At 41.2% G+C, this 137,769-nt stretch overlaps 1 protein-coding gene and 1 long non-coding RNA gene across 19 annotated transcripts; one reads left to right on the top strand and one right to left on the bottom strand.

Annotated features, from left to right (window-relative positions):
* Positions 1 to 21,270: 21,270 nt before the first annotated feature.
* Lims1 (LIM zinc finger domain containing 1) lies at positions 21,271 to 129,903 on the bottom strand. Of its 18 annotated transcripts, none has more exons than XM_087598231.1 (12): positions 92,655 to 92,798; positions 90,968 to 91,016; positions 90,560 to 90,728; positions 46,155 to 46,314; positions 37,757 to 37,823; positions 36,526 to 36,646; positions 35,953 to 36,102; positions 34,129 to 34,279; positions 32,558 to 32,650; positions 30,309 to 30,357; positions 28,621 to 28,696; positions 21,271 to 24,266 (listed from the first exon to the last, which is right to left on the bottom strand). In XM_087598231.1, exons 3-12 carry the CDS (start codon positions 90,571 to 90,573, stop codon positions 24,152 to 24,154), a joined length of 996 nt encoding a protein of 331 aa, XP_087454357.1. In that variant the 5' UTR covers positions 90,574 to 90,728; positions 90,968 to 91,016; positions 92,655 to 92,798; the 3' UTR covers positions 21,271 to 24,151.
* Positions 65,525 to 70,647, top strand: LOC147998612 (uncharacterized). Its single transcript, XR_015645807.1, has 2 exons — positions 65,525 to 65,875; positions 68,623 to 70,647. It is a non-coding gene; the product is annotated as an uncharacterized LOC147998612 (long non-coding RNA).
* Positions 129,904 to 137,769: the final 7,866 nt, after the last annotated feature.

Here is a 137,769-nt window from a genome sequence, read left to right as displayed (position 1 = left end):
ATCTGCAGGTAGAAAGGTGCAGGCCCAGCAGAAGCATCTGTGAGGATAGACTAGAGCATCTCTGTGTTGTTGCTTCTCTGGAGCTGTCTTGGGTGTAGATTTTGAGCAAATGCCTGGACTTGGCAAGATGCTGAAACATATATTAGAGACAGAAAGTAAAGTTAAGTAGGTTCAGAAGGAAAACTTTTTCTTAGGTATATATTTGAAACCCTTAGGTCTTGGTGGTTGCAGGGAAGGGGGTGTGGAGTTCCAAAAACAGGGGAGAAATCCCACCTTCTGGAATAGGTAGCAGGTGGCAACTTAGGCCATTGATTGGCAGGGGTACTTATCTGGATGGAGTGGGTGTGGTCCATGAGAGGTAGATACAAGTGGGTTTCCTGGAGCTTATACAAATCTTTTTAACTTTATAGTAGGGAAAATTTGCTAACAGCACGAACAATCTTTAAGGTGAGCTCAGGGAAGATAAAATTTTTATGAAATAGAAGGGGCAAGAAGGGCTTTTCCCCTCTATCCAGAAGACTGAGTGTACATAAATTTAATATAATTTTTTAAGTTTATATTTAAAAGACAAAGGAAACATAACATTTTGACCTTGTGAATATGATAGTGGATCACACAGATTTAGCATGAGGAACGTAGTCAGTCTATACTTAAAAAGGCAATCAAGGGAAACTTAAAATCTTGACTGGGATTATGAAAGTGGATCATATAGATTTAGCATGACAAACACCTTATGTCTATAGTTAAAAGATAATCAAAAGAAACCTAAAATCCTGAATTTGTGATTTTTTTTCTTTTTTTCGGAGCTGGGGACCGGACCCAGGGCCTTGCGCTTGCTAGGCAAGCGCTCTACCGCTGAGCTAAATCCCCAACCCCTGAATTTGTGATTATTAAAGTGGATTGTAGAACAGAATGTTTTATTAGAGTGAAGCTAACTTACCAGAACCCCATTGGTGAATGTTAGGATTTTGAACTTTGAGGTCCTAATAATAGTAATATAATGAAGGGGAGAAATTTGAAGTATTTTTGTATCTTAAATTATTTTTTAATCACCATCCAAGTTTTTTATGTCCTCTGACCTTTATTTCTTGCAATTACTAACCTCAAAATGCCTTCCTGGACCCTCGAATATTTTTTAGACCCTCATCACTTAAGCTTTTATATTCTCAGACCTGCAAAAAGTTTACATTTTTTAAATCCAATTATTTTTTATGAGATGTGAGTGGTTGATCATTAGGGAACAGAAAGAACAAAAGGAAGGTTTGGCGTGAAGGTAAGAAAAAAACCTTCCACTTTCTGTATTGCTGGCAATAATTGTTAAGATTCCTTATAATCACAGGATCAGAAATGCCATTAGGTGGCCATTTAGTCTCGTTATTTAGTATCAAGTCTGATTGCAAAGGTATACTAGTATGGAAGCCTTTAGATCGGGCTTTAGTTTCTGGGATTTTAGGTTCTCCAGGAGGCATTCCAGTGGCAAGCCTGGAGGTACTAACAGATGTAATAATGCCCACCGGCAAGGACACACGACAGCCAAAGACCAGGGCAAATGGCCTGAAGACATAGACCACCCAGTACAGGGATGTGGGGGAGAAAAGGAAGGGGCTGTGCCTCAGATAGAGAAAAATGTTCTTGCGGAAGGGAAGAGGTACTATGGGGGTGGGGGGTCGAGAATGGCCAGCCATAGAGCATAGCTGCTGGCTTGAGCCTGGCCATTGCCTGCTAACTGTTGGGCAGAGCCTAGAGGAAATGCTAACACACAGACCATGGTCATTTTTCTTCAGGGGAGTAACCAATGACTGGTTGGTGGTCCAGTAAATAGGCACACACACTCTCACATATAAGCAACTATAATTAAACTTCTGGGGTTAAAAAAAAGTCACACCAGAAAGGGAAACAGGTTGTGTTGGGGGAAGGAAGTTATGCTGGGAAGAAACTTTATGGTGATTAAGAAAAGGGATGGGTGATTTTGATTAAAACATGCTATGTGCAAGTATGAGATAGTCAAAGAATGAATTTAAAATTATGTTTAAGTTTTTAAATAGAGAAGGCTCAAGGCAGGTGGTGGTGGTGGTGTGTGTCTTTAATCCCAGCACTCCTAGAGAGAGAGGCAGGCAAACCTCTGAGTTTGAAGCAAGCCTGGTCTACAGAGTGAGTTTCATGACAACCAGGGCTATGCAGAGAAATCCTGTCTTGGGAGGAAAGAGAGGAAGAGAGGGAAAGAGAGGGGGCTCAGTATTTAAGAACACTTGATGCAAAATGCTGGGAACTGGAGTTTATTTATTTATTTATTTATTTATTTATTTATTTTTTTTTTGGAGCTGGGGACCGAACCCAGGGCCTTGCGCTTCCTAGGGGAACTGGAGTTTAGATCTCAGCACCCATACTTCCTCATTGCCTGTAATGATGTTTACATTGCCTCAGCTGATGTTGGGTGGGGATACACAGGAAGATCTTTGGGTTTTTCTGACTTCCAGTCTAGCAAATTAAATCCAAGTCCCAGGTTCAGTGAGAAACACTGCCTCAAGGAAAAGGAAGAGAATGGGAGAGGAGCACCCTGTGTCCTCTTCTGGCCTCTACAAACCTAGATAGGCTCATATACTTGTACAGACATGATATACTCACCCACAGAGACCAATGCACACACACATAAATACAGGATTTGGGCTGGAGAAATGGTTCAGTGGCTAAGGGCATTAACTCTTCTTGCAGAGGACATGAATTTAGTTCCCAGCACCTACATGTCAACTCACAAGTGCTCATAACTCCAATTGTCGGGAATATGATGCTCTCTTCTGACCTCTGAAGGATCTTGCATGCACATGGTACATATACATACAATCAAGAACACACTAATATATAAATAATTGTATTTTAGAACTATTTTGGATATGAATAACAAGGAAAACCATAATTTAAGATTGGGAAGGTGACGGTTTGCTAGTAGAATCTGAGATCAATTTGCCCTTATCATGAGATCTGTGATGGACTTGGAAATCGTGAACACTAGGTGACAGTGGAAACCATGAACTTGTTTTGTAAATGTGTTACTAACAATAGTCAAGACTAAGAAGTAAGCTTTTGTAAGGTAAAGGACCCTATCAATAGGACAAAAGAGCAGTCTACAGATTGGGAAAGGATCTTCACCAACCCTACATCTGACAGAGGGCTAATATACAAAACATAAAGAACTCAAGAAGTTAGACACCAACAACCCAAATAACCCAATTAAAAATGGGGCACAGAGCTAAACAGAGAATTCTCAAACAGAGGAATCTGGAATGGCCAAGAAGCACTTAAAGAAATATGCAAAGTTCTCAGTCACCAGGGAAATGCAAATCAGAACAACTCTGAGGTCCATCTTACACGGGTCAGAATGGCTAAGATCAAACACTCAAGGAACAGCACGTGCTGGCGAGGCTGTGGAACACGAGAAACAGTCTTTATTGCTGGTAAGAGTGCAAACTGGAACAACGTCTTTGGAAATCAATTTGGCGGTTTCTCAGAAACCTGGGAATAGTTCTAACTCAAGACCCAGCTATACCACTGCTGGGCATATACAAAAAAGATGCTTCACCATCCCACAAGGACACTTGCTCAGCTATGTTCATAGCAGCTTTATTCATAATAACCAGGAACTGGAAACAACCTAGATGTCCCTCAGCTGAAGAATAGATAAGGAAAACGTGGTACACCTACATGCTGGAATACTATTGGGCTATTTAAAACAAAGACATCATGAATTTCGCAGGCAATTGAATGGATCTTGAGAATTTCATCCTGAGTGAGGTAACCCAGTCCTAAAAGGACATGCCCGGTATATAGTCACTTATAAATGGATATTAGCCATAAAATACAGGATACCCACAATCCACTCCACTGACCCAAAGAAGCTAAACAAGAACAAAGCCCCTTCCCCACTTAGTAAGAGGAATAAACTAGTCATAAAAGGCAGGTAGAGGGAGGGAACTTGGTGGGATAAAGACTGGGGAGGGAAATGGGGGATTCACGATCAGGTGTGGGGAGAGACAAGAGAGATGGCCATGAGAATGAATGGAAATCTGCAACTGACAGGGGTGGGGAGTTAGGTGGCATCTCCAAGAACAGACAGAGGCCTGGGATAAAGGAGGCACCCAAGAATCAATGAGGGTGACCTTTGCTGTAACTCAGAGCACTGGGGTTATGAAACCTTGAAGAGGCCACCTCCTGTAGCCAGGCAGGAATCCCAATGGAGCAATAGGGACAAAACCTACCCACAAAACTTTCAACCCAAAATTTATCCTGTCTACAAGAAATGCAGGTACGGGAATGGCCACCACACACACACACATGTGAAACCAATATGCACCTTGGTCTTCATGTGGGTCCTGAATAACTGAAGCAGGAGCTATCCCAAAAGCTGTTGCCTATACATAGAATATGTTCTTCTAGCTGGGTGCCTTGTCTGGCCTCAGTGGGAGTGTGCCTAATCTCTATCTCTATCTCTATCTCTATCTCTATCTCTATCTCTCTCTCTCTCTCTCTCTCTCTCTCTCTCTCTCTCTCTCTCTCTCTCTCACACACACACACACACACACACACACACACAAGCACCCATAGTAAACAAAGAAACAAACAAATAAATAAAATATAAAGAAATATAAACAGACAATTCACAACAGCTATGGAAGACGGAGCAGCTTGAATTGAAATGCCTTGGACCCAGGCTCTTTGCTCAAGTTCAGTAGCCTTCCTGGTGAAGCACACCTCAACTTGTTGCTTGGTTTTTGGAAATTCCCCTGGCCAATTCCTTTTCTTTTCTTTTCTTTTTTTTTTTTCTTTTTTTTTTTTTTTTTTTTTTTTTGAGCTGGGGACCGAACCTAGGGCCTTGCGCTTGCTAGGCAAGCGCTCTACCACTGAGCTAAATCCCCAACCCCATTCCCTGGCCAATTTCATTTTGTGTGGCTGAACATGGAAAATCATATTGCCTCATTCTTCCTTCAGTAACAGAAATGTGACTATTCATTAAACATTTTAAAGAAATGGTTGTAGAAGTGAATGCCTTTAATCTCAGCACGCAGGAGGCAGAGTTAGGCAGATCTCCATGAATTCAAGGTAAGTCTGGTCTACATTGTGAATTTCAGCCCATTTGGGGCTATACAGTAAAAATGTGTCTGAAAACAAATTTAAAAATAGTTTGAAGATAAAGATAAGGCCCGTGGATAATTTTTGAGGATAACAGGACTGAGAGTGGTTGTAGTCATGGATGGGTGTGTAGCTGGGGCAAAATATTCAGGTCATACAGGTTAGGGAAGGTTCATCTTCACAATAGCACAACATTAGAACATCCCTGGGGTACAGAACTCACTGTCCAAGGTAATTTGTCTCCTAATTACCAACATGAATATGGTCCCTGTTCAAAGCATCCTAAAGTTTCTGTAATTATCCCTTTCCTTTTAGTTAAAGTGTCCAGGGTGTGAAGTTTGGTTTTGTCTCATTTACTCTGATCTAGACCCTGGAATTTTCAATGTCAGGCCAGAACCTTCTCTTTCCTAAATGCCTAGACATTTAAGCCCACATACTTAAGTAAACATAGAGAGAAATTCTGATCTGGAAAATGTAGGTAGGGATGCTTTGACCCGGCATCTGTGTTTACTGATGAAGGTTCTCGCCCCCAATTGGTTTTTGGTCTATCAATAAAGACGCCAGTGGGTAATTGCTGGCCCAAAAGAAAGAGGCAGGACTTCCAGGTTCTCATAGGCTAGGAGAGAGGACAAAAATCTTGATACTTGGGGAAAAGAGACAGAATAGACTCGGAGTTGCAGGGGAGATCTTCCAAAATGTAGGCAGAAAGAGAAAGCAACACAAAGTGTCTTGGGCAGCAAGACCAATGGGCTTCACAGAAGGGAATCAGCAGCTAGGTTGAGAGAAGATTTAGAGGTGTTGAGCTAGGAGTAAAGGTAAGGGCACACTAGCCACAGAAGGATTAGAGGAGCCCAGCCACAGAGCCAATAAGCCAGTTTAAAAATGAGCTAATGTGTGTATGTCTTTTATCCTTGGATCTGAGATAGCTCCTGGGCTGGTGCATGGATGTTTCAGCCAGGAACTCAAAGCAATAGATAAAACTACCCGTGACTGGAAAAGCCAGAACTTCGTGCATTGGTAGAAAATAACCCCACGTGCTGCACAGAAAATGGCACTGTAGACATAGTTGCCCACACTGTCCCTGGGCCCTCAAACATTTCTGCCATGGTGCCTTCCCTAACCAAGCCACACTCAAGCACTACAGCTTTGGGAAAACTTTTGTAACCACTCCAGTTCAGACATTTTTTCTGTTCTTTGCATTTCTATCACTCTCCTATCTCATTCTTCAGGGACTCAGCCACATGGTTTTTCATCACACTGCCACTGTTTGTCTTAGTCAGGGTTTCTACCCCTGCACAAACATCATGACCAAGAAGCAAGTTGGGGAGGAAAGGGTTTATTCAGCTTATACATTCACATTGCTGTTCATCACCAAAGGAAGTCAGGACTGGAAATCACACAGGTCAGGAAGCAGGAGCTGATGCAGAGGCCATGGAGACATGGTACTTACTGGCTTGCTTCCCCTGGCTTGCTCAGCTTGCTCTCTTATAGAACCAAGACTACCAGCCCAGGGACAGCATCACCCACAAGAGGCTGGGCCCTCCCCACTTGATCACTTGTTGAGACAATGCCTTTCAGCTGGGTCTCAGTTGAGGCATTTCCTCAACTGAGGCTCCTTTCTCTGTGATAACTTCAGCTTGTGTCAACTTGACACATAAAACCAGCCAGTACACTATACACGGTTTCAGTTATTTAGTGTCAATAAAGTCTGAAATATTAAATAGAAAACTCCCAAGTCAGGCATAGTGGTTTCGGGTTTGAATAGGAATGACTCCGTAGAATCCTTGGTCACCAAGGATTGACACTATTAGGAGGTATGGCCTTGTAGGAGGAAGTACGTCATTGAGGGTGGACTTTGAGGTTTCAAATGCTCAAGTCAGGCCCAGCTCTCCCCCTCCCCCCCGCCTGCTGATACAGCTGTAGAACTCTCAGCTTCTTCTTTAGCACCATATCTGCCTGCCGGCCACCATGCTTCCCACCATGATGGTAATGGACTGAACTTTTTTTTTTTTTTTTCGGAGCTGGGGACCGAACCCAGGGCCTTGCGCTTCCTAGGTAAGCGCTCTACCACTGAGCTAAATCCCCAACCCCTGGACTGAACTTTTGAACCTGTAAGCCACCCTCAATTAAATAAATATTTTTATAAGAGTTGCCATAGTCTTGGTGTTTCTTCACAGTAATAGGAACGCTAACAAGACAGTGTCGCATGCCTTTAATCTCAGCATTAAAGAGGACAGGCAGGCAGAGCTCTGAGTTCCAAACCAGTCACTGCTACATGGTGAAACTGAGTTAAAAAGAATCCAGGCTGGAGAGATGGCTCAGCGGTTAAGAGCACTGACTGCTCTTCCAGAGGCCCTGAGTTCAAATCCCAGCAACCACATGGTGGCTCACAACCATCTGTAATGGGATCTGCTTCCCTCTTCTAGTGTGTCTGAAGACAGCTACAGAGTACTTCTATAGAATAAATAAATAAATCTTTAAAAAAAAGAATCCATCTGTGTGTGGTGGCTCTCACCTGAATCTCAGCACCCAGGAGGTTGAGGCAAAAAAATTACTAAGAGTTTGAGGCCAGCCTGGACTGCATATGGTGGTTTGCATGAGAATGACCCCCATACCTTCATATATCACTTAGTCCCCAGTTAGTAGACTATTTGAGAAGGATTTGAAGGTGTGGGTGAACTCACTCTCTAGACACTCTCTAGACCAGACTGGCCTCATACTCTGCCTCCTGAATGCTGAGATTAAATTTGTGTGCCACCACTGCCCAGATGGGCTTTGAGGTTTCAGAAGCCCATGTCAGGCCCAGTGTCTCTCTCTCTCTGCTCCCTATGGATCAGGATGGGAAACTCTCAGTTACTGCTCCAGCACTGTCTGCCTGCCTGCTACCATGCAAATAGACTAACCCTCTGAAATGATAGCCAAGCCCCTCATTAAATGTTTTCTTTTTTAAGAGTTGCCTTGACTGTGGGTTTCTTTCACGACAATAGAGAAGTAACAGACGTATGATTTTAAAGGAGAAAGTTCCTGGCTAGGATGACCAAAACAAAGGCATCCAAGCACCTGCCATGGCTCCCACTATGAGAGATAAATGTATAATAGGGGATGGGCAAGATGGGCTACACGGTGGAGAGATGAAGAGAAAGGGAAGCCGAGGGGTTGTGTACTGTGGAGAAAGGTAGAACTGGAGATTTGTTGGTAGTGAAGAACATGGTGAGGTCCTGACTCAGGGCTGCTGCCAAGGGCCCTGTCTGGGTTCATGGCCCTGCTGCATCTGAAGTCTCTGTCAATGTCTATGGCCTGATTTACCACCACAGGCCACACAAATGTCCATGTCCGGGCTGCAATGGAGATCACATGGATTTCTGAAGATCATGCTGCTGAGGTGGAGCGTGCTGATCCACATGGCCTGAACTGCTCTGAGGCCATGAGGATATCTGGGTCCAGGCTACTACTGGAGGTCATGTCTGGGTCCATGACAACTGGGGTCTGTTTTGATGTGCTAGGCCCATGGTACTATCAAAGGTCTTATAGATGTCCCTGGTCTGGATTGCTGCAGAGGCACTGTGCCGAGTTAACCCTGTCACTCACTGGCCACCACAGTTGGGAGCACTGTCCCTGTCCCTGCCCCTCACCTGACAACTGACCCTAATGGCAGAGAAAGTGAGTGAGCCTGCCACGGGAATGATCACAGGAGACCTGCCCCTTGTCCCCAGTCTGCCATGGGGTTTGTATATGCTCAGCCCAGGAAGTGGCACAATTAGAAGGTGTAGCCTTGTAGGAGTAGGTGTGGCTGTGTTGGAGTGGGTGTGTCACTGTGGGTGTGGACTTTAGGACCCTCTTCCTAGCTGCCTGTAAGCCAATACTCTGCTAGCAGCCTTCAGATGAAGATGTAGAACTCTCAGCAGTGCCTGCACCAGGACTGCCTGGACTAAGCCATGCTCCCACCTTGATAATGGACTAAACCTCTGAACTCTTAAGCCAGCTCCAGTTAAATGTTGTCCTTTATAAGACTTGCACTGGTCATGGTGTCTGTTCACAGCAGGAAAACCCTCACCCATGGTGAGGAAGAGGAAGAGATAGGAGAGCTGCTCCAAGGTCATGGAAGCAGGAGAGCTGATCCTTTGCCTTGCTGGCTATGGCATTGGGTGTGCTAGCCAGGGCAGTGCTGGAGAGCTTGCTGGTGGGGTAGATGAGGGTGAGTTGTTGGGCTGACCAACTCAGCTATCTCCCAGGCCCAAATCGAGGGCTTTAAGTTGGCCCACCCCAACTTCTAGACCATGTATGAACTACTAGAGTGCAGGGAGGGGCCAGTCCTGTTGATCCAAACTACAGGATCTCCAAACACAGGGCAACAACAGGATATTCAAGAGGAGTCCTCATAAAAATCCAGTATTGGTAGCAGAAGCCAGAGGCCTTGAAACAGACCAAAGACTCATTGCAATGAACATTTGCAAGTAAAGACGCGTGGACAGAAGGGTGTGCTGTGGGACACCCTGTGACACTATAGCTTTCAGGACTAGATATTTTTTATTCTATCTTTTCTTTTTGGGGGAAGGTTGCAAGGGCTGAGAGTAAATACAAATGAATGGAGAGATGAGTGGAATTGAGGTGCATGATGTGAAACCTACAATCAATAAATAAAATTAAATAAAGTTTAAAAATTCCACAAATAACTCAAAGTTTAAACTATATAAATTGTTGAGTAGCATAAGTAACCTCACACTGTCCATACCCATCCAATCCAGGACATAAAGTGTACCATTGTTCTGTGTATCCCCATAGGGTATGCTGCCCACTGTCTGAATGCACCAGATCAGCTATCCCAGCATCATGGCCTGTGCCCAAGTAGCTCTTTTTCTGTCCTCAACAATGTCTCCAAAACATAGGAGGAGCAATGCAAAGGTCATAAACACCAAACGATAGACTAATTGATAACTTCTTGCAAAACCAAAACAAAACAAAAAACCCATAGCAGCCAAATGGGACTACGGGTAGGTCTTGGGTCAGATCTCCTGTAGATAAGGTGGGGCCTATGGTATCTTCTATCTTTTCTTGCATGACTCCATTGTTGTGACTGGAATGGTAGTAGGACCCACGTGGTGGAATGGCTACTGAAACTGTTGGTATCTGATCATGGTCTTATAAAAGCTGTTATTGTTATCTGAAAAACTGATGAGTTCTGTCAATTCCCAGCACATATTGACTGAATGACTCTAATGAATTAGGCACTGTACTAGGGAAGTCTCTGCAGGACAGATCCGCTATATATCTCATCAGTCTGCTAACAAGGGGACATTCTCATAGTCTCAGATCATGTCAGGCATTAATGGGGGTATCTCATTCAGAGATCCCAGTGAGATTCCACACTCTGTACAGAACTCAACCCCACTCTGGGTCATAGGGCAGCTGCAGAAAGGTGCCCCTGAAGATGTTCAAGGGGTTCATGTTTCTTGTTAGGGTCTAGAATGACTATTGTGTTCCTGGACAGGAACTCGAAGCTGATAGTCTTTCAGGTTCTCCTGGGAGTTAAGTCTGGACTCTGAATTCGGCTGTGGATAGAGAAGGATGCTGGTCAAGTGTTTACTAGGGTGGGAAGGTTGTTCCTTACTGGAGTCTTCCCCTGTACTTTCTCTTTACATTGGAACGCCAATTGGAAAAGACCTGTGTCTTAGTTAGGGTCTTATTGCTGTGAACAGACACCATGACCAATGTAAGTTTTATAAAGGACAACATTTAATTGGGGCTGGCTTACAGGTTCAGAGGTTCAGTCCATTATCATCAAGGCAGGAGCATGGCAGCATCCAGGCAAGGATGGTGCAGGAGGAGCTGAGTTCTACGTCTTCACCCGAAGGAAGCCAGGAACAGACTGAGTACCCTCAGGCAGCTAGGAGGAGGGTCTCCAAGCCCATCCACACAGTGACACTCTTCCTCCAACAAGGCCACACATTCTAATAGTGCCACTCCCTGGGCCAAGCATATGCAAACCATCACATTCCACTCCCTGGCCTCCGTAGGCTTGTTTAAATACATGAGTCTATGGGGGTCATACCTAAACATAGTAAAATAAAAAAGGTACATTTAGTTCAACTTTCAAAATCCACATAGTCTATAGCAGTAACAACAATGTTAAAAGTCCAAAGTTCAGTCTCTTCTGAAATCCATCCAATCACTTAACTGTAATCCCTGAATTAAGACAGGCAACCAGCTGGGCAAACTCCAAACTCTGTCATCTCCATGTCTGATGCCAAAGGGGTCTTCAGATCTTCAACTCCTTTTTCATGTTTGTTGACTGCAATGAGCTTCTTTCTCCTGAGCTGGTTCACTCCCTGTTAGCAGCTTTCCTCAGCAGATAGCCGGTGGCTCTGGTATCTTTAACATCTTTGGGTCTCCAAGGCAGCTTCAACGTTACAGCTTGTTTCAATGTCTTGGATCCTCTAAAGGGCTGGCTTCACTTTTCCAGCTCTGTCCTCTGTAGCACTCAGGTTGATCTACTCTACTACCTCAGCTGTTCTTGGCGATCATTCCACAGTACTGGCATCTCCAATACACTGGGGTCTTCCATTATAAGTAGGCTTCACCAGTAGCCTCTCACAGGCTCTCTTCATGGTGCCAAGCCTCAACTCCTTTGCACGACCCCTTCAGTGCTGGGCCATCAATAGCAACTGAGGGTGCACCTTCACTAATGGCCTTCCAGGGCCTCTCAAAGTGCCCAGCGTCAGCTGCTCTCCATGACCCCTTCATGCCTTCAAAACCAGTACCACCTGGGTGACTCTTACACATTACCAAGTACAGCTGCAACATGAGGTATAACCTTGGCTATCTCTGGAACAAAGCTTTTGTGTGCTCTCAGAAAACACTTCCCAGATTTCACCTCAGTGATGCTGGTCTCCTCTTTTGCTCCAGCTAACCAGCATCAATTGTCCCAGTAGTCTCCTTCTCAGAGACACAGGCCGAAGCTGCTGAGTTTTGCTGCTTGCAGGAGCTGGAACATGGCCCCCTTGTTCTACTACATTATCACTAGCTTCCTCTTTTCTAACTCCTTCACTGCCTAAGCTTGGCTGTCCTGGACCTTGCTCTGTACATTGACCTTGAATTTAGAGAGCTGTGTGCCTGTCTCCCCCGATTAAAGCTTTGTACTAAGTTGCCTGGAGCTAATTTAGCTGGGTGGGATCTTGCCCCAAGGTCATTACTCCCTTAATTTAACATTCTTGAACACAGGAGTCAGCTCCATTTCACTTCCAGGTGCCCCTTTAATACTCGAACCATATATTTTGTATTTTTCCTTTCTCAACTTCCATTTTTTCATTAAAATGTTCTTCATGAGACTTAACCAGAGAACAAAATCTATGATGGCTGTTTCTGAGACTTCCTTTGTCAATGCAACTAATCTGAGTCTTTTCACCTTAGTCTCAGGCAGACTCTTCAGATAAGGGCAAAAAGCAGCCATATTCTTCACCAAAATACCACAAAAGCAGTCTTTACAGCACATACCGAAGTTCTTCTCCTCTGAAACTTCTTGGACCAGGTCAGCACAATTCAAATCACTCTCAGTAACAAAGACTTCCACATTCCTACTAAGATAGTCTATTAAGTCCCATTTAAAGCTTTCTAAATCCAAAGTCCCAAAATCCACATTCCAAACAAAATCATGACCAGGCCTATCACAGCAGTACCCCAGTCCCTGGTACTAAGTTCTGTCTTAGTGTTTTATTGCTGGGAACAGACACCATGATCAATGCAAGTTTTATAAAGGACAACATTTAATTGGGACTGGCATATAGGTTCACAGGTTCAGTCCATTATCATCAAGATGCATGGCAGCATCCGGGCAGGCATGGTGCAGGAAGAGCTCAGTACTACATCTTCACCTGCAGGAAGCCAGGAACAGCTTCAGCATCCTAGGTGGAACTAGGAGGAGGGTCTCCAAGCCCAACCCACAGTGACACACTTCCTCCAATAAGGCCATACCTTATAATAGTGCCACTCTCTGGGCCAAGCTTATGCAAACCATCACACCCCGTCCCTCTTGTTGTCTTAAGAACAAGAGAGCCCAGAGAGACCTGTTTCCCATGTGCCTTTGTAGTGGTTAGTGGTGTTAATCCTTTCCCTAGGATTATATCAAGACTTCCAGTAAACTCTGTTTTCCTTGTCTTGTCTTTTGTCCTCAGACCTACTCTCCTCCTTTCTTAGAACTAGAGCTGTCCTGTTCTCTCTCTCTCTCTCTCTCTCTCTCTCTCTCTCTCTCTCTCTCTGTATGTGTGTGTGTGTGTGTGTGTGTGTGTGTGTGTGTGTAAACACCACAGCCAGAAAATCTTGATCCATGAGAGACAAAAAGGCAGTTTGTTCCAACACTTAGTAACTGGTATTGGTTCCAACTCTGAGAGTTTGACATCAAATAGTTTATTTCAGACACATTTAAGCACAGCACGAATTGGCAAAAAGTTTCTTAATGATAATTAACCCAATCCTATGTTCATAATAAAGCTTAAGAGATGACTACATTGAAACTCTGTGTAAAGTACAAGTGACATTTTCCATAATGATAGGTTCTATTGATTAACTGAGAAAACATGCTCAAGACTTTTCTGGGAGAGGATCTGGTGAGGCCTCAGCCATACAGATAGCATAAAAGGTCACTAGTCTATTAACCATGCCAGCTTCTAGCCTTTGGGACAGAAATAGGGGTGCACATCTTCCCTATGTAGACGATTCTGTGTGTTTAATATTCTTGGCTCCCCTAGTGTATATTTGCAATCACAAGGACTTCCTTGACTCTTATATTCCTTTTTTTTTTTTTTTTTGGTTCTTTTTTTCGGAGCTGGGGACCGAACCCAGGGCCTTGCGCTTCCTAGGTAAGTGCTCTACCACTGAGCTAAATCCCCAGCCCCGACTCTTATATTCCTGAACCTGCCTCCTCTTCCTTGACAGAAGCCATGTAGGAATTCTCTGAAGATGGCCTATTTCGCGTGGTGCTCTGAGGCAAGGACCCCAGAGACTTCATCCCAGGATTGCTTCTCACTGCTGAGAAGCCTTTCCTGCCACTACAACATAACCTAATGATTCCTGGACATCAGTCCACCCTATTAGGCAAATTTTCTGCAGAACAATATGAAGATGGAACTTTTATATAATAATTATATAATATATAATAATTATGTTTAGGTGTATTAATTTATAGAATTCTTGATTTGATTTAAATTAAGGAGAAAGTTTAAGGAGATGGTTTTAGTTGTTTTGCCAGAAAAATGTAATAAAGTTAGAATCAAGAATAGAATGTGGGAGGGGTTGGGGATTTAGCTCAGTGGTAGAGCGCTTGCCTAGGAAGCGCAAGGCCCTGGGTTCGGTCCCCAGCTCCGGGGGGGGGGGGGGGGAAAGAATAGAATGTGGGGGTTGGGGATTTGGCTCAGTGGTAGAGCGCTTGCCTAGGAGGCGCAAGGCCCTGGGTTCGGTTCCCAGCTCCGAAAAAAAGAAAAGAAAAGAAGAATAGAATGTGACCAGTCCTCATAGAATAGTAAGTAAAGGCTGAGTTATAAGGAATACACGAGCTTTCAAAAATTGCGCTATGAAGAGAAATAGGCTTGGAATAAATTAATGATCATGGAAAAACATTTATTCTAGGTCATGTCCAAGGATGAAGCCATAAGTGTGCACTATGATAAAGCAAGCCCATGTGAAATTGTTACTTTGAACTTATAATGAGCTTATAGAGTGAAATACTGCTTTGAATTCACTATGGACATCCTTCTGACCCTTTTGCATAACATTTTATCTGTAAGGTAATTTTATAAAGACCTTTTGGGGCTGGCGAAATGGCTCAGCGGTTAAGAGCACTGGCTGCTTTTCCAGAGGCCCTGAGTTCAATTCCCAGTAACCACATGGTGGCTCACAGCCATCTGTAATGAGATCTGATGCCCTCTTCTGGTGTGTTTGAAGACAGCTACAGTGTACTCCTAAATAAAACAAATAAATCTTAAAAAAAAAACAAAAAACAACCTTTTGTCTCAGAAGGTATAAAAAGGCTGAGAGAAAAAAATAAAGTGTGACTGTTGGGGTTCTGCTCCATCCACTAAATGTGTGTGTGTGTGTGTGTGTGTGTGTGTGTGCGCGCGCGCGCGTGCACAAACTCGTGCCTTTATGGTTTTCTATCCTTTTCTTTCTTGCCAGCCCCTAAAGGGTTAAAAGAATTCAGGGTTTTTCTGTGGGCACTTTGTGGGTTCCAGATAATTAAGTTTTGCTCCAGTCAGCACTATCAGTGCTGCCCCTGTAAATTGGGGGAGGGCATTGTTATTAGCACCCACCCAGTTGCCTACGCCATACCTCACTGCCTTCCTCAGTTATCTGGATGTTGGGCTGGCTTTCAACACTTCCTTGTTCTCACTTCCTTGTCTCACTTGGGGTTGACTCCTCTCCATTGCTGCCACCTCCAGTTTAGTCCCATTAAAGAGGAGACAACCCACAATCCCTCATTTTAACCCCCTCCTCCCCACCTCTCAGCTCCCTGCTCTTGTCTCAATGAAAGTCTATCCTATGCTTCCCCTTTTTCCCAAAGGGCTCCAGGAGACAGTGGGAGACCATATAGTCTCCATGGATAAGGCCAGCATGTGGTGCAGATGTAGTGCAGGGCACACGGTAGCTACTGGAGCTGCTCAACCATGAGCTGCAATTCAGGCAGGAACAACAGAGCCTGTCCTCAAACTTTCTTTGCCCTTGTGGAGACTCCAGGCATGCAGGCAGCCCTGCCAGGGTTTCACCTCAGTGGCCAAAGACTATGTGCCAGTTTTCCTGTGTGTGAACGCCTCTTACCTGCACTTCTTGGGCAGGAGAATGGAAAGAGAAGCTGTGTGGTGGTCCTTTTTGCTTATCCTCCAAGCCTGCTTTCTCTAATTGAGACAAGATAGTCTTTCTGTTCTCAGAACTCCTTTGCCTATGCCCATGGTTGGCCTTTGTTCTGTATTACCACCCTGGATACGCTTCCGTTTGTTTGTAATGTTCGGTTATAAAGATGTAGACAAAATAAAGGTGAAAGAAAAACAGTTTGATGCCGTAGATGTCTGGTTCTCTGTTTAATGGTGCTAGGTTACAGGTACTCACATGCTTAAAAGAGCCAAATATATATAATTGACCCACAAAGGAGCCTAGACCTCCCTGCCTCATAGAATCGTTACATCATCCTACAACCCAACCTGACGTTTTTATTTATTTATTTATTTTTAAAGATTTATTTATTATATAAGTTACACTTGTAGCTGTCTTCAGACACACCAGAAGAGGGCATCGGATCCCATTACAGATGGTTGTGAGCCACCATGTGGTTGCTGGGATCTGAACTCAGGACCTCTGGAAGAGCAGTCAGTGCTCTTAACCACTGAGCCATCTCTCCAGCCCACCTGACGTTTTTATAAAAGGAACGATTCTTACGAAGTTTTTCAGGTTGTCCGCCCCTATCTCCATACACATACAAACTGCTTATGGGTAGATAGCTCAGTGGATTCAGTCTTAAGGAAAAACAAAGTCCGGGCTGCTCTTGCAGAGGACCCAGGTTCAGTTTCCAGCCCTCACACGATACTTTATAACCATCTGTAACTTCAGCTCCAGGGACCCCCACATCCTCTGTGGCCTTCAACACCACCAGGCATGTATATGGCACAGAGACACACAAGCAAACAAAACACATGTACCTAGAAAGCAAATAATAAAATCATACCCCTTCAGGGTATGTATAATTTTTTTAAATTATTAAATGATGTTTTAGCTCACTGGAAAGCTGGCTCTGGAGATAGGACTTGGCCTCCTCACTTCAGACCCAAGCATGTTTGTCTCAAGGTTTGCTCTGCACCCGTCCTGAGTCAAGCTGGCCCCATGATTCTGTGACGGAGAGGAGAGCCACAGAACATCCCAGGAAAGGCACTGTACACTGGGGAGCAGCTAAGAGGTAGACTGTTTCCAATAGAGGCTACTACTGTTTATCCCATGGCATAAAGGTGTCTCTGATAAAGCTGGCTAATGGGATGCTCATATATGGAAAGAATAAAAGGGACCCTGTCTAACTCTCTCAATAATTCCAGTATCATAGTCATCTAATTTCTGTTAGGTGTCATAAGACAATTTAAATAAAAAACAAACTTATTACCTAGAAATATATAAAGCCTAATGATCTGACAGTATTACACAATAATATAATTTATAATATTACCTTAAATATATAATTTGGACTCTTTTATTAAGATGATGTGGCCTAATATCTTCTAAGCTGAACAAGTACCATCTCCGTAACTTGCTGTGTCTACTCAAAGCAATCATAACTGGGCTTGTTAAATGTTAATATTCCTTTAAGGGGTGGAGGTGCCATTGAACCCTCACATTAGTAACCAGTCACTCCTCACAGCTAGTTGCAAGCAACTGGGCCCTAATGACATGAAGACTCAAGGTTTTCTGGAGAAATGAGGGTACCAAGGTTGAAAACTAAGCAGCAGGGTCTGGAGTCACCGATGCAGCTATGGGAAGGCTGTTATGCATGCTGGGTAAAGTCCCAAGAGATTGCTTGCCCAACACCCTTCAGTCAAAAAATGTCTTACACCAGATAGAATATATTTGTGAATGTTATTAATCTCGTGATATTTTTAAAAGGGTACTGTTTAACCGTAAGCCAATGGCTCAAAAATTTTAACAGGGATAAATGACCTCAGTTTATAAAATTATAATCTCATGAGAATTACTTATTATAAATTGTTGAAACAAAAGTGATTTAAGCCAAAAAAATTAATGATCAGCCACTTTATAAATAAGTGTTCTTAATGACACCAGATTACTTACAATATTGGTACAAACAGTTGTATATTTGTAGTCATACTAAATACAAATATAACTCATTTACAGATAAGATTGGAGGAAGAGGTCAAGTTATATCTTATTCTGTAGCCAGGCAGTGGTGGTACATGCATTTCATTACATTACTCAAGAGGCAGCAGAAGGTGGATGTCTCATAATTTCTATTGCTGTGAAGAGACAACATGACCCCAGCAACTCCTATAAAGGAAAACATATAATTGGGGCTGGCTTAATTTCAGAAGTTTAGTCCTTTATGGTCATAGTGGGAAACATGGCAGCATATAGGCAGACGTAATGCTGGAACAGGGCAGAGAGTTCTACATCTTGATCTGCAGGCTGCAGCAGAAAACTGTGAGGACCACTGAGCATGGCTTGATCATACACGGGATCTCAAAGCACACCCCCACAGTGGCACATCCCTCCAACAAGGCCATGCCTATTCCAACAAGGCCATGCCTATTCCAACAAGGCCATGCCTATTCCAACAAGGCCATGCCTCTTAATAGTGCCACTTTCCATGGGCCACGCATTCAAACAGTGTGTCTATGGGGCCACTCCTATTCAAACCACCAGAGTGATGGATCTCTGAGTTTGAGGCCAACCTGGTCTACAGAATGAGTTCCAGGACAGCCAAGGCTATATAAAGAAACTGAGAAATCCTATCTTGAAACACACACACACTCTCTCTCTTTCTCTCCCTCTCTCTCCCTCCTCTCTCTCTCTCTCTCTCTCTCTCTCTCTATATATATATATATATATATATGTTTTCAAAAATTAAGTCTAATGCAGGTAACTCTAAAGTTTATAAAATAATACTCAAAATCAGATATATTAAACAGAACTGGCTATGAGGATTGAATACTTGAGTAAATGGGTTAAATTCACAATATACTTGTGTAGCAGGACATTCCCAGAATTACATACCCTTTCCCTTGGATGGGATGCAGACTCTACCAGAGTAAATTGCATGTTGGCCTCATCACAGGATAGGGATGAGAAAATAAAGTCTGACTCTGCTCCACAGTCTCTAGTTGTGTGAGACAGGCCAGGAAAGTCTCATTAAAAAGGACAAATTGTTTCCCATGTCTCACATGGCAGGGGGATGGATTCTCTTACCCAATGGAGGGTCTTAGAGTTTGCACCCACTCTCAAGTAACAGTGAGGCAAATACTAATTACTCGCTTCTCAATGTCTCCCAAATAGACATATGTGGGTGCTGTGAAAAGTGGAACCTTGTGCCTAAACCTGATAGCTGGTATGGGACCTGCATGCTAGTTCACTTAGCTATGCCTTCTATCCCAGCATCCAATTCTCCTCTTAGCAAAAGCTAATTTCAGGGCTGAGAGGCAACTGATTACCCAACTTTGATACAGGGCCAGTCAGCACAGCAGGCTTAACCATGAGCACCCATTTAAACACTAGTCACAGGTATCATCCTGTGGATCCAAAATACCCAGGGAAAAGAAAACAACACTATCTTTAGAAGAGTCCTCTCCAAGTCACCTACCAGAAGTGACAGCAACCAGGTCTTCATCTCTGCACTTGTGACAAACCTGGAAGCCAACAGCAGACACTGGGAGATAGGAATTATCATGTTCCTTCCTCTTTTTGGACTCACAGTAATTCTATTAGCTGTAATGCTTCCTATAGGGTTAGCCATGATGGATGGCTACCTAGGATTGGATTCTGACACGTGAAATTTTTCACCTGTTCTGCTGCTTCTAAAAATAATGTTTATTTAATAATTGTCTGATGTCTTCAGTCAGTCATACCAGACCATGCATCCAAATAACAGTTGGTCCTTATTATATAAATGTTTTCCTAAAAGTCAGTCCCATGGCTAGTTTGATTGGAACCATGAGTGATATCCCAGGTCTTTTTGTCCCTCTCCTTTACAGACCCTGTTTAATTAACCAGTTATTAAACTCTGTCAAGCAATGAAGAGCCTCTGCTAAACTAATGTACCTGAGGACCCAATGCAAGCCCTTTTATGAGTCAGTGCTTTGACTTTCCCTAAGACCACAGTCTTCACCTCACTCTTCCCAGTGGCTGAGCACATCCTGCCCAGATGAGCAGAACATTTTCACACAGTCACATCAACAGCTTCAGAAGGTCCATTGTCTTACAACATACAACAAAAGGTAACCAACTGAAATGAAAATTTGGAAACTTCTTGCTCTTTCCCCATGCCATTCTGGTGTGATGTGATTGTGGGTTTTGACTTTATAAACCCTACCCCGTTTCACTTCACGGCATGTGTGCTTGGTCACAGGCTTGAATAAAGCACTCTCAAGTGGCCTTCTATTTGTGGTGGTCTGTAATCTACTCATATGGGTATTTCATAGGTACACAAAGGAAGGCCCCAGATGTTCTGTGAAGAGAGGAAAATCCAAGTGAAAGCTGGGATTCAGTTCATGGCAGAGCACTTACTGGATGATAAGGTTGGGATATGGACTATGTCCATGAGGCTCCTGTGGGTGGGTCTTAAGGGTGATAGCCAGGAACTGATTGCAGCCAAGGCCTCCCTCTACTTCCTGCTCTGCCCAGATGTGAGCAAGCTGACTCATGTTTCCTCATCACAAGAGACTCTTCATTCTTTAAATTGCTTCTTGCCAGGCACTTGGTCAGTGTGCAATGAACTGATGTATCTAACAAACATAAGGCCAAATCTCAAATGGGTCTCCAGAGCTAAAAATATTAAGTGTTTATTCTGCTATCCAACACCTTCTGGGGCACTGTGGATGTTGTCATTGGAGTAAGACAGGAAATACTATCATAATCATAGCTACAGTTACCCACAAGAAACCCTGAGCAAGACAGTTTCCTCACAGGAGGTGTGTGTGGGAGGCCACTAGGCCCTCACTTGAGATAGGAGCGTTCTGTTCCCTCCTGCACACCCTGACCCCAGATGCAAGTGATTCTGCTCCAGAAGCAATGTGAGAGGTGCTAGAATATGTAGGAGGAAAGGTAACTGAAGTATGGGGCTCCATTTATGCAGCTTTGGGGAAGTTGTCCCAATTCTGAAGTGATGCAGCTTTTCTCTGATACAGCTGTTTTAAAGTTATCCACATTCCTCTAAGTAGCCTTCACCCATACTGCTGGAAATTCATCCAGTAAAATCACATCAGCAAGCTATATGGGTAGAATGGTTCTCTATCTGGGACCTATGTTGCCCCAGTGAAAGCTAATACAAAAGGTGCTAAAACTTGGCTTATACAATACCCAAGCCATTTTCTTTTACTTACATATGTTTCTAACATATTATACTAGTTGAAAGTTTGAATCTTTAAAATTAGATCAAATTAAATGATATGTAGCTCACTATAATAATTATGAATATTTATTAAGCACCAAAAGTACACAGCAATGGTTGGTACATAAAAAGCACAATTATTGATATAATTTCTTACCATCAAGTTTACAATCTAAAATAAAACACAAGAATATTGTCAGCCCACATCAAAGTTTCCTTATTTTGGAATTGGCTACTTTGGCAAATGAATGAGGCAAAATGTCCTATTTCAGGCAAAGTATTAATAAGGCTTTGAATATGACACACAAAATATTTTTTGTGTATCCATTTTCCATGTTACATTATGGTAACTAAGGACAAAAAGGGCACTTAGAAATTTCATAAGCACAATGAATTACTTCAGATTGTTCTCAGAAACTCAGAGATGTTCAATGACAAATGCCAGCAGCCAGTGAAAGCCTACAATTAATAGGAACTAGATAAAGTCTTTGTCTTGGCCCCATTTAGACCTCCATCTCCTTCCTTACTAAGGGCTCTAATGTTATACCCCACAGTGAAAGGCACCATCTCTAGATGAATTACTACATAATTATGAGATCAAGCTTACTGGAATATTGTCTAAAGAGAAGTGAGCAAAGCCAGCAGTGGGGACTCTGGCTAAGTGATGTCACACAAGCAAAGGCAGTCAGGCAAGGCCACGCACATCTAAAGAGATGGGGAAAGCACAGGAACGCCTGCTTTTCTGCTCCATACTTCTAGTGAGGCATGTAAGAATTTAGCACCAGGACCCTGGGCTACAAACTATTTGCCTAAATGCACGTACAATAGTTCATGAATACTTTTAAGGTAATCACTGCTTGACATTCTTAGCTGACAAAGGCACACCGAAGAAATGTGGGTTCTTATTATCAGAAGTAAAGACAGATTTAAAATGCTAAACACAAATACAAAGCATATACATTTTAATCACCTATGACTCTCTTAATTCCCAAAGACTATTAAGAAAGACTATTAAGATTGGTTACAAGTTAGTTATATGAACAGAAATGTATTCTACAATGTGCATAACCAAGTATTTTAAAAATTCACGATTGCAAACTTTTAATGGCAGAGTAACAGCATCCTGAGATATCTTTTTTGTGTATACATCTATATTTCTGAATGTGTGCATATGTGTGTGTGGATGTGGAAGCCAGATGTCAGTCTTGGCTGTCATTCCTCAGGAGCCATCCACCTTGCTTTTTTTGATACAGGATTGAGCCCTTGGATCTGGGGCTCGCTAGTTAGGCTGAGTTGGCTACCTTGTAAATCCAGAGAACAACTTGTCTCCAAGTTCAAACTCAGGTCCTAAGGCTGGTGTGACTCCATTACTGAGTTTTGTCCTAGGCTCCTGAGGTATTCTTTATGGTGAAATGATACACTAGTGTTTTTGTTTGTGAGGATGTTTTGGGAGATAGCATCTCACACTGTAACTTAGGATTTGCTACTCTTACTACCCTCTTTCAATCTAAAAGTATCATTTATATAGTTTTATTACTTTATAGTAAATAAAACCCAGTTATACATTTGAAATGAAAAAGCCTTCATTAAAATGTTTTAATATATCTGCATAGTTCTAATAATAGGATAGAAGTTAACTTTCATTGGCTTCCTGAGAAAAGAATTTTTAAAGTTTTAATCAGTGGCAAATGATTCTAAATTTATGAATCTCAGTCAAAATACTTAATTTGGTATTATAGGAATATCTAGAATTCCTGATTAGAAGATGCAGTTTTCTAAGGCAAGTTAGATTATGTAGATATTAGCACAAAGGTAATATGAGATACGGTCAAGGTTTTAATCCGCAACCCTGGCTGGCCTAGGACTCAGAGATCTGCCTGCCTCTGCCTCCAGAGTGCCGGGATCGACGCCTAGTGCCGCTGCACCCGGCTCACACTCACTTTGGAAATCGATACATTTCAAGCTGCATAATAGTGCATTTCATGTCCCACTTGAATACTATGCATTTTACATTAAGTTTAGAAGCACAATTGTGTAATATATTTTTAAAATGCTTCATTTCATCAGTATCACAATGTATGCAATATTTTCCTGACAATTTGTTTTGTTTTGCTCAAAAAATGTAAAAGACTCATTAGTAGCTATAAGTATGTTAAGTAATTTATGAAGGAAAAATTTATAAGGAGAACAAAATAGAAGATTAAGCATAGTGATTTAATTAAAAAAATCAAAATACTCTGAAAATTTTTTGCTTCTTAGTAATATGTATGTTCCTTTTACAGTGCTAACTGGATAAACACATGATTATACATAGGAGCTATTTTGGTAGTTTACTTATCTCCTCTCCCAGCATATGAATAGGAAATTATTTTCTTATGCTATAAAGGAAAGCAAAGCTTAGAGTCCTTTAAAATGGGAGTCATGTAAGAGCTGACTCTTTAGAACAGTGGTTGTTTATTACGTTTATGAATTATGTGTGTCAGCGCAATGCACCACGGCCGTCTGTGGAGCTTAGAGGACAACTGTGGGAGTGAGTTCTCGCTCCACATGACCCACATGGACATGGCCACAGATACTTTCTCAAGGAGTCCACTAGGTTTGGCAGCAAGTGCTTCTGTTGGTCCATAGAGCAGGGTGTTTAATTCTGAAGAGTTAAATTTATATTTTGGAGGGCTTAATTAAAACTACCCTTCAACTTTTTTTGTTTGTTTTGCTTTTTGGCTATATACTATTAATGCCTACTACTAATATGGCTAAAGAAATGAAAGTCCTGATTTCATCTGTGTTTTACATGGAAATAAACATGTTCTTTCATTTTAAATGAGAAAAGAGAAATGAAGAGAACCATTCTCTCTAATGCTTTGATACAGTTTTAAGCAAAAGTAGATGAGGGTGGATCAGGTTAAGTAATATTGGTTAAAAGAAAGAGAAAAAAGACACCAAAAGTTATTTCCTTCCTAAGGTCTCAGATAGTTTCTTAAGTCTTTTCTTCAGCTCCAAAGGAAATTTCTCGTAGCACTTCTTACAGACTGGTTTCATGTCAAACTCCACAAATTTATTCCTAAAGAAAATTATAAATAAAAAAGAAATTAGTGGAAACGTATCCAGCACACACATGTACAATACATGCACAAACGTGATAAAGTGATGCAAATTCAAGAAAGTACATATAAATGAAGACACAATGTAACACACATATAAAATATCTATGTACATGTCAGTAAAGAACTGTAATCCTAGGGATTGGGGATTTAGCTCAGTGGTAGAGCACTTGCCTAGCGAGCGCAAGGCCCTGGATTCGGTCCCCAGCTCTGAAAAAAAAAAAAAAAAAAAAAAAAAAAAAAAGAACTGTAATTCTAATCCAAATTCTTATTATGATAAATGTAAAGAGTGATTGGCATCAGTTGAAAAAATATGTTTATATATGGTTCTATACTCCTACATTTAGAACACGTGATTATTTATTAAATCTTACTCAGTGTTTCAGTTTCAGTTAAATCTAATATAGATATAATTTAAATAAAGTTAATAAAATTTTATCTTTTTAGATTTATTTATCTTTTATGTATAAGTATTTTGTCTGCACATGTGTCTGTGTACTACTTGGTGCTCATGGAGGTCAGAAGAGGATACTAGATCTTCTGGGAGTGGAAGTAGAGGCAGTTGTGCCATATGTGTGCTTGGAATTGAACCTGGGTCCTCTGAAAGAGTAGCAAGTGCTTTTAACTACTGGGCCTTCTCCTCACTCTTAACCACTGAGCCTTCTCCTCACTCTTTTTTTTTTTTTTTTTTGGTTCTTTTTTTCGGAGCTGGGGACCGACCTTCTCCTCACTCTTAACCACTGGGCCTTCTCCTCACTCTTAACCACTGGGCCTTCTCCTCACTCTTAACCACTGGGCCTTCTCCTCACTCTTAACCACTGGGCCTTCTCCTCACTCTTAACCACTGGGCCTTCTCCTCACTCTTAACCACTGGGCCTTCTCCTCACTCTTAACCACTGGGCCTTCTCCTCACTCTTAACCACTGGGCCTTCTCCTCACTCTTAACCACTGGGCTTTCTCCTCACTCTTTTTTTTTTTTTTTCGGAGCTGAGGACCGAACCCAGGGCCTTATGCTTGCTAGGCAAGCGCTCTACCACTGAGCTAAATCCCCAACCCTTCTCCTCACTCTTAACCACTGGGCCTTCTCTTCATCCCAAATAAAGTCAATCAACTTTAGAGTATCAGGCAATGCTTTCCTCTCTCAGTGCCTCTTACCCGCTAGTCTGTTGAGACAGTGTCACTCTGGAGTCTAGCTGGCCTAGAACTCACGGGGATTTTCTTTTCCCAGTTTTCCCAGTGCTGGGATTATAAACGTGAACCACACCATGCATGTTGCCAATAAATTTATTCAAACATACTTATTTAAAGCAAAGAAAAACTGGATTTTTTTGTTTGTTTGTTTTGTTTTTTGGGGACAGGGTTTCTCTGTGTAGCCCAGGCTGTCCTGAACTCAATTTGTAGACCAGGCTGCCTTGAACTAACAGAGATACCCTTGCCTCTGCCTCCCTAGTGCTCTGATTAAAGCCACCATGCCCCACAAAGAAATAGTTTTTATAATGTGAGTGATGTATTTTTTGAAGGTAAAAGGATCTTACTATGTATTTAGTATTTTAAATTAGGCAACTATAAGGTTTCATCTTTTCCTGTACAAATGATTTTCCTTTTGTCTTTTAATTTAAAAAAATTACCTGAATTAAAAAAAAAAAGAGCTTAAATCAAACATACTAGGTTATTTTAGCTATGGGGACAAAAAGCTAGCCATATTGGTCCCCAGCTCCGAAAAAAAGAACCAAAAAAAAAAAAAAAAAAAAAAAGCTAGCCATAGCTCCTGAGCTCTAAAGTAATGGGACAGCTCTTAAGTATTCTTTAAGCGGTAGTTCAATAGAGAACATGATTCTGCTTTTAAAGCTAGAAGAACACACAGTATCAATTCAGTTATAAACAGCTCTGGAGAAAACAACTCTTAGGTGGTCTCCATCTCTAATATACTCAGAGCAGCTAATTGCAAGAGCTTAGTGCTGCTCAATTCCAAGCTCTAAAAGTATATAACTTTATAACCTGTTCATTTGTTGTGAAGTTATCACTAGGAAGCATTTATAGAATAAGCCTAGTGATACCCTGTTAATGGGTAACAATAATTGTTTTGAGGTCATTTTGTTTCTTTTCCTTTTGAGGAAGTTTCTTACTATGTAGCTCTGGCTAGCCTAGAACTCTATGTAGAGCAGTCTGGCCTTGAACTGACAGAAATCTGCCTGCCTCTGCTCCTTAGTGCTAGACTAAAGGTGTATACTATCACATCCAGCATTGAGGTGATTTTAAAGAACAATGAGAATAATTCCTACCCACCTATTTACACATACCTTTTTTTTTTTTTTTGTTCTTTTTTTCAGAGCTGGGGACCGAACCCAGGGCCTTGCGCTTCCTAGGCAAGCGCTCTACCACTGAGCTAAATCTCCAACCCCTACACATACCTTTTATACTAACTATTAGGACATGAATGGGCTTGGCTTTTTTTTTTTTTTAAACAAAGAAACCAATGTTGATTCAAATGCTAAATGTTGCCAATTGGCAAATCAAATACTTGCTGGGCAGTTTGGTTTAAATGGTAGTAAGAGGCTTACATGTACAGCTGTGTCTCATGTGTAGGTTCAACTAATTTCTTCTGTCACAGTGTGGCCTAACACCTTTTCTCTGTGATCTTTAGATAGGAGTTAGAACAGTTTTAAAGTACTTTTACATCTATCAACTGTTGCTGGTCTTTGGCTTCTTTGACTAAAATTATTTAACTGAGGAATTCTGGGTGTTGGATGTTTTTAGAACCACATGTATTCTGTACCTATGACCAAACTAAATATTTTCTTAGAACAAAAACTATTTTTGATGGTAAACACTTAAACTATATGATTCCTGCTTTAGAGAGACTAGTTCTCTTCTTTGAAGTCTATATTTGTCTTTTAATTCGTCAACAAAAGGAAATAAGAAAATTAAGCAACATTTCTTTTAGAGTTCAAACATCATGAGGAAAACCATGAAATAATCATGTCCGTAATTGAACAGAATGTCCAAGACTGAAGTACATCCCATACAAGAGTAAGAGTGTGGAAACTCAAGGAACTGAACTCACAAGCAGCAGGGAGCAAGCATGCACAAGCACTGCAGAAGACAGGCTCGCTATTCGATCTACACGGCTTTGCTTAGAGAGAGGACATGCTAAGAGAACTCAGCACTGAGAACATGTGGTTCTAAAACATCCGACACTCGCTTCCTCAGTTAAATGATTTTAGGCAAAGAAAGCAAAGAACAGCAGCAGTTAATAATCATAAAAATACTTTAAGATGTTCCCACTACCATGTAAAGGTTGGAAAGAAAAGGTGTCTGTTTCTCTGTCACACTGTAACAGAAAAGCTGAGCCAAGGGAGGTATGTACATATGAGGCCTTGGTAAGTGTACCACTGGCTCATTTTGTGTGTCAACTTGACAGAAGCTGGAATCATCACAGAGAAAGGAGCCTCAGTCGAGGAAATGCCCCCATGAGACCCAGCTGTAAGGCATTTTCTCAATAAGTGATCAAGTGGGAGGGCCCAGCCCATTGTGGGTGGTGCCAACCCTGGGCTGGTGGTCTTAGGTTCTATAAGAGAGCAAGCTGAGCAAGCCAGGGGAACAAGCCAGTAAGTAACATCCCTCCATGGCCTCTGCCTCAGCTCCTGCTTCCTGACCTGCTTGAGTTCCAGTCCTGACTCCCTTTGGTGATGAACAGCAATGTGGAAGTGTAAGCTGACTAAACCCTTTCCTCCCCAACTTGCTTCTTGGTCATGATGTTTGTGTAGGAGTAGAGGCCCTGACTAAGACACTGAGGATGGAGCTCATTAAGCTTTATACTTGTAAAAGGCAAAAGAATCAAGTCTACAAAGGACAAGTATTTCACTCTCTGATGACCACAAAAGCATGCATTAAAAAAAAAAAAGTACAACAAAGAGACAAGCAGAAAAGAAAGGCATCCTAAGAGACTAACCACAGAGAAGCAGTGAGAATGGTGTGGAAGGGATAGAACGGTTACAGACACACTGGCTTTCTCTTTCTCTGCTTCTCTTTATCCCTTGCTTCTCTCTCCCGTCTGGCAAGTCGCCTCTTAAGCTCTTCTGGCATTTTCTCATAACAGTATTTGCAGACTGGCTTTAGATCAATTGCAACAAACTTATCCCTTTGAGTAGAACAAAGAAGGGACAGAACAGGGACAATTAAAGAAGAACATGTACTTTCAGAAGGACTCAAGAGAAAAAAGAGACAGGAATCAATCACTTCCCTTTTTGGATTCTAAATGGCATCTAAAATGTTTAGCTTTAGTAATCACAGTGGATTAGACCAAATACTTACTTGAGTGTTAGTTTGGTATTGCAAGTGGAACAGGCAAAGCAGCTCACACACCAGGCCTTGTTGAGGGCAGAGACCACTGTGGGGGAGAGAGATCTGATCACATGGGAACATTTCATTGTGGGAAGAGGGGTTTCAGTTTCCAACCCTGAAGAACAAAGAAGGCTGTTCCCCAGGCACCTAGAGGGGCCCAGGCCTTCTTTCCTGAGAGGTTCCTTAACTTTTGAGACAGAGTCCTACTGTGTAGCCAGGTTGGACTGAACTCCTGATCTTCCTGCTTTAGCCTCCTTGATTCTGGAATTACATATGTGCATCATTATCCCTAGTAAGAAGTTTGGTTTTTTTCCCCCTTGCAAAACCACAGCCCAAAAGCTTGATGCTATTCGTGTGCTTCTAACCAACTTACTTTTGATTATGGCTATCTTTTCACTTGTTTGTTTGGTTTTTGAGGCAGGGTCTTACTTATGAAACTCTGGGCTGACCTGGAACTCACTATACATGGACTAGGCTGACCCCAAACTCATAGAGATCCCCAATGTCTGTCACCTGAGTGCCTGGCTTTTTTTCACCTAATTGGAAAGGTAGGTTTCAATTTAAGCAAAAACTATTTCTGTGTCTTCATTTGTTTTTTTTTTTTGCATGTCTTTGTGTATGTGTGCATGTGTAGGTGTACATGCATGCATGTGTGTATATGCATGTATGTATGTATACACACACACACACACACACACACACACACACACATATAAAGAGAAGTCAGAGGCTGACACAGTTTTCTTGGATCACTCTCTGTTTTATTAATGGAGGAGGAAAGGCCTCTCAGTTGAACTCAGGGCTAGCCAATCCAGTTAGTGTGGTTGGCGGCTTGCTCTGGGGAGCCCTTTTCTGCCTTCCCAGCATAGGAATCACAGGCGGGTGGCATGGCTTGAGCAGCATTCCCACGGTGCTAAGGACAGAACTCTGGTCTTCAGTACACAAGCATTATCCTCTGAGCAGTGTTCTCTCTAAACCTATTTTGTTCTTAACTTTTAACTTTTCTTTACTTACAAATTGGAGACACTAAAATACTATTCCCTCTCAACACTGTGGACAGTAGACAACCTGTCTGTCTCATGTTGCTCTGATGAGATTTTCTGACATTGCTCGAAGACCTTTGAAACAATATGAATTAGATAAAAAAAAAATTTTAAACTTGTGATTTTAATTTAAGTTGACAATAATCACATAATTTCCTTTGTCCTTTATAAGACAGTGTCTCCTGCAGGGAGGAGTTAAACTGACTGTAGTGTACTAACAATGGTCCTGAACTAACCTTATATTTCCTGATTAGGAGACGTCTGCTGAGAACCAGAAAGCATGTAGCAAACACGGTTGTTTAGAACTTTGTCAGGAAATTTCTGGCAGGACTGGTTAGTGACCATGAGCAGACACAGCTGCCTCCTCTGTGTTACAGCCAATCTGTCCTGCCTGGTTAGTCTACATAGTAAGTCCTAGCAACTCTGTACAGCTTACAGCAGCTGTGCTGCCTTGGTAGCCCACCTCGCTGCTGTAGAGTTCTGGAGAAGCATGGCAAGAGGAAAGCACGGACAACGCCCACATTACAGAGCACAGGAACAATTAGTTTCTTTCCATTTTCACACTACCCAAGTATGTTTATGACAGAGTGGTCCCATCCACCCACAGATACATACCGTCACCTTCTATGACACGGTTGCAATGGAAACAAACATCACCAAATAGCTGAGAAAAAGACAAGAAACACGTGGTGAAGGCTCAAGCTGGGTTGGAATCAAGTTTTTAACAATAAAGAAAACCAACAATAAATAAACAAAAAATATGATCTCAATTCTTTCTGTTTACCAATAAAAAACCAAGTAGCTAGCAACTAAATTTTAGAATTTATTCTTTCTAAAGAAAATTAGGAAATGATTAGTCACAATGAAACTCACTCAGTTTTCTTCTCTTAAACATATCTTTCCTTGTGACAATTTGAGCACCAAAATAATAAAAAATACAAGAACCTTCAAGTCCTTATGGATAAGAATGATAAACAAAACAACTCCATGTCCAGGAAGGGAAGGTGTCGGCTGTTCAAGCAGAACGCTGAGGGCCAACTGAACAGGAATGGCACTAAACTGGGGAACTCTCATTTCACCCAGAGCAGGCAGCATTCTTGCAGGCTACTAAATGTAAGGAGAAAGTGATGAGGGGGACATTTGTGAAAGTGACTGTGTATAGGCTGTTTATTGGACGGGGTGGGGCCATAACTTCCAGTGCAGATATGGCCAACACCAAGCCTGTAGGCACCAGTGGAACAGCAATGAACACAGAGGAGCGGCGGGGAGGAAGACCGACCAGCCCCTCTTCACTGTTCCAGCCAAGAGCCCACAACCTCCAAATAATAGTGGAGAACCAACTGAACAGCCAAAAGGAAAAGCATATAGTAAGGAGATTGGAGATGTTCCATATATGAGGAGGCTAAAGAAATATAACAATAGTGACACTAACCTTATATATAGCAGGAAATAAAAAAAGAACTATAAGAACATTATTGGTCTGGGGTAGTGCAGAGAAACCTTGTCTCTAGGTAAATAGATAAGTAAATGCCTAAATGATAAAACTAGAATAAATCAAAGTTCTCTATCAATACTGATAACTGTGATATATACCAGAGTTCTGTATTCTAGGGAAATATACATTGAAACATTTGGGGTAAAGGAACACGACTGCATCAGATGCTTATGGTTAAAAGTCCTGACTACTAACTGAGGAACTATGGACATTGAGGACTCGGGGCTGGAAAGTCAACTTTCTTTAAGAGTATAGCTCCTGGTGAGCTGGCCGTTCTCCAGTGTAAATGGGAGCACAAACTGCAGTAGATGGGTTATTTAAAACAACAACAACAACAACAAAAGACATGGAACTGGGGGTTATAAGGCAAGATATAGGAAGGTAGGTTAAATCTGCAAAGAGTTAGAGGGAGGTAGGGCTAAATATGATCAAAACATATTGTGTGAAATTCTCAAAGAACTAAAAATAACATTTTTTAAAAAACCTATGCATAAGCTGGGCAGTAGTGATGCATGGCATTAATTCCAGCACTTGGAAGGCAGAGTCCGTCTGAGTTTGAGGCCAACATGGCCTGCAGGGCTAGTTCCAAAATAGTCAAGGCTACTCTGAGAAACGATATCTTGAAAAACCAAAACCCAATCAACCATCCACCCACCCACCCAAAAAACCAAACCAAAACAAACAAAAAAACAAGCCCTCACCTTGCAAAAAACCAAACCCAACCCCCAAACAAAAACCCAACAAACAACAACCAAAAAACTATGCATGGACTGCAGTGGTTAAGAGCACTGGCTGAGAGGACCCAGGTTCAATCGCTAGCACCCACACAGTAGCTCACAAACACCTTTAACTTCAATCCCAGGGGATCCCATGCCCTCTTCTGTCCCCCATAGGCACTGTACACATACGGTTCACAGACATATTTGGACGAACACGCATAAACATAAAAAAAATCTCAAAACAACAAAAAACTCTGGACATTTAAATGCACACACGTCTGTACATAAAAGATATGTATTAATATAAAGCTATTTTTTTTTTTTTTGGTTCTTTTTTTTTCGGAGCTGGGGACCGAACCCAGGGCCTTGCGCTTCCTAGGCAAGCGCTCTACCACTGAGCTAAATCCCCAACCCTAAAGCTATTTTTATATAGTAAGATCAGATGCACCCAGAGGAAGCAAAGGGAGATTATGGGTAAAGGTAGACATACAGATATTGTTTGTACATTATTTAGTGAGTATTCTGAGACTCAATGATTTAAAATACATCTCTGTAGACCAAAGCACATTTTCCAAGGAACTTTCTCTACACTGGAACACTGATGAGTTTCAATTTGCATCTATCAAATATCTAGTAAGTACAATCATTACCTGATTATAGTGAGTCTCACAATAGGCCAAGCCCTTCCTCTCATAATGGCGATGTCCAAGAAATGGTTTTTCACATTTGGCACAAACAAAATGCTAGAAAAAAAATTGAATAGATTATTTTTGAGATACTATAATTTATCTAACGAAGTAACTCAAAGTTAATCAATTCTTAGAGAAGAGTAATAACCAGATTTCCACGCCCATTTTTTGGTGATAGTGCTTTACTATATAGATCTTATAGCTCTGGCTGACCTAAAACTTGCTCTGTAGACCAGGTTGGTCTGTAATTTACAGATATTTATTTGCCTGTCTCTGACTCCTGAATGCTGGTTTTAAAGGTGTGAAGCATTGCATGCAGCAAGACAAGATACTTTTATGGTCTCAATTCTGATGTTTATGAGGTTCTAATGGGTTACCTTAAGATAACTGCTCAGCAGCAGAACGAGGTGGCACATGCCTTTAATCCCAGCACTAGAGAGGCAGAGGCAGGCAGATCTCTGTGAATTCAAAGTCAGTTTAGTCTACAGAGCCAATTTCAAGATAGCCAGGGTTACCTAAAGAAACTGTCTCAAAAAACCAAAACCAAAACCAAAGGTAACTACTTAGCAGTTAGAAGCGCCCACTCCTCTGCTGTAGGATCTGGGTTTGGTTCCAGCACCGGCATGGCAACCTACGACTATCCATAACTCCAGTTCCAGGGCATCTGATGCCCTTGTCTCACCCTCACAGGCACCAGGCACACACATGCTGGTAAAACATTCCTACACACTTGATAAAATGATCTTTAAAAAAGAAAACAAAATACCATCCCATCAAATAAGACCTCTGAAAGAAGAGATGGGCATCCTAGCAGTATTTATAATTGAGAAATAACTTGTTAGAAGTGGCAATCTTGTCCTCAAGAAAGATTTAAGAACAAAGTACACATCCTGCACTATGCTGTCATGTTACAACAATCTAGATTTTTATTTACTATAAAGTTGTGCTAGTTCATTTTTGTCACTTGACATAATTCTAGGAGTTGCCTCTATAATACTGGTCTGTGGGTGTGTCTGTGGGATATTTTCTTGCTTGCTGATTGATGAGGGAGGGTCCAGCCCACTGTGGGTGGTGCCATTCCTGGGCAGGAGAGCCTGGCTGTGTTAGGCAGGGGCTGACAGATGACCCTGGAAGCAAGCCATCAGCATATCTCCTTCATCTCTGCTCTAGTTCTTCCCTTCCCTTCACTTCACAATGGACAATAACTTGTAATCCACAGTAAACCCTTTCTTTTCCCGAGTTGCTTTTGGTTAGCTGTTGTTTGTTTTGTTTCTTGAGTCTGGGTCTCTCTTTGTAGTCAGTCCTAGCTGTCCTTTGTAGACAAGGCTAGCCCTGAACTTAGAGAGATCCTCCTGCCTCAACACTTGCTTTGGTCAGGTTGTTTCATTTTAGTCACAGCGACAGAGAAACTAGGACAAAAGTCAACTGTTGTTCAAGATGTCCATGTTCCATCCTTAAACTGTTATCTTGCTAGCACACTTTGAGGCATGGAGATTGGAAGCACTGGCTCTCCTTGGGCAGGCTGTACTCACCTCCACATGCCATTGCTTGCCCATGGCATTCACTACTCGCCCTTCAATGGGCCTCCGGCAGGCGCCACAGATAGGGACCCCCATCTTATCATGACATGGCAGACAGTATAGCTCCCCTTTCAGCTCCCGAGCATCAGCAGTTAGCTCCTTCCTGTCCACCAAAAGACATTAAACTGAATACTATTGTAGAACTGAACAGGTACCCAATTCATTTATCTTCAGGGATGTAGCCACTGGTAAGGTGTCCACGATCCAGGAAAATAATCCACAGCCATATACTTGCAAGCAACCCTAGATAAACTCAGTGGACTATTATATATATATATATATGTATATGTATATGTATATGTATATGTATATGTATATGTATTTATATATATATGTATATATATGTATTTATATATATATGTATATATATGTATTTATATATATGTATATATATATGTGTGTGTATATGTATGACTATAGAAGGATAAGAGAAGAGAATGGGAGTGGTTTTCATTAAAGCATGTTATATACACATGAAACTGTCAAAGACTATTAAAACTAATAAGACAAAAATGGTAAGAAAAGATAAATTACATTGGCAAATTGTCATGGGCTTAAAAAATGTATGTGTATAAGTACTTTGTCTGCATGTATGTCTGTGCATGTGTGCCTGATGCATACACAAAAAGGCCAGAAGAGGGCATTAGAATCCCTGGAACTGGTGTTATAGAGGGTTATGCTTTGCCTGTGGGTGCTAGAAATTGAGCCTAGGTCCCCTACAAGAACAGCCAATGCTCTTAACTATTGAGCCATTTCTCCAAATCTCAGAATCCAGCATATTTATTTTAAGTGTCCTTTAAGACTCCTTGTTCTGGGTGCAGGCTGACCCTCTACTGCTACAAAAAGGAGGAAGGACAGCAAACAACTAAGGCTTTTAAAAGAACTGAGCTGTTGAGAAGGAGGTTCAGCTGGGAGTTGAACCAATTCCAACAGAGGTTACCACTGTTCAGCCATTGGTACCATCAGGCCTGTTGTGGTCCATAAAGAGACCATTCTGCTCTTCTAGAAATTTCACAATCAACAACTTAACATGAGATTGGAGCGATGGCTCAGTGGTTCAGAATACTGGTTGTCCTTGTAGAAGCCCTGGGTTCAATTTCAGCATTCACATGATGGCTGACAATCATTTTTAACTCTAGTTCAAGGGTATCTAATGAGCTCACCTGACTTCCATGGCCACAAGGCACATATGTAGTGCATATACTGCATACAAGCAAAACACCAATATACATAAAACATAACCCAAGTGCCACTGTTTTCTGCAGAGTGTCTCTAGCCATTTCTGCTAGATGTTGGAGATGCCTAACCTGATGATGCTACTTCTACATGCTCTCTCCACTGAGCTATTCTGCTCCTTTCTGCTGAATATTGTAAGCATCTGATCTAGTGTATGTCTCTGTCTGCTGCTTCTGATGTTCTGTCTGCTAACCGTTCTTTTACTTTGCTTACTACCTACTTAATAAACTCACTCATTGAAGACTGAATAACCAGTTAACATAGATCATTAGTAGAGCCATTATACAACACTCTTTGTTCTTCTACAGGTCTAACACTAAAAGTTGGAGAATTGAGGATTTAATTCCATGGCAGACCATTTACCTAGCCTGCACAAGACCCTAGGTGCACAATACATGCATGTGTGCACATGTACACATGCAACATAAAATAAAATCTTGAAGAAAATAAGTTGGTTTGCTGTAGTAACAGAAAAATAGGTAACTCAGCTCCTTCATTTTAATTCCGTCTTGCACAATGTCAGGGAAAATACTGTAATACCCGCAGTTGGCACAGTTGAAGTGGTCTGGGTGGTAAGGGTCGTTCTTGAAAATCAAAGGCTGTTCATCAATGATGGCATGGCATTTCTGGCAGATGTATTTTCCAAGGCCTCTGGCCTTTTCACGATTATGACATGGGCGACACAGGTGTCTATAAAGGGCCGAAATGGAAATTTAAAATCTTATTTTAAATTTTAAAAAAGTTATTTTTAATCATTACAAATATATACTTCTCATGTCTCTGACTAAAAATTAAAGAAACCATTTTTTTTAGAAAACTATCTCCTGTGCTATTAGTAGACCAGAATCAAAGTACAGGAAAAATCTCTTCCACTAATAATTCATGATGCACATGGACTTTATCACTGCCCACCTCTCCTAGCGGAACTGGAGACAAGCAGTAACAGACCTTGGGACCAAGCTCTGGGGTCATTTCCCAGGGTACTGAGTAAGTCATGGTTAGTTCTGAGTTCCCAAACCCTAGAGCAGTGCCTCATACTCTACAGGAAAAAATACATGAGACTTGAACAGTCCCTTCGTCCACCCACATCCAACAAGGACGGGAAACTCCTACCTGCCAGCATTCTTGACAAACCCTATGTCTGCCAGCACTTCCTGGCAGAGGTCACATCTGAAGCACTCAGGATGCCAGCTGTTGTTCATGGCTTTGATAACCCTGCCAATGATGAATTCACCTATAGGAAAGTAAAGCACAAAGTATGTGGTGAGGTGTCTTATTTGCTATAAATAAAAGGGAAAGTGTTTACGAAGGGATTGACTCTAGTGCTCCTCCAATACTAAACTACTGCCTTACCCCTAAGTCGTCTTTAAGATATCACATCTCCAGCCCTCGGAATTTTCCCTTTTACCTTTTATCATAGGACCTCAAGTGAGCCCTTAAACTTGAGACCCTCCTTACACAGCCTCCCATGTATCTGGGATCATGGGTCTGCATTACCAGCCTAATTTAAAAGAAGGCCTTTTATATTGTGTCTGTTGGAGTGTCTGTTGACAAATAATCTTTCTCTCATCTGGGTCCTCATTTTTAACTTTGCAGCCACATTTTAAAACTGGCCATATTGTACTGCATCACGCCATAGCATACCATGCCATACCATGCCATAGCATTGCACAGCATAGCATGGCTCTCCTTTCCAAGCTCTTCTATGTGCTGAGCTTTCCCAGTGCCTCTTAGCTGTTCATGGTCACAAGAGACAAAGACAGCTAAAACCTACAGCACTCTTTCCTTTTACTCTCATGTATACACACACCCCTTCAACCCCTCACTCCATGAGGATCAAACCAAGGCCTTATGAATGCTAAGCACATTTCTACCCCTGAGTGTTATAACTTCAGTCTCTACAAAGTATTTTCTGTTTTTTGTTCTCGCTGTGTTTTTGAAATACTGACTTCCTTCACTAATCATTTTTAACACTGAATTTAGGGTCTCCAAGCCCTGGAAATGTTCTAGTTGAATCTCCACTCACATGGCTACAGTGAGTGAGTCAAGTACATATGCACCTTTATCCAGTCAACTGAAACGTTCTCCGTCTCTTCCCTGGCCAGTCCACAAGCAAGTTGGCAAAGGGTACGTGCAGAGGGAAAAGCAGTACAGAAGGCCCACTACCGGCTTTTACCCACGTGCCCTTAACAATCAATTCTCTCTAGATTGTGGTCCTTCTTTAGTTTAACAGCAAAACAGAGAGATAAACACTGCTTTGTTGTCACAATAGAGACAAACTACAATAGTGACTTGTATGAGTGTGTGAGAGTTATTTTCACTTATATTCAACAGTAAAACTTACCACACTGGTGGCAGCAGGGAGCAAAGAGCATCTGGAAATCATGCTCACAGTACTTTCTTCCTTCAAACTGAAATGAAAACATGAAGGCCGTCAGTTTACACACACACACACACACACACACACACACACACACACACACACACACACACGAAACAAGTACTGAATGAGACTATTTCATGAAAAGACAAACAAAAGTGGCTTTTGCTGTTTTATAGTATGTGTGTGTGTTGAAACCAAAGCCTTGTGAATGTTAGGAAAGTGCTCTCTGCCAATCAACTCCTTACCAAAGGAGGTTTTATTTTATTTATTTATTTCTGGAGACATAGTCTCACTTTGTAGCCCTAGCTGTCCTAGAAATTGTGTAGTAGACTAGGCTGGTCTTGGACTCACAGAAATCTGCCTGCCTCTGTCTTCTGAGTGCTGAGGTTAAAGGTGTGCGTCACCTGCCCAGCTAGCTTTGGGACCATGTTCCTCTGTGTTGGTACTGGGAAACTGCACAAACGGGAGGTACTCTAAAACCAACATTAAAAACCAAACCAAACAACCAACCAACCAACCAACCAACCAACCAACCAACCCATAGATGTAGATGTGTGTTCCTGTAACCTTGGCCTGGGGAGGGTGGCAGAGTGATGGATGAACAAGGCTCACTGGCCAGACAACCTAGTTTGACTGATGAACTAACTTCAGGTTTAGTGAGAAACACTGTCCCAAAATATAAAAGTGGAGAACAATCAAATAAAACAACCTCAACTTTTACATACACAGGTACATATGTGACATATGTGCTCACATATATACACATACACATAGACACACACAGAGAGAGAGAGAGAGAGAGAGAGAGAGAGAGACTATACAAGGTGAGGGCACAATAAACAGCTAGTCTCACCTCTGACAGCTTAATTATTTTTGATGTACATATTCTAACTTTAAGGATTATAAAATATTTATTATTTTATGTACATGTTTTGTTTGCACACATGTCTGTGCACTGTATGTGTATCTGGTGTCTATGAGGGGCAGAAGAGAGCCTCTCTAGATCTACTAGAGCTGGAATTCTACATGGTTGTCAGCTACTATGTAGGTGTTCAGAATTGAGTCTGGATCCTTTGTAGAAGTCCTTTAACCACTGATTCACCTCTCCAGCCTTGTCTACCTTTATAAGTTTAATGAAAGATACAGACCTCTCAACCCAGATAATTTGCATATATGTAAAACCCCTTCCTGCATTATTTTAGGACAGTATTTAAAAATTTTCACTGTAAACTTAAATATTTACCAGAAGTACATATTCTAGCATAATTTTAAAAATTATTTTTTGTGTACTCTTTTTTTTTTTTTTTTTTTTTGCCTGTGTGTATGTCTGTACCACCTGCATGCCTGGTGCCCATGGAGGCAGAAGAGGGCATCAGATCTGGTGGAATTGGTTGTTACAGACAACTGTGAGCTGTCCTGTGGGCTGTGAGAATCAAACCTGGGTCCTGCGGATGAGAAGTTAATGCTCTTAACCACTGAACCATCTCTCTAGTTCCTTAGTGATTTTTTTGAGACAGGGTTTCAATATGTAGTCTTGGCTGGCCTGGAACGCTCTATGTAAACTCTGACTGACCAAAAGCAATTCAGAAAGGGTTTATTTTGGCTTCAGTTCCAGAAGGACAGAGTTCATCACAGCAGAGAAGGCGTGCCCTGTAGCAGGAACAGGAAGCTGGCTGATCACATTTTTATTCACAGACAGGAAGCAGAGAAAGAAAGCAGGAAGTGGGGTGAGTCAATAAATCCTCAGGCCCACTTCCAGTGACATACTTCCTCCCTCGAGGTCCCACAACCTCTCCAAACAGCACCACCATAGGGAACCAAATGTTCAGATAAAGGAGCCAGGCCTATAGGGTATGTTTCTCATTGATATCACCACAAATACAATAAGCAAGAAATATTATGTTCCAAGAGATTATGTGGTGTGGGAGAACATGAGCCCCAAAAGCAACAGCTCTGCTTCTCTCTGTGTAGGCTTTGGAGTTCTGAAAATATTCCTATCAGAGAGGCAAGAGGAAGGAGGGTTAATAACTGCGGCTTTAAAACCAATGATTGGGAACTTAGCCAATGTCCTTATTTCAGAAATGCAGATGCTGGACAGTCACTTGGTGATTTATACATCTGTCATGGATTGCTCTGAGACAAGTGGGTCAGCAGATAAGCAGAGAGGCTGGCTTTGGAGTTTCCTCTCTTCAGTCTTCACTTCTCAGTCCCAGCCTTCCTGAATAATCAGGATACAGTATTAGAGGAAATGAGTGAGGAAACTCTTTGTTAATCATTGTTCCATTACAGCATTCATTACCAACAGGTCTTTCCTGTTAATAGAGCCTGGGATGGGGGAGAAAGGCACACACTGGGAAAACCAAACAAGGAGACAGAAAAATTTGAAGCACTCACAGAAAGCTCAGCCCTGGGCATGCTGGCTGGATTTGCAGCATACAAAGAAGGCAACTGTCTAGCCCTTGCTCTGGGTTCCATCTATGCCAGTTTGAAAGATTTGTGAAATTGTATCTTTCTGTAACTGTTGGTTTTAGCTCACTTCTAAAAACACTTCAAGGAGGAAAAATACCTTTTTTTTAACCAACACATCACAAAGCTATGCTTAGGAATCATTATTGCAGGTTTTGGACCTGTTTAAATGGGCATTTCCTCCAGAAAATAACTAAAATCTTGCGGAAATGAGCACTGTTTTTTTTTTTTTTTTTTTTTTTTTTTAAATACAGGCTCTCTCCATTGTAGCCCTAGCCATTCTGAACTCACTCTGTAGACTAGGCTGGCTTCAAACTCACAGAGACCCACCTATGCCCCCCAAGTGCTGGGATCAAAGGCGTGCATCACCACCGCCCAGAAGCACTGACTCTTTTAAATATAACTACATTATCAAACTTGAAACCCTATAGCCATATGTAACTCATGCATTCAAGCCAGAGTTGTGAAAACTATGAAAAGAACCCTGGGATCCGACACGGCTTTCCATAAGGATCTACAGAATGTGTGAGTAAAGTTTTTAGAAAAAACATGTTATATTACGAAATATATCTAAATCATTTCAGTATCTGAAAAAGATAGGACAATATAGTGCAAGAGAATGCAGCTTTTGGAGACAAGAGTCCTGAGAGAAGAGTCAGCTGTCATTATACTCAGTAGGCAACGGCTTACTTTGCTACATGTAACCAGTGACAGCTAGTTTGTGGGATTCATGTAACTATCCAATGAAAACAACAACTTAATGCATCTTGTGTAGTGAGTGGCTCACAAACAGGTGCTGAATTATTTTAGGGAATAAACCTAAGCCTTCTAGTCTTGTAAGCTGGCAGTGTACTTACTCCGGTACAGGGGACTAGCTTCCTAGCAAGGTATGGGAAGCACAGGCATGCTGCCTTAGGACACTGACACTGAGAAGCCCCATCTCAATCAAGGCTCAGAGAAGCAACAATGTCTGGGACATGACCACACTAGGCAAGCCCTCTACCACTGCAACACACCCCAGCTGTCCTGCTGTTTTTAGCATGCTCATACTGTTATAAGGTTACTGTCTTCTGATCAAGACTAAAATGAGTATTAATTTCTATAGTCTCAATGGGTCACTTTAAAGTAAAATGCAGAATAGTATCAGAATGAAGGAAACTGGATTTTACTGTGGCAATCTAGCACTAATAATGTAAAATGAATCTTGCTTTCTCTTAAATGGAGATAATCATTTCTTAATTATAAAGAGCTAAGAGATGTATTACCTTGGGTATGTCTCATGGGTTTTTTAGTTTACATATCAGTGCTGTGATTGAATCCAGGGCCTCTCACATAGTAAGGATGCACTCCACTATTAACCCCACCCCCAGGCCTGCCTGCTATTTTAAAAAGTAATTAAGCAAAAACAAAACAGCACACCTTTTTGGTGGGGTCTTTTTTCTTTTGAGACAAGTCTCATTAGCTCAGGCTAGTCTTGAACTTGCTATGTAGTCAAAGGTGACTCTGAGTTCTTGATCGTTTCCATTTCCCAAGTGCTGGGATTATAGTTATGTGTTAGAGATGCCAGATCAATGTGGACAGTCTTTGTGGCAGAAGCATTCAGAGTTAAATGGGAAGATGAGTATAGTAACACACAGTCATAATAAAGTGTAAAAGTGCTTTATGTTAAAATGAATGAAGTGTTCTGTGGACTCAGAAACTATATGGAGTGAAACAGCTGGTAACATTAGCAAACAACTGGCAAACAACTTAGGTAAATCAGTTCTTCTTGATGAACAAGTCTACAAAGTACCTTAATTTTCAGAGGGATTTCTGCCTAAATTGAAAACTCTTAGGTTCCTGTTTTAAGCCCTATCATCTAATAGGAGACAGGGTCACCGTGTGAGCAGGGCTCATATCTGGGTAGTATTCCTAGTAGTAGCTGCTATGCATTCTTTTTTGTTCTGGTTTTCTTTTGAGACAAAGTTTTACTTTTAAAAATGTTTATTTATAGGGGCGGGGTAAAAAAATGTTTATTTTTCTATTACGGGTGTTCACATGTTCCTGGTGCTCATAACCAGCTCTACTATGCTTAAGAGAAGTACAGATGCATCAGAAATGCTTGTGTTCATATCTCCAGCCATGAGTTCTACAGAGTGGGTAGTGAACAAGGATCTGGTTCCAGACTTCTCTTTAGCTAGAGGGATGACTTTCCTAGTCAACTAATCTAGTACATCAGGAAGTTCCACAAAAAAAAGCAAGTCATGTTTTGAAGAAAGTAAACAAACTTGTCACCCCAACCCCCTTAAATCTGAGACAGGGTCTTATTAAGCAAGCATACCAGGCTGGCCCTGAACTTGCAAATCTCCAGCCTCAGCTACCCAAATGATGGAACCACAGGTCTGTGCCATTACATTTCATTATCTGTAAGTCTTTATAACTGGTTCCAAGGGAAAAGAAAGAGTAAGGACTGTGAAAATAAGGGGAGGAGGACACTCTGACAAAAGACAAAAGCAATAGTAAAGGTATGGACTGGAGAAGATACCTTCTCCAGTCTGTCTTCCAAAGTGCTGGGGGTTCAATGTATAGCTCCTTGAAAGCTAAACAAGAAAACACTATCACCAACCCTATATCACTATATCATCATCTGTCCTGCATGGCTCATTACACTAAGATTGATACATACAGATCAAGTTTCTGGTAGAAGGCCTGCCTGTAATCTCAGCACTAGGAAGGTAGAAGATTAGGAGTTTAAAGTCCGGGTTGGGGATTTAGCTCAGTGGTAGAGTGCTTGCCTAGAAAGCGCAAGGCCCTGGGTTTGGTCCCCAGCTCCGAAAAAAAGAAAAGAAAAAAAAAATAGGAGTTTAAAGTCACCCTCAGCCAAGCTGGATTATATAATCTCAAAAAACAAAGAAAGACCCCAGGCAAAAAAATCAAATGGACTTCTAGTTCTGGATAATCTTCCACTATTAAGCATAGCTGAACATGCATCTTATTCTTTGATGGGGATAGCTTTTTCTCTAACATGTTATTTAACCTAAAACAGCTGTCTTCCATAGGACCCAAAAGGCAACAGCCCATTAATAGCCCAACGCCAGGATCTGCAACATCTTTTGGACTAATACTAGGGAGATATTTATAGCCCGGCAGTGAAGAGAAGTAGGGAGTGAAGAAGAGACAAGTGTGAGTCATGTTTTATTCTGCTCTGCTTAAGGCTGTGTCTAAGCTTTTCCCTCTGACTAAACATAAATGGTTTTGCAACTGACAGGACCTCATGTACAGGCAGGTGCATAGAAGGTGACCACTGCTGGCTAAGAAAGATAGTGTCATTTAATGTTGAAATGGCAGACAAAGGGACAGTATCAAAGAAAAGTCATGAAGAGAGACTGGAAGACTACAGAGGGCAGATCAGGCAGAAGACAAAACAGAACTGACTTTTCCTTCTGAGTTTCTGAGTTCTTTCTTAACTGTGTTTCCATTAACATTTCCTTAATCTTAAGAAGAGACTTGAATGGATACTAGGGTTTCTAATACCTGTCACATCAGAAATTGCTACCTGCTGTGTTATTAAGGATGTTTCTCACCTCTCAGGGACACAAACAAAGAAAGGTAGGGATTAAAGGGGGTTTACACAGTATGAATAACACTGCTCTCCCTTTTTTGTGTTTTGGTGTGTATACAGGTATGTTCATGTGTACATGTATGTGTGCGATTACACATGTACACGTGTGTTATTGTGTGGAGGCCAGAGATTGTTGCCTAGTGTCTTCTTCAGCTGTTGTCCACCTAATTTTTGGAGATAGGAGCTCAATCAACCTTGACCACACTGATTTCAGACAGAGCCCAGGCTGCAAGTCCCAGGTAGGTCTTCCTGTCTCTACCTCCTGAACTATGGCATTGTGTGGATATGCCACCACTCCAGGTATTATACCTAAGTGCTGGAGATCTAAACTCAGGTTTACACACTGTTCCCTGGTCAGCTAGACACAGACTGAGCAGCAGCTGACTCCCAGACTCAGCATGGATTGCGCAGATTATGGTGTCACAGCATGTCCCACTAAGGAAACTCCACAGGAGTCATGTTTGGGTGTCAATAAAGCTTTGGCCCACGGATCCCCCTCTCTCTCCTGTTTTACTTTTCTAACCTATGTGTACTGACATCCATAAATGAATAATAAAAGCTTTATATTTAACTTTTATCTTTCCTAATTCATTATAAAGATCTTAAAATCGAACCAGTTTTATCTGGCTGAGTTAAGAGGTTTTAGAGCCTTTTGTCAAATTCTAAGAAGAGTTTGTTGAACTGAGTGGCACTTGGTTCAACAGCAGCCCTCCCTCCTATGCTGTCACAGCCTCTAGGGTCCTAACTTCTTCTCTTACCAATGACAGTCATTCAGAGTCAGTAGAGCATCTGGCTTACCACCACCATCTAAATACCCTGGGAGTTCTTTCCATCTTCTCTTCTCCCACAATTGGATTTTTGACAAAAAGATTTTCAGAGCAAGAAAAAAAAAGGAGTATCTTTCTACTTCTAAGGGTTGTTTTTTCTTGAGGCATAGTAGAAACTCTGGAATAATACATGTACTACTGAAAAAAAAATTCATTCTGTGACTATATGCTCAATGCTGTTTCCTTGCTTTATATTAATACAGACAATTCACAATTTTTTAAAGCATGTATGGGTGGAACAAATGATGTTTTCCAGGCTGGCTTGGGAACTTCAATCTGCGCAGAATAGAGAAATGTCTCGGTGGTAATAATCACTTTAGTAATGACTGCTACAAACTACCTTTCCTTTCTCAGGCACAGAGACAGGAAGATATAAGTCTGATAGGAGAAAAGAAAAAAAAAAAGACCTCAAAGGGGAGAGGTGGTTCAGCAGTTAAGAACGCTGGCTGCTCTTCTGGAGAACACAGCAGCTCACAACCCTCTTAAATCCAGTTCCAGTGGACCTCAATCTCTTCCGGTCTCTAAGGGTACCAGGCACGCATGTGATCACAAACATATATGTAGGGGAAACACTCATATACATAAATAATAATTAAAAAAGAAATCAAAGAACAGACACTTTTAGCTGTATCAGAATTCTATATACATATATCATATAAAAATGCACACATTTGTGAATATGTTAAGTGGTGTGTTAGCAAAAACGAATTGCCAAAGTGATTACTCTCATTTTGACTCACGATGTGGGGAATGAGCTTCCCTAGGCCATCCCCACAATACATGCTCCTTGTGATAAAAAAAAGTTTCAGTATGATGGAAATACAACAAGTGTTTAGAAAATAACTCAAGGGGCTGGGGATTTAGCTCAGTGGTAGAGCGCTTACCTAGGAAGCGCAAGGCCCTGGGTTCGGTCCCCAGCTCCGGAAAAAAAAAAAAAAGAACCAAAAAAAAAAAAAAGAAAAGAAAAGAAAATAACTCAAGACACATAGAAGGGCTAAACAGAGTGGTTCCTGCAGTGTTCGAGACCTAACAAGATCCTCTGTAGGAAATACATGCAGGAAATCTCCAGAATTCAGCTTGGAAATCAGGAAGTAGTGACACTCTCCTTTGGGAAGATGTGCAATGATATCCTGATAAAGTAAGATCTAGGGATGAGGCTGGGTAGATTCCCTGTAGGAGCAAGCATTGGGGGAGGCCAGAGACGCTTCTGCTGCGGGCCTTGTGAAAGGATTCTGTAGCTGGGGCAGATGTACTCAGGTGTGATAGGCAGTTACAAGAAACTGTAGATTCTGAAGTGTGACAAACTGCTGGGCACGAGTGTAGATAGTTATGCAGGGCATCCTATTTAGGTTGGGACCTACACGATCCATGTGCTCCACCACTGACCTCCCAGTACTAAATACCTGGCACTTAATTCAATCTCTGGTAAGGAATTTGAAAGTGAAGGACAGTTAAGTTGACCCACCTCATAAAAGAGTCCTTCTGGGAACTGCTGGAAGCACTGAGCACACACGAAACACTGTTCATGGTACAGCTCACCATTACTGTTCACGATCTTCTCAGCAGGGTCAAAGCCCCCCTTGCAGCGTTCACACGTGGCACTGGCCAAAGCATTGGCCATGTTGCTAAAACACACAAAGGGCAAGACAGAGATTGTTAACTTGTTAACTGAAAGAGCTGACAGCATCAAGAATTGAGGAACAGATTCTATCTGGACACAAAATCTCCTATTTTATCCATATAACCAGGTTTCACAAGTTCTCCAATTCAAAATGGCCCAGTTTCATTAACCTAGGCACTTTAGTTTTTAAAAGGACCTCCTGCTTTGTCTGTTTGACTTTAACATTTTCAGCACTCTTACTAAGAACACAGATCCAAGCCAAGAGTTCCCTTAGCTGGTGCAGTGATACACACCTGTTAGTCCAGCCTTTTAGGAGGTAGAGGCAGGAAGGCTGCTTGAACCTAGAAGTTCAAGAACAGCCTGAACCATATAGCCATAGCGAGACTGTCTCAAATAAATAAATCAATGAATAAATGTTTCCCTTAAGAAACTCAGAGTTTCAGCTGGATAAGTAATGTTAATTAACATATCGATGAGATAGCCAGGCAGTGGTGGCATATACCTTTAGTCCTAGCTCTAGGGAGCCAGAGGCAAACAGATCTCTGCGTTTCTAGTCTGGTCTACAGAGTGAATTTCAAGATAGCCAGGGCAACATGGAGAAACCCTGTCTTGAAAAACATAAACAAGATATCTATGAAATAACATTTTTTAAAATTGTTCTTTGGTATGAATAAAATATATTTAGATCACATGTAGCCCTGCGCCCCACTTCTAGATCCTCTAGGACTCTCCATTCCACATCACCCTATAACTTCATGTCCATTCCTCCTTCCCTCCTCATAACACAGAGTCCAATTAGTGCTGCCCATAAGTGCAGGAATGCGGGGAGTGGGCCACACTGCAAAAGAAAACCGCCTCCCTCCCCTCGGCACTGCCAAATGCCAACAGCTACTCCGCTCTAGGCTGGGCCTCATGAGCCTCTACTCTCTGTGAGATAACAACTGAAAGTCAATTTCTTTACCTTAAAGAACAGAATCTAAACTTCATATAACTCAATATCATATTATTACCTAAATTTAGATTATACCTTTGATTAGATCAAAGCAACTGCTTAAAACCACTGAAAATTAGACAAGATGCCTCAATTCTATTAGACTGTATATAAAGTAAACATTTAGTACTAACAATATAAAACATATCATTAAATCACAGAATTTTATGTAATAAAAGATCACTTTGAGATAGAGAAACAAGTTCAGAGGTGGACAGTTAACTCAACACCACTGAACTAGCTACTCATTAATGAACCACACAGGAGGAGAATACAGCCCTCTGCTTACAAGGAATCATCTCCATCACAGATCACAGCCTTAGTGCAAACTCTTTTTTTTTTTTTTCTTTTCTTTTTTTCGGAGCTGGGGACCGAACCCAGGGCCTCTACCGCTGAGCTAAATCCCCAACCCCCTTAGTGCAAACTCTTGAGAGTTCATGGTAGGGACACAATTGTTTTACAGGTCAGGGAAATAAAACCAGGCAGAGCTTAGTGTTGAGTGACTCTGACAAGTTCCCCCATGAGCAATCCCACTATGTCTCAAAACACAGGAAGTGACCAATGAATAATCACCAGTGCTTTAGAAGTAAGCAGCATGGCTGAAATAAAGAATTAGGTGAGGATTTCACATAAATAGCCATTTTGTTTCTGAAAGCTCTAGAAATGCCGAAGGTTCCTTATGCTCAACTGTCACTGGGCAAGCCTTTTTTGTTTGTTTTGGCTTGCTTTCTGTTTTCAGAGGCTGATTCTATGGTAGAGTTCTACCTCTACAATAAGTAAGTCTGCTCCGTGGCATAGCTTCTGACCTTTCAAATATTTTATCAGTCTACCACCACTGCCAAGAGACAGATGGTGTGGAGAGCCTCTCACTTCACAAAAACTTTAACCAGCTGCCTTGCTCCTAGCTCCTTCCAACGTTAGTGTTTCCATAGCAATAGTTATTCTTTGCCCCACCCCAACGGAGGACAGCTCTACACTTGTCTTCTTCCTCAAATGTTTCAAGGCAATTCTATGTTGTAACCTTGCCATAGTACCTCTATGCTGAATTCTCACATTCACCATTCCAGATCAACCAAAACTCAGCTTTAATTAGTAAGCTCAAATCTAAGATAGGAATGTCACTGAAGAAAAGGGGAAGATGGGGCCAGAAAGATAGCAAAGTGGCTAACAAGGCTCGCTGCCAAGCCTAAAGATTTGAGTCTGACTCCTAGAACTCACAATGGTAGAAGTACAAAACTGACTCCAGCAAGTCACCTTTGACCTCTACAGTGTGTGCCTCCCACCCCTAATACTTTTAAAATGGGAAAAGAGGTAGCCTCACTTCTGGGTGAAACTGGCCCAAGCACTGTGTTGTATCCTTTCAGAATTATTATGGGAAGAGAGGATCCAGATGAACAGCAACAGAACAGTTAATAAAGTTCTAGAGGAATCTGTGCACCCTCTTTTCTTACAGAAAGAGCGACTGAATGGAGAATGACGCTAAGCCCACATCCATTTAGGAATTCTCAGAAGCTGTTTTGAGGATGAAATAATAAAAAAGTATAAACCACTCTGGAAAGCAGAAAGTGCTACTAAAAGACATAGTGTCATTTTAATTCTAAATTCTCTCCAATGTCCCAAACCTCACTAATCTTCATGGACCTCCCCAAAAGCTGGAGAACATTCTGGAATGTCTTGCTTTACTACCACTTAACTCAGTGATTCTCAAGGTATGGGTAACTGGTTCTCTGGACTGGAAAGAGGGGTTGTATCAAGAAAAATGTGCAGAAATTTAAGGCAATGGTATTCTCCTCTATATCATTAACATGTAATGTGTTATTTTAATTGAATAAATAAATAAATAAATAAATAAATAAATAAAAATTTTCATACAAGAAGTACTGGATTTCAATCTTTTTTTTTTTGATGGTGCTGATAAAAATGTTATTAGCACTGACTTGTTTATATTCACTACAACTACATTCCAGACTTTATTTATGTTTGAATACTGAAGTAGACTTGGCAAAATGGGTAGACAGATTAATGTTTTACACATATATTCATGTATATGTAGTAACAAAGGAGGAACAGAAAACGGCAATCACTTGCCTCCCAATTGACCTCATGTTTCCCTTCCCTCTCACCTTGCCTAGTTGGTTTTGCTTTTTCTTTCTTTGAGACAGGGTCTCATGTAGCCCAGGCTGGTCTTGAATCCCTGATCCTCCACACCTCCTAAGTGTTGGGATTACATTCTCAGCTCCTCTCTACCCTGACTTTCCTGTACTGGTCACATTTTTTATACTTGACAGTATTTAACACAATGTATGTAGAAGCTACTTTTTAAGAGATAAGTCATTATTGGTTATACCTAATTGCTTAATTTTCCAAAAACTGTTTCTCACTAAAGTGTTGATGAAAAAGAAAATGTGAGAGTGGAGAGAATGCATCTTTACAAAAGCTGCACAGGAAACTACAATCAAGCTTTCCAGCTTTTACATCTCTCTATCACCATGTGAAACAAATTCCTGTTCTAAAAATACAGCATGCAAATTCTGTTACCAAATATATTGAGTTTATTAACCACCTCAAATTCTGACTATGAAATAAATCCCCAACAAAGTGTTTGTCGATGACAATTTTAGTTTCATATCTGAGAACTTTCAGAGTATATTTTTCCTGTTACAGATCCTAACAACACAAGTGCTCTTATGGATAACACAATGAAAATGTACCATTATTAGAAAGATGAGAGCTGTCTATTCTTCCCAGGAAGGTAGCATTTTCCTTGACACCTATTATGTCCTCTGGTGGAAGTTTATAAGACAAGGCAATCCTGAGAACCACCCCGAGCCCTCTGTATACCCTGGAAAAGCCCTGCTAAATTAAAACACACTAGCTGGATTAAAGGGCTAGGGAATGCAGAACTGAAGACTGGAAGACTCAAAAGCCTGCATTCTGGAAGAGGAGAGACTCACAATTTCGCATAGAAATCACAGAATTCCTTGTAGACTTTTATATCACTGTGCCTGCGCTGCAGGTTCGACACAGCCCTCTCGTCTTCATTCCCATTAGCTTCGAGGACACTGTTAAGGGCTGTCTGGGGGATTTCTTCATTCTCTGGGATAGTGCTCGGGCGTGCCCGTCCTGGGAAGGCCATTGTACAAGCTCCAGAGTTCAGAGCCCTGCGATGCCCAGCAGGATACAGAGAAGAGAAACAATATCCAGGCCTCCTGTTTCCCAGCCAGGGTCACTCCCACTGTTCCCGCATGCGTCACCCAGCTGCCAGGGTCACTCCTGACTTTTCATGTTAAGAGCTCGGCGGCACAGCAGTCCGGATTATGACTTCTAGAAGCTTTCAAAGTCATTTCACAGGGCAGTGACAATTTGTGTCTGAGTGAATCTCCATTTGGATGTGCACAGAAATATTTGAAAAGCTTGACAAGCTCCAATGAGGACTTGTGAGCCCCTGAAATGAAGCTCTATGTAGTCTTTTATTATCTTTGCTCTTGATACAAGAAACGAAACAGTAAAAGCTTCAATGAACCAGAAAGAACTGGAGTTTAATTGTAACTCTTTGATTTAATCCTGCTAATCCTGTAACAGGAGAGTCACCAATTCTTCATGGCATTCCTGCTATATTTAGGGCAAACTACTGTTTTGTAATTTTGTTCATCATGATGATAATAGCAACACTGTGGCATGAGGCAACACAAGGGTTTGGGGTTCTGCTGTTCCATTCTCTAGTCCAGTAAGCCATCCTACCCAGAACAAGCACCTCAAGGCACTACTTGTGAGCATAGTGCTCACAAGGCATAGTGTGGGGCACTGCAGGCCATACTGATAATAGGAGAGCCATGAGGCCTTGAAAGACAAGCACCATATAGCCTGAGAAACAGTGAATGGGGACATAGGAGAGTTGGCACTTGTCTTCTATCTCATCACCATATCCTCTATGAAACAGGTGTTACTCACAAATGAGAAAACCAAGGCCACAAAGAGACTGAATAATAAGTGACAGGGCTAAGCTATAACTTCTATGAGAGAAAATGGCTGAATAGAATCACTGGGAAATAAAACAGGAACTCAAAATCAGTATGTGGCAGGTACAAAATGGGATCAGATGCAGGAAATGAGATCGCATCTCCCTACTTTGAGTCCAAAGCAATGAAAATGATGAGGAATTCCAAGACTGCAGCCCTACACCTGCTGAGACTCCAAACTGAGGATAGGAGAGGGAAAGCACTAGAAGTCAGCTTCCCTGTGCAAACGTTACCCTTTGCATTTATCTATATGCTCTTGGTTTTGGTTTCTTTTCTTAAGGGCAAAGTAAAACAGAGGAAAGACAGAATCAGGTGATCAATTTCTTGATGATGGAACATTTGCCACTCCTTCAGTTTCCTCCATGAAGAAGGGGAACTAGAGTAGCAAAGTTGGGAGCCTGACAGTGGTATATATTCTAGTGGCATCAAGTATGTGGCTACTGTGGCCACCAATCAAGCAGGACAATGATCTCTGCCCATAGAAATCTTACTGCACTCCTAACTAATCTGTTTTTCACCTGTAGAAAGTGTCATTTGTGGAACCCTATCATACATGGTGGCCAAAGGTTGGCTTTGTTTAAGTCAGTATCATGCCACTGAGATCTGTCCAGGTTGCTATACACATATATGCAGTTTGATCTTGTGTTGCTGTATAATATACAGCAGTATTAATGTATATGTGGTCAAATCATTTACTCACTGAAGATTTAAATAGGTCATAGTTTTAGGCTATTACAAATAAAAATTGTGTAGAGGCTTCTATGTAAATGTAGATTTATCCTTCTCCTTAAGAAATGCTGAAAAGTGAAACTGCTGAGCTATATTCCAATCATACTTTAACTCTGAAAGAGCTGCTAGGAGTGGTGATGCATGCCAGTAATACCAGCCCTTGAGAGGCTGAGGTAGACGGATTTAGAATTTAAAGCCACCATGGGCTCCACAGCAATAAAGCCCAGCCTGAGTTATACAGTAAGATTCTGTCTACTATCCACTTATCAGTGAGTACATAACATGTTATCCCCAAAGCTCAGAATACCCATGAAACAACCCACAAACCATATGGAGTTTAAGAGAAAGAAGACCAAAGTGTGAATGCTTCAATCCTACATAGAAGGGAGAACAAAATAACCACAGGAGATAGAAAAAGGGCGGAAGACTTGGGAGGGAGAAAGGAAGGAGAGGGAAAAAAAGGGGGTATCAGGTATGGGAGGAGATGGGGGACATGTACAGGGTCAGGAGAATGAATAGAAATATGTAGCAGTAGGGGATGGAGAACTGGGGGTAGCCACTAGAAAGTCCCAGATGCCAGGGAAGTGAGAGGCTTCCAGAACCTAACAGGAATGACTTTAGCTGAAATACCCAAGAAAGGGGAGATAACCTGTAGAGACCACCTCTAGTAGATAGGCATGACCTCTGGTTGAGGGAATGGGGCCACCCAACCATCTCAAATTATTAACCCAGAATTGCTCCTGTCTAAAGTTAATGCAGAGTGGAGCAGAGACTAAGGGAAAGGCTATCCAGAGACTGCCCCACCTGGGGATCCATCCCATCTGTAGACATCAAACCCTCACATTGTTGCCGATGCCAAGTGCTTGCTGACAGGAGATTGGTATGGCTGTTTCCCGAGAGGCTCTACCAGCACCTGACGAATACAGATGCAGATACTCACGGCCAACCATCAGACTGAGCCCAGGGACCCCAATGGAGGAGTTAGGGGAAGGACTGAAGGAGCTGCAGGGGATTGCAACCCCATAGGAAGAACAATATCAACTAACCTGACCACCCAGAGCTGCCTGAGACTAAACCCCCAAATAAAGAGTATATATGAAGGAATCCATGGCTCCAGATACATATGAAGCAGAGCATGGCCTTATCTGATATCAGTGGGATGCTAGAGTGGTGAGGCAGGAGTGGATGGTGAGCTGAGAGGGGAGAGAGGGGAGATAGGATTGGGGGGTGTCTGTGTAGGGGTAACCAGGAAGGGGGTATCATTTGAAATGTAAACAAATAAAATGACTAATAAAAGGAAAAAAAGATTCTGTCTAATAAAAACAAAGGCCAACTTTTATTTGGAAGGGCTTGGCGTGTAGCTCAGTGGTAGATCACTTGCCTACTGCCAGCAAAGGAAAAACAAACAACAAAGATCCTCCACTCAGTGACCTTATATCACAAGTTCAAAACCTTCCTCAGAATGTATTTTTCTCACACATCGAAAATAAACTTGTGACATATAAAAAAATAAGATGACCACAAATGGCTGCACCAAGAACCTAAAAGGCCCCCTTCTAACAGTTCAGCCAATAAACAGCCTCTCATTCCTCTCCTGTAAATTCTACCAGCCTATAGAGAGGCAGAGCTAACACATAGCTCTGGGTCTCCAAATTAGCAGCCCATGTAACAAACATGTCTTTGGAAAAACTTGATGCAATAGAACTGGCTCCTAGGCCTGTCAGATCGTTACTGCGCTGGACCATGTGCCATACTTACAGAAAGTGGTGAGAAGACCTCTTGTTCCATTTCCTCTATTAACAGTTGAAACTAGACTAAGGGTGATACTTGATACTAAGGCCCCCATCCGTAAGGTTTCTGTCATTTTGTTTTTGGAGACAGAGTTTCATAGCCACCTTAAATTCACTATGTAGTGGAGGCTGGCCTTGACTCCAATCTGACTGCTTTACATCCTAAAAGCTGTAATTATAGGCACGTACGACTATGCCCAAGTTAAACAGAATATGCTGTTATATATATATATTTTTTTGGTGGGGGGACAAGGTCTTATATTGTAACCCAGGCTGCTTGCCTCAAACTGGTGGTTCTTCTGCCTCAGTCCAGGAAAGCTGGGATTATAGAGATGTGCAAAAACGCTATATACACATTTACTTTTATTGGCCCAGTAACTTCACATCAGTGTGGTACTGTGTGACACACACACACACACACACACACACACACACACACACACACACACACACACACACTTTGGAAAGATCAGACCAGGGTAACTGGCTTAACACCTTAACACCTTAGTCATCTTAGTCATACATCATTTCTTCAGAGAAAGTGTGAAAAATTCAAAGTTTTCCCTACTAGCTATTTAGAATGAATCAATTTATTGTTGTTAACCAAAGTTACCTGAAATACAGCTTGTGTAACATAAGTTATTCCTCTGTTTCCTCTGTCTCAGTTTCCAGTGACCACCCTCTTCATTACCCAAGCTTTCTCCTTGCTTAGCCACTGGTAACTACTTTGAGATAAACAGTTAGCTAACAAATATAAGTGAAAACATGTAGGACTTTTAAAACTTAGTTTATTTCATCTAAACAATGATTTCTAGTGTTGAAACGACCCAATTTCTTTCTGTTTTGGTGGTTGGTGGCTACACAAAATCTCTGTCTCTCTGTCTGTTTCTCTCTCTGCTCTGTGTGTGTGCGCACACATAGGCTTGTGGATAATATGATATTCCTTGATACTGGAATCCACAAAATAAGGTCCGTTCTGCTGTATGCTACCTGGCTTAAATGCTTATGTAGCTTACAAGTCCAGTTTATTTGGGGTAATGGCTCCTTGGTTCTTATATTAAATGCAGCAAATATAGCCTTTAATTCCACGATTGCCTGGTAATAAATGACATAATCAGCCCTTTTATGTTTACATGAGGGAAGAAGAACACAGGATCATGGAGTGTTGACAAAAGTTACGGATACATGGACATAATACCACAAAATCCTCTACAATCCTTGGTGTAATCAATTTGTTTGATATGTTTGTAATTTGTACCTGATTACTTAAGAAAAATAAGAGAGAGAGAGAGAAATTCTTTAGACTGCATTTCTTTAGACTGCAAAAAGGTAAAAACCAAAAAAAAAAAAAAGATGAAATTTGGATAATAGAAACTGGCTAAGTACAAATTTTAACCCACAATCTTAAACCTCAGACTACTCGCAGCTGAAGACAGGCACCGAAGTATCAAGACGAAGTGGTAAAATCCTGTGGTGTTTTTGTGGAGTGTGGAACTGATGTTTGCAGCATGTAACAATCAGGACATTTTTCTAGGGAAGGAGGAGGGAGGCCTACATTTCTTATAACTCAGTGGGAGAAAGCAAATGGTAGCCAGAGAGAAACCTAATTCATTAGGAACAAGTCTGATACCTGTAAGTGTTTCTGTTGAATGGGGTCAGAAGCTCCCTAAGAAAATGGGTCAAAATGGAAATGACAGGAGATTAAAAAATATGGAAAGATAGAAGTTCTTAAAATTCAAACTGAAATAAAGATAGTAAAGGTGGTTTAGTATTTTAGCGACTACTTGGTAACTTCTCATCTTTTTTTAAAGAGTCTATTTAATGTGTGGTTTGTGCACATGAGCACAGTGCTAACAGAGGCCAGACCCCCTGGAGCCATTGGACATGGACACTAAGAACAGGACTCAGAGCCTCTGGAAGAGCAGAAAAGGCTCTTAACTGTGAGCCATCTCTTGAGCTCCCATTTTATATCATTTGAGTAGTAATTTCTCTGATAAAGACAAATTTGTATGTATTGTTTGTGTATATACATGGCATATTATCACTACCTTGGCTGAAAATCAGTTGGTGATAAATACATGCATTATTTGTGTTCTGCAGTTTGTTCTATTAGTCTTAGTCTGTTTTACGTCAGAGCCATGTTACTTAGGTCACTAATGCTTCCAGCATTGCTCCTTCTGTTCAGGACTGCTTCAGCCATTTGACAGTCTGTGTCGATCAATCCAAATTTTAGGAGTACATTTTCTACGTCTGCAGATAATGTCACTGGTGTATATATTTTTTGGAGACAAGGTTTTTCTGTGTAGTGGGCCTGGATGTCCTAGAACTCACTTTATAGACCAGAGATCTTGAACTCAGAGATCCATCTGCTTCTGTCTTCCACATTCAGGGATTAAAAGGTGTCCTCCAGCTGGCATTTGTAAGTTTTTATTTATATTATGTGTATGGGTGTTTTGTCTGCATATATGTCTATATACCACTGGAGGACAGAAGCAATCAGATCCTCTGGGGTGGAGTTACAGTTGTGAGTCACCATATGAGTACTAGGTTGAGCCTGGTTTGTCTAGAAGAGTAGCCAGGGCTCCCTGAGCCCCAATTGTATCCTGACAGGAACTGAACTTGTTGGTCATAAGGGTTTCTATAGACATTACAACTCATGATCATATACATGACTTTCTAATTTGGGGACCTTTTAGTCTCTTTCATTAGTGTTTGGTGAGTTTTTTTTTTTAAGACTTATTTTATGTATGTGAGTACACTGTCACTGTCACTGTCTTCAGACACACCAGAAGAAGGCATCGAATCCTCATTATAGATGGTTGTAAGCCACCATGTGGTTGCTGGGAATTGAACTCAGGACTCTGGAAGAGCAGTCAGTGCTCTCAATCACTGAGTCACCTCTCCAGCCCCCTTATGCTTGGTGATTTTCATTATTCTTCCCATGGTAGGTGGTGGCTAAATGTTTTCCTAGATCGTTCTCTCACGATCCTTCCCTATTTTATCTCCTCTACTGTAAATCAGATTGCTTTCTTGATTCCTTTTCCCTGAAGTTTTGTCATTGATAGATATAAAAGCTATTGATGGGCTGGTGAGATGGCTTATTGGGAGCTTGATGCCAAGCCTGATAATCTGAATTTTCTTTCCAGACCTTAGACAGTAGAAAGAGAAAAGCTGTCCTCTGATGTCCACATGTGCAAGTGGCCTCTGCTTCATTTCCTGGCTCCAGGTTCCTGCCTTAACTTCCTCCCCTGACATCCAAGCTGTAATAAACCCTTTCCTTCCCAAATTGCTTTTGGTCATAGTGCTAACTGCAACAATACAAACCTAGATAAAACAGTGGTTATGTCTAATGTTTTGTTGAGACCAAACTACACACCTAGAGCACTCCAGTATAACATGAATACAGCTGCAAATCTTCTGAGTTCACCAGTCTGCTAACTTCATGACTGTAGCCCAAGTGGCCAAAGATCCAAACAGCATATTTAGAGATGTCATACAAAGCATCACAGCTGTTCTTAGGAGTTTAAATACCTAAAATTTGAACATATTCATAAGCAGAGGTACCAAAAGCAGTTTTTGGGGATGGAGGCAGGGCTGGGATTGAATCTAGGTAATTAAGACAGGATCTTGCTATAAAGCCTAGTATGGCATGCGTAGTTCAGGCTGGACCCAACCTCATGTCATACCTCTGGCCACCAAACACAGATGAGCAGTGAAAGGCTGTATGTAGAATGCTGTTCTCTAAGCACGTGACTAGTGCTCTCCTGCATTGTGAGCAGCCAGGACTACTTCAAAAAGATCTGCAAAAGACTGAGTTTTCTGCCATGGAAGGGAAAGAGGCTCATGAGGCTTCCTACTCTCCTACAAGATTTCTAAGCAGGTCAGGCATGGTGATGCACACCTTTACTCTTAGCTCAGAGGCACGAGGATCTCTGAGAGTTCAAAGTCAACCTGGTTACATGTATGGAGTTCCAGGACAGCTAGGGCTATGAGACATGTCTCAAACCAAACACACACACACACACACACACACACACGTGCACGCTTGTGCACAGAACTGGGTGAAGAGAGAGAAACTGAGGTTGGGAGGGACGGGGGTGGGGGTTGGGGGAGAAGATAAGCTGGCCATCGAGACCAAGAGATCAACAAGCTCTGGGGTTAACTGAGAGACCTATTTATCTCAAAAAATAATTGAGGATGATGCCAAATATTAACCTGTGCCTCTACATGCATGTTGAGACATGAACACTTATATACCCATGTGCACACACACATGTAAACATACATAAAAGAAAATAAAACCAAGAACGACAACTTCTGAGGTTGGCCATTGGCTTCCACATACCTGTGCACACATGTCTACCATCCCACCATAAACATGCAAACACACTAGCACAAATGCAAAAGCAACTGAATTTGTAGTGAAAGTTTAGCTTTTACATGTCATTATTATTCACCCACTCATCTATCCATCCTACTGTGTATTAGGTAGTATAGTATAGAAAGAGATGATTTAAAATGAAAGACTTGAGTAAATTATATGCAAGGACAAGGCCATTTTCTAAGGGGCCCAAGCAACCACAGACTTTGCTACTCCCTGGGCAGGATGGTACCGGCAGAGGTGGAGGTGTAGGGAAGTGCTCTGGAACCATCCCCACCCCACAGTGAGTGATGACTGCAGAATGGGACAGCTAGAAACTGCCTATTTATTCTAAATCCATCACTAAACTAAGAACTTAGCAACAACTACCACTAGGATGAAGCCTCTTCAATTGCTACAAAAGATTTTGGTGCCATATGGGGGCATTCAAATCACTAACATGGCCTAGTTAAATTACTACTTAGCAGAATGAACTACTTCCCTATAATTCTCTACTTGGCTTAAATGGAAAATTTCATCTGATTTTCCTGGGACTACTGAAAACAACACAAGTGAGAGAACAGATACGGGGACATTTCCAGTTTGTAGGACACAGGACAAATGTAATATGTTTTCTTTCAGGACAATAAGGAAGCAGGCAAAGATCAAGCAGAAATGGATGAATTTTCAGTTAATATGCCTTTTGCCTTGTCTTTATTGTTTACTACGGTTATTAAGAGGAGATCAGAGCACTCTGACTTTACTGTATGCTTTATTTGCTTGTTTTGTTGGGGCAGGGTTTCTCTCTGTTGGAATGTACTCTGCAGACCAGGCTGGCCTCCAACTCAGATTCCACAGCCTCTGCCTTGCGGGTGTTAGGCCTAAAGGTGTGAGCGGACACTGCCCAGCAAGTTTACTATATGTTAACTAAATAACCCAGAAAAATCATTTAACAACACGAAAATACGAAATGTCTGGATTAAAGTACCAGCTGCCAACCCTGCACCACCGATGCCCCGTGCCCGGATGCCTGGTGTAATGTTAGTTACATATAATTGTGCCCGGATGCCTAGTGTAATGCTAGTTACATATAATTGTGCCTAAGAATTGACCACTGAAATAAAACATAAAATGAAGGCAGTAGCTGTGATGTCATAGCTATATAATATCATGTAGCAGACCTTATGATGTTTAAAGAGATATTCATAAAGAAGTGAGTGTGATGATATTCAACCACAGGCTGGAAACTTGTCAGGAAGTAGGTGCACACTTTGTCCTATAATCAATAGTTCAAATACAGTAAATCTGCCACTATCAGGTGCAGCAAAACCTCCTCCTCTGGTGTCTGAAGAATAGAGAGGCCACTCAGAAACCATGGGCAGGATGTAGCACAGGGCTGCAAGGGCCTGTGACAGAGCCATGTGTGCCAGCTCCACAATATCAGAAATCTCTGCCCCAAACTGGCCTACATAATGTAAACCAATACTGCAGCTCCCCAACCTTAACCAGTTTAACAAGTAATGATAGCTCACTTTGGGGTCCATTTCTCACGAAGCACTTCTAAGTGATTCACATAACAAAATCTTATTCACAAAAGATGTGAGTGTGTAAAAGATACCCTAGCTAGGGAGAGTGGAGGAGAGAGACAGAAATGAATCAAGCTTACCCTTTCTCCATGACCCTCTCTGACATTAACATTCTGAAAACTGTGTCAAGAAAAAGTAACAGCACCCACCCTTCCCTAAAAACAACAGTACCAAACAGCTGCCTTTTCTCTACGATGACAAATCCTTACCATACAGGTAACCAACCTACTGTGAAAAGGAGTTAAGAGTAGATCTGGGAAGCTACCAAATATATAGAAAAAAAATCATAACCATTAATGGCAGAACAAGTGGGGGGCTGGGGCAGGGTGAACAGCCTGCACATTTCCTTTCGTAAGTTGGGTTTACACTTCTCTGTCACCCAACAATGCTTTACATATGCTAGAGAGAACAAATAACTGTCAAAGAACCTCCTCAGCTAGGGACTCCACATCCCGTTCAATGAGCTTGACTTTAGAGAGACCAAATACTGTGTTCTGTACGCAAGTGACTCAAAGCTGGATCTCTTAGTCTCTGTCTAAAGGTGGATGGCTCTGAACAACCTCTCAGTATTCCATCAAGCATTCGGCTAAGAGGCAGAGGGCCAACATTGTCAGGTACTACCCCTCCTGATACCTGTACACCTCAAGGTCTTTAGCAAGATGGTGCATAAAAGACAGTTCCCTTAACTACAATCACTGCAGTGAACTCCTGAAGCCCCACACAAATTTGGAGTTGGTTGATCAATTTAAAGTCTTAATATTTCCCTCAGAGGATAGGAAGCTTTGCTGTGATTTAAAAAATATTTTTCCTAGAAACTAGTCTTCTAGTGATTCTTTTATTGCCCATAACGCCTTTTAATTCCTATCACAATGAATTAATGTATTATCACCTTTGTATCTTTTAGAAAGATACAAAGCCACATTTGAGAAAGCTCCAAATATAGAAGGGTATTTTTAGCTGTGTTGACCTAAGAGATGCCCACGTTACCAGGGAAACACTTTGGCTCGCTTGGGAGCTCTTTATATGGATATGGTGCCCAGCAGCAGCCTGTCAGGCTCTAAGGTACATTCTTAGTTTAGTTCTGACTCAGCAGAAGCTTTCTCACTGAGTACAACTGCCAGCTATACTGTGACAGGAAGATAGTGGGAGTTTTTATTCTTGACTAAACTTAATTTGAGCCCTACTCACTGATAAGAAAAAAGAGAAGCATGACAACTTCAGTATAAATGAACAGACGTAAAACACGTCATTCAAAAGTCTTTCCTGTTCACGTATCTCTTATTTTCAGTTACTTTCTTGATACAGAATGTATATCTACCAGAATTAGAGAAACTGAAATATCTTTTTTTGCCAAAGTCAAAATGGTTCCTTCCTTTTATGAGCTTTAAATTTTGTGATGTACAGAGAAAGGCAAATAATTATTTTAGCTGCCACAGCTCAGATTTTTATCACAAATGTGGTAAAAGATGTTGTGGAAAGGATATAACAAGACCCTAGGAGTCTGATGTTGACCAGATGGTGCAACTATACTGACAGCCAGTTCACAGCCTGGGCTGCAGCCTCTTTAAGATTCTTCAAATACTCTTTTGTTCTGGCCCCTGAAATCAGGTCACATGGTTGTGAGGGTCTTTGTTCAGTTCTTTCCCCCTTTCCAGAGGTATTCTATAATCCTGGCAACTCACTTCCTCCTAGGAATTGAAATATTGCTGAACACTGGCTACCTACATCTCAGCTTTTTAAAGCAGCACTCAAGTTGTGTCAATAGAGGGCACTGGAGAGAAGCCTCAGGGCTCCGTTCCCTGGACTTGTAGAGAGCAGTCCCAGAAAACCAGACTCCTTCAGAATGTTTGGCTTCTCCACTGTCTAGTTCCTTCAGGGAATTTCAACCAACAGCATTTGCAATAGTGTGCTGGACTCCCATGGTACCCAGTAATCAGCAGGATGCATTCTTCTTTAAGTTTTACAAGATAGAAGTAGGAGATGAGTATATGTTGGGAAGCTTCCCCTTGGAGACTCTTACCTAGGCCCTTGTGAGACTTGCTTTCTTAAGAAGCTCATCCTATTCTTTTGCTACACCAACAACATCTACTAAGATCTGGCCAGGAGCAATGTTATGAGAAACAGTTTTCTAAGGTAGCTAGCCTAATAAGAACCCTCTCTTCTAGATGAGTAGAAGACCAGAGTTCAGTCTCCGGCACCCACATCAAGATCCAGGGGATCCAATCCCCTCTTTTTGCTTCTACGGGCACTGCATTCACAGGCTATACAGTCATACAGGAACATACACATGCATAAAAATAAGTTATTCTTTCTAGATATTAAACTTTAAAAAAGCAAGCACTTTTTTTTTCCTGATTGAACTAAGACCAACAACGGAGGAAACCTGTGATCAGGATCCTATAGTTGAAAAGTTCTCAGACTTTTGGGCTCCTTACGCAACATGAGGAACTTGTCTCACTTAGAAACTTAAAACAGCTGTATCTGCTGCTGAAAACTAGGAAGAAGTGGGAGGAGTGGGTAGGGTAGCTAAGTACAGTACAGTCCAATGAAGCCGTCAAAGAGAGTTCTCAGAGGACACATAAGAAGAGGGCAGCTGAGGAGCTTGAGGTCTTCGTTGAGTTCTCTTTGGTTCAGCAGATGAGGAAGCACCACTGCCAGAAAGTAATCAGGACTCGGTGTATGGGAAAGCCAGCCCAAGTGCAATATGCAAAAGGCAATGCAACAATACAGCAATACAACAATACAGCAATACAACAATAGATATGTCTGCTATGATATAAGCTTTCCTGAGGGACATATCACAGGTCGTCTCTTTTCCCCTTCCCCACTATCCTCTCCCACAGTCATAAAAATTAAATCCAACAATGGGCAGGCTGAGTTAACCTTAGTCATAACAGCAGAATTGAGACTTGTCATCAGTCCTTTTTGTTCTCACACACAATTTAGCAGGACATAGTGACTCAAGTGTCCTAAGAGCTCTGTTCAGCATGCTTCCTCCTACCCATTCTGGTCTAAGTCCTTGAGGACATTGCTTCTTCCTTCTATTCATAGAACCTGGTCCTCTGCTGCCACAGCAGTGGTGACAGCTAGCACCCAGTTCCCCCAGTTCCCACCTCAACCATAAACCTGTTAGAATGGTATGCAAGAGAGAATCTAGCAAACGGTTGGTGAAAGAATACTATGGAGCTCAGGCAGATTACTATTGTTTCAGTTTCTTTGTAACTGAGTTGCGAACACATACAGGTACCATGTGGGTTACATTTGTGAATACATTTAACATTTTATTAAAGGCTACCAAAAGATGATCATGGAAGCTCACCTCTGTAATCACACCACTCAGGAGGCCGAAAGAGCCAGAAGTATCATTGTAGGTTCAAAGCCAGACTCATCTACATGTTCTAGGTAGGACATGGCTAAATAGCAAGTGCAAGAATTGGTCTTTAAAAACCACCACCACCACCACCACCACCACCACCACCACCACCACCCTGACATTAAATTCAAGCCGTTTATATAGAACTGCTATCAGAGACTTTAGTTCAAAACAGCAAATGCACGTAAATGATCTGTTGCCTACCTGGTTCTTTTACTTGAACCTTGAATCAAGCATTAGTAAAAACAATCTCTTTCACAGCAATTCAAACATAAGAAAGCAAGAATTTAATAAAAAACTAACTTGACACAATGTCAAATAGGAAAAACAGACACAGATGTGTTAATTAGGGGTTCTATTGCTGTGACAAAACACTAAGACCAAGGGGTTGGGGATTTAGCTCAGTGGTAGAGCGCTTGCCTAGCAAGTGCAAGGCCCTGGGTTCGGTCCCCAGCTCCGAAAAAAAGAAAAAAAAACCACTAAGACCAAAAGCAACTTGGGGAGAAGGGAGTTTATTCCTGTTTAGAACTCTTAAGTCATATCACTGAGGGAAATTTGGGCAGGAATCTAAAGGCAGGAACCCAGAAGTAGGTACTGAGGCAGAGGCCATGGAGGAATGCTGCATTACTGGCTTACTCCTCAGGCTTGCTCCATTTGCTTTCTTATACACTCAGAACTACCTGCTCCAAGGTAGCACCATCCACCATGAGCTGGGACCTCCCATAGCAATCATGAATCAAGAAAATGCCTCCCCACACCTGTCTGTAGGCAACCTGATGGAGGTATTTTCTCAACTGAGGTTCCCTAGAATAGTTAATCTTGTATCAGGGTGACAATAAAACCAACCAGGACAGAAGACACATTTTCAAAGAGATGAGGACCTTGCAACAAAACAAATGATGAACTGCTGAGATGGTTCAAATAAACTAGTGAAATGACATGGGCAGAATGGAAGTGAAAAGGCTGCCCTGTCAATACTGACAAGTATCCATGCTGGCCATACCACAAGCCAGTGATTTATTGCTGCAGCTCAGTAGCGAAGGAGGCCCTGGATTTGGTCCCTAGCACTACAAAAGAAAAGTAAAACAAAGCAAGTACATAAGCTGGGTGTGGTGGTGTATTACTATAATCCTAGCACTAAGGAGGGCAGCTGAGACAAGCACAGGAATCTGAGGCAAACCTAAAGAATGAGTTCATAGCCAGTCAGAGCTACATAGTAAGATCCTGTCAGCGAAAAACCAAAACAAACAAGTACGTGATTTTTACCCCTTTAAAGTCAATAGTCCTTCTATGGATGGCCAATACTAATCTAATATATTAGAGCACATGATTTTTTTCAGAGATAATGTCTATAAATGTTCTCTGGAATATTAGAAATTATTCTGTTAAATAAAACAATCCAGAAAGATATGTACCACATGTTTTTCTCTCATATGTGGGAGAGAGGCCAGATTTACACACACACACACACACACACACACACACGCACAAATGCACAATGAAACCATTTCTTCATATTTTAATTTAAACCTAAAAAAAAAAAACCTTTAAACTCTAAATTTAATTTAAAATTTCTTAAAAAACAGTTATTGAGTTAAGATGCTAGAAAAATAAGGGAAAGAAAACATTTAAAAAAGTAATTCAAAGGGGTAAAGCTCCAATTTTACACTGCTATCATAATTACACATTTAATTCCCATGTGATAGACAAGGCTGCTTCCTGGAGTGGAGTGGGGTCTCCTGGTATACTTGATTACTCTGAGCACAAATAATGTTCAGAAAACCAGTCCTGTTACTACTCCGGTTGCAGTGTCCATGCTCTCTCATCCAGGAATCATTATGCCACTAGCTCTGTAGGCACAAATTACCTCCAGGCACAGGATACAAGCTGACTTATACACTGCTCGTATAAACAGACTTTAACAAGCCACACTACCTTCCTCTTTACTTGATATTTTCATTTGAATTTAGGCAGCATGAACCATTAGTCATTAGTCATACTTTGTTTCTAGAGTTGTATCTATATTTTATACTGTCAAAGCAAAGAGGTAGAAAAAAATCAGGAGGCTTTACTCCAGCTCATTCACCATTACTAAGTGGATAAAGAAAGGTTTGTTAGAACACACAGGGCTACACTCACTCTCCAACATTCCTGCCCAGATGCATTCCCACACTGGTAGAGCTGAGAAGCTAGGACAGAAGAAATGGCCTGCAAGGCCTAAAATGATTATCTGAACCAAAAAGGAAGGCCCACACTTTGGACTGCTAGGCATCTGCTAATCAGCAGCGAATAACTCTGCTTACACACACTCGCTATTTATGCCTTTAGAGGCACATACATTTTAATTTTTTATCTGCATCTTTTTTCTATTATAATTTGTTAAGAGCACATCTCCAATTCCATAAAAGTAGCTTTAATAAATACAGACTCAACCAAAGGTGCCTAGACAATTGTATTTTACAGAGTAAATTAGAACACTTGCAACCTACAGTAGCTTCTTTTTTTTTTTTAACCTAAATATTTTTTTCTGGCAAATTTCTATTATGAACAAGTAGAAAATACTTTGTTTCAGATTAGTCACCCACAGGCAAAACATAAGACTTTAGTTTTCACTTTTTGGTTCAATAGTAAATTTTTTTTAAGATTTATTTTATGCACTAGTGGTCTATCTGCGTGTACACTTGCATGCCAGAAGAGGGCATCAGATCCCATTATAAGTGGTTGTGAGCCACCATGTGGTTGCTGGATATTGAACTCAGGACCTCTGGAAGAGTAGCCAGTGCTCTTACCCACAGAGCCATCTCTCCAACCTCTCAAAAAAAAAAAAAAAAAAAAAAAAAAAAGAAAAGAAAAGAAAAAAAAAGTTAAAAAGTCAACTTTTAAGATACAATCAAGTATACTCAGAACTTCTAGGTAACTAATCTTGTTAACAAAAAATCCTTTATCATGTGTCCTTTCACGTGTTTACTTTAACAGAACATCCTCTCTCCAGAGTTTGCTTCAGTAAAATGTTCCTTCATCAGTCTGCCTTAGTCTTAGTGTTTTCCTGTGTCCACTCCTTCACGTGTTTGCCTCAACAAAATACCATCCAACACAACTGACCTCCAAAGAACCCTTAAGTTTCTACTTCATCCAACTTAATTAGGTGTCAAAAAATGCATTTAAAATCTTGGTGGGGTTAACAACAGAATGGAAAAGCTGACAAAATGATTTTTTGATCATTATAAATGTTAGTGGGGATGTGGTAACATCAGAAACTGTATACACTACTAATGTGAATCTGTTTAGAAAATGACTAAGCCTGTTCTGGAAAAAAAAATAGACAGCCAAACAATTTAGCTATCCAAAGTGAAACAAGCACACATTCATATAAGAATATGTACATGAATTTCTTTAGCAGCTTTTTTTGAAATAGCCAAAGACTGGAAATAAATACAATGTCAAACTCAACAAAATAGTCTGTTCATAGTATAAGATTCAATAATTAAATGCACAAAGATGAATGCATCTCAAAATAAATATGCTGAGTTTAAGAAATCAAAACAAAACAAAAATATGGGGTGAGAGAGATGGTTGGATGGTTAAGAACACTTGATGCCCTCACAGAAGAGCTGGGTCAGTTACTAACCCACATGCCAACAACGCTCTGTTCTGTAACACTCCGGTGCAGGTGAGCCAATATCTGTTTCTGGCCTCCCAGGGCATCAGATATACATGTGGAGCACAGATGAACATGCAGGCAAAGCACTCACATACACAAAAACATTTAAAAAAAAACAAAGGCTATAAAATTCTAAAGACTGCAAACTAATGTAGTGACACAATGGATTAAGATTGTCTAGGAACACAGGAAAGGAAAAGAAGATGGGGAAGAGCTGTAAAGAGATGTGGGATGATGAATACACTCTGTGGACTGTAACTGATGTGGCACTGTACATATATTTATCAATATTGATCAAATTGGACAAGAAACGTATGCACCTTACTGAGATTCAATATAATGACTTTTTAAAAAATGTAGTGTAGAGCTGGAGAGATGGCTCAGCGGTTAAGAGCACAGACTGCTCTTCCAGAGGTCCTGAGCTCAATTCCCAGCAACCACATGGTGGCTCACAACCATCTGTAATGGGATCAGATGCCCTCTTCTGGTGTGTCTGAAGACATCTATAGTATATTCATATACATAAAACAAATGACCCTTAATCCTACCTTCTACTGTATGAGATCACTGTTGTGAGCTGAACTGTATCCACATAAAACACTCTGTGTGCTATATTCTGTTAGCTTTACATTTCACGGGTGGTAGTAGTTCACCTCTATAACTCCAGCATTGAGAGGCCAAGACTGCCATAAGTCAGTTTAGACTACGTAGTGAGACCTAAGATAGTTCGGGTGATATAAGAAGACCTTGCCCAAAAAGTTTTACCAAAAAAAAAAAAAAATCCTTCACATATTCACTGTGCTTCTAAATTACAGGAATATGAATATAAGATATTTTTCTTATTCACTTCCGAGTTCTGACATAGTCCTGATTTTATCTATGCATAAAGCCAACTGGTAGGTGGTAGGAATGGGTAGGGTGGAGCATAGCTACAGGAAAGAGGCAGAGAGCTGAGATCATAATAACACTAGGCCAGGGATCACCTGAGGATTTCGGTAAAGGGCCAAATAGGAAATTTTTGTCTTTGTGGGCCATGCCAATCTGTATCATGATACAAGTGCCGGTTTAGCACAAAGGCACCGCAGATGACCCACAGAAAGAACAGATGTGTCCCAATAAAACTTTACGTTTTGATACTGCTATATGAATTCTATGTAATTTTCATATGAAGATTTTGTTTGTTTGCGACTGGGTTTCGCTGTGTAGTCCTGGCTATCCTGGAACTTGCTCTGTAGACCACGCTAGCCTTGAACTCACAGAGATCCACCTGCCTCTGCCTTCCTTTTAATCATTTGAAAATATAAAATCCCTCTAAGTTTGTGGGGCTTCTCCAATTAGGCAGTAGGTGAGATCTGGCCTGCGGTCACTGTTCACTAAGACATTAGAACATGGTATAGAGCAGGCACCAAAGTGTTGCATTTGGATAGGTCTCTAGATCAGTTATTTATTCATCTCTTGAGGGAAAGCAAATGTGACTTTGAATATTTTAAAGCAAATTGTTTGGATGTGCTTGTCATCTGAGTTTCCTAAAAGAAAACATAGACAGTTTGGAAAAATGGTTTAGAGAAAAGAATTGTTAAGAATGTGTGTGTATATATATATATATATATATATATATAGATAGATAGATAGATAGATAGATAGACAGACAGACAGACAGATAGACAGACAGGTTGGAGAGATGGCTCAGCAGCTAGGAGCACTGACTGCTCTTCCAGTGGTCCTGAGTTCAAATCCCAGCAACCATGGTGGCTCACAACCATCTGTAATGGGATCCGATGCCTTCTTCTGGTGTATCTGAAGACAGCTACAGTGTACTTGTATATAATAAAAAAAATAAATAAGCAAATAAAAGATACATACATAGTGATATGGGAAATGCTATTTGGAAATGGAAAGTTTTTCTGGGAAAAAGAGGTCAATACTCTGAAACTCAGAATGATTCCTAAATTTCCTGAATCTCCATGGCCCCCAAATGCAGTTAGGAACATTATATAGGTACAATGTAACTTTCAGGTCATGAGGCAGAGGCTGACAGTTCTGTAAGTTCTAGGCTAGCCTGGTCTATTGAGGAAGTTCTTGGGCAGCCAAGGCTATATAGTATGAGACTCTCTCAAAAAACACAACACAACAAAAAGGAACTTTCAGGTCTTATCTAATACATTAAAACAAATATCAATAAAGCCAAAAGTTATGATATCTTTTACATTTATCTTTTATAAACAATTTCAAGTTTAAAGCTTGCTTTATTTTCATGTTGTTATAGAATCTTTGTTGTTATAAAACCTTTTTAATTTTAGACCAGTCTTTTACTTAAAATTACAAGAAATATGTTTTCTGGCAATGGCTTTTGCCCTTTCTAGTCCTCTACGGATCTTTCGTTAAAGAGTTCACACACATGCCAAGACAGGGAGCATGTAGCATAATAGTTAAAAGTGCAACTGGGCTTTGAGCAATAGTGAGATAACATGGAAGGTAATTGATGTTTCATGTACTCAAACACCGCTCTTAGGGAAAACATCTGTTGTTCCCATGCCAACAGGTGTTGCCTGAGAAAGAAGCTATGTCTTATTTATTCCTGAACCTTTACTTGGCACACAGTAGGCACTAAATTAAAATGAGATAAACTATTAGTATCTGCACTATTCCTAAGATACATACATATCCAGCAGGCCTTGCAGAGTTGGCCTTGAGGATTTCTCCACTGGTAAATGACACACTTGTTTTTACTCACATTTAGAAGATCTGAGCTACCTAAACTTGGGGTACTTGACTTCAAATTCCTTACTCTCCTGATTCTTCTTAACTAATACAGAAATATAACTAGGGGTAAATCCTCTCTGTCTAAACGGATTTAAAAGTCTATGGGAACGCTAAAACTTACCTAGTCTTTGTTTTAACTGCACTGTAAATATGGAGAGTGATTCTCCGCAAATTAGGAGAGAAGAGGAGCAGAAACACAAATGGCGTTATCATCACCGAGGAGCTACATCACCAAAACGGGCAGAAAAAATATTTTTCTTTAATCCAGTGGAACAAACAGCATTTAACAATTACTTTTTCACTTAAATTCTAGGGGTAATACATAATTCTAGTAAGTAATACATAAGTAATTTTATTCATGGGTATTTAGGTCTGAAAATAAGTACAAAACAGTTTAAAATATTTTACAGATCTTGAATTTTTAAAACAGGAAATTCTAAGAATCCCCAATCTGAAATGAAAACTTTGGTTTGTTTGTTTGTTTGCTAACTTCACTCCTGGATTCTGAGTGCACAAATCTGGACTGGTGACATGGCTCACTGGCTGGGAGTCCTTGCCTAGCATGTGTGAAGGCCTGGGTTGGACTGCTCCTCTCAAGGTTGGGATGACAAGTAAAATGCATAACACTCCAAACTCTGAAGCCTTTAAATTCTGTTTAACCCAGTGAATTCCAAGTTAATAGAGCCAATGTTGCTAAGTCACTTTACATTGTAAGAATGAACGCATGAACACTAGCTAGCATCAACAACAGTTCTGGTATCATGATCACCAAAAATTGGAGAAAATCAATAATTTTCAAATGAGCATTTCTCTCTGAAAGTACAGGTCTTGTGATATAGCTGACCATAACGAAACACAAGTTTTAAAAACTTGTCAACTGAGAATATATGCAAGGATAGATCTCACTCAGCCATCTGACCAGAATATTCTGATAGTAAAGAATAAATTAAAGCTTGATACAGCAAATTATTTTTTCCAAATGCTTCCTTTTACTTTTTACTGCAGCTTTCTGTCAGAGAGAGAGAGAGAGAGAGAGAGAGAGAGAGAGAGAGAGAGAGAGAGAGAATCCAAATCCTCTTTCACAGGGGTTTTAATGCTGTAGGGACTTTCGGAATATCAAATCTAAAAGAACTTCTTGGCAGTTACAGAAAAAAAAAAAAACAAACAAAAAAACAAAAAAAACCAAACCTAAAATCGAGCTGGTTTTAGATAAATTTGAAACCCAAAACAACTAATCTTTTGCTAACTTGTTTTCCAGCTTTTTGATGGCCTTCATTGCTAAATTACATTCAGCAGTCGCATTCTTTGTTACATCACTTCAATAACAAAGAATCCCAGGAAAATCACCCAGCCCCCACACCAAATACTGCAAACTACCTGACACATACTCAAAGTCAAATTTCTCACGGAAATCTCCTCTGATATACCAAACAGCCACCTCCAGCCCACAGGGAAAATCAACTCCTTCCAGTTGAAAAGCTAGTCTGGGGCTGTATCTAGAGATGCACCAGGAGTTCAGCCAGGTGTGGAGATGAGTTAAGGGAGTGGGAAAGGACTCCAGTGCCACAAAAAGGCTCCTATCACAAAGAACAGGGATCCACTAAGTTATGAATCCCGCTACAACTGGGAGGAACCTTGACCCGCAGCCAACCCTGCACTCACCTCAGCTCTTCCTCTGGGAGCCCATTGACTCTCAGACTATCAGGACGCTCTCGCCTTCTCCGGTAGAGGCCCGACTGTGAAAGCTCCTTAAGCTGTAGTGCGGTCATAGTTTTCTCTGCACAGCAATTAAGGATACTTGTGCTAGGCGAGTGTTGCCAGCTCAGAAAGGCAGTGTCCTCTGCGGAAGGACCTCAGCACACCTGACTCTGGGTTAGAAAGCTCCAGGCAAAGCAGCCAGGCCAGTCGGTTGAAACACAGCTTCCTGTTTCTTGTTGGTACACACCCTCCCCAGCAAGACATGACTTGCCTTATCTCTGGGCCCTGTACCTAGGGGAGGGGGAGTCAGTGACCCACATGGCCCACGTGGTCACCAGTAAGCAAATTTCTTATGAACAATTCCTTTATAAAATTTCTCCAAGAGTCTTCTGAATTGAAGTTGGGGAAAGCTTTAGCAAAGTAATGCTTAAAGGAGGGTCCTGCCCTGCTTTATTTGCCAGGAAATCCATTAACATTTCACAGACAGCTGTCAGTATAAAGAAGTGCCTGGTCATCAGGAGCTTTTTGGGACATTTTCCCTGGGGGGGTGGTGGTGGTGGTGAGGCAGAATTCCAAAGGAAACAGTCCAATTCCTTCCTCTCTCAGCATTCTAAATCCTCCTGAGAAGAGAAGATGGTGTCTAGGCCACCCCCTCCCCAGTAAAAATTATTAAAAAATTCGTGAGTGGGAGAAAGAGTGTTTCTCCTGCTAAATTCTGTTAAATGATTTTCTGATACTATGCCTACTCTTTCTGAATAAGCGTAACTTACACAGTCACCTCTGCTCGGTAACATTTATCTCAGGTTGTCAGTCTATAAATGCTAATATTTATCTGTGTATTTGATCTTGGAAAGCAAGGTGAAGGGGCTGCCGATCACAGAGGACATGGGAAATGCTGTGTCACACGCTGCAATATGTGAACAGTACGGGCAGGGTGCCACCCACCAGGCCAATTAAGTCCCTCTCAGGACATTACACCACAGCACAAATACAGGGCTGCTGGCTAGTTCTCAGCCAAAAGCTTGATTCATGGTTCTAGTAAATTTCTCTTTGAACAGTCTGTACCATTCTTCTCGTTTTAGACTGCTCTCAACAGGAATACAGAAAAGGAACTGAAGAGTACATGGTTAGCATGTACAAGACTCGGTTCACTACCAAGCACTACTCAAAAAGAGACAAGATGTGTTTGCATAGCATAAAGAAACCAGTAGCGTTACTTTTAAAGAGGTGGCTGTTTGGCTCTGTTTTAAATTGATGTAACACTGCCAACAAGGAAACAGCTTGGTGAAAGCTACCGACACAGGAAACACAACTGTGTGGGATGAATCTTGTATGTAGAGTCTGTGGTTAGAAGGATGTGAAGACAGTAACAAAAAGACCAGTTCTAAGCTCCAACAGTAACAAAAAGACCAGTTCCAAGCTCGTAACAAACAAGCTATGACAACTGTTACCCTCTGACTTTTCAAATGGCTGGGCTGACAAGTAGGAATTTCAGTAAGTCAACGTGTATGCTACAATGAAACTGCTACAAAGAATAAAATTAAATTCTGAGCCTTTGCTGAAGGCTCTTTAAACCATTGTCTTCATGAAGACAGATGGACAGAGGGAGGAAGAGAGGGAGAGGAGGTGGGGGTACTTTACTTTTCTCCTCGACCTGTGCAGATGCATACTGCTGCACACTGTAAAGGGAGCTAGGTAAGAACACACAGGCACCAACAGGCATTCCACAACTTTGAAAGAAAATTTCACAAACTGCTGGAAAATACACTATTGACTAGCATTCAGCCTCCAAGCTGGCCTACAGCACTACCAGGAGGAAACACAGCCCCAGCCCCAGTGCACAGCAGAGTGTATAATACAGTAGAACACAGAAGATCTTTTCTTCTTTTTTAATTGTTGTTTCGATTCTGGAGACAGGGTCTTACTATGTTGGGCTTACTGGCTTGGAACTTGCTATGTAAACCAGGTTGGCTTCAAACTCTCTGCCTCCCAAGTGCAGGAATTAAAGGTGTGCAGCACCATGCCCAGCCCCCTTTTTATTTCTTGAGACAGGGTCTCATGTATCTCAGGTTGGCCCTGAGCTCATTAGGTAGCCAAAGATGTCTTCGAATGCTTTAGCCCCCATTTCCACCCTCAGGTTCAAGGATTACGGGTGTGCGTGCACCAACTGGTTTCCTGGTTTAGACAAGGCTGGGCATTCTTGTATGTTAATCAAGCATTTTACCAGCCCCAGCTCTGAGACTTGAGCTACATATCCTCAGAATCTAGGTCTTTTTTTCTCTTCAAATACACTTTCCCAATGAAAACTAGTTATCAACTGTGCCTAATTCTTCTGTTCAAATATAGGTAAGAAGTTTTCAGTTTCAAATAACCGTCTTTATATAATTTTTACAGTAGAGAGAGGCCTAGACAGGTGCTTTTCCCCACATGACTCAAAGAAACCTTTCCACTTTTGCAGTCGTAAGATTTGACTGCCATTTCAGCCTTGCATTCGGTGCAGGATTCTTTACCTTTCCTTGAACACTTACAGTAGTGATCACTTCATAAAACCCCTAGCTTTCTCCTACTCCTACTGGTTACAGAGAACAGTGGTCCTCCCCACCCCTACCACTCCCACCCCAAGTTGCTCCAGCCAGAGTTTCCCAGCGGCCTCTACTCTTGCACAGCAGTTTGGTGCATGGCCCTCACTACAACTTTCCACACCATGCTGTCCTGTCTAGCCTCTTAGATTCTTGTTAGATCAGGCATGAAAGAGCAACTGCTCTAATGTGCTATCAGCCACTGCCATCCATGCTGACAGTTTCTTCTTGAGTTTTAAGCTCCTGACTGGAATGATTGTAAAGTTCTACTGAGCACTGTGCAAGGCTGTTCTTCTGTCAGCCTAACCATGACCCAATAGCTTTCATCTTCTGGGATGATGACCTTCTGTGACTCTGATAAAAGTTTCTCACAGAAAATGCATGTAAGTACTACATTTTATAACAGTGCTACAAACTGATTCCTTCTGAACCCTACAGATAATTCTTTAGATCTTCCCCTATGTATCGGTTTCTCCCTTTTCTGATCACCTCCAACTCCCAGTGTGAGTCTTTTAAGCTTCACTAGGAGTTCTCTGGTATCTATCTGCTAGCACAGCAGTGGGCTAAATGCTGTTTGGGAAAAGTCTCTCTTGTCTGCTCTAAATTTCTCTCAGCCACCAATCTTCTAATCTATTCAAACTGATCTTTTTAAAATGCGGGTCGATTATTTATTGACCCTTAAAAACCTTTCCCTGGCTCCACTGCCTTTATAACAGTATAAACAAAGAAAATGAGGTGTGTTATCTGGTGCCAGTGGAGCCTGCCCCTGGCTCCTTGATCCCTAGCATTCTTGACTCCAGGCAGTTCTTAGGACAGATAGTCCTCTCACTTCCTGGTTTCTGCCAATGCAGCCTGTAAGCCTAGTAAAATGATTCTAGCAGGGTCAGTGCCTGCCTTACCCCACTATGTCTTGGGCAAAGACAGGAAGCCTTTAGAGATCTCATAGGCTAATTAATCCCCCTTGCTCTATGGATTAATTAGCTCTATGCACTCCATTCTGTGGTCAAAACAACACAGTATTACTATTGGGCAGTTAGTTGTTTCCTTAAGACAGGGTCATACTGCCATCTCTTGCTGTCTTCAAACTCATGACTGCCTGCTTGTTTCCTTAGAGTTTCGAAATGTTTAGCTCTTAGCATTCCACAATATCTAAGTGAAATTTAAAATTTCATTGATTTTTTATTTTCATGGCCTGAATGTTTTGCCTGTATGCATATAGACCGCATGCATGACTGGTATTCACGAGGCCAGAAGATGGTGTTATATTCCCTGGAAGTAGAATTAGAGATGGTTCAAATCATCATGTGGGTGTTAGGAATTAAACCTGGGTGCTCTGTTAAAGCAGTGCGGTGGTTTGAATAGGAACGACCCTCAGAGAATCATGTGTATGACTGCTTGACCCATAGTGAGTGACTCTATTAGGAAATGTGGCTTTGTTGGAGGAAGTATGTCACTGGGGGCGGACTTTGAGGTCTTCTAAGCTCAAGTCTGGCCAATGTGACATAGTTTCTCCTTGCTGCATGCAGATCCAAGTATAGAACCCTTGGCTCTGTCTCCAGCATTATGTCTGCCTGCACTCTGCCATGTTTCCCACCATGACTACAATGCACTAAACCTCTGAACCTGTAAGCCAGCCCTAATCAAATGTTTTCCTTTATAAGAGATGCCGTAGTCATGGTGTCTCCTCACAGCAATAAAAACCTAAGACAAACAGAAAGTGTTCTTAACTGCTGAGCCATTGCTCTAGCCTCCTAGGAGATTTTGAAAGACATACAAACTATAGTTTTAGAATGTACTTAATGAAATTTCAGAGTTTATAAAAACTGTAGATTTGAACAGAACCTTCCACAAGTGTAAATATGGTCTGGCTAAAATTTGGCCTAAATGTTTATCTAACTTGTCAATTTAGTTTTCGGCATTCTGCTACCTTCGGGCACAAGAGGGTAAAGAGACCTAGCAGAACCTCCATCATCTAAGTGGTCATTAGTGTTATGGGCTATCTATTTCTTCTCCTTATTGTAACAAGAGCTACAAAGCAGCATCCATGCAGAACTATAATTATCAAGGGTCATTACTAGTTTCTTTAATGCTAGGTCCAGAAGGTCTATAAAGTGGATGAACAGCTGTACAATTTCAGCCCATTAGCTTCTCTATGTGATATGCAATAAAATAATTTATTTCATTACTAACTTTGGTCTTGATAGAGACAAATAAGTCCTCTTTTAGCTTAAGTTTTTAATCTCATAAGATAATGAAAAAAAAAAAACTCATTACAAGCTGGAGAGATGGCACTTACTGTACTTACATAGGACCAACTTTAGTTCTTAGCACTCATGCCAGACAACTCACAACTGCTTGCAATTCCAGCTCCAGGGGAGCCAACACCTCTGGCCTCATGGGTACCTGGACTCATGTGCACATATACTCTCTTAAATATAACTAAAAAGGAATAAAAATCTTAAAACATACTTTAATACAGCAAAATTACTATTTTGCATTATTTTCAACATACATTTATCTTGTAAATATTTATTTGTCAAGCATACTCTTCTTAAACACAGTTTCTCAGGAGTGTTCTGTTATGAGATCCAGTGCTGTGGATCCAACAATTCAGTACCATTGCCAGTGGGTTCAAAGTAACAAGGGCAAGAACATAAGAACACTGGTGTGGGAAGCAGAAATAGGTGGATTTCTGTGAGTTTGAGGCCAGTCTGGCATATTTTGGGAATTCCAAGTCAGCCAGAGTTATACACTCAAACCCTGTCTTAGAAAGAGGGGGGGGGGGGCATCAACTATTAGACAAACTGTCTAGAACAGGGGGGAAAAAAACCACCAAAAATGTGATCCACCTGTCAATAATGTTGCTAATGCCTCTGAACTCTGTAAAAGTTTTCTTTTTCTTTTTAAAGATTTATTTATTTATTATATGTAAGTAGCTGTTCAGACACACCAGAAGAGGGCATCGGATCTCATTACAGATGGTTGTGAGCTACCATGTGGTTGCTGGGATCTGAACTCAAGACCTCTGGGAGAGCACTCAGTAACATGTCTCTTAAAATAAATAACATGAGGTTATCTACATTACTAAGTGATCTTAAGAGTGAGGTTTCTTGGTAAATTTTCAAATAGCTCAGAATAAAATCCTAGGTAATCAAGCCAGTTACACGCTATTATTTGTATTCTTCTTCTTCTTTCTTCTTCTTTCTTCTTCTTCTTCCTTCTTCTTCCTTCTTCTTCTTTTTCTTCTTCTTCTTCTTCTTCTTCTTCTTCTTCTTCTTATTATTATTATTATTATTATTATTATTAACAGCTCTAGTTGTCTAGCAACTAAAGATCTGTCTGTAATAGCTTTCCAAGTACTAGTATTAAAAGCACATGCCACCACATAGAGTTCGAACAACAAACTTCAAAATTTTATTTATTATGTGTAAATGTGTGGTATGTGTTGCAGGTATGGAATTCAGAAAAGTTCTAAGTATTAAAATGTCACCAGACCAATGTGCCTTTAGCCACTGAGCCATGACTTCCCACCTCAGATTTTTTTTTTAAAAGGGACCAAGAGCGCAAGATGGGTTGGGTGGAAAGGCCCTTGAGAGATCAGGTAACATTAAGATGACAATTTCACTTCTGGAAACTTACTTGCTGTGGCTGCCATATAAGTACATAGGGAGTAATGTTGTTATGGTGAAAATAGATTAGGGTCAACAGGAATGCTGGGGTTAAAATGGTGAGGCCAAGAACCCATACCGAAAGTAAAAGGGCTTGTCAGCTGGATAAGAGATGGCCAAGCTGACCAGTTAAGAGGAAGGACAGGATATGGGGGAAAACACCAGTGTTGGGCTGGCAAATCGGATCCCACCAAACTCACCCCCTTTACCAAAGAAAAAGTGTGAGATATCACTGTTTTTTCATATATAGTTAAGAAACTTTCATATATAGTTAAGACTTAATTACGGGTAAGAATAGTCAGCTAGGACAAGGGGTCTAAATTTGAGGTAACTGAGACAGACCGCAGCTATATCACAGTAGCTGTGGTAAAGGAGCTAGCTCCCCACATCATGGAAACACAAGGAGAGAGAAAGCACAGTCTAATTAATGGCTGACAGACCCTGCAAAGGTCAGAGACCAGCAACACTTGCATGCTGGCATAACCACCAATGCCTACCCAGGTTTGTGGCCAGCAGACATGCTAAGATCAAAACAGGGGTTTCAACCCATATACATGAGCATCACCTAATTGTACAAACCTCATGTGAACACGATCATCTTTCTGATTGGACCAAGGGACTATGCACGGAAGTGTGGGCCTCTTCTTACTGGTTCATCTTGTCTGTGAATCTCACTAACTCATAAGAATTTTGTGACCGTGTACATCTAGTACGCTTGAGATAACTTGAGTCTCCTTCAATCTCAAGGGCAGCCCTTTTCACCCATTTAACTACTTCAAGGTCTTCGTGCTAAATCATCTGTGTAGAGGCAAGAAGAGAAGAAAGACATCTAGCAACCTTTGGGCTTTTCCTGCTCAGTATCCTCTTTATTTTCTCTTAGGTAAATTATTCCAAAGATGCGGGCTATATAGGACACCCAGGACCAGAAATAGGCACAGTGATCACACATAGCTGCCTTGGAAGAAATGGAACACTTGTACCTGGAGGGTGGGCAGAGTCACCTGCAGGAATACATCCTTCTTCCCTAGGGTAGGTTACAATGAAATGACTAAGGTAATACCATCCTATCCCAATGTCATTATGTGCCTTGTCACTTCTCAGCCTTCCACCACATTGACCTTGGAAAGCCTTCTGGCACTCTCTATGACCTAGACCATGGTTCAAACATATTATGTACTGTATAGAAGATGCCACTGAGCTTTGCAAGGAAAATAAATGTTACCAAGCAACTCTAAGCCCTCCACTAATGTAAACACTCACGTAATTATGGTTTTGTCTTTAAAACCACAATACCCCTGAGCTTGGGCACCAAGAGACTTTACAGAGCTGTGAGCCCACTCTTGGTCTGGCCATTAATAAACACCTCAACACTTTTAATTGGCTTAATTATCAAAGCTGTCAGTAACTATCTCCCATGTTTCGTTTCACAACATACTTTAGGTGAGATGCACACACAGTTATGGAAAGACATAGAAAGTTAAACATCAGGGCTGGAGGTATAGCTCATCAGCACAAGACTTGCCTATCAGGAGTTACCCCGGGTTTAATCCCAATACCCCAAACAAAGCAACAGCAAAACCCATACTACCAAGCAACAATATAAATCCCTAAGAGCTGTCCACAAATCCAGATTTTCACATAAGGAATGGAATTAAAACAAGTTAGCATCAGAGCTTGGTGATGCCTACTCAGGAGGTAGAGGCAGGTGGATCTCTGAGAGTCTGAGGCCAGTCTGGTCCACACTGTGAGTTCAGGACAGCAGGGTTATATAGAGACTCTGTCTCAAAAATCAAAACAAAAGTTACTATTGTGCTTTAACTTTTCCTGGGAGAGAGAAACAAGTACCTACTTACCTCAGATGGGGCACCAATGACAGACTAAAGTGACAATACCACCAAAGTGCAACTTGGTGAACCAACCAGCTTACTAGGTTCATTTATAGAGCAAATGTAAGGGGCTCCTTACAGAAGCATGGATAACTTACTGATAGCTGCATTACCAGAAAGCCAACCCCAGCATGAGTGACAGCTAAGGAAACTGCATCCCTAAAGTTCCCTAAACAACTTGCAGTCAGGTGGGCCGGCCTCCCCAGGAGATGTAAGTTATTACACAACTATGTGGATTCCTTGAGAATCTTATAAAGTTCAGGAACTTCCTTAGACTTACCAAAGTTTCATTTCCTTTCAGACCCTTAATGAACCTCCCTCAGGATAGCATGCTTTACACTGTGAGGGAAGTGGATGCATATACAGTGTACTCTGTGTGTGTGTGTGTGTGTGTGACACACACACACACACACACACACACACACACACACACACACACGTATATGGCTACCTTTTTTTTTTGTTCTTTTTTTTTTTTTTTCAGAGCCGGGGAACGAACCCAGGGCCTTGGGCTTGCTAGGCAAGCGCTCTACCACTGAGCTAAATCCCCAACCCCTGGCTACCATTTTTTTAAGTAACACAGTTGTAAATAGTTTCTATTCATTCTTCCTATCTACTGTATACTTTGTGGCATGTCTGTGTCTTCTAAGCATATTGCTAAGCAAAACACTCATTAAGAAAAAGAAAATCTAAGCAGGTATTGGTGACAGATGTCTGTAATCCCTGAATTTGAGAGGCTAAAGCATGAAAGTCAAGAGTTTTAGGCACATTGGATTATGCAGGATTCTCCTGTCATAAGAAATGGAAAAACAAAACAAACAAACACCCGACTAATAAAGTACCTATTACATATGAAAGACAACGAGGCAGAAGTACTTTCATATTTCATATCAGGCAGCTACAAGCCAAGTTGACCCAAGGGCCAGGAAGGACAAATATGTTTTTTCCCTGGCTCTGGAATGCATAAGGTGTAGGTTATTTAAAAAAAAAAATCATAATGCCTGCCTCCCACTCATGCAGATTCCAATACTTTTAGTCAGTAGTGGCAACAGTCAATGATCATGTCAAAATTATCTTGACCAAGTTAGTAAATTCTTAGGTTCTGTATAAATTGTAATCTGAAAGGCAATAATAATGCTAAAGTTTTTTTTTCTTTTATTGGATATTTTCTTTATTTACATTTCAAATGTTATCTCTTTCCTGGCAACCCCCATTCCACCCCCCTCCTCCTGCTTCTATGAGGTTGCTCCCCCACCCACTCCCTCCCTACCTCCTCCCCCTGCCCCTGGCCTGGCATTCCCTTAGCCTGGGGCATCAAGCCTTCACAGGACCAAGGGCCTCTCCTGGCATTGATGCCATCCTCTGCTACATATGCGGCTGGAGACATGGGTTGCTCCATGAATGCTCTTTGGTTGGTAGTTTAGTTCCTGGGACCTCTCAGGGGGTCTGGTTGGTTGATACTGTTGTTCTTCCTAAGGGGTAATGTTGAAGTTTTATTTCCTTATCTCAAACATCAGCTTTACTCCGTTTGTTTATGTTGAGACAGGGTCTCCCTGTGTAGGTCTGGCTGACCTGGATCTTACTATATGGATTAGTCTGGCTTTGAATGTACAAAGATCCACCTGCCTTGTCTCCCAAGTGGTAGAATCCCAGTCTTCATGCATATGGTACAAATGCTTTACCACTGAATCATTCTCCCCATCCCAAAGCTGCTGTGTTAAGTGGGAACTGATAAAGTCAAAGTAGGCAGGAGATCCTTTCCTGTGAACAGGGGAGCAGAAGGGGGCCCAGGTAGTGCAGTAAGACAATAAACAGCAGGATAGGGAGCACAGCAGCTAGGCCCAGGATAGGAGTGAAAAACACGAAAGAAGGGTGTAGGGTGCACCAGGAAGCAAGGCAGAGAAGCCACGGTAACAGACTAGGAGGGGCAGAGAGGGAGGTAGTAGGCTCTGGCATTGTTAACATTTTTCTTCACATTCTTTCATCCACATAGCAACCAAACAGACCTGGTGAAGTACAGCCTGAGCTGTACTTATGTAGCCATAACCTTGCCCATATTTAAAGTCTACTTTGAATCTAATAAAAACACTTCTACGAGTCCACAAAATCAACCAGATATATCTCAGTTGGTAGGGTGCTTGCCTAGTATGGACGAAATTGTGGGTTCTAACCCCGGTACCACATAAAAACTGGGCATGGTAGTGCCCAGTGCTGGATACGTGGAGCAAGGGATCAGAAGTTCAAAATCATCCATGATGCACGGTGAGTGCAAGGCTAGGCCGGCTAAGTCAGACCCTCTCTCAAAAGATGTGGTGGAGGCACAGAGATGACTCAGGAGGTTAAGCATTACCTTGCAAGTATAAGAAATTGAGTTTGACCCTAGAGTGCTCTTTCCTTTGATATATTCATTTGCTTTTGAGATAGGGTCTTAACAATCAAATATATTATTAAATTAATAGATTCTGTTTATATGCCAGTTTAAACAAGCCAACAATAGAAGCATATTCTTAAAACAAGTGGAGGATGTGATTACAAACTAGGCATTAAATAATGCTGAGGAATAATGCTCTTTTTGTCTGGTAGGACAGCAGTATGCAGTTTTATAATAAAGTGTCCATCTCAGAGACCAACTCTGATACATACCGAGATAGTACCAACTAATATCTGATTCTGCTTTTAAATATTTAATTGAAAGAGGAAGAAGAATTTGAAGCAAGTTCGGCAATAGAGCAATGAAGTCCAGGCAGTGAGAGTGCAGAAGTCATTTCTTGTTTGTATTAAAACATTTTCCTAACAGCTTTTTCTAATGAGGCCTCTGAGGATGTTAACTCTTGACACATTGGCACATATCTCCTCTAAGATCAGACAGAGGACATTGGAGACATGTTAAATTCCAAAAGGAGGTCTGTAGGAAAGAGGAGAGCTCATTCTAAGTGGAGGAGTGAGGACAGCCTCAAGGAACAATGAGCAGGTGCAGAGACTCATAGACTGGAACCTCAGAACCTATTTGAATCTCAGCTGCATGGTTTATATGTCACCTGGAAAGAAGTTATAACGAGTGTGAATTCAGGGTGGAAAGGATTATAAGCCTGGAGATACAGAGTTTGGTAGTTCTTCATACAACAGTATAAGCCACAGAAGCAGAAAAAAGACATTCTCTCTCTCTCTCTCTCTCTCTCTCTCTCTCTCTCTCTCTCTCTCTCTCTCTGTGTGTGTGTGTGTGTGTGTGTGTGTGTTGGGGTGGGAGTAGGGTTCATGCTTTTTCAGGGACACATGTTGTCAAAATAAATCCACAGAATCAGAATAGCACATACACTTACATGGCTGATTCCTTTACCTGCTTCTATTTGAATCATGTCCTGAACAAGAACATTTCAAACCCGGAACAGCTTTTCTCAATCCTCCACTACTGTCACACCCTGATCTTCCACTCCTGGTTGATGACCCATTTTACTTTAGAGAAAGCATTCATCTTCAGAAGGAAACCACCACAACTACCTTTGAGGCCTATTTTCCATTATTCTCTTATTTTAACATGCCCTCTATTCCACTGGGGCTCAGTAAACAACACAAAATCCACTCCATGGTAAGTTTATATAACTGTCATATTAATGATAGCAACAATCATGATGTTAATGTTTTGCATATTAGTTGATTTAATCCTGAGTGGTATCCTATTTTATATAAGAAGAAATAAGGCCAAAACTTGCTATGTGATAGTAGCAGGATCTGAATGGGCAGAGGAGACCTTATTTATAAAAAACAGTACCATGTTGCCTCTCTCAAAATAAGGAACTCAATTTTAAAGGTTATAATTTCTTCAACATAGTATCAGATAGCAACAACAACAAAACAAACCAATTCACTACAGCTTGATTATTAGTAACACAAAAGTAAACAGTGTATAAAGTCATAATAAAGAAACAACCTGTGTTACTATTAAAAAATATAAATATGTAACAGAACCAGAAAGACATGCACAGAGATGACAGTCAATAAAGTTGTCTCCTAGAGGAAAAACACAGGGAAACCAGCTAACTAATAGAAAGTATGCAAAGAGTTTTCAAGTACATTTGTGGCTTTCAAGTACATTTGTGATGTTTTACTTCTTAAGATGGCTGCTACATATTATAAATCCTTTTTATTAACTTCTATTGCAAAGAAACGAAAGCAGACTGGTGGCTCCTGCCTGTAGCTCTGGCACTAGGGTGCTGTGACAAGAGGACTGCAAGAATTTGAGGTCAGCCTGGACTACACGGTGATTTTGAGGCCAGCCTGGACTAGAGTGAGAACCTGTGAGTCTCTGTACTAGAGTGGGCCAAAATAAACAAACAAATGCAAACACACCATACAGCTATCTTAGACTAGATAAGGCTCCAGTTTCCAAGTGCTCTTTCTGCCCCCATGTGGCCTTCCTAGAGATAGTACAAGCATACTATTTTCAGAAACCCAGATTGTTAATGTTCAGGTCATTACTGCATGAGTAGAAACACAAAGAGTCAGCCACCATTTGACACATAATCAATTCTAAAAACATATTTTTGGCTAAGGGTGTATCTTAGCTTGTTAAACATACCAAGGCTTAGCACTGAAAACACTACTCTCATCCTGTTAGCCTATTTATTTCCAACTATGCAACTTCCAAACAGAAGATTTAAATAAGGAGCTCATGTAAAGGAATAGCGATGTGAAACTTACTAGGCATAAAGTATAAAATGGAAAAAAAAAATCAATGTAAGAAGCTGTGGTAGTGCGTGTTTTTAATTCCAGTACTTGGGAGGCCAAGGTAGGCGGGTCTCTGAGTGAGATCTACAGAGAAACCCTATCTGGAAAAACAAACAAAACAGGTAAGAACAGCGGGAAGCCTTGCCTTCAGTCATAACTAAGTAGGTAAATAAAGACTTACATATACACTTCAAAACTAGCAAGTAAATAATATGGATGGATATAGAAACTCTGTCCATAGTATTACTAATTCACCTGCAAACCATCTTTTCCCTGAAACAACTTTTTTTTTTTTTTTTTTTTTTTTTTTGGAGACAAGGTATCACTATGTGGTTTGGGCCTGAAAGTCACTACAAAGACAAGGCTGGCCTTGAACTCAGAGATCCACCTGCTTCTTCCAACAACTAACTGGCTTCTTCCTCACTATGCCCCAGATCAGCACTGCTGTGTCATCTTGACTCTGCTATTTTTCTATCCAAATGTTCTCATCCTGTGGAGCCTTCCCTTCCCAATGAAGCAGTGGGAGCTCGGGGCTGAGATTTCACTGACTATCACAGGAAACAACCTTACATTTGCCTTCCATCCGCTGTTCACTGCTGGCTATTTCCCTCAATGACCCCTAGAGTGTGGCAAATAGCATGAGACAACAAACACTTGCCAAGTAACTCAAGTTCAGGAACGTCAGAGAAACGTGAGAAGGTATTTATATATTGTGAAGAACTTTTTTTAGTGATTTCTACAGATATACATCAACACATATACATGTAACTGAAATTAATGAAACAAGGCCCTGGGTTCACAAGGACACAATCTGCCAGACAAGGTAGCTAAATTCCTACAAAGTCTACTTCTTAAAATGTTGAATATGATTTTCATCTCTCTTTGCTTTGCTTTTTTTCTCTCGCTCTTGCCTCAGAATGCAGGAACTCCAGGCATTCAGGTCTGTCAGACCTTCAAGTGCTGAAGCTCAGCAGGAGGCCTCAATACCTATTAAAGTCACTCCACTGTGTGTAGGTGGCAATAGCCCTCTATGCCTGTATGAGTTTGGCCTTCTCAGAGCACAGTCCTTTCTTTCCTTCTTTTTCATTCCAAATCATGGATGTCTCACTGTAGTTTTCAGGGTTTCTTGTGGCAGGGATTACCAAACTTTTGAAAAAGGCTAGACGCTAAATATTTTAAGTGCATCCCAGTTACCAGACTTTTTTTCTTTAGCAGATGTTAACTTTAGCAGATGTAAACACTGGATACCACACTTTGAGAATGAATGTCTCAAAGACCCACACAACCACTGAGTGTTTGAAAGACCCACGGCTAGGTTTATGAAAAGAAAATCTGGTCTTCAGCATCAACAACACCTGCACTGATACAAAGAAAAAGAAACAGGAGGGCTGATGAGTACCCGGGCAAGGGGCCTCACTATTTAGTAGACAGCACTATAAGCCATGCAGCACTGTTAGTAGCTGAGCAGGAAAATAACAAACCAAAAACCAACTGACCAACCGACCAACCAGCCAATAAAAAAATAAGCCTGCTCCTCTTGGGGAATAGAAACTTCCTTTTCCTTAAATAGTCACACCTCCCAGGTTTCTGTTATCCAATGAGCAAGGCTTGATTAATCCTAAATAAAAGTCTAAACTAGCAGTGTTATCTGATATAGAATGCTAAGTACCTAGAGACCTCGGCTTCAATCTCTCCTTCCAAACATGGCACTAATCAAGGTTACTTTCTTCCTAGGACATAAGTTACTTCCAGTCTATTTAAAGCTATGGCAAAAAAATCATAAAGTAATTTAACATGAAAAGTATTAATTCTTAAAACTACAAATTCCTCATAAAAAATCTTCACTTGATAGTCATATTGTGACTAGAAACACAGAAACTGAACCATGGTTCAATTTATTTTGGGGTGGAAAGAGCTTTCTAAGACTTTCAAATCACATCCATGACCCACTGAGGGGGTTACTTTATAATCTACTGTTTGGGGAAAGACAGGATCTATTTTAGCTTTCCATGAACTGTATTTTGGCAGACTGACTGACTGGGGAGCTTGTGGCAGCTACTTAACTATGCAGTGCAGTCTGTACACTGGTATGGCTTCCAGGACTATTGCAGGGGTGAGACCAGCTGGGCATCCCTGAAGGCTGTACTTCAAAGCAACACCAAAACTGCTCAAGTCTCCTGGTCTAAAATACATTTAACAGGGTGTGGTGGTGTTCACATGTAACCCTAGCACTCAGAGCGGCAAGAATAGTCTGGGCCCATGTAGTGAAATCCTGTTTGATTTATTTATTTTGAAACAAAGTCGGCTAGACCCCTCCTGCCTCTCTGCCTCTGCCTCTGCCTCCTGAGTGGTGGGAATAAAGGTGTGTCATCTTTGGCTAGAACCAAAATTATATATATGTATGTTCAAAATTTATAAGATTCCCAGTACACTCAGTACACTGACCTTCATTGAGCAGATACCAATTAGTAGATATGATGATGATAAAAAAAAAAAAACACACACACACACATAAGGGACTACTTAGAAGTTAATCTGTGGGCTGGCTAGAGAGATGGCTCAGTGATTAAGAGCACTGGTTCTTCTTCCAGAGGACCTAGGTTCAATTCCCAGCACCCACATGATAGCTTACCACTGTCTGCAACTGCAGTTTCAGGGGATCTAAGGGACCTAAGACCGTCACACAGACATATATGTAGGCAAAACACCAGTGATATAAAATAAAAATTAAAAATAAGTTAATTTGCAATCTGCAGAATTAATAGGTGAAGATCCAGACAACAGCATTTCTTTGTATTATGGACAGGAAAAAAAAAATCAAAAAAACCAAAAAAGTGTACAAAAACATTCAGTAATGAAGGAGAGGAACTGTTTGCACACAACCAAGCACCGAATCAGGTTAATGGTATGGAATAGCACCCTCTAGTGCCTGTTTGTGAATCTGCTGCTTTTCAATTATCAAGAAATAATATTTTAAGTGTTCCATTTAATAGAAGGCTTTATAGAAAAGAAATCCAGTGAGACAGTTCAGTGTGTGCAAAAGGTGCATACTTCTAGGCTTGGTGACTTGTTTAATTTATATGTTGGAAGGAGAGATGCTTCTCTGATTTCTATCCTCGCACTGTGCCACTTATGCCCCCTCCCCACATACAATTAAATGTAATGTAAAAAATAAGAAATAATCATCATGGGGCTAGGAAGATAGCTCAGTGGGAAAAGTGCCTGTTGTTCAAGCATTAAGATCGGAGTATGGATCTCTGAGTTTGAGCCCTGCCTGGTCTACACATAGTTTCAAGATAGCCAGGACTACACACAGAGAAACCCTGTCTCAAAAAAACAAATGAACAAACAAACAACAACAAGAAGATCTGAGTATGGATTCCTAATAGCCATTGTAAAAGCTGGATGTGACAGCACACAGCTGTTAATTCCAGCACTGAGAAGGAGTTTGGAAGGGATGCTGGGGGTGTGCTGGCCAGGTAGTCTAGGAAGCAGCAAACTCCAGATTCAGGGAAAGACTCTTTCTCAAAAAATAAGGTGTACAATTGCAGAGGGGAATACCAGATATTAAACGCTGGTCTCCATCATGCCACAGGTGTACACACAAACACGTTCTCTCTTTCCTATGCTATGGAGAGATTTTTTTTTGTATGCATGTTCTTTTTGGGCCTTTTTTTCTGTGAAGTTCCTATATGTCTTTGATTATTTTTATTAATTAACTAGTCAACTAACTTTACATCCAGTTTCCCTCCCTCCTTACCTCTCAGCCCTCCCTGCCCCTTGTCTTTATCCCAAGTGCCTTTTCCTTTTTAAGTTTTTTCCCTCTTATATGTGTATTTGTGTTTGTCTGCATATATGCACATATACCATTTAGATGACTGTTATCTCTAGAGGCCAAAAGAGGAGTACTGGAGTTATGTGCCACCATGTAGGAGCTGGGAAGACTACTATAACCAGAAAGGCCATCAATTGCAACTGATAAAAAAAGAAAAATATTACATGAGAATACAAAATTAAGCAATTTCTATCTATAAATTTAGCCCTACAGATACACTAGAAGGAAAACTTTAGTTTGAAGAGGTTAACTACATCCTAGAGAGGAAGAATAAAAAAACCCCAGAACAGTAAATCACAAGAGGGTTAAAAAGCCCCCAATCACAACAACAATGTAACAGGAAGTAAACATTGCTCATTGATAACTCCCAATATTAATAGTCTCAATTCTCCCAATTAAAAAAAACAAAAAGCCAGACTAACAGAAAACAGGATCCGTATTTCTGCTACTTCGAAGTAACATATCTCTCCGCCAAAGAAAGATTAATACTTTAGGCTAAAAGTATGGAAAATAGTGTTCCAAGAAAATATACCCAGGAAGCAAACAGGTGTAGCTTTTTTTTTTATATCTGACAAAAGAGTTTCAAACAAAAACTAATCAAAAGACAGGGAAGGACACTACATACTCATTAAAAGAAAAGTCCACCAAGATTCAAAACATTATATACCAAGTACAAGGGTGCACAAGTTGATAAAAGAAACACTATTACAGCAAAAATACATATTAACCTTCATATAGTCATCTAAACATGGAGTTATATCAAATGGACCTACCAGACATCTACAGAGCATTCATTCCCAACACTAAAGAATATGCTTTCTTCTCAGAACCTCATGGAACTTTCTCCAAAACTAACCAAAACTGCTCTTCTAGAGTTTTGGAGTTCAATTCCCAGCAACCACTTACTGGCTCACAAACATATATAATGATGTCTGTTACCCTCTTCTGATGTGCAGGCATACATGCAGGAAGAACACTATACATAATAAATAAATCTTTAAAAAAAAGCAAGAAAAGAGAGGAAGAAAAAAGAAACTACAACAAAACACAGAGATTCAATGAAATAAAAAGTTGGTTTTACGAGAAAAAAAAAAATCACCAAAACTGATAAGCCATTAGCTAAATTAACTAAGAAAGGGAAGTCCCAGATTAATTAAAATGGAGATGAAAAGAAGCACATTACAATAGATACAAAATAATTCCAAAGAATCATAAAGACATACTTTTAAAATTTTGAATTCTTAGGGTCAGAGAGATATAGCTCAATGATTAAGAGCCCCGACTCCTTTTCCAGAGGAACCAAGTTCAACTCTCAGCATCTATATAACAGCTCACAAACATCTATTTCTTCAGTATTAGGGGATCTGATGGCCTTTGTGGGCACATATATACAGGCAGGCGAAACACCCATAGGAATAAATATCTGTATTGCAGCACTAAACTAGGAAACCTAAATAAAATGGATGAACTCTGTGATATATACAAACTACTAATTTAAATAAAATCAAATAAGCCATTTAAATAGTCCCATGACCACTTGTAAAAATAGGAGTAAAGACTCCCAAGCCAAAAGAACAAAAAACAAAAAAAACCAAAAAACAAATAAACAAACAAAAAAAACAAAAAAATCCAGGACCAGATGGATTCATCGAGAATTCTACCAGACTTTTTTTTTAATTATTCATTTATTATACATAAGTACACTGTAGCTGTCTTCACACACACACCAGAGGGTATCAGATCCCGTTACTGATGATTGTAAGGCACCATGTGTTGCTGGGAATTGAACTCAGGACCTCTGGAAGAGCAGTCGGTGCTCTTAACCACTGAGCCATCTCTCCAGCCCCTCTACCAGACCTTCAAAAGAAAGAACATCAACACTCCTCAAATTATTCAGCAAAATAAAAGCATTTCCTCATTCTTTTAATAAAGCCACTATTACCCTGATACCTAAACTATACAAAGACCCAATCAAAAAATAAAATTATAAACCAATATCCTCTATGAACACAGATGCAAAACTTCTCAACAAAATACTTGAAAACCAAATAGAAGAACACATCAGAAGGACTACTCACCGTGATTAAGCTGGTTTCACTCCAGAGGTGCAGGGATGGCTCAACACGCATAAATTGATGAGTAAATAGAACCCACCACATAAACAGACTGACAGGCAAAACTACAAAATCATCTCACTAGATGGAGAAAAGGCCTCTGATAAAATCCAACATCTCTTCATGACAAACAGCCCAGAGAGAACAGAGAAACAAAAGACCTATCTCAAAACAAGAAAGGCAATTTACTACAAAGCCTCAGCCAACTGTGGAAGCAATCAAACACGTTTAGACTGGATTTAAGGCCCACTCCTTGAGACAAATCTGAACAAAGATTACATCACCAAGAACTTGAGGCTTCACCAGCCTAAAAGAAAATCTACTATTATTATTACGTTAAAAGAACATGACAATAAACTACTCCTAATGCTATAACCCACAGATCAGCGTCTTAGTCAGGGTTTCTATTCCTGCACAAACATCAGGACCAAGAAGCAAGTTGGGGAGGAAAGGGTTTATTCAGCTTACTTACATGCTGCTGTTCATCACCAAAGGAAGTCAAGACTGGAACTCAAGGAGGTCAGGAAGAAGGAGCTGATGCTGAGACCATGGAGGGATGTTACTCACTGGCTTGCTTCCCCTGGCTTGCTCAGCTTGCTCTCTTATAGAACACAATGGGCTGGGTCCTCCCACCTTGATCACTAGTGGAGAAAATGTCTTATAGCTGGGTCTCACAGAGGCATTTCCTCAACTGAGGCTCCTTTCTCTGTGATAACTTCAGCTTGTGTCAAGTTGATACACAAAACCTGCCAGTACAATCAGTGTCTTACTCAACCCATACCCAAGGAGTTTCTTCTTGTAGTAGTTGGGATCTAACACAGAGAGCCACAACTAGATAGTGTTACGACATTACCACAGACTGAGAGACTGTAGAACTCACTTGTAAATGGGATGCTTTCATCAAACCCCTCCCCTCAAGGCTCAGGGATCTATGGGGAAGAGGAAATGAAAAGATTGTGTGTAAGGGCCAGAGGGCATTGATTGCACCTAGGAAAAGCAGTGTCTTCCAGACGCAACAGGACTGATGCACTGATGTACATATGAACTCACAGACACTGTGGCAAGCATGCACAAGACCTGCACAGGTTCAAACCAGATAGAGTACCAGCTCTGAGGTACACAGTCCATCAAAGGATATCATAATTCTAAAACCCTTACACACAGAGCTCCTGTGCATCCAATTTGATAAATTCTGATAGATGTAATCACCAAACAACCCCAAAGTACTACCACTGAATGACTTTGATGTAATAAATACAGTTTGGGAAGTGGGGAGGAAAAGGGGGTGAGAGAAAGGAGAAAAACAGAATATATATAAAGTCAGAGCAGAGTCCACTTACCAGGGAAAGTGAACATGCATGAGGGAAGATCGCAAAGGAAGGGGATGAACAGGAGGAACAACAAAACAAAGTATGAATGAAAATGCCACAATCAAACCACTAAGGAAATAAGATTGATGTTTACCTGATTTGTACAGTATAAAATGTATATATAAATCACAAGATATCACAAGACAACTCATTCATTTGTATAAGTTATCAATTTATAAAAATTTAAAACAAATTCTTAAGGGCTGGAGAGATGGCTTAGCACTTGAGAGCTCCGACTGCTCTTGCAGAGGCCCTGCTCAATTCTCAGCACTGACAACGATTGGCTCGGAAGATATTCAAGTCATATATATTAGAAGGGATTGCTTTCTAAAATACATATATTCTACGCCAACAACCAGCTGAACAACAACAACAAAATGGTCAAAGGATCTAAAAAGAATGGGCTTAGCTTCTTCACAGGATAAGAAACAGCTGCAGAGAAAGATAGTCTGTGTCTTTCCTAGAAAACAAAACTGTACTGAGATAACAATCCTATCCACCATGATAGCCACTATCAAACAAAACAGAACAGAACAGAAAATCTACTACTGTTATCAGTGATCCTACTTCTGGAGAATACTCCAAAGTTCAATGTGACTTAGAGACAGTTGCCCACCATTTCCCCCAGGCAGCATCATTCACAAAAGCCGAAATTAAAATGTGCTCAAAGACTCATGTGAATCCAGTTAGGTGGGAACAATTCAATAGCTAAAAGTCACACACCTGCAATCTCAGCACTCAGAAAGCTGAAGTGGGCGGTGAGGAGATTCTGAGTTTGAAAGCAACCTGGGTTACAGTGAGTTCAAGACTAGTTTATAGTAAGATCTGTCTCAGGAATCAAAAAATAACAGGTTCCAACAATATAAGAATAAGTAAAATGTGCTACATACAAATGATGAAATATGACTCTGCCTTGTAAGAAAGGAAATTTTCACATATGATTCATGGATGAACCTTGAAGACCTTTCTACACCAAATTAAAACAAAAACCAAAACAGGTTATAATGGGAAAAATATGCATGTTTCCACTTTCTAGAGGTATCTATCATAACCAAATATATAAAGATTGAAGGTAGGTACCAGGGACAAGGGAGTTGGGGTGAAGAATTGAAGATTACTCCTTAACAACTCCCAAGAATTTCACAGTCCCAAGCAGTGTTTGACTCTGAAGTGCATGGTGAGGACTGCTCTGCTTACCATTACTGAGCTGACACATCACTCCAATGGGAGCAGGGGAGATGGCTCAGCTGCTGTCCCAGAGGTCCAGGGATGGGTTTCTAGCAGTCACATGACAGCTACAACTGTCTGTAACTTCAGTTCCAGGGGATCCAACACCCTCTTCTGGCCTCCATGGGTATCAAACACAAATCAGATGTGTTCAATTAAATTAAAAATAAACTTTAAATGGTAAACTAGGATTTACTCCAAATAGGTACTAGTAGAGCTAGACCAAAGAAAGTGGCTCTCCTCTGAGACATCCATGATGACCACAACATTGGGAGTCTGAGGTCCACATCATAAAAAAAAAAAAAAAAAAAAAAAAAAAAGAAAGTGGCTCAACGAAGAGTTTATTGGAGCTGCTTACAGAGTGTAGGTGAAACGGACTAAAGCTGTATTACTGGATGTTTCACTAAAGAGTCTTTGCTCCGTCTCCTGAGAGACACAGCCAGAGCATGTCAAATACAGAGGCGAATGAGAACTGGACTCCTGCTGGAAGAATTAGAGAAAGGATTGAAAGAGCTGAAGGGTCTTGCAACCCCATAAGAACAACAATGTCAACCACCAACAAAGCTCCCAGGAACTAAACTACTACCCAAAGACGGACTACCCATGGATTGACCTATGGCTCCAACTGCATATGTAGCAGAGGATGGCCTTGTTGGGTACCAGTGGAAGGAGAAGCCCTTGGTCCTGCCAAGGTTGGACCCCCAGTGTAGGGGAATGTAGGGGGGTGGGAAGGGGGTAGATGGGGAGGGGAACACCCATGTAGAAGAAGGGGAGGGGGAGGGGATAGTGAGCTTATGTCCAGGGAAACCAGGAAAGGGAATAACATTTGAAATGTAAATAAAAAAAAAATCCAATAAAAATTTTTTAAAAAAGTCTTTGCTCCCTCAGCAATTGTTTGTTGCTTATATAACTACTAGGAGCTTCTTTTAATTTTCATGAACATTACCTGGGCCTCCGCCTCCAACCTTTGCTAGGTTACCCAGCACTTCTGAGCCACCCCACCTGATCTCATTATGCTTTTTTATAACCACAGTTAAACGTCCCGCACTTAAGAGAAGCATAAGCAAGATTCAGGCTCTTCATAGGTAGCTCACTACTGTGAAGAAGAACTCTGGGAAAGAAACTGCCTTTAGAGATTGATTGATTGACTGATGGCCCAGAGATCGCCTTGTGTGATCTTATCTTGTGTGAGCTTCCAGTCTCCCTCCATCTCCCATTCCTTGCCTGTCTCTATTTCAGAACTAACATCTATTTCTGACCAACAGATAAAACAAAACAACCTTTTGGAAGCTATAATTTAGCAGACTGCTAGGGTCCTCTGAACCAAAAGCTAAGAATGTCACCATTATCTTATGCCTATAAACAAGTTTCCCGCATCATGTTGTAACCACAGACCTGATTTACAATTTGCTTTATTTTTTTTGTTTTTTTAATTGGATATTTTATATATTTACATTTCAAATGTTATCCCCTTTTCCGGTTCCTTCCTATCCCCTCCCCCTGCATCTAGGAGGATGCTCCCCCTCCCATCACCCACTCCTGCAGCAGCAACACACTGGCATCCCCTACACTGGGGAGATGAACCTTCACAGGACCAAGGGCTTCTTCTCCTATTGATGCCAGACAATGTCATCCTCTGCTACATATGCAGATAGAGTCATGGGTACCCCATGTGTACTCTTTGATTGGTGGTTTCATCCCTGGGAGTTCAGGAGTGTCTGGTTCGTTGATATTGTTGTTCTTCCTATGGGGTTGCAAACCCCTTCAGCTCCTTCAGTCCTTTCTCTAACTACTCCATTTGGGTCCCCATGCTCAGAATGATGGTTAGCTCAATTTGCTTTATTTTGTAAAAGTATAAAACTACAGAACCTGAATCTGTTTTCCCAGACTATGGTCCCACAAAAAGGCTCCAGAAAAAAAAAGCTATCTCTTCTTTCCTTTAAGGGGAGAGCTGGGTTTTGTTTGTTGCTTTCTCCGTTTTTTGTGCCAACACTACAAAACAATTTAAAAAACTAACCCCAAACAGCAAATAGAATTGGAAAAGAGAGAGGTGCAGTGAGTCAAAGACAAAGGAACAAGAGCCACAGGAGCAAGAAGATGAAAGAGAAATGCCAACCTTCCTTAGAGTAGAAACATGGCTGGACTGACTGGAGAACTTATAAATGCAAGATAGAGATGGCTTGCAACTGTCATTTGCATCGCCCCAGGCAGAGTAAGGGCTGGACATTTCCATATATAGTAGTTTGTTCGAATTTCTCTTCTTAGGCAGACCTTACAGATTTCCATCTTAAACAGCATGAGGAGGAAACCTTGGGCAACTACCCTGACACATACATCAAAGATCGTGGTTTCCAGTCTTGACTGGAGTCAGGGGCAGACTCCCCAGCACACATGCTCTGCTACCCCAAATATAGTTCAGTATCTAAGAGCCAACAGTGTGGTTTTCCTGAGGTTGTTTCTGGTGGGGGTGATAAAGGGGTTCAGACTTTTCTCTATAAATAGTCTGCAGGCGGGAGGTCTATTGTCTATTTGATTTGGTCAAACTCTTTCCTTACAGAGTAGCCCAGCCTTCTCAGTAGGACCTTTCCTCCAGAGCTTTCAAGTTAGATAAAGCTGCTCCCCTAGTCACAGTGGCCTTAAAGCAGGTTCTGCTTCTGACTAGCTTTTAGGATGATTGTCTTTTTGTAGTTATGTTTTCTAATTTGTAGCCACATACCACGGTTCAACCTAAAATGTGGCTAGTCTGAATTGAGATGTGCTGTAGAATAAGATATATAATAAAAGGCTATCTTAATAATTTAAAAATACTTATTATTGGCCACTTACTCATCTATATAGCTTGACATAGTAACAGTCTGACATACTGAGCTAAATAAGTATATTAAGAAAATTGTTCCACCTACCTTTTTTTTTTTTTTAAAGTTTTGAATAGTGCTACTAAAAAACCTAAAGTGCATATGGGGGTCATGTCATAACACCCTTAATATGTAACAAGCCCCATTTACTGAATGGACTTGGAAGAGGCACTGGAAACACAGCTGACCATATACAAATTCAGGGGGAAAAAAATCCTCCCATCTTTTCACTTCTTATCATGCATCAAGAGGGAGGGGAGGCTGCCTAGAGCAGAATTTTGGCCTGGTCTCTGGTTAGCCTGACAAGTTTCTTCACTTGGAGGTCAAAACACTTCATCTATAACATGGCCAAAGGAAGTAAGGCCTAGAACAGCATTTAGCAACAGTGTGTTCTTGATTTCTGTGAGAATGTTTCAGTAGTTAATTTAGGATTGGATTCCAATCCTTTTTCTTTCTTCTCCACTAAGATTGTTTCCAAATAATTCACTCAAAGGAAGGCCAGGGCATTCTTCCTAAGCAAACCTACCACCACTCCACCTCACTATTTCACATCCCTTTCAGATATACACACACATGCACGCACGCACACATGGGTCCATACATTACATTAGCAAATAATTAACTTGCAAATTCTGACTGCTGGGATGGAGATACGACTCAACTGATGCATGCTTTCCTAGCATATATGAAGCCCTGCACCCATGAAATCGGTGCAGTAGCATCCAGCTGTGATCCTAGCATTTGAGAGATAAAGGCAGGAAGATCAAGGTCATTCTCAATTACGTTAACAAGTCTGGGGTCAGCCTGGGCTACATAAGACCTTGACTCAAAGAGGGAAAAAACATGGCTGCTGCCCATTTTCTCAAGCCTATTACCAATAACTCAGTGCTAATTCCCAAATTTAAAAATGGCCATGTAAGGGTTATAGCTCAGTGTAGAGAAAAATGAATAGGCTTGGCATGGTGGAACACTTCTTTAATCCTAGCACTCAGGAGGCAGGGGGAGGCAGTGAGTTCAAGGCCAGTCTGATCTATACAGCCAGTTCCAGGACAGCTATACCTACACAGAGAGACTCTGTCTTAAAAATAAGAAAGATAAGCAAAACAAAACAAAAGGCCTACTCTTTTAAACAGTTTTACAGGTTAATGAATAAAGATCAATTCTTTGATTAGTTGTGGACAGCAAGGACTAAATATAAAACAGTACATTTCCCCTTCCAAAGATCACAGGCAGAACTTATAGCTAAAAATTACTGTAACATAATGGGTGTGGTTGCACAAGCCACCCCTTCTAACACTTAGGAGGCAGAGGCAAGTGATCTCTGATTTTGAAGCTAACTTGGTTTGTAGAGCCAGGTCCCGGACAGCCAGAACTACACAGAGAAACTGTGCTTTGAAAATGAAAACAAATAAAAATTAATATAGCACAATACCAAAAAGGCATGACTCAAGTCATGTGTAATTCTCCACAGGACCTAAAATGCATAATGCCAAACACAGAGCACAGCTGCCTTTTACAATGCCCTTCACTTTGAAACCACAGGAACATTAAGTTATTTTCAAATGCATTCAATAATTAGATAATATCTATAAGGAGAGTCAAAACCAGTGACCTCTGCTGAAGAGAGATTTTAATTAACAGAGTTAAAAGTTACAACTTACCCAAGATTCTTTCTCTAAAATGAAAAATAAAACCAAACCAAAGAATGGTCTCCTTTTTTCTTTTAAACAGTTTTACGGGTTAATAAGTAAAAACAATTCTTTTGACTAGTTATCATTGCTTTTTTCCTACCAAAGCAGGGACAAAAAGGTCCTTGAGAATTCATGATAATTTAAACAAATACCTTTTATATTTTAAATAGCTGAGAAAGGTGAAACAGAAACAAGTGTAGAAATAAAACAATACCCCGTGCGGTGCTAGCTCGTGGTGTCAGGTCCTTTTCTGCTCCTCCATCCTAGTCACTTTCCCCATATCGGCCCACCTCTACAACGTCAGCGTCTCCAAACTCCTCTCTCCCAATTTAGAATGAAGGATCCCTACTCCAGTACTTCTATTCCTATTTCAAGTTAGTTATCAGAACTTGGACACTCATGTCCAAGAAAGCAGATTATCTTTAAAGGCTCTTACTTCCTTGCTTGTACAGCACTTCCTCGTCTGACCTCGGTGTCTACGGCTTTGAACTATATTTAAGCCAATGAAACCAAGTTGAGGCTTTTTTTTTTCTCAGTCAAACCATGTAACATGGCCTATTACTCAAAAACTCCACAGTTCTGAAGCAATAAGACAACACCCTAAATGTCATAACTCATATCCTGCTGAGCTATCTTATATTCTTAAGAAGTTAACGTTTACCCACTTGTAATATGAAGGCAAGTATTTTAGTCAGCACAGAAGGAGTTGGATGTTCATGACGACTCTATGAGCTCCACCTGCAGCTTAGAGACTGAGGTGCTGGGCACAAGCTAGCTCAACAATAGAGACTGTTTTTTCTACTGCAGATATCCTAGACAAACAGCACAGAAGAGGAGCAGGCTACAGTGCTCGGGACTCACAAGCCTGGCTGAGTCACCTCCCGAGACGTCTTGATGCTAAGTTTCCACTGAAGAATAGGGGATCTTTTGTTGAGGCTGAGGAAAAACAGGAGAAATGTAGCCTGCCTTCCTCTTGCATTAATATCTTGACATACTGGGAATACAACAAGGAATTTTTTGGCCTTTATTATAAAGAAGTTGTTTTTAGGATGGTGCTTCTAAGTTCTAAGGCCTGGGGTTAATCGCAAAAGAGGAAAGCAATTCATTGCTTTTTTTTCCTCAACAGACACTGGGAGCTGGCAGTCGTTAGAGCTGGTAGGAAGCAAAAGAGCAGAACTGAAAGATATGTCATGGGCAGTCCCTCTTACAGGGAAGGGCTCAGTGCTCAGAAAGATAGAACTCATGTCACACAAGCTTAGGCAGAGTAAGTTACAGAACTCTGGGCTCTGTCAGTATTCTTGAGGAGACACATGAACAGGTTTCATTTTCATGGTGTAAAACCCAATTATAACAGCAGACTACAGAAGGCAGAAGTGAGAAGTAAAAAGCACAGCTTCCCCACTCTCACCCCACCCACCCCATACCCTGCTGCTGCAACCATCACCCTAGTTTCCATCAGAGACAGTTGTGTGCCATGAAGAGAACTCCTTGGCCTCTACATATGTAATCACAGGTGTCATTAGCTTCTCCTTCCTCATTATAATCCTTGGAGGTTGAACACCCAGTTGATAGAGAGCTTCCTATCAACCAGCAACCCAGCTGTAAAGTTTCTGCCCTTTCTTGTCTTATTTCTACTACTGGCTCTTACAGTGAGAAGCCCTTACTTCCTTCAGGCCTCCTTCCCATTCTGCTCATCATTTAGGCTGGAGTCTACTTCTAAGCAGCTGATTCCTACAGCTGTGCTGTGCTCCACAACATACGCACGCTGAAAAGACTGGCATTGTTTTCATCTCTGCTTTTGAGCAGGTCCTGTCAGTCTTCATCTGGAAGCGAAGTACATATCCCAATCTGAACCACTTCACCATTCTCAAGGGTCTTCTCATTGTCAGTGTAATGTTTTTCATGATGTCAACTTCTTATTTGGTGTCTCTCTCTCTCTCTCTCTCTCTCTCTCTGTCTCCATCTCTCTTAAATTTATGTGCTTGAGTGTTTTGCCTGCATTGTATGTGTGCCATGTGCAAACAGAGGTACAAAGGGGTCTGCAGAGGTCAGAAGAAGACATTGAAGTCTCTAGGACTGGAGTTACAGATGGTTGTAAGTCACCACATAGATGCTAGGAATCAAACCCAGGTCCTATGCAAGAACAAGACGTGCTCTAAACCATCAAGCCATCTCCTCAGCCATTCATTCATTCGCCCGCTTATTTTATTTATTTGTCTGCTTGTTTTTTGTTTATTTATTGATATATCTATTTATTTATTTAAGCAATCTTCTGGAAGAGTTTTTCAATGGTCTTCCTTTACCTCTACCCTGTCAATATGCCAATCTCACCTGCTAACCTGATTGAGGCCAATTGAGTATCTACTCAGAACCAGTCGGCTACTCTTCTTTTCGGAATAATTTGCCCATCAGGAATTTTGTAAATAGGCTTCACTCTCTCCTTCCTTAAAATGAATTTATTGGAATCACTCTTTAGTCATTGCCATGACCCTCTCTAATCTTTATACAATTTTTTCTAAGAACAGGCTCACTAAAATCTAGAAACATTTCTCATTAAGGACACGGTCTTACCTTAAAAGCCAAATCTTTCTAGGCATGTTAGCATATTCTTATAATCCTAGGACTGGGGAAAATGAAGCAAGTGGCCCACAGTCTGCACTACATTGTGACGTTGTCTCAAAAAATAAAAACAAAAGCAATTAAGAAGGCTACTACATTCAACATGGTGTTTGGTCTTTGTCTTACCTTTGACTTTCTCTGAGCCAGTCAGTCTCTCTGGCCCACCTTCTCACTCTCTTTCTTCTTTCTCTGTCCTTCCCCTGTCTCTCCCCTCATTTCTTTTTCTTTTTAAATATGTGTTGATACAGGTTATTGCTATGTAACCCAAGCTGGTCTCAAACTTGGGATCTTCCAGTCTCCCATCTACTACCACAGCAGGTGTACACCACCATGCCCAAGTACATTTAACTTTGAGACAGGCTCTCACTATGTAGCTCTGGTTGGCTTGGAACTCAGTATGTATAGCAAACTGGCCTGGCCTTAAAACTCTACAGAGATCCTGCTTCTGCCTCCCAAATGTTTGTACTAAAGGTGTGGAGCACTCTGCCTGCCTTGTTTGACATTTTTAAATGAGGCTTCCCAAGAAGCCCCAATCTCTTAGTGTCTAGACCATCATTTTGTACCTCCTCTTCCTCGCCTGCCTTTACATGTGGCTACTGCCTGGATCCTAGCCTTGCGTCCCTGCCCCTCTCTTCAGGCACATTCTCTCTGATGAGTTCAAAATTATTCCTGTGGATTAAGTACTTCCACACAGAGCAGGTCCTAGTGGTGAACACCTTTAACTCCAGCACTCAGGAGGCAGAGGAAGGCAGATCTCTTCGAGTTTAGAGGCCAGCCTGGTCTACACAGCAAATTACAGGACACCTGGAGCTACATAATAGAGAAAGCCTGTCTCAAAACAAAACAAAAACAAACTACTTTCACATTAATAATACTAATTAGACCATATTGAATTTCACACTCAAATAACTCTGCCAAATGCTTTTATATAAGCATCTGTGTTACTTTCCTATTGTTGTGAAAAGACTGTGACCAAGGCAACTTATAAAAGAACGCGTTTAATTTGGAGCTTACAGTTCTGAGAATGAGTCCATTATCACCATGGCAGGGAGCAGGACAGCAGGCTGGCAAGCTGACAGAGTGCCTCATCTATTAAATGGAATTCCTACAAGATTACTGATAATCATGCCTGACCTCAATCAGCCTGTCTCATCTTCACAAACAACCTCAGGAAGGAGGGAAACATGGGCTACTTGCTGTAACCCTTTCCAGCCCTTACCCTGCCCTGTAAAGAGTCACAGTCATTTTTTCTCTTCAACTTCCGGCTAGAGAGTCAGCCCCTCATTGTGTACACTAATAAACGTAGTATAGTCCTGACTGTCAAAGAACAAGCTCCTGTCTTTTTTAACCTCCTTTCTCTATGCTGCCTCAGAAATCTATCACAGACATGGCACTGGAGCAGTAGCTGAGAGCTTACTTAACCAATCACCAGAGCTAAAAATCCCCACTGTGTCTTGTGACTTCTTGTCATCATATCATCTGCTGCTTAATTTAATCCCAACAAGCTCTTAGATTTGCCCGTGTCACTCCCACTGAACTCCTGCCATGGTCCAACCTTCATCATCTGTTGCCATAGCTTCACAAATGTATTCTACCTCCAGACTTGTTCCTTTGGCTAAATCCAACAGATTCAATGACAAATCATCTCTTTCTAAGCAACCTGGTGTCATTATCTTGCGTAAGTCATCCAATGGCTCACCCACTGAAATGAAGACAAAGCAGAAATAAAGCTTATATTATTACCTGGCTCTGTCTCCTTCCCCAAGACCTCAACTACACGTATACAGACCCTCATCTCAAAGCTCCTGTCTCATCTTTCTTCACTGAAAGACTGTTTCTCACCTTCCTCTTGCTAATGTCTCAGGTCAACAGAACTGGGACATCAGGATTTTAGAAAATTTGTTCCATTCCTTCCCAGCCCTGTTCTGCATCTACACTGGCTCTGGCAATGCTGCTGCTGCTGCTGCTGCTGCTTCTGCTTCTTCTTCTGCTTCTGCTGTTGCTGCTGCCTCCTCCTCCTCCTCCTCCTCCTCTTCCTCTTCTTCCTCCTCTTCTTCTTCTCCTTCCTTCCTCTCCTCCTCCTCTTCCTCTTCTTCCTCCTCCTCCTCTTCCTCTTCTTCCTCCTCCTCATCTTCCTCCTCTTTCTTCTTTTTTTTTGGAGCTGGGGACTGAACCCAGGGCCTTGTGCTTACTAGGCAAGCACTCTACCACTGAGCTAAATCCCCAACCCCCCCCCCTTTTTAAACTTCTTTGGGGGCAGAATTAGAACTCTACTCATGTCTTTGTTACACCTTGAGAAGGCTAGGCTGATTCCAATGACAGGCTTCAAATGGCAGTTCAAGAGATTAGGCCTAAAAACCCAGGCTTCAGGCAGTTAATCAGAAAGTGCCTTACCACCTGGTCTGAAGCAAGGACAATGGGTCAGCAGTCTCCAGGCAGCCCTCATGCCTGTTCTGGGTAATGGAATGTCCTTAGAGACAGAGTAGAGTAAAACAAAGCCCACCTAGCCCAGGTTTCCTCAGCAACAGTTTCTAGCCACCATGCCCCGGTAATGGTTCTGGATTAACTAGAGATAGAGTAAGACAAAGCCCACCTACCCTGGAATCCCCCTTAATGTGCTATAATCAGGCCTCCAAGCTCATTTCATGATCTCTCTATCTTGATAATGGGAGACCCTGGCATGCTGGACTACTACAGAATGAAACATTCTTTGCATTTATATACTATTTGAGTCCAGCGTATCATTCTTCAGCAAATCAAGGCATATAGCCTATGCCTGATATACAAATATAATAAAGCTTAGCTAGATTGAAATTTGTCTTTCCTTGAAGAGGAAAACAAAGCACAGAGAGAAGTTATATGGCTTTAAAGTCACCCAACGAAAATTCAGCTGCTCACTTAATTCAGTGACTCAATCTACCTTCCCTCACATCTCCTGAACTCAGAGTCTTTCACTCTCCTAGGCAAGCACCCTACCACTGAGGTTCCTTTCCAAGGTAAAATCCAATAACTTTATCTTAATTGTCTCTGCATCTTGTACACGCTTTTCCTGGTCCTCTGCCATATGTGACCTGAGAAAATGTTAATTTGTAACAGGGCAAGATAGTATAATGCAGAGGGTCTTCTATCTTGTATTCTTGCTGAGGCCATTTTAGGTTTAATTCGGATTTGATCTCCTTGATGAGAAGCCTCATAGAAAATTATACAACTTTATTCTAGAAGCCAGAGGTCAATGCCCTAGCTAACTTATCTCAGTTTCTGTTAAATGGTCTGCTTGTGTAAACTTCCCCTTCCAGCTAACTGCTTATCTTAGCTTCTGTCAAACTGCTTGCTTGTGCAAACTTTCCTAACCCTAACCCCCTGCCACCCTGCAACTGCTAAGTGATATACCAGAACATGATTTTTGCTTTTAAAACCCCCCTGACTCTAAATGCTCAGCACTACATTTGGGTTCCAAATACCTGAGTAGAGTCTTTGCCAGTTGGATTAAAGATTTTCAGTTGGTTATAGACTGTGTCTGAGTGGTCTTCTCTAGTGGACTCCCCATAACAAGTTCATTATTCTTTAATTAAAAACAAAACAAAAAGCTTAACAACATATCCTAAACATTATCTTAAAGGACTTGATTTTCTAAACAAGATAAAGAAAAAAATTAAGGATAAAATAGTGGCCAAATGGTAAAGTATGTGCTTAGCATACACAAGGCCCTGGGTTGTATTCCCGGTACAAAAATAATAAAGGAAGAGGCACCATCCATAAATACAAGGAGAGCAGTACTGGGGAGATGGCTCACTGGGTAAAAGCACTTGCCCTACAAACATGACAACCTGAGCTTGATCCTCAAAAACACATAAAAGGAGGGAATCAGTTTCCCAAAACTACTGTCTCTGACCCCATTCCATGCTGTGGCACACATGTGCCAACACACACACACACACACACACACACACACACACACACACACACACACACACACACACAAATTAAAAGGTAAAGACATAAAGTTCCAAACAGAGCTCATTAAGTCAATTTATAATTTCATGGCATTTTGGGTGAGTTTTCCTGAAACTATAAACTGAAGGACCCTAGGGGCTTTCGTCAACCTTACACCCACCTGCCTTGGGGCAAGACTGGGCCAGGTTCTACTCTCCAGCCACAAGAACATTTTTGAGTAAAAAATTCTAGAATGTACTGACTTGATGCTTGTTAGTCAATAGATTTAAAGGTTAATATGCTTAACCAATAAGTCTGAACTGTAACCTTGCTGATGTAACCTGTGCCCCTAAGAAGTATAAAAACCACTTGTAACAGCTATTCAGGATCACCTTCTAGTCACTTGCCTTCAGAGACTAATGTTGACCCTGTGCCCGGAAAATAAACCTCTTGCTTTTGCATCCATCTGCGTCTTAGCATCTCACTCAGAGGTGTCCCAAAGTAAGTACCACTGACCAAGGGTCAGGTCGGGGTCTTACAGTGGTACTTCATGATACAGTTAGGGTCTATACTCAGATAATTTGCTCAGATATTTGGCTTCCTTTTATTCCCCTTTCCTTTTCTCTCCTGTCTTTTTGTTTTTAACCATTCCAAAAGCCCTAGGCATGACATTCAGTACCTCTGGCTTTAGCCTACTTAATGGTTATGATGTCCAAATAGTGCTCCCTAAAGTTTCTGCCTTTTCCTTAAGAAACAGTTCTGGACCCACTCTAAGAAATATCAAATATGAATCTTTTTTTTAAAAAATTGAGTACTATAAAACTTGTGTTTAAAACAAAGAACTAAAATATTTTTATCTCTCCCATTTTGTAAGAATTTTATGCAACTGTTTTAATCCTCTCCATCTAATAAAACCTTTGCTTACTATCTTGGTGTGTTCCCAGCACACTTGATCAAGAGTAAGGTCTGCCTTACCAGTCAGAGTGATAGTCTCTTTCTTTGTGACCCAAACATATTTCTATCACTACTACTGAGACCAGAGGATTTTTAAGTCTATTAAGCTACTTAAAGGCAAAAGCATTGACCAAAATATCAGAAGAAACCACTTAGCAGGATCTGAATTAACTCATTTAACAAGATAAAAGCACTCACTAAAGTCATAGCCAAAACATTCAAACTACAATTTAATCAAGGACATCCCCAATCTGTGCTGAAGGTCCTACTTCCTAATTTGTTCTGTTCTAAAGCAGAAGACATAACTGATAGAGGAGATGAGCTTTATTTAAGTCTAAGCTCAGGAAACAGGTGAGGAGGCGGGTTGCTTCACAGAAAAGAATTCTCTTCCCAAAGGAGAAACGAGGTCTCAGGGGCTTTCCTGCGATCATGGGTGGAAATTTCCACACTTAGAAGTTCTTTGTTCTCCCATGAAGTTCCTTTAAGGGCAGAGACTTGCTCTGATTCTTCTTGAGTTTTTCTCTCTCATGTTCTCTCAGTGGCTCTGTCTGTCTGCCTGCCTGTCTGTCTGTCTCCACCCTGCCTCTGCCAGATGGCCTTTCACTCCCCACCCCAATTCTTTGTTCTGTGATGTGATCTTTGCAGCATGTCCTGGCCCTAACTACTCCTCCCTTCTGTACTTAGACGCTAAATCATAGCACATCTTGAAAAATACAAAGCAGACACAGAAAGGGGCAGATTAAACATGGCCAGCAGAATAGACAGGGCCACCAGTGGTGAGAGATTGGGGAAGAACAATAAGGGAAGAGGAGATGGGACCGAGAGATCCAAGAAAGCACGTGGCTGAAATGTCAGGTTTTAAAAGAATCTAAAGCTGAGGGAAACAGAGGTGAAGCCTCTGAGCTAGAGAGATTTAGGGTAGGTGGTGGCAGCGTGGAAAAGCACAGAGGAGCCACAGGTAAGAATGAGCTCAACAGACAGTGCACTTTGTTAGGCTAATAGACACTTTAGACATTTGTCCTGAGTTTCTTTGGGACCTGACAAGACCCGTATTAGTAATGGCTCTGAAAGCAGTCTCACTTCCAGCAACAACTCTAATCCAAATGTTTTTAAGTTAAATGTACTCAAACTCAATACTTTGAACCTGAAAGTTCTCTCTTAAAATTGGTTCTTGGCCCTGGGTTCGGTCCCCAGCTCCGAAAAAAAAGAAAAAAGAAAAAAAAAATTGGTTCTTTATGGGAGACAGCACCATTTAATTAACAGTTCTAGCTCAAGCTAGAAACACGGGACTCAGCTCTGAACCTTAATGTTTCTAACCAACCTCCAAAGTCCAAGTCTTCTTTATTCCTTTTAAGTATCTCAGAATCTATGTGCTTCCTTCCCTCCCTGCAGAAGGCATTACTGCTGGCACACCAGCTCTTGCTTGGATTAATTTAACAGGCTTCCTGGCTTCTGAAGCTCCATTACCCCATCTACTTTATGGCTTCCTAAGCCTCCATACTTAAGCTGGCCCTCAACTCTATTTATTCTGTTTCAGGTAACAAAGCTTGCTGTCCTGATCACACAACAGCCACTCAGACAAAACAGATACAGAGTCTGCTGCCATCCTCTGGTTACATGAGTGCTCTAGGTTTGGTCAGTGGATCTAATTTAATGTATTCAGACTATTTCTCAAACTCTGGATATCTAAGTGGTGAACAACTCTGCAGTCAGAGCAAACTAACTAAGGCCCTGTAGAAATTCCACAAGAACTTCAGGAAAACCAGGAGTTGCCTTAGTTATTTGCTTTCTTCAAAGACTTGGTATTCGGCTCTTTAATTCTGGGAGCCATCCCACTATTTTCTCAAAAATTCTTCTTTAGTGTTGTTTGCAATAGATTCCTGTTATCTGTAACAAGGAAACTTAAACAGCAATAAAAACTGTCCTCTGCCCTGCTCCTGTACTCCCAGGCTCCCCCTCCCAGTTTCCCAGGCTCCAGGGCAGCACCAAAGCAGCTGTGCTGATCTCCACATCCTGCTTTCTCTTTCCTCTTGGCCTCCTGCCTTCAACTCTTCCTCCCTAAATGCCCTGTCTGAATAATTCCTACTCACATTCAGGACTCAGTCTAGATGTTACTTCCTGTGTATTTTCCCAGAGCCTCTCAGTCAGGCTGGACACTCATGTTCCCTTAGGAATCTGTCTGATTCCTCAGTAGTCTAGCCCCAAGTGTAAGAGGTAAATGTTATATGTGATACCAACACCTACACTCATGCCTAACAGAGAATAGGTTCTCCATGAATACTTCTTAAAGGACAAACAAGATTAGAAACCCACTTCACTCAATTAGTACTCACAGAAGTTAACAAAATTTTAAAAATAAATATCCTGGTATGTACCACACACTTAATTCCAGCATTCAGAAGCAGCAAGGATCAAGTTCAAAGACAGCATGTTATAAATAGCATGTTCAAGGCTGTGCTGTCTCACATTTATATAAATAAGGAGCTGGGGAGACAACTTAGGAAAATGCTAGCTGTCCAAGCATGTGGACCTGAGTTTGATCACTGACATCCACAGAAAAAGGCCAGCATGATAGCTTATGCTTATAACCCAGCAGTGGGGAGGTACAGGTAGTTCCCCAGGGCTTGCTGGTTAGTCAGTCTAGAGAAATGAGCAAACTGCAGGTCCCAAGAAAGACCCTGTCTCAAGGAATAAGATATTCCCTACAGACACACATACATTAAAAATAATAAAACAAATAAAATTGGAATCAAAAGGCTCTAAGCATATGATACTGGCTATATTTTAACATCAAAGTCATAGTTCTATGTGTCCCAATTCATAAAAAATTAATCACCAACTTGTGTACTTTAAACTTTGTGCCCTTTTACATTGTAAATTATATGCACTGATGAAAAGACTTCAAAATAGATTTAATAAGTGAAAAACTAAGAACCACAACTGCAGACTAACTAGTAGGCAGTTCATGTGCACTGCGTATCTTCCAGTCACGAACAGTGTGCTAACAGGAAAATTAGCCTTGGGTATAGACCACTACTTGTTGGTTTAGTCAAAATTCTTGATATTCAGCATTAGCATCCATAAAAAGGGGTAATAATCATTTTCTCTCAATCTTAGTGCTATAAAATGTTAAAACAGGGGTTGGGGATTTAGCTCAGTGGTAGAGCGCTTGCCTAGCGCAAGGCCCTGGGTTTGGTCCCCAGTTCTGAAAAAAAGAAAAAAGAGAAAAAAATGTTAAAATAAAACCTTAAAAATGAAAGTTCAAATATAAGGTGTGTTACAAAATTTTGAGTCACCTGAGTCAGTATTATCTGTCCAACTAAAACAGACACTGGAAATCACAACAGTTTGACATAAAATTACCTATAAAATCTCATGACTGTACAACAAAATGTGATTAGAGATACTAAATCAAAACACTAACCTCAAATTTAAAATGAAATGCACATTGCAAAAGGAATCGCTGGCCTAGTAGTGTATGCCTTTAACCCCAGCACTCTGAAGCAGTGGCAGGCAACTCTCTCTGTAAGGCCAGCTTGGTTTACATAGCTAGTTCTAAGACTTCCAGGGTTACCTGAGACCCCATCTCAAAAGCCAAAGCAACCCTCCCAACAACAGCAGCAACAACAATGAGAAGAAAAAAAAAGGAAGAAAAAAGGTTATCTCTACATTGCTGTTTCTCTATTTCTTTTTTTAAAGATTTCTTTATTTTTTGTGTATGAGTGTTTTGCCTGTACAATGTGTACCAGATGAGTGCCTGGTGCCCATGAAGATAAGAAGTGGGTGTCGGAACCCCTGGAACTAGAATTACAGCTGGTCATCTGTTGCGATTGCAGAACCTGAAGACCTGGTTGCCCCAAAGAGAGAGTCCACAAGTAGACCCAAGTGAGGCAATGTGACCTTGCCCCCAAATTATCCCTGATTGGTGAAGATGCTGACAGCCAATAGCTGAACAGAAGAAACATGGGGGCAAGGGGCTGTAGGGTGCTTGGGGTCAGAGGAGAACCATAACAGGAGAGGAGAAGGTGAAAGAGGAGGAAACCATCATGGGTTAGGTGAGTCATGAAAACATGGCTACGTGGATTGGAGGCAAGAGCAGTCCAGACAAAACATAGCAAATTATATAATGAGATTATTGGCTGGGAAATAGACATAATAGCATAGAAGATAGATATCTACCTAACTCTAGTGCTGATTATGGCTTACTATAAATAATAAAAGTTGTGTGTCTTTTATCCGGGAAGTGAATGATCAAAGGCAGGGTTGAAACCCAGAGTTGGGATTAAATTTTGTTACAACAGTTGTAAGCCATCATGTGGGTCCTAAGAACTGCAAGAGCACCAAGTGCTCTACATCGCTGGCTGGGTCATTTTTTCCAGCTTGTTTTTCTATTCCTTAAACTAAAACAAGCAAGACTATCTTCTGGGAAGGGAAAGTGTACCCATGAAATGTCAATATGATAGCTTAAACAAGACCTGAGTGATGATACCAACTGGCATGCTAACATGGATGAGGAAAATCTCACAAGGCCCCATCCCTAGGTGGCTATCCAAGCAGTCAATCCAAAAACCATACATGAGCAACACTAAATGCAGCCAGCAGATTATTATATATGTATGTACATAGGTCACACACACACACACACACACACACACACACAAAACTAAAGAAAAGGGGAGAAAGTGGTGGTGCAGAGATGGGGAATAGGTCTGGGAGGAATAGTAAAGGAATGAATATGACCAAAGTACATTGTATGAAATTCTCAAAATAATAACAAAAATATTACATTAAAAAATGTGCTACTCCACCACTACCTTGAAGGTATGAATAAAATCTGACACTTAGTAGCTCTTGTTCAATCAAGGCAACAATTTTAAAAGATTAACTGCTCCCCAGCCCCCAAATCCAAACACAAATCCTGAAGTTTTATTCAGCACATTTTAATGATTAGTGAAAGCCAAAGGCTGAAAGTAAGCGTCTATCAAGCCACAGAGAACAATCCAGGAAGCAGCATTCCTCTGTGGGTTCTGCTTCAGTCCCTGCCTTGGTGGAGTTGGGAGTGGGAGTTGGGGTGGTGTTAATGCACCATATAACTCATAAGTCAAATAGATCCTTTCCTCCCCTAAGCTAGTTTTGGTCAGTGTTTTATAACCAGAGAGAAGCAAATTAAGCTAGCACCCCACAAATCTCATTATTTCCCCAAGGCACCAGCTGGAAATACTGTAATATAAACCAGTCTTCCAACAAAAGGCTTCTGGGGAATATTTCTTATCCAAACCAAAATACTGATTATGACAACTATTACCAAAACAAATAAACAAACAAACAACACACAAAAAGGTAAAACCTGTTAGTGAGATAGGAAGAAACTAGGCCTTTGTTTGTTGGTGGCACAGCTGTAGAAACAAGGAAGTTGGGCTTTTTAATAGAACTCATGGAGAGTCAAGCATTCTAGAGGTAACACAGACAGAACAACTCTGGTTTCTACTCAGAGATCTTGCCTAGTGCTTAGTCTTCCTTAAATTATGAGCCTCTCTTAAAGAACTGGGGTCCCTGGAATAAGGATTTGTAATGGTTTTCCAGGATGATTTAAGTAACTTGTGTCCTTTTCCTCCCCATATTCCACACCCCTCCCCCATTTAAGGAATAAGGAATAAGCTGCACTGTCACCACAGCCTTATGTTTTTTAAATCGTGTTATCATTTCTTATCTTTTTGGCAAATCCAGCTTCAAATCCAAATCCAGCCCCTGACCTAATATGCCAACATTACACTCTTGTTTCAAAACTTCTGAAGGTAAAGCATGTGGTTTCTGTGACTGTGTGCTTAATCACATACTGGGCTAACAGCGCTGTCTGCGAAGAGGTATAGCATGATGTGAGCATAAGTCACAGAATCAGTAGGTCTGAATTATAACATAGTTTCTCCCTAGGTCTCAAGATTTCCAATCTATCTTTTTCTTTTTTAAAAATATTTATTTATTTATTATGTATACAGCTTTCTGCTTGTGTGTATGCCTGCGTGCCAGAAGAGGGCATTGGATCCCATTACAGATGGTTGTGAGCCATGTGGTTGCTGGGAATTGAACTCAGGACCTCTGGAAGAGCAGATAGTGCTCTTAACCGCTGAGCCATCTCTCCAGCCCCCAATCTATCTTGAAAATTCTGTACTTATCAGTCTATATGATTCAAATTCTATAAATCATTTATTTTTAGCAGAGCATGGTCAATTACTGTAAAGACTATGGCTATGTCTCAAGAAGAACAAGAATGAAGGGTTATGACATAAGAGTTGTAACAAGGGGTTGGGGATTTAGCTCAGTGGTAGAGCGCTTGCCTAGGAAGCGCAAGGCCCTGGGTTCGGTCTCCAGCTCCGGAAAAAAAGAACCAAAAAAAAAAAAAAAAAAAGAGTTATAACAAGATACTCCAGCTGTTGTATAAGAGAAATAGGAGAGAGCTGATCCAACAGTCCAGGAGAGAAAGGATAACAACCTCAGTGTTTATTAAGCAAATACATATGGGACACCTATCTGCTGTCTGACCATGAAAATATAAAATTAACTTCACAGGAAGGTACCAAGGGGTCCTTCACCACTAACTGGTCCTCAGTTCAGTAAATGAAGAATGAGAAGGTATCTGACCAGTTTTCCATGCTGATGAAAAGGTGACCAAGTCCCTGGAATAAATATTTATAGAATATCACTCTCAGGTTTATGACCATCAATCAAACCACTTTAAAACTATATGCATATATGTTTAAGTATTGATCCACTCAATGAAAGTATTATAAAGGGCACATACTCCCATACAAAGGCAGATACCCACAAACTTCCTACAAATGCATACTGAGGAGAGACTCCACGATGGGTACATTAACCACACCTATGCCTAGCAGTAGATAAATGGCCAACACAAAATGAATTCAATAATATTTTTGTAGACTTTCTGTCTCATATTGCTTTGTTTAAGCTTTTTTTTTTTTTTTACTGGTCTTTTACTTGAAGATTATGGTTTCTGATTTTGTGTTTTTATGAGTTTTGTTTATTTATTTTTATGTGTTTCTTGTGATTTTTCCTTTATTTATTTTCATTTGTCTCCCAAAGAAAGAGAAAGGTGTGGAGTTGGGCAGGTGAAGAGGTGGGGAAGGTCTGGGAAGCGTTAGGGGAGGGGAAATTCTGATCAGAATATAGTGTACAAAAAATAATTTTCAATTAAAAAAAGACTCCATATTCTATAATAATCAAGGAATATGTCTAATCTTATACAAGTATCAGTTGATAGAAGGTAAAAGCATGTTTTGTTTTGTTTTTTAAGATTTATTTATTTATTTAATGTACAGCATTCTGCCTGCATATGTGACTGCAGGCCAGAAGAGGGCACCAGATCTCATTACAGATGGCTGTGAGCCACCATGTGGTTGCTGGGAATTGAACTCATGACCTCTGGAAGAGCAGTCAGTGCTCTTAACCGCTGAGCCACCTCTCCAGCCCATAAAAGCATGTTTTAAAACATGAAGAAAAGAATCTTTGAATTAAAGGATGTTACATAAAAGTTAATTCTTTTTTTTTCTTGTGTGTGTGTGGGTTTGATGATGTTGTGGGTTTGATGATGTTGTTTGAGACAGAGTTTTTCTGTGTAACTCTGGTTGCCTTGTAACTCACTCTGTAAATGTCACTGTCTTTGAACTCACAGAGATCAGATTGCCTCTGCCTCCTGAGTGCTGGGATTAAAGGCATGCGTCCGTCACTACCACCCTGTTTAAAAAAGTTAATTCTTACTATGTTCTTTTCATAATCATGAAAGTTCCTAACATAATTCAAAACTAATTCTGTAATATAAAATAAAAACAATAATTTGGGGAAGTTATTAAAACATTGACTACGAGATAATGCAAAAAGATTACTTTTTTAACTCTTCATGGAATTGCCTATTTTGGACAATTAAAGTAAATTCAGACAAGGCAACAAATCAAAAGAAACTTCTACAGCTCTTGTGTGGTAGTTTGAATGTGAATGGCCCTCATAGGCTCACATGTTTGACTTTTTGGCTCCTAGTTGGTAGACTGCTTAGGAAGGACTAGAAGGTGTGGCCTTGTTAGAGAAGGTATAGTAGTAGGGGTAGGCTTGGAGATGTCAAAGCCCATGTCAGTCCTAGTCTGTCTGTCTGTCTGTCTGTCTGTCTGTCTCTCTCTCTCTCTCTCTCTCTCTCTCTCCGCCTACTGCTTGTGGATCAGATATAAGCTCTTAGCTAATGCTCCAGCAGCATGCCTGCCTGCCTACCGCCACTCCCCTTAATGGACTCAACCTCTGCAATATAAACAAGCCCCCATTAAATGCTTTTTAATTAAGTTGCCTTGGTCACAGTATCATCTCTTCACAGAAACAGATAAGTAATGAAGACACAGGAAAATGGTTCAGTCAGTAAAATAAACATGAGAACCTAAGTCTGATACCCAGAACCCACATAAAAAAAAAAAGACCCAATGTGGTGGCACATACTTGCAGGAGGCAGAGCCCTGAGGTTCACTGTCCAGACAGTCTAGGCTACTCAGCAAGCTATAGACTAATGAGAGATCCTGGCTCATAAATCAGGGTACAGAAGAACACATAACAAAATAACAGAAGGTGAAAACACTGTGCTTTTTCTCTAATGGCAAGAGAGTCTCTACAAATAGCATAAAGACACACAAGAGAAAGGCTGTCCTTGAATAGTACTAAGCAAGAGAGCCACCAGCCCCTATCCTCTCCAACCTTCTGCACCTCAGGAGCTTAACAGGTAGAACTAGGTAAAATGTCTGACAGTTTCCTTGGTTTCAGGAATAACCAGGTTTATTTTCAAAACAGGGCCTCAATATGTAGCTCTGGAACTCACTCTGTAAACCAGGCTGGCCTCTAACTCACATAGATTTATTTGTCTCTGCCTCCCTAGTGCTGGGATGAAAGAGGTGAACTACTATGCCTGACTAGAATAACCAGCTTAAATATTTTCCTCCTCATTACTAAACAGATTTCTCAGACGCAGTTTAATGCCACAGAAACACATGAGATTTGAAATGTCAGGATAAGGTCTTCCTTTCAACTTACCAGCCACTGGCCATTTTGTGAGAAAATAAGGGTTTTCTGGTTTCAACTAGTCCTTGTGAAAAAAAAGGAAGAGGAAACTAGATTGGTTTTTCTACAAAAGCTGTGGAGATTAAATAACATGGTTACAAGAGAAAAATCTAATGAAAGATTTCCAAATGTTCTCCAGTGTTCAAGATTCGCTAACTGGAGGCTGGCTGAGCAATCTTAGGTTTGCCTATAGTCCAGAGATTGCTGTAATTCTAACAAATTGTATACATTCAGATTGAGACTCAACTGTCCCATGGCTTTTTCTCATATGATGAAGTGTATCAGGATCCACAGCAGTAGTTGGTGTGGATCCTGATACACTTCTTGTGATACACACAAGAGCAGGTCCCTAGAGACTCTGGGAAAGCTGGCTTGCATCCACAGTAGCTACTCTGCACCTGACATCGCAGGTTCCTTAGCAGTTTATGAAATGTATCAGGATAGTTTACACAGTAAAGATTTCTTCCAAAACAGCAAGAATAGCCCCCAAACTGTTTCTTCATCATTTCTAAGAGAACAGGGTCACTTTCTAAAACCAATACTTAAGATTCCATGATCCTGAGCCTTGCCTCAGAGAGATTTTAGCCCAGATAGTGCTTCTACAAGGGCTCCATTATCATTACTCCTCTAGATCCTGCCAAGTGTGAGCCAGTCCTCAGCTGGCTCTGTAACTTTACACAGCAGTGGCCAATGCTGTTTGCAGGAGCCAAACAGCAACCATTATTTAAGAGCACCAAGCTGGGAGTGGGGGTGGAGTGGTATTTACCTTTAATCCCGGCATTCGGGGATGTGGAGGCAGGAGGATTGAGTTTGAAGCCAGTTTATAGAGCCTGTTCCAGGACAGCCAGGGCCACACAGAGAAACCCTGTCTCAGAAAAACAAAAAAACAAAAAACAAAACAAACAAACAAACAAACAAAAAAAAACAAGTGGGGGTTAGGAGCGGGGTGGGAGAAGAGAATCAAAAGTTAAAACAGCAGAATAGTCCTAGAAGAGTATAATTCTGTCACCCAGAAGCATGTGCCTGCCCTGAATGGGGCTGATAAGAAAATGATCCTTACAAACTGTTCTAGGACGAGCATATTTTCTCATAAGGATGGGCTCATGCATGTAAATCCTAATTCTTCATGCGTCTCTCCATAACAGATTACAGACCCCAGCAGTGATTTCTGATGCCGAGCTCTGTCTAGATCTATGTTTGCTATGACCATGACACAGGGGTCTCATATGAAGAATCCTCCTTCTATCTCAACCTAGCTCTATGCCTCATAAGCACGAAGAAATGGTTTTTTGGTATTTACAGTCAAATTACATTGGAGTAAATTTGATCAGCACTGCATTAATGTGATACCTCCCATAGTAAGGTGGTTTGGAGCATCCTGTAGTATGAGGACCTGCCCTGCGTCTGTCAGTCTGTCCCTTTCTCTTCCCTTCTTTCAGTAGTGAACTCGCTGTGTAGCTTCAGACTGGTTTCCAGTTTATACTCCTCCTTACTTATTCTCCCAGATTCCTGGATTGCAGTTATATACCACCTCACCTAGCAACTGATGTCTCTTCTAATTTTTATCACATAAACTTAAATAGCCTGACTATTCTGTTTCTTTCAGACTATACTTTTTCAGCCTCACATGGACAACACCCCTGAAGTCCTACTGTAGCTCTACTTGACTGAAAAATTCTTTCCTTCCATCTTTCCACCACTCTGTCTGTGTTCCACTCCCAAGACACGGCTTCTTCATGCAATCCAAAATACCTTTGAACTCTCTAAAGAACCCAGGTTAGCCTTTAACGCATGATCCTCCTGCTTCAGTTTCTTCAGGGATAGGATTACAGAAAAGCACCACAATGCCTGTCTTCTTTGTTATTTTCTTTAACACTCTTAAAACTCTAAGGATGAGTGAGAGGGCATAGTGGGTAAAGATACTTGCTGCACAAACCTGGCAACCTGAGTTTGATCCCCAGAATCTAACTAAAAGTGGAAAAAAAGAGAACCAGCTCTGCAAAGCTGTCCTCTGACCTCTGAGCATGAACCATGCTATGCACATCCAAAAACATATCATGCACATATGCACATACACAACAATAGTAACTTGTAAAAACTCCTATAAGATAATAGATGGGGTATACCCTAGTGAGTCATAGCTTCTTCAACTAATGGTGTGTGTGTGAGATGCTTGGTATTGAACCTAACTAAGGCCTTGTGTAAGCTAAGCACACATCTTACCACCAAATGATACTCTAAGACCCCAGCTTCCTTGTTAAAGGATCAGTCACAAATTAGGTGAGATCCTTGTAGTGGTCAATTATTTTTTGTAATCCATTTCCCTGTTTCTCCCTAGGAAAGAGTGAATATGGAAACCCTGAGAGCTGGAATACAGACCAGAGGTAGATTACTTCCCTGCAAGTCACAGGACCCCCAGGTTCAATCTCTAACACTGGAAAACAAACAAATGGGAGAAAGTTTAATAAATAGGAGGAGGAAAGCCCTGACTTCAGAGACCAAGGATGAGCACATACATGTCCAAATAAGGTTAGACAGACCTCTCTGCTCCCAATATGGGAATCTTAGGTCAAGTAAGAAGCAGGAAGCACAGCTGGAGCTGACTCAAGAAGAAACAACCTGAAGAGGCCACTAAGATCCCTGTCTTTCTTCTGTCCTCACCTACAGCTTTTTACTAAGTCCCTTTCTTAGCTTATGTTACGGAAGTTGTTTTCTGTTGTTTACAACCAGGACAAGAGACAGCAGACAGTAGAGTGCCAGAGACAACAGAAGCACTTATATACCTCCCTGTATAGTATTCAGCTTTAAAAAGGAAAATAGAAGCCTTGCAGCCTAAGCCTCAATCTCCCAGGATCTCAGTTCTGTGACTAATATAAAACGTGTCCTGCTTACTTTTGCTGTGATAAAACACCATGACCAAAGCAACTCACACAGAAAGAAAGGAAGCTACCCAAGAGAACAGTATCTCGAGTGCTTTATAGTAGCATACATACTGCTTTTGGTGGATTCTGACCTTACACCTTAAATCTCTGCTAAGGAACCTAAGTGAAATCAAAAGGTGGTTCCTGAGCCACATAGGATTATAGCTAATAAGGTAAAACCTACGTCATAAGGGTTACAGGGGAAGTTAATATTTTTTTCAATATTTTTTTCTATATTGTCTGTGTGTATAAAGAGTAAGGTTATACTTGAAAATCATATAATCTTAGACCTTAAACATGTTTCATTGCTATTTTAGCATGAAATACCTCTATTTAAAGGAAATATTATCTTGGGCTGGAGAGATGGCTAAGCAGTTAAGACCACTGGCTGCTCTTTCACAGGACCCATGTTCAATTCCTAGTATCCTCATGGTAGCTCACAACCTTTCGTATTCTAGTCCCAGAAGATTCCTCTTCTGGCCTCCTTGGACACCAGGCATGCACATAGTACAGATATACATGCAGGCAAAAAGCCCATATACATAAAATAAATAACAAAAAGATCTTTTTAAAGGGAATAGTATCCCTATGTTGGCAATCTTAACAGCAAATATTCTTTTTTTTTTTTTTTTTTTTTGGTTCTTTTTTTCGGAGCTGGGGACCGAACCCAGGGCCTTGCGCTTCCTAGGTAAGCGCTCTACCACTGAGCTAAATCCCCAGCCCTAACAGCAAATATTCTTAATTATACTAGAATGTTTTTTCTCTGGAAGAGGGTCTACTATGTAGCTCTAGCAGCCTGGAACTCACTATTGTTGACAGCTTCTGCTTTCAGAGTCCTGGGATTAAAGGCATGAAATCCTATCCCAACTTTATTATACTACAATTCTTAATTCTCAGCTGGTAAGAGACTCCAATCAGATTTCTTTTCTTTTCTTTCTTTCTTTTTTTTTTCTTTTCTTTTTTTTTTCGGAGCTGGGGACCAAACCCAGGGCCTTGTGCTTGCTAGGCAAGCGCTCTACCACTGAGCTAAATCCCCAACCCCTTTTCTTTTCCCATATCCTCAAATCTTCTATCCTGCCTCACCTTTGTGACTTGACCAACATACCACTCTTTACACTCCTCAAACAAGACTGCTCATCTAGTGGATGAATGAAGAGTCCATCTCCAGAGTCTAAGAAAGACTATACCCTTCACGGGGCCAGTCTATATTACATTCCAACATGAGAACTACGCTGATAGCCTTCTAAGCATCACCAACACCCCCCTAAAAAAAAAACCTCAATATTCTATTACAGGCAATGCCCTGCAGCTCTGATGGTCTGGGCACCATTCTTAAAAAGGCCTCGAATGAGAAAAACTCAAGCAATGAATGAATATTTGATTTTTTTTTCTAAAACTGTGCATGAGGACAACAGGTATTTATCTCAAGCCTGAGATTAAGTAAGGTCAGCCTGTATTTACAGGCTCTGAAACATGAAAAGAATAAACTGAGCTAGAGGGAAGAGATAAATGAAATTCCCAAAGGTTCCCTATTAGTTAATTACAGGCTTAACACATACCACTTTTATGAAACTCTGTTTCTGTTTTTTTTAGAAAAAGTAGCTACCCAGGGAAGTGCCTACCTAGCACCTTGGAGCCAGCTAGCAAGTTGAGTCTGTGTTAGAGACATAATAGACACTTAGGAGCTGCTTTTGCTAAAAGGAAATGACTTCTTACCTAAGCTCACCAGACAAAAAGCAGGATGAAGCCAGGCGTCTCTGCCTCCATTTGTGCCTATCTCCTCTGCTCAGACTCCAGCCTGACCTTGTACAGCCATGATAGCCAGTCAAGAACTGATTATCTACCCAACCCATCTCATCCCCTTTAAGGCTGAAGATACAAAGATGATAAGTCAAGCATCAGAAAGCTTGTACTACCTTGGATCCTAGGAATGGCAGGGCCACACAGAGCAGACCACTCTCCCAAAATAATCAATTATATCTGTGATGGGTGTGGCTACATGCCCTGGAGCTGCAGTAACCATCTCAAACCAGACAGATTCCCTAACCTTCAGCACCATGCAGAACCAGAATGGACACAGTGATTAACCAGACCACTCCTTGACCAGAACAGCTTGATTATACAGTGTTCTAACTTTTAATCTATTTCAACTAAAGCCCATGACATCCTCCCCCCTACACACACAGATGAACTTGGCCTACAGGGCCCCCTTTTGCTTCTCTTCCCAATGTTGACTGAAATCTTTCTCTGCTTTTCATCAATATTCATTACTTGGTAAGGTGGGACAGGTGGGCTGAAGCTGCCTTTGTGAGACTGCTGGAGTTGGGCTTCTGTCCTAAAACTCTGGTTACAAAGACATAGTCATGCCCACCCCACCCTCACTCTCATCACAGTCCACCTGTGCCCTTTGCTGATAAAGGGCAAATCTGTCCTGCTCACCTTATCAGCCTGGGCAATAGTGTGGCTCACTTCCCCAACTCAAAGTTACATTATGGTCAGTGTGCATGGTACAGTCTAAACAATTCTGTGGAGTGAGAAAAAAAAAAAACTTTATTCAAGATTTGGACATTGGGTTTGGTAGCTCCCATCTGTAATATCAGCACTAGGGAGTCTGCGACAGGAGGATCTAGGCCAGATGCGGTCACAATGAGTTCTATGCCAGCACATGCTACAGAGTGAGACCATCTCAAAACACAAAAACAAAAACAAACAAACAAAACACTACGAGGATCTACATTAAATCTAACTTTAAAATATAACAATCCTTAATGAACTTCATCATTGTTTATCTTAGAATGAATTCAGAATTGATTTATATGTATTTATGTGTATGTTCCTGTCTACCTAAGTATATGTTATGCAAATGCTCATGGAGGCCAGAAGATGGTGTCTATCCAGCCCTAAGTCTCAGACGTAATGATAGAGAGCAGGAGACAGATTCTACATATGAAAGGGCATTTGTACTTCACCTTGTAGAAAGGAATCTGCCTGTACAATACTATAAGCAATTCAGTACATCACACCACTGTTTGCTCTGAGGAAAACCCGTCTACATAGACATGGTGCGAGGAAAGTGCAGGAGGCTGAAGAAGAGGAGCACCAACACCATGCATACCAGACTCAGGGCTGGCCACCTGACCAGAGGGACAAGATCACCTTGGAAATCACTGTTGACTGTGTTGATTCTCTATCACTAGGTAGGCTAGTTGGAGAAGGCTCGAGGAAAGTGTATCTTTTGGAATGTTAGGCCTTTAGCTTCCCAAATTGTAAGGGTTTAAGGAGTATAAAGATTCTGCTTACTCATTTTGCAATGGCTGGTTCAAACTCTAGTATACCAGTTACAATTTCAAAGACATGTGTCACATGATTCATGACACAGATATGAGTCATACAGCCAGTTTTATAAGCTCCACTGATCCCCATCTCCACCCCACCTTATAGCACTAGGGTTACATGTGTGGCTAGTCCATTGTTTTATGTGGTGCAAACTCATGTCTTATCACGTGTACAACTCCCACCCCAAGACTCTGTGTAGCCTTGGTTGTCCTAGAACTCACTCTATAGACTAGACTGGCCTCTGCCTCCCAAGTGATGGGATTAAAGGGGTGCTTCACCACACCCACCTTGGCTGATGACCTTTTTAATGTTCTTGAATTCAGTTCAGATATTTATATTCATCAGAGAATAATCCCTAATTTTGTTTTTGTTGTTGTATCTTTATCTGGTTTTGGTAACAGAATAATACTGGCTTTGTAAAAAGAGTCTGGTAGCATTTCTTCCTTGTGTTTTATTGGCTAGTTTGAAAAATGTTTGCTGTTTAAAGGTATCATAGAATTCAGTAATTCTATGACCCGGAATTTTGTAGTTGGAACATTTATTATTATTATTATTATTATTATTATTATTATTATTATTATATATTCAATTTTGTACCATTATGGATCTATTTGAATTGCTTTGTCTCATTTTGTTTTAATTTTGCTAGGTGATATGCTTCGGTAAAATCCATCCACTTTTGGGTTTTCTAGTTTACTGGGATAACAATTTTTAATACATGTCCTTATGGTCTAGATGGTTGCTTCTATCCTTTGGCAGCTTGCATAGCACTTCCCATCACTGTAAAAGCTAGTCCTCATGAAGTCAGATCCAGTTCAATCCTTTGAGAGTTTTATCCAAAGTACATGGTGTCCAGCAATAGGGGCTTACCTCTAAATTCTAGGAGGTAACTAGGGGCAATGGCACTGGCCTGTATCATTTTAGAAGATGGACTTTTCTGACAAATGGAAATAGGCAGATAATGCTTTAAAAGAAACATTACCATATTATATGGTTTTTTGATTAGGCAATTGAGACCATTAATATTCAATTATTGAAAGATGTTCATTAATTCCTATTTTGTTGGTTTAATACTGCTTGCTATCCTCTTTAATTATTATTAATTCTTTTCAGTGTTTATTGTTCTCTTCAGTCTGAAGAATTCTACAAATATCTTCTACAGAGCTTAATTCCTATAGAATGCTTCTATTGTGAATTTTTTCTCTTTCTATGCTGACAAATAGTTTTGTGCAATATAGTAGGTTGAACTGGCAGCTGCTGTCTTGAAATATATCATTCCAAGTCCTTCCATAGTTTCTGTTAAGAAATCTGCTGTATTTCTCTCTTCCAGCTTTTAATGAACTTTACTGTCCTGGATATGTAGTATTTTAACTATAACATAACACAGGGAGGAAGTTCTTTTTTGCATCTGTTTGGTGCTAGCAATCAATGTCTATATACCTATATGCACATTTCTTTCCTTAGGTTTGTGAAACTGCCTGCTATGATTTTACTGAAGATGTTTCCCTAAAGACTGATAACAAACCAACTGCCTGAAGGAAGCAGAGACAAGCTGCCTAGGAGAGGTTTAGACCAACTGAGTCATTTGGAAGGGACACTCTCCAACCCATTTGAGCACACTGCAGGCTTTGCAGTGTGCTCTAGGTTTCTAGCTTTGTGCTCGTTTTTCTAACCATGGTGGGTTGGTTTGGCGATGTGGTTATGAGTCACTTCTGCTCCTGTAAGTAACTCCTCACCCATATTCCTGTAAGTAAAATGTTTCCCTGAATCTTCAGCAGGAAAGTCTCCTTCTACAGTCATGCCTGAATATTCCATCCAGTTCTACCTTACCCTCAAACCAATATATTCTGTCATCCCTCTGATCCTCCATTTTATTCTTGAGGCTTCCATAATGTTTTTATTCAACTTAGTAAATATTATTTCCAGTATTTTTGGTTGGCCTTTTTTACTGTTTTTTAGTACTTGTTTCCCTTTACTGAGGTCCAGTCTCATTTTCTGTATTGTCCCCTCTTTTTAAAAAGCTGTTTTCTTGGAATCCACTCAGGGGGTTATTAATATCTTTTTTCTCTTTGAATACACTTATCACACTTTCTAAGTTTTTGTATGGGATTTCATCTAATTTAGTGTCATTTCAGGGAATTACATAAGATTAGCAGTTCTTGGAGAAGTCATACTCCTTTGGATTTTAGGTTTCTTTTTTTTTTTTTTTTTCTTCTTTTTTCTTTTTTCCGGAGCTGGGGAGTGAACCCAGGGCCTTGCGCTTGCTAGGCAAGCGCTCTACCACTGAGCTAAATCCCCACCCCTGATTTTAGGTTTCTTATGGTTTTTGTTTGTCTGTTTTGTTTTTAAGTGAGATTTGTATATATGGGGTTAGGCTGCTAGATTTTTTTTTCCTTAAAATACCCCTCCCATAAAAGTGTTTACAATATTTAAGAAGGACTAAGTTATAGAGTAGAGTTCAGATGTAATGTCTTACAACAACAGTGTTGGGGAAGCCAAGCTCAATTCCCAATGTTCTCCAAGAACAGAGAACTGTTATTGAACTCAATCATTGTTAAGGAATAGTCCCACTAAGAAAATAAGGTAACAATTGAGAAAAAAACAAACAAACAAACCACTAAACATAGTCCTTTTAGGCAGTAAAGAAACATTTAATCAACAGTACAGTATGCAACAATCTATTACTACAGATGCGAGCAGAGGAAAAAGGAAAGTAGGGGCTGTGATTAGCAGTGAGTTTGCAGAAACAAAGCAGAGCCAAGTAAGAGTAAAGAGGAGTGGGAAACAGTAGGGACAGGAGAGCATAAGACAGGTAGAACAGAAAGAATGTGGTAGCTGGGGACACACCCTAGTTGGCACACTGCTCACCCAGCATTCAGGGCCCTGGGTTCAATCCCCAGTTCTGTACAAGCCAAGGGTGATAGTGCACTTGGGAGGTAGAGGCAGGAGGATCAAGAGTTCAATGTCCTCCTCAGCTATACAGCAAATCTGAGGCTAAAATAGGATACATGAGACTTTATAATAAAATAAAATAAGGAGGGAAAGTTAAAAAATATGCTATCAGGGGCTGGGGATTTAGCTCAGTGGTAGAGCGCTTACCTAGGAAGCGCAAGGCCCTGGGTTCGGTCCCCAGCTCCGAAAAAAAGAACCAAAAAAAAAAAAAAAATATGCTATCAGATAGCTTAAAAGTCTCATATATCAGGAGGCTGAGATATGGAGATTCCATAAACCAGCTCGGACTAGCTCTTTGGCAAAGCCTATCAAAAGGAAAAAGCATAAAAGAAGAGGAGAAAAGGAAGAGCAGGAGGGGTAGTGATGGTGGCCTTAGTGGCAACATGGGTCAGTGCTTAAAGGTTTGATTCCCCAGGACCCATATAATGAAAGGAGAGAACTGACTCCCACAAACTATCCTCTCACTTCTACTCTAGCACCATAGGATGTCTGTGTCCATACATATTGCTTTGATTATTTTGCCAACTTGACACAAGCTACTCATCTGAAGAGAGTTGAGAAAATGCTACCATCAGATGATCTGTAGGCATGTCTGTGATTGATATGGAAGGGCATGGCCTAGCGGGGGTAATGCACTCTCTGGGCAGGCTGTCCTAGAATATATAAGAAAGCAAGCTGAGCAAGACAAGAGGAGCAAGTCAGTAAGCAGTATTACTCCATGGTCTTTGCTTTAGTTTTTAAAATGAAAAAAGATACAGAGAAAGAAGAAAAAATAAAATAAAAGTCTGGGATATAGTTGGCCTGCCAAATTAATATAGTCATTAAACAAAGAAGGAATAAATGTGAACTAGAGATGTAGTTATAAACTTTGTGTGCAGTTTCACCAGTAAGCTGGTTCCAGTCTCCAATCTCTTGGCTTTCCTTTATAGGCTCAAATACTCTGGAATCCCTAGGCAATCTTCTGTGAGGTCTGCTTACAGATACTAACTAGTTCTATCAGTCTTTCCTGGGCTGAGTCACAAATGCTGGTCACACATCAGGGTGTTCTTAAGGGGTCAGGCTGAAAGGCTATTCTTACCTTTGGGCAGTCCTTTACAAGGTCACATCACTGACACTGGGTTGGTTTATAGATGCTGGTTATACCTTTGGTCATTCCTTCAGTAGTCTAGGTGTGAATGCTAAATTTGTTCCTGGGATCCCGGCCATTACCATGCTAAAGGCCAGAGTATATATAATCCATGCTGAGAATAAGGTATCTTCTACTCATGTTGACTACAGTGTCTGGTTATTTACTTTGTCTTACCTAACACTTCAATAATTGATATTAATAGTCTTTTATAAGTTATTTTAATTGCTATTATCATAATATATCTTTTTCCACCTTTTTACTTTCAATTTGTGTATACTGTTATATATACAAGGTGAATTTCTTGTACAAAGCCTATATTTGGTTCATTTCTTAAAATCTACTTAATCAAAAACCGTCTCTTAATTAGTGTCTTTAGCCCACTAATATAATAGGTGTTCTCTTCCCTGGTTCAGGGTTACAGTAACATAAATGTTAGGCTCTTTAGACTGTTCCATGGTTCCCTGAGACTTGAAACTTTTATTGAATGGCACCCAATCTCATTTCTCAATTCCTCTGCTGCTGTTAGGCTGCAAAAACCAGAGTTAACTACAGTTACACAGCTCACAGCGATGACAATATCTGCTAGTGTGCTGTGAGTGTGCTTTCCCCACCAGTGCCCACACAGAACCGTCCATGTTCCTGGAGACAAAGTGCATGATGAATGCCAGATGACTGTGGCTGAACGGGACTTTGCTGTGCTTGTGCAGCTTCTATAGCCCCACACAGGCAGGCCCAGATCTGCTATAACTGGAGTACCCTCAGCACTGGATACAGCTTTTGGAAAGTTTCTGAAAGATTTGGTTTCCCTCAAACCCCTTTGCTATGTGGAGACCTCAGCCTGGGCTGCATAAGACACTTGTCTCAAAAAAAAAAAGTGAAAAAGAAGAGAGACTTCCCAATATTTCAAATACAATGAAGTATCGGATCACAACAGTGTTTTAGGAATATTTGCAAACAATATGAATATATTTAAATTCAATATCAAAGACAAAGGCTCACATATATTTTAGATCTCATCAGGTGCAAGTAGACTGATTTGCATTAAAATACAAAAACAAGGGCTGGGGATTTAGCTCAGTGGTAGAGCGCTTACCTAGGAAGCGCAAGGCCCTGGGTTCGGTCCCCAGCTCCGAAAAAAAGAACCAAAAAAAAAAAAAAAAATACAAAAACAAGTAAACGAAAAAAAAACAAATTAGTAAAAAAAAAAAAAGCAATACAGAGAGAGAGAGAGAGAGAGAGAGAGAGAGAGAGAGAGAGAGAGAGAGAGAGAGAGAGAGAGAGGTAAAAAAGAACAAAACCAAAGGGGGCTGGAGAGATGGCTCAGTGGTAAAGAGCACCTGACTGCTCTTCCAGAGGTCCTGAGTTCAATTCCCAGCAACTACATGGTGGCTCACAACCATCTGTAAAGAGATCTGATGCCCTCTTCTGGTGTATCTGAAGACAGCTACAGTGTACTTATATATAATAAATGAAATGAAAAAAAAAAGAACAAAACCAAAACCCTGTTCCCATCCTAGATTTCCTAAACTCTCTTCAGAGGTGGCTAATATTTTTTGTTCTTTATGTCATATTATCTTACTCACCTTTGAACATCCTAGAAAAGCTCTAGCCTCCTGGCTGTCCCTAGGATCTTGGCTCTCCTACTGTCCACTACATTGTGACAGCAACCACACAGTTTCCTAGCCCCTTCCACTTTATTAACAGGCCAGCACTCATTATTTTCCAGTGCCAAATTCCCCACCCCTCACAGAAGGCACCATTCAGAGTTTATTGCTCAGAGCCTGCCCTATCTCTAGGTCCCCATTTCTCTGATAAAAGTCTGCAAGAGGCTGAAGAGATGCCCCAGGGGTTAAAAACACTGGCCGCTCTTCCAGAGGACTTAGGTTTGAGTCCCAGCACAGTGGTTTACAACCAACTGTAATGCCACACCCTCTTCTGTACTATAAGCATGTGACACACAGACACACAAGCAGGCAACACACCCGTACACATTTTTTAAAGTTAGTAGAATCATTAAAGCTCTAAAATGTACTTTAACATGAAAAAGGAAGCAGGAAAAATATATAGTCCTCTCATGTATGTGTCCACACACATACTAAGCTTCACTATGGAAATACCTGATGCTGTCAAATGAAATAAATAACATCAGGATGAGGGGGCATAAAATTCCTACTGCTGGAGATTGGAAAGATGGCTCTCTTAGAAAACTCAGATTCCAGCACCCTCATGGTGGCTCACAGTTCCTAGGAACCCAGCGCTCTCTGAAGGCACTGCATTCACAGGGTCCATACACATAATGCAAGCAAAACACCTATACACAAAATCAAGAACAACCACCCACCACTGGAGAAGGTTTAGCATAAGACAACAGGTTGTGTGATTATGCTTTAAATAGCTTAAGGCATTAAGCTCTGAGTCCCCTGGGACACATTAAGGTAACAGTTTGGTAGACAATGTAAATGGTCTTCCTGAATTAAGAAGCCATAGCTCCAAGCAGCTGTAAGAACTGTAAAGTTAACAAGTGGTTTGACATGTTTTTCCTGCTATTTTAGTGTGATCCTACTCAAGAATATGATCTGAACTGAGGAGTACTTCCACGATTGTCTGAAGAACAAACGTGGGCTATTGAAAATACACTTGTGGAATCAAGCTCTGCTCTCTCACACTATGGATTTCTAAGGTTGCTTGAGTTTCTCCACCTGAAGGAGAGGCTGCGCCCTCCCAGGAAGGAGATAGCTCACTTCAGTACCCACACTTAGCAACATAAAAACTACCAAGGAGAAGAGCCAGGAGGCTCACACAATGGGAGAGAATGCAAATGCTAAAATCAATATAGCGCAGTCTCATAATAAATAAGTAAGGGCACAAGCCTGATGGATTTTTTTCTCCAAGACTGCAAAGCACAGAGCAGTTAAAGAACTAAGATATTTCAGGGCTAGAAATACAGTGGTGCAGTGCTTCCCTTACATAAAACCATGGGTTTGACCTCTGCAGAAACCCATGAAAAACAGGCGAGACTGTCTTTAATTCCAGCATTCAAGAGGAGGATGAGAAACTCAAAACCAACCTTGGCTGCCTTAGTTTAGATCCCTGGTTACTTTATGTTCTTGGTTACTATGGCTACATAGCAAGTTCAAGGCTGGCCTAGACTATGAGACCCAGTCTCAAAACAAAACATCCCACCAGGCCTATTTCCCTCCTTCAGAAGCAGACAAAGGACACTGCAAATTTACAAAGACACTAAGTGCCACCAGAGTTTCCCTGTTCATGATGCAACTTCCCTACAGGAACTTTAGGACCAGGGTTGCTCTTCAAGTCTTAGTCAATAAGTCCTAAGAACCAAGTCAAAATCCTGCCTCAAAGAAAGAAAACAAACAAACAGATTGCCCAAGAATAAAAAAGACTATAGCTCTCATTCAAGAAATACTTTGGGGATTGAAGAGAGAGAGATGGCTCAGTGGGTGAGAAACACTAATCTTCCAGGAGACCCAAGTTCTATTCTTAGCAACTCACAACCACCTGTAACTCCAGACTCAAGGTCATCCTCTGGCCTATGTAGGTATATGCACATGCCCATATATATACATAACATTAAAAAGAAAACCAGAAATACTTGGAAGGCCATGATAGTTTTACCAAATTCTTTACATAGAGGATAAGAATGTGAATTTCTCCTTTAAGTGTCTGTCCTTGATGAAATAAATAATACAGCCATTCTGGAAAAACATTTTGTTCATTTCTTAAAAAGCTAAACATAAAAATTACTATATAATCTGGTAAGTTCATATGCTTAGACATTTTTTATAGAAAGGTAAAACATGTCCACACTAAAACCTATTCATGAACAGCCACAGTAACTTTATTTTTAATTCCTAGAAGAAACCTGCCAATACCCCAAATATCTTTCAGGTACATCCATACTATGTATCTATGGCACATGAAAGGAAGACTGTGTAACTCCACTTATCTGGGGTACTAAAAAGTTAAAACAAGGGAGAAAAATGGTAGTTGCCAGGACCTGGGGGAACAAGGAACGAAGATCTGCTCAATGTGTACGACAGCTTCACTTTTGTAGCTGTCTGAGGGCAATGGCAATGGACCAATATGGATGTACTTAATGCATAAAAATGGGGACAGGGCACACATGGTGGTCAAGAAAACAGACAGGAGGATCACTGACAAACTGAAGGGCAGCCAAAGAGTGAGATTCTACACAGTGAGATTTGGGGTGAGGAGACAGGATCAGGGAAAGCCACCAGACCAGAAACATACTTGAGGGTCCTACAAAGACATCATTCTCTTGTAGTCTGAGATTATACTGTACATCCGTTCTTCTTTACAGCTCATTACCAATTCCCTCTCAACTAGACATTCCACACATCTTTCTTTTTCAGGTGAAAAATGTCCATGGTGAATACAATTGCTCATGTTGAGCACAGTGGTTATACAAACTCTTAACTCTTGGTCTTCTCTTCCTTGGTGCCTGGAACCCAGGGGTATGTGTGCATGCAGTGCTTCTGCTACATACCAAAGTAATCTATCTCAAGGAAAAGCACATGCTATGTTAAGCACTGTACTGAATTGGAAGCATTTTTCTTGAAGTAAGATTTGTTCAGCAAGAACAACAAAAAGACAACCACGGTGACTTAAGACTCACATTTAGGCAGACATTTCCTTGAAACTAAATCATGGGGACAACTGACAATATTTTGTTGACACTGAGAAAAGTTACGATTTCCACTGAAAATTGCAATGCTGGAAAATGAAGCATCTTGAGTTTAACAGCTTTGATGATGTTAACAAAAGTCATTGAAAGACATTAATACGATATATTAGCATCCAGAACCTTCCTTAATAGGGTAAGCCGATAAAACCCATTACAATGAGTAACAGTTCCATTCAAATACAAGACAGCCTGAGGAATTTTCATATAACTGTGAGCTCGGGTTTCATATCAAAACTAGCCTTAAAAAAGAAAAAAACACCTTTTGAACTTCTGGCTCTATCATAAAGAATACCCACAATTATTTGGGAAAGCTATTCGAATATTTCTCTTCACGCGGTCCATCTATTTAAAACCAAATTTCCTTTAAATAGTTCATTCAAAACACATCACAACAGACAATGCAAAAGGAGAACCCAGCTGCTTTTTTTTATTAAGCCAGACGTGGACAGGATCTGTAAAATATGTAACGGGCTATTCGTCTTAACTTTTCTGTTTAGGGTATACTATTTTCATTAAATTGCGTTATGTATGTTAATATATCACGTATTATTCAACGAATAAACATTTTACACGTCCGTGTTCATTTCTAATACAACAAATGTTAACAACAAATGAGTGATCCTAAGACCCTCTGTTTCGTTCTTCTAATCCGTAGAATGTATTTCACATTAAGATCCAAACTCTGGGACAGCATCTGCTCTCACACCCCTAGGCCGCACAGGACAGCTCAGCCGGACCACGAAGGCCTCTCCCGCCTCCGGCTAGGGCGGTGCGTGTCCGGGCCTCTGGCCAGCCGCAGGCCGCACGGCCGCGGGGAGGCAGAGATCGCCCGCCAGCCCGGCCCGGCCCAGAGTAGGCTCGGGCAGCGGCGGGTCGCAGAGCGCGCGCGCGCCCGTACCTGTTGGTCATTCCGGCCGCCACGCCCAGCATCTCCGCGGTCCACGCCGGGTCAGTCTGTGCCTCAGTGCCCGCCGCGGTGGCCGCACCCTCTTCCCTCGCTGCGGCGGCGAGCGGCAGATTTGAGGGCCGGTCCTAGGCAGGAAGGGGGCGGGACGAGGCGGCCCGCGGCCACTAGCCTGTAGTGGCCCGCAAATGGCGGCGTTGACCACGCCCCGAAGAGCGCCAGCCTGGGAGGCGTGGCTAAGGACCTCCAAAACCGGGCTGGGGCGGGGCGAAATTTTGAGAGGGCGTGGGACCGTGTGCTGGGGTGAAGTGTAGACTGGGGGGAGAGCCGGGAAAGGGGCGTGGCGAAGTCAAGGAGCAGCGGCTTGGAAGTGGAGCCTGGCGAGGACCCTCCAGCATTGGGCCGTTACAGGTCTTGGCCCCGCTCCTTAATTGTCATAGCTCCTCCTTCCTCCACTTAGTTCCACCCCCTTCTTCGGCCTGGCCCTAAGCCTGCTTTCTCTAAGTTTGGCTGTGGGTGCTGCTCCTGGCTCCAAGCAGGCAGAGAGGCTTCTGGGTGTTCCAGGGCTGGATGGCCACAGAGTCTAGCGGCCGGGAACACTTGGAAGGGCGTGATGGTCAAAGAACGAGTAAGAGTACCCGTGGCTTGAGGCTCTGACTCGACTCAACTTGGCGTTAGGCTACCTAATCGGTCTACAGAGCGTGGGTACAGGGTTCCACCCGACCTGCGACGGTCCTAAGGAGATTGTGCCAGTGAAGATGCCCTGCAAGTCAGTCTTCCAGGAATGGAGGTCTCATCTGGATTGGCCATTTCCAGTGGGAACTTCCTTGCTCTTGTTAGAATTTTGGCTGGCCTGCAAGATGGCTCAACAATTCAATCCCTGGTGGAAGGAGACAATCATCTCCAATTGTCCTTTGACTTCCAAACACGTATACACAATCAACCCAAAAGAAAAAATGTTGCCATTTTGGGATAGTTGGGTAAAAACTGGCTGCCTCTTGATTAGTGGTTTTTAGTTTCATCAGAGCAATGCCATTTGTGGAATGTGCTCTCAGAGCAATTCTACTTCTGTGGTTGACCAGTCAGCCACAAAGAAAGCTTAGAAAAGTATGGTTGTTCTAGAAAATGGGATTGAATTTCTTACTGCTCAGCTTGACAGTATCTCAGAATAAAAAAGGATGCCACCATCACAATTTCTTTAGTTTCGTTCTGTCTGTCAGCAATCAGCTTTTAAAAACAAAATTTGATATTTGGAAGTTTTTCACATAGGTGTGAATATGCACACCAGAAATACAAAGTACACACAAATTGAAAAAATGATGTGTATGAGTGCATTCATGTATGTCTACTTACCACCTATGCACCCTTCAGAGACTACAAGACAGTGTTGGAGACAGATCTGGGGTTACAGATGTTTGTGAGTTTCCCTGTCTGTGGGTGCTGGGAACTAAACTGAGATCCTCTGCAAGAGCACCAAACATGCTTCACTGCTGAGCTATTTCTTCAGCCCCACAAAGAATTATTGGAAGGAATATTCAAAATAAATAGTTAACTATGTATTTTTTTTCTGAGCTGTGCATAATGGTGCACACCTTTAATCCCAGCACTTGGGAGGCAGCAGCAAGTGGATGTCTACGAGTTCTAGGCCAATCTGGTCTATATAATGAGTTCGAGGGCAGCCAGAGCTACATAGTGAGATCCTGTCTCCAAACAAACAAAAATAAAACAAAAACAAAGAAAATGGTGGGATTTTTTTCCCCATCTCCTTTTGTCTTCACCACACCAGTGTGTAATAAGAGGGCAGGGGAAACCTTTTCCTGCCCCCAAATAATAGACTAGTTAGACAACTCCTGTATCTTCAAAACTAAGTTTTACTGTATCTTCAACATTTTTGTTATACTAGAAAACTAATACTATGTGGTAGGCAATGTTGTGCATTAATTCAGAGTGAAATCTTGGACTCTAAATGTCCAGGGTTCAAAGTCACACTGAGGAAGCCAGAAATCCATTAGTTGCTCAATACGCAAGTTAGATGACCCAACAGTTGATGGCCTGGAGCAATCCTGGAGAGCTGCTTGTTTGCAGTCTACACTGGAAGCTCAAAGAACCTCAAAGAGGGCGAGCAGGCAGAAAGCAAAGTTTCCTCTCTTGTCCTTGTATCTGTGCTACCACCAGAAGGGTCCTGCCTACTTTCAGGCTTCAAATCATCTAATTAAGAAAACTCCTTCACAGGAGTGCCCAGATTCAGTGAAGTGGATAGCAAAGATGAGCTGGTTATCACATTCTCTGAACACCAAGGGTCTTTAGAACACCTGAGAAAGGAACCCAGGGTTTCATGTATGGAAACCAAGGACTCTTCCACTGAGCTACATTCCAGCCCCACTCTTATCATATTAAGAAAAAGCTTGGACTAGGAGAATATTTGCGCAAGATGTTTCTGGGGGAAAAGACAGTTTAGCATTCCTAAAATTCCACTTTGCTGAGTTGTGCATGACGAATCCCATTACTCCCACTGATCAAGTATGAGATCAGTGGAGTTTATAAGAACACAGTCTGACTTCGTTTTTTAAATATTTATTTGAATACATTATTTACAGTATCTCTTGTAATGGGGCTGGAGAAATAGCTCAGGAATGAACCTGCTTGGTGGATTGTTGCCAATGAATATGGAAAGGGACCTTATTGGAGTAGGTGTGGTCTTATTGGAGAAGATGTTTAACTAGAGGTGAGCTTTGGGGTTTCTGCCCAGTCTTATTCTCTGTCTGCTGCCTGCTGAGACCAGTTTATAAAGCACTCAGCTACTGCTCCAGCATTATGCTCCCCACCATGATAGTAGAAACTGTACACCAGACCCCAATCAAATACTTTTACTGGAGTTGCCTTGGTCATGGTATCTCTTCACAGCAGTAGAACAGTAACCAAAACAGTGAGTTACAATATTAGCCTAGACTTCCATTGGTATCCTGAAATATGGAGTTCTTAAAACTATTTTTTCATTTATTTATTCATTTATCATCCCATCTGAAGTTCCTGACCCTTTCTTCTCCCAGTCCCACCCTTACAGAACTCTTCCCCATTACCCTCTCCACTTCTCCTTAGAGAAGGGGAATCCCCCCACCTTAGGTACCACCCCTCCCTGAAACATCTAGTCCCAGCAGGACTTATAAGCACATCCTCTCCTACTGAAGCCCAACCATGCAGTCCAGGTCGGGGAAGGGACTCCAATGGCAGTCAACACAGTCAGAGACAAAATCCAGTTCCAATTGTTAAGGGACCCACATGAAGACTAAGCTGCCTATCAGCTACAAATGTGTCGGGGCCTAGGTCCAGCCCCTGCATGCTCTTTGGTTGGTGGTTCAGTATCTGTGAGCCCCCATGGGCCCAGGTTAGTTGACTCTGTAGGTTTCTTGTGGTGTCCTTGATCCCTCTGACAGGCTCAGTTCTATCCCCCACTATATCACAAGACTCCTGGAACTCTGCCTGATGTTTGGCTGCGGGTCTCTGCATCTGCCTCCATCTGCTGCTGGATGAAGCCTCTCAGGATACAGTTATGCTATGCTCCTGTAATCCATGTCTGTCTGTGTTCTGGGTTACCCACTCAGGATGATATTTTCTAGTTCCATCTATTTGCCTGCAAATTTCATGATATCCTTATTTTTAATAGCCAAATGGAATTCCATCATGTAGATGTACCACATTTTCTTTATTCATTCATCATTTGAGGGACATCTAGGTTGTTTCCAGTTTCTGGCTATTATAAATAAAGTTGCTATGAACATAGTTGAGCAAGTGTCCTTGTGGTACAGTAGGGCATCTTTTTGGTATCAGTGGTATAGCTGGGTCTTGGGTAGAACTATTCCCAATTTTCTGAGAAACCACCAAATTGATTTCCAAAGTGGTTGTACAAGTTTTCACTCCCACCAGCAATGAAGGAGTATAACCACGATTTTTTAAGGTAGGATTTCACTATGTGACTATGGCTAACCTGGAACTTCCTACATAGACCAGGCTGGTCTTGATCCACTTGCCGAGTGCTGGAATTAAAGGGTGATGTCTTACCACACCCAGCTTCATAAAGCACTTTTTACTGTAGGTAATCTCATGAATTCTTAACACCAGAGTTTAGTATTTATTCATAATACCCAGTCTAGGGTTTTATCTGTTTAAAAATATGTACATTGTGTTTATATTACCCATTAGGAAGTTGGGGGACTTTCTTCAGTAGCACTGTTAAGAATGGTTTCTTTTCTATTGGTATTGCTGAAAATTACTTCAAGTCTTCTATCATCTGTTGGGGTCTAGGAGTCGTTCCCCAAACCACACACACTGATCTCAGTTAAACAGGGTTAGTTTATTGAATACATACCCAAAAACTGATCGACCAGGGCAGCACCTCAGGCTTGAGAGATGAAAGCCGAGTGCTGAATACATTTCAAGGCCATCTTAATAAAAGCTGGAACAGCAAAACCCACAATGAGCTCATAGCAGGTGCTGGAAGTGCTGCCTGGTGGTCAGCCTGACTCAAGCCAATTTAGACATAGTCACTCATATTGACCTTTAATTTGATGGGTCCTATGTGAAGATTATGGTTTTGGGATTTCTTAAGATTTACAAACCTCATAACATAAAAATCATAACGGGGTATGTGGTCAGCATGACCCTGCTCTGAATCAAGTTATTTTTTGTCTCAGTAATTAGCAGGCAGGTTACAGTAACAATATGAAATAGCTGGCAGGCATGGAACAAAACGGCTACAGCTATGCTGGGGGCAGGTCTCAGCATCATCCACTGACTCAAGACAAGCATTCTGGGGCAGAATGCTTCACACTGTTTTATTTGGAGGGTGTTTGGGTGCCTGTGGGGCAGTGGACCATGAGAAGGTAGTCAGTCTGGTCCTTGGTTGAACTAAAGGCTTTCAAGGCCCAGAGACCCTGAAGTGATGTAGGAGCTTCATCTGCTCCTGGGCACCAGGCCCCTCTCACTAGCCACAGGTCCTCCCCTCTCCACCCCATAGATTTGTGGTCATCAGTCACATAAGGACAACACCCCAAGCCCCTTCATGTGTAGATGAGGCATCCCTAACATCTCAGACCAAGACAACAGGAAAAGGAGATGTGACCAGTGATCACTCAAGCTCAAGACTCTGTGTTAATGAGATACCTAGAGGCTCGGAGGGTGTAACCAATAAGCTTTCTTTCCCAGACATTTCCTGAGAAGCGGGGTACGGTTTTAGGCATCCACTTTTTTACCGTGGCAATAACGATTTAGAACCATGGACTGTTTCTTTTCAGTGAGACACCCAGAATGGCTCCAATTGTCTCACACCTCAGACTGTGCTTTCCCACCCCTGGTGGTGCTTCAGCACTTCCCTACAGCCCAGCACCTGCCCAGCACAGCATGGGACAAGTGCAGGGAGTCAAAGCCCCTGAGTTCTGCCTCCCTGAGCAGCCATACCCTGTGGTAGAGCAGGCACAGGAGCCACAACCTACAGGGGCCTTGCGCACCCTCAAAGGATTTCACATATTTTTCATCAGTTCCTTCACTCTAATTCACCTAGCTCTGAAGGGTCACTCAGTGTCATCTTGATCAGCCAACCATTTTGATAACAGGATTTTATTCTGGCATATTTGAAACCAGTTTCTAGTTATGGTTTGGCTCACCCTCAGCACACACCTTTAATCCCTCTGAGTGGAATACAGACATGCCCTTAGTACTCACCTTTAATCCCAAACAATGAAGGTAAAGTTAGTTCGTAGGGGGAAGCACCCATGTTTGAAAGTGATGTCTAACTGAGGGGCAGACAAAGCGATGAGTCAAAAAGATTTGACAGAATAGGATAAGCCCAACTCTCATGAGAAGAGAGAGGAAAGGGAAGATACTTAAGGGAGAGATAGATAGTCCAGGAATACAGTAGAGCTCATGAAGAGCAGTGCAGTAGAGTTGAGGTGAGTAGAGCAGCACAGACAGGGAGAAGGAGGCCATTTTTACCAGGAGAGTTTTACAGAGAGAGATTGAAGAGAGAACAAGCTAGACACAGGTGAAGACAGAATGAGAAGGGTCAGATTATCAAGGACTGTTAGAGTTCGTTTGAGGCCAAGCAGAGCAATTTAGAGGCAAAGACAAAAGTCAGTTTGAACAAGTCAGTTAGGAGAAGAGTTGAGCCAGAAGAGCTGAGCTGAACCAGCCAGAGCTCAGAAAGAACAAGGAAGGATGAGCTTCATCCAGCAGGAAGTCTCAGAGGCTGAGAACATTCTAGACCTAGATTAGATTATATGAAAGCTAGAAGCTTCCAGGCCTAGGCCTAGGTTACCGGACTGAGGCACTAAGCCCCCAAGATGACAATACAACAGGAGAAGAAAAGGATTTGGTGAATAGCCCATGTTTTCTGCAAGTGCTTCATTGACCATAGTTAGCTATCCTGATGGAGGAGAACAGACTTCACAGGTAGCCTTCACACTCTCCAAAACAGCACAACCATCTTGCCTTTTCAATTTTGTCCCAACTTCAGGCAGACTACAGTAAACGTGTCCCAGAGCTTCCTGTGGAAACTGCTGATGTCCATAGCTCCAATACCATTGTCTTTTGTTACCGTTTCTCCTTGTAGCCTGCAATAGTAATCTTAAATTCCACTAAAGTACATAGTGTAGGTCACCTTTGAAATTACTCAGAAAAATTCTGAATCCTTCTTTGGTTATAATGGGAGGAACAGAAATCCTGCTTTTGTCAGACATGTAAAGGAACAATGATTGAACCTACTCACATGAACGAGTGAGTATGTTCTCACCAGAGAGACACATTTTTAATGTTTGTCATACATTTTTAAAAATAATTATTTATTCATTTTACGTATGTGAGTATACTGTAGCTGTCTTCAGATGCACCAGAAGAGAGTATTGGATCCCATTACAGATGGTTGTGAGCCACCATGTGGTTGCTGGGAATTGAACTCAAGATCTCTGGAAGAGCAGTCAGTACCCTTAACCACTGAACCATCTCTCCAGCCTAGTTTGTCACACATTTAATAGTAGTGTGAGCACAAGACTCTTTCGGTATGATACGTTCTTTCTTTCAAATCAATAATGGAAATCTTTTTCAGAACTAGCAAGATGGCTTAGTAGGTAAAGATGCCTGACAGATACAACCTGAGTTTGATCTGGTACCCCTATGGTTAATAGAGAGAACCAACTCTTTGAAGTTCTTTTCTGCCCTCCACACATGTGTAGCATGCATGCACACACTCATGAGATGGCTCAGAGGGTAAGGGCACTCTAGGTTCAGTGCCCAGCATCCCCATGGCTGCCCACGAACACTTGTAATGAGTTCCATCTGATCTGATGCTCTCTTTTGATCTCCAAGAGCACTGCATGTATATCATGCATACACATACATGCAGGCAAATACTCTTAAAAGAACTAAATAAATCTTAAAAAAATAAGAGAGTGAAAGGAATCCATTTCATTGCAACATAATCCTTAGTCGGACTTCGGTTCTCCACCTTTGTTTTGTTCCACTGCATCCCATCGCTCCAAAAGGGAAAAAGTTTAAACTGAGGTCAAGCGGCCATAAAAGGGCAATGCTGAATAATATATTTTGAAATCAGGACAGCCAGAGTTTGTTAGTAGATTCACTTCCTTGGGAATGCTGGTAAAAGTAAACACCAAATAGAGATGCAGAGGCTTCTCAAGGAAATGTGAGCTTTTCAATTAACTACTTGACTGAGAAAAGGACCAAGAAAGGATGGTGGTCCTCAAAGAAGCCCTGTCGAGAGAGCATCATCTGTAGTCAGCACGTTAGTATGTTGAGAAGCAGTGAGGAGCTTGGGTGAGGCTCAGGGGTATCATGCTTGCTTAGCATGCCCTAGATCCTGGGTTCTATCCAGAACAGGCAAAAAAAATCATGAGAAGGAGTGAGCATTGCTCAGACAAGCAGATAAGAAAGCAACAAGCACTTGTCTTCT

Source organism: Rattus norvegicus, chromosome 20 (genome assembly GCF_021556685.1).
Source record: "Rattus norvegicus strain SHRSP/BbbUtx chromosome 20, alternate assembly SHRSP_T2T, whole genome shotgun sequence".
Lineage (NCBI taxonomy): Eukaryota > Metazoa > Chordata > Mammalia > Rodentia > Muridae > Rattus > Rattus norvegicus.
Note: the sequence above shows the minus strand (reverse complement) of the source record. Positions and strands in the feature narration are given on the sequence as shown.

What these genes read in the sequence shown, in the direction of transcription:
- Lims1 (XM_087598219.1), bottom strand. Translation starts at nt 71,351, where the DNA reads ATGACCGCACTACAGCTTAAGGAGCTTTCACAGTCGGGCCTCTACCGG. An exon ending in GTGAGACTCACTATAATCAG is followed by an intron (nt 30,358 to 32,557) that starts GTAATGATTGTA and finishes TCTTTTTCTCAG; the next exon opens with CTATTTGGTGATGTTTGTTT. An exon ending in CCGTGTCATAGAAGGTGACG is followed by an intron (nt 28,697 to 30,308) that starts GTATGTATCTGT and finishes TCTCCCCCACAG; the next exon opens with TGGTCTCTGCCCTCAACAAG.